At 39.5% G+C, this 144,179-nt stretch overlaps 1 non-coding gene across 1 annotated transcript; it reads right to left on the bottom strand.

Annotated features, from left to right (window-relative positions):
• Nucleotides 1–115,678: 115,678 nt before the first annotated feature.
• Nucleotides 115,679–115,781, bottom strand: LOC142452083 (U6 spliceosomal RNA). Its single transcript, XR_012785143.1, has one exon. It is a non-coding gene; the product is annotated as a U6 spliceosomal RNA (small nuclear RNA).
• Nucleotides 115,782–144,179: the final 28,398 nt, after the last annotated feature.

The following is a 144,179-nucleotide window of genomic DNA, read 5'->3' as shown; positions in this document are numbered from 1 at the left end:
AAATGTTAAATCAGAGTGCCTGCCAGTTTGTTGTTATACGTACAGAACAAGCTTGAATCTAATTTTCTTGTTTAATTAACTGGAGGCTACAGTTTCTCAGAGTTAAAGACTAATTTTTAGATTTGACTCCTGGAGAATGAAATAGTAAAGGAAGACCTGGGACATAACTTGATTAACTGGTAGAAAACCCTTCTCTCCTTATTTATTCTGTTTTTTAACATACTTTAGGCAACATATAACTATTGTTCTCTTTTCTGTCTTCCTTTTGTCTGAGGTTGGCATCCACCCTTTCCATTATGACCTGTTAGTAAATTGATTATTAGTATTATTACTTTTATAATTATTTAGTTATGTTTGGACTGGAAGAAAGTTAAACAAGAAAAATTTGAGCATACTCAGAATTTGGGTACAGCTTTAGGCTTTAAGGACAGAGGTAAGTCTGTTTCCTACAATACCATTTCTTTCTGTATATAGTTTTTCCAAAAAAAATTAATTTAATTTTTTGTCCAGGAAGAAGGATTAGTAGTATCTCACTCTATGATTAAACAAAGTCTTTTGTCCTCAAAAGGTACTTGAATTAAAACCCATTATCCATGAGTCGATTCTGACTCATACTGACTGTAAGACAGAGTCGAAAGTCCCATTTTCAAGGCTGCATTCTTGCAGACCATTTGTGATGTTTGTGCCTACGTAGTGGTTTTGAACCACTGAATTCTTGGTTAGCAACTGAACTCCTTAACCACTCTACTATCATGGGTCATTGGTACTTTCACTGGTGCACTAGAAGAAGAATATTTAGCTTCTCTACTACACATTTGAAATGACTACCCAATGGCAGAATTCACTGTGAATTTTCAGCTTGCTTAATGAATAATCTGGATAATTTAATAAAATAATTATGGGAACTATTGGCATGTTTACAATAGTTTTTTTAATTAACTCTGAAGTGATTATCTTTGTTAATGTGAAAGTGCCTAAAACTCCCTATATAAATGCATCATAGACTTCTGTGTGTATGTGTGTAGGTGGGACAAGGCCCAGTAGGAGAATCATTTAAACTAAAGCATATAAGCATAGACCAAAAGAACATAGGATGGGATTTCAAACAAAAACATTCTCTTATATGGTCCTAAAGTGAAAGTTTCTATTTGACTTTTAACTTTAGTATAAGTAATTTTCATAGTCTTATGTATGCATATCTATTTTCTTAATTTAAAAAATCAGTCACCATATGGGAGAAGTAGAAAACTCAGTCAATATTCCAAGTGTTCTACTCTATTTACAAGACCTGAAACAAAGTTAAAGAACATATGGCTAGTTTGGGACACAAAAACCTGTGTCACTTCTGGTATAAGGCAGACAAGAGCTGGTGTGCCTCCTCTTTTGCACCTCCTCTTGATATCTGTTTTGTGTGGTGTAACTCAAACAGAAGACCCCCAACCAGTACCCGACTTTTCCTGAGTACACATCCAACTCTAATATCCCAAGACACTGAAACAGCTAACATTAAGGATTATAAAGCAAAAAAAATAGGGATTCCATTTTACTACCTATGTCCAGAATAGTGTGCTGATTACACATTGTACTGCTAGCCATAAGGTCAGCAGTTCAAAACCATCGATCCCCCTTCAGGAGAAAGATGAGACTCTCTGCTGCCATGTAGATTTACAGCCTCAGAAACCCACAGGGGCAGTTCTACTCTGTCCCACAGGGTCACTATGAGTCGGCACCTACTTGATGGCAGTGGGTTTGGGTTTTTGGTATGTACAGAGAAGACGTTTTTCTAACACTTTTATTGACGTAATTTACATATCATACAGCTAAACATCTTGAAAAGTTACACAATCATCACGAAAATCAACTTTAGAACATGTTCTTGTCTCATTATTATTAGATCCTCATTTTCCTCAACCTCCCCTTCAATAACCCCAAGAGATTATCAATCCAGTTACTATCGCTATAGATTTACCTATCCCAGATTTCATTTAAACAAAAATATAAAAATAGCTATATGCTCACTCCTGAACATCAACAATTTCTTAGTAAGATTCTCTGTAGTCCTTGTACCTTCTTTTGATACTTCCTGCTTTGTTCTCTAAGAAGCTGTGGTAACAACATGGATTATGAGTTGAGCTGTTAACTGCAAGGTCAACAGTTGGAAACCACCATCCACTGTTCAGGACAAAAATGAGGCTTTCTGCTCTAGCCTCAGAAACCCACAGAGGCTGGTGCACTATGAGTCAGAACCAACTCATTAGACTAGAGGTGAGGCTACTGTTTACTATTTTGCACAGGTTTTTTTCAGTTGTCCTCAAGGTGGTCCCAACCCAGAGGAACCCTGTGCACAAGGCACAGCCTTGTGCCACCCTCACCATTGTCCCTATGCTTCAGCCCAGTGTTTGCAGCCACTGTGTCAATCCATCTCCTTGAGAGCCTTCCTCTTTTCCCACTACCCCCCACTACACACACATACACATAAACACACACACACACACACACACACACACTATCAAGCAGAATGTACTTCTCAAGGGACTGGCCTCCCTTGACAACATGTCCCAAATATGTAAGATGAAGCTTTCCATCCTTGCCTCTAAGGAGCATTCTAGCCATACTTCCTCCAAGAAAGATAGGTTTGTCCTTCTGAGAAAGCAAGGCCATCCATGGTACTTTCAATGTTCCTCTCAAGCACCACATTTCAAATGCATTGACACTTCTTTGGTCTTTAATCAGAAGCCCATATGAGGAAAGGGTAATGCTTGAAAACATTAATTAAAAATTAAAAGTCTCAAAGGAAGACGCCCATGAATGAGTAGATAGAAGTCTAGACAAGCAGCAATATCAGTTATCATTCTAGGTTCGTTTCAAACAAAAATTTAATATTGGAAAGAAAATGAAGCAAGCACAAGCCAGTGCATATGTAAAGTGTACATCTGCTTACATACTACCGGGGCATTTGTCGCAAATGGGTCAAAGGAAAATATGATTCTACAAATGTGCTTTACACAATTGATGGAGGTATGGATTGTGATAGAGTTGTATGAGCTCCTAATAAAATGATTTAAAAATATATACTCACACACACAAAAAAGCCATTTGAAGAAAAAAATAAAATAAAACAGAGCTAAACTATTTGCCCCCAAAAGAAAAATATGATTCTACTTCAACATTAATATGGAGCAATTAAAATAACAAAGGTTATGTTACCAATATTTTTGTAAGAAACAAATGATGCTGTTACAAAGGATCCTCTAGGCTAGGGAAATGTGATTTGGGGCTTATGAGGCCATGTGAGCTATACGCAGTCCTTGTTCTGTGTACTTCGCAACAACAGCAGCCAATTGTCTCAAATGTTGTGCCTCTAGATTCATAGAGAGGCAATTGGGGTGGATCTAATATCTAATTCCAATCCTTTCTCCACCCATCAAAGGCAGCCTCGACTTTATAATACATGGCATTTCCATAGACATAAAACTAGAATCTGCTAAAGCATAAAATCTTATGATGGAGTCCTTTCTTTGTAGACAATCCTAAGCAATCTCTGTTTCCCAAAACTTAGTAGTATTTGAGAGAAGGCCGGACAGGATAAAATATCAATTTAGAAAGGCACATCTCTACCTGTCTTAAGGAAACTCTGGTGTCCTTTCAAGTTTTTCCTGAATGCTTTGAGAAATTGTATCTGGATTTATTCTTATTTGAACACTTCTCACAGTGAATTGAAATGGTCACTTTTTAAAATGTCTCCTATTAGGTTGTAAGTTCTTGATGGAGCTGTATCCAATTTGATTTCCTTTTTACCATTTAAACTCTAAATTCAATTCTTAGAACAAGTAGGGTTATATCAGCTCTACTTCTAAAACTGATTTCTTTTCCAATTCCTTCTCAGCAATTCCATCAGCAAAATCCTACTCCACAGGAGCATCGTCTTTTGCTTAGATTCTTGCAGGAGCATCCCAAGTGGCCTCTGGTTCTATTCTTGTCCAGAAACCCTACAGAAAGAAGAGCGACATCGCTAAAGATAATATTCAAATCATTCTTAGATAGCTCTCAAAAACATCCAATGAGGATTTATTTATTCAAAAAATCTCCTTCCCTGCTGACTTTTTAAATCCCATTTATTTTTCATTTACTATATATCTTTTATGGAATATGGCTCATTCTTTTTTGTGAACACTCTGAATTTATTCCTAATACCTTTGTCCTTGGGCGATCTTCTGCTTGGAGCTTGGAGACTCTGTTTCCAATCTTTGCATGCCTCTTCCTTCTTCTCACTCCAGTCTCAATTCAAATGTCACTCTCTCCAGCAAGTTCTTGCCTGATTCCTTAATAATAAGATTGCCAACCCTGCTCCCATCATTCTTTTTATGTATTTCTCTGATTGTTTTGGGTGTTTTTAGTACAACATTTTGCTCTCAGAAATGATTGCATTGGGTAATGAGATTGTCTGTCTTGTCTCATTTGAATATATGCTTGATAAATAGGCTTTCATTCCCTATTTATAATTGTTTTCTTAGCACTTGGCCCACTATCTGAAGTCATGGTGATAAAGCGGGGTCTAGGGTTTACTGTTACCCACAAGGTAAGCAGTTCAGATGCACCAGCTGCTACATGGGACAATGCTGAGACTTTCTTACCCTGTGAAGACGTATTATTGTCAGGTGCTGGCAAGTCAGTGGCAACTCAAAAGAACCCATGTAACATAAATAGAAACACTTGCACAACCTCACAATCACTATGTTTAATTCCATTACCGCAGCCACTGTGTCAATCCATTTCCTCGGCAGTCTTTGTCTTTGGTGATAACGCCCTTCTCCAAGGACTGATAACATGTCCAATGTGCATGAGATGAATTTCACCATCCTCGTTTCTGAAGAGCATTCTAAAAATATGGAAGGAAAAAAATGAGCATCATTCCTATAGAGATTTGTTTTTTCTTCTGGAAGTCCATGAGACTTTTGATATTTTTCGCATGCATAATTCATATGCATCCACTCTGCATCATTCTCATAGTCGATGTCAACTTTCACATGCGTCAGACATGACTGACAATACCATGGAATGGATGAGGCACACCATATTCTTCCAAGTGCCATTTTTGCTCTGTAACATTTTACAGAGCTCTTGGGCGGTAGATTGGCTTTATGGAATGTCCTTTGATTTCTTGAATGCTGCTTCCATGAACACTAAGGATCCTAGAAAAATCAAATCCTTGACAACTTTAAACTTGTCTCCCATTATCATGATTTTATTTATTTGTCCAGTTGTGAGGATTGTAGATGTGTTTACATTGAATTGCAAACTATACGGAGTGCTGCAATCCTTGATGTTCGTCCGCAAGCGCTGCAAGTCCTCCTCGCTTTCAGCAGGCAAGGTTGGCTTATCCATAAGCCTAGGTTGTTAATAACTAAGCCTTTCTCCAAACCTGGTTCAGAGTTCTTCTTTGTATAGTCCAGCTATTCAAAACATTTTTTTCTCAGCATACATATGGAATAAGTATGTGCAAGGACATAACCATGAAACACACTTTTCCTAATTTTAAGCAATTTAGTGTCCCTTGTTCTCTGCACAACTGCCGCCTGTTCAAGGTGAAAGTTCTATAAGAGCACAAGGCAACGCTCCGGAACTTCCGTTCTCCTTGTTACCCATGACGTGCTATGATACACCAGTAGAAAACAGTAGTTCTACTTTGTTCTTCTGGGTCATTATGAATAGGAATCGATTTGATGGAAATGAGTTGTAATTTTTTTTACCACAACCGAATAATATACACATAATGATTATTTCTGATTGATTGTACACTGTTTTCTGATTAACTATTTTAACTCTAGACAATATAAAAATTTGCATGTTGCAGATACATAAAATATTTATTGATTGAATAATTTTGGAGAATTCATTTTCTTGTCAACCCTGGATAAAAAATGATAGCTAAAAATGAGTAAATGATCAAAATATGAGGTGACAATTCCTTTTGCTATAATCAGCATAATGATATATAGGAAATTTCCAGCGGTCACTTTTACTAGTTGTGTGACATTGGATGCACTTTTTATTTTCTAAGTCAGTTTTCTCAATTTTGAAATAGAGCTTACAATGTCAATTTCATAAATTGATTGTGGTATTAAATTAATTAACTTATTCAAACAATGTAGAATAATATCTACACATTATGTAGCAAATACTCAATAAATGTTAGCTATTGATTAGCATTTTGGCACATTAGCACTTCTAAAATCTTTCAGAGTTTAACCAGGAACTGAAGTAGCTGCCACCGTGAATAAATATTCATGCTATTCTGATTAGCTAACTAAATGGTGCATTTCATGAACTAATTTTTTTCATTCAGTGTATACTTACTATTAAATCCCAAGTATTATTTAACTTTGTCCCATATGACAGTTTGAAAATTTTAGCAGAGTTTCTTCAGTATTTTTTCGTTTGAAGAAATTGTAATTCTGAAGTCATATTTCAGCTAAATATAAAGCTCAATATAATACACTCAGAGTTATTTCTGTCTAAACTTGACAGACATACTCAGATAATGGCTCGCCGGAGTCTCTATGACCATTTGTCAGGGTACAGATGAGATTTATAAATAGATCTGGTAAAGTAGGTCCATTACCATCTGTAATGAATATGGTGACATGCATCCCCCAACTTCCATCAGTGCTTCCAGCAGTCAGTCCATTCTGTGAGTTGCTCTGTCTGAAGAGCTGTGTGTGACCTTTCCTAGGAGGGAGCGATTGGTCAATATGGCGATAGATGCGGTCTCTCAGTCACACTCAGCATAGCACAGAAAGGCCATACCACTTTAGATTTCTCTATAGGACTTGCTGAGATCTTCCTGGAGTCTGATTAAGATCAGCTTCCCTCTGACAGTACTATTTCATGCTCTGGTCCACATGTTTTAATCTGGATTGCTTCTTAACAGACCCCCTTTCCTTGTCTCAAAGCCTCCTACAAGTTAAACCAGCAGCAAACTAACCAAACAATCAACATAAATATTATTTAGATCATGTGAACTTTCAGAGATTAATTATTGGCTACACCGAGATGTGAAAGTTATATATATATGAATAAGGTGAGTTTGTTTGGTGGAGGAAGAACAAATGAGTGATGTGGGTGTATGAGGGGTGTCAATAGCTTAGTTATATGAAAATAAAACATTAATGTATGTCCTTTCATCAGTTGAGTTGATAATTATAATTGAAAAGTGGAACCTACAGGAAAAATATTGCTTGATATCTTGATAGACACATACAAAGTGGCAGTAGAAAGGAAGCAGAAAGCATTACATAACCCAGGCTAGTGTCACCTTAACATTTCTTTGGCATATTATCACTTATAAAGGTTTTTATATACTTAATTTTATTTGCACACGCTAACATGGAGTAAAGAGCAGGCATTATTATTGCCTTTTCAGAAATAATGAAACTGAACTTCCAAGGGTTTTTTTCTTCAAATTTCAATGAAAGAGTTAAGAATCCACACTGGTCTTCTAACCATGAATCAGCTGCATCTTCCACTACCCCACAATACCTAATACAATCAAACCTTCAGAAACAACATATAAAGGAAGTGAATGATTCAGGAACAATGAAAAGTTTTCTCTTGCATGACCTAGATACCTGTTAAATGATTCTGGATTAATTGTTAGTAGGTGTCGTGAAGGTAGTTTTGAACAGGAATTTTTTGATACACTACAAGGTTGCCTGGCATAACCTAAATGTCTACCTTGTCATTTGGTCAGTGCTTCTATTGAATCCAGGCACTAAATTTCACATGTACTTTCAGGTATTTGTGTCATGTGTTTTACATGCATAACATAGATTCATTCTAGAAATGCCTTGTAACTAGGTGCAAGTAATCACACTGTTGTAATAAGATTAAGGTTAAGCACTATGGAGAGCTGGCTTTCAAATCCTACCTCCTCCTACATTAGTGTGAACCAGGGCAACACTTGACATCTCTAAGCATCGTCCACTCCCCTGAGATGAGAAGGCTTGCATTACTATACCTGTGAGGCATTGGTGGCTCAGAGGTCAGAGTCTGGCCTTCCATTAGAAATGCCTGGTTTGATTCCCAGCCAATTTACCTCAAGTTCTGTGACCACCTGTCTCAGCCATGGCTATGCTATCGAAGGGGTTTCAGTGGAGTTTACAGACTAAAGCAGATTAGGCAATCTACTTCCCATACAGAAACCAATACAACCGCACGGATTATACCATGAGTACCATGCCATTGCCTTGTAATGTTCTCTCCAGGAGCTGGGGTCAAGTCAATGGCAGCAAACAATAATTCACGAGTCTGCCTGCTTCATGATGCTCTGTGAAGATTAGGAGAGGCAAAGCATGGAAAGAGTGCTTAGTGGGTAATGAACATGATAGTATGCATTTGCATCTATTTTTTTGAATGAAAGCATAAAGATACAGATCATAAACTTTGTTAGTGGCAGTATGTTTACAAGACCATCACAACTCCTTAGTTTATGGTCTCTTTTGAGACAATATTTACTGTGAAGCCGTTTTCCTGATAATGTTAAATGGAACATAATTGGGATACACTGGAGGTGGCCCCTGTAGCCACATTATAACTGGGATTCAGCTCAACAGGAAGTAGCAGATGGACCCTTCTGCTGTAAATTTCTCCTGTAACATAGCAGAATCCTTTATCCCCCAGGGCCTCTCTCTCCTAGGCTGCTCCAGGGCTCTGGTTGGCAGCCACTTTACCTAGTGATGTAACGAATAGATGCAGTCCAGGGACGTCTGGGAGGAGAGTGAAGGGTCCTTTGTGGATTGACAGATGGATTCAAGTTTAGAAAATGACAAATTCAATTTGTAAAGGATGGTTTGTTTAGAAAGTGTTTCATGTCCAATGCATTCCTTTCTAAGGGCCCTCACATTCAGAATAGAACTGTGGGGCTAAAATTATTTTTCAATCCTCCAGAACTCTGCTATTAAATTGAGTAATTAGCACATATTCTATTAACTAAAATGACCTGAGACCCTGAATCCGACATGCATGAAACGAAAAGATTTGTACTGCATGCTGAAACTATGCCCACTTCAATGTGGCATATTTGTCTAGATCACCTTCAAACAATTAGGTGGTGAGTGCGTGGCTAAATTCCCACACAGACTTCTCTGTTTAATTTCAAGGTTGAAGTGTCTTCCCATTACAAATGTGAGTAAATCCCTGGATTGCAAGGGGACAGAATGAGAATTAATGGCTCTTTCTGTTGTTTTGATTTCTGAAAATTTGATGGCTTTGTGTAATTTGAATAATTGAAAGCTTCTAGCATGCAGAAAAGGTTCAGCTACATTATTCATTTGCATGAACTGCTGATCAATTAAAGGGTCTCTTTAAATTTATATATATACATAATTATGTGCACACACATATATGCATATATATATGCTTTTAATTTTCATCATGAAGAAACTTAGACTACTTCTAGTTGTTTCTATTCTCTTTTACAAAGAATTTCAATAAATCCCTACCAATCTTCTCTTTCCTACCTCTTGTATATTGAATTAATCTGTATTTCTAAATCTTATCTATTCTTTATATATCTAGACCTAGCCTACTCTCATTAACCTTGTTCTTGTTCCACGAGTACTACTACTACCAACCTTGTTTGGAGTACAGTACCTTTAACAGTTATTCTAAAAATATCTTAAGTAAATAATACCATTTTTAGGAGGGGGTGGTTAATTCCATACTTGCTCATTTGCTGCCAATACTAGTAGAGCATACGAGGCATCCAAGATGAAATTTGGAAACATTTATTAAAATGAAAAAGTTGGCATTCTTCTTTTGCCTTGTTCTATAAGAACAATAAACAACAGTGAAATACTACATTTATTTTACAACTGGAGGTAGAGAAATTGGTTGACTTTAAAGATTAGAATAGCTTTCATTAGAAGGCAAAAGAAACATTTCATGTAAAAAGTGTGTGCTCTTTTGGGGAAATGTGAATAAAATTTTAAAAATAAATCACGTGTTCTTTACGGTAGAAGTAACTATTTTAAAAGGAGAAAGGGGAACTAGGTGTACTGGGAGAGTTGGCGTGAGTATTCCAGGGAGGGAAACGATCACACAAAATGACAAAGGGAGCAAATTAAGTTGTAAGTTGGTAGAGCTTGAATTGATGTAGTCATTCTAGACCCTAGAAAACCATTCTAACTCATGGTACACATTTTTACTATCCTTCAGGGGATCCCCACTACAATTAGAATACACTTCATACTCCCCCCGGTGCTCTATGAGAGCTTCTTTTTTTTAACATTTTATTAGGGGCTCATACAACTCATCACGATCCATACATATACATACATCAATTGTATAAAGCACATCTGTACATTCTTTGTCCTAATCATTTTCTTTTTTTTTTAATTACCAAGGGCACATGAGGGAGCGGGGAGCGGGAAGGGAGGGGGAAAAAAGAGGACCTGATGCAAAAGGCTTAAGTGGAGAGCAAATGCTTTGAGAATGATTGGGGCAGGGAATGTGCAGATGTGCTTTATACAATTGATGTATGTGTAGGTATGGATTGTGATAAGAGTTGTATGAGCCCCTGATAAAATGTAAAAAAGAAAAAAAAGAAAAGAGAGCTTCTTATTGCCTTCTTCCATAACCTTTTATCCAATTTAGCTCATTTTTGGACTTGCTTCCTGTACCTCAAATATTCCAAACTTAGGCACACTTCACAGTATATGTATTTCTCCTCTGTAGACTCTGCCACTAGCTCAGCAGTTCTCAACCTGTGGGTCGTGACTCTTTGGTGGTAGAACGGCCCTTTCACAGGGATCACCTAAGACCATCAAAAAGCACATATTTCTGATGGTCTGGGGACCCAAACACCGCTCCTTTTTCTGTCTCCAGGCAGGTCTGCCCGCATGCAGATAAGCCCACATAAGAGTGAAGACTGTTACCCAGGCTACACGATGCTTCAAGACATTTCATTTATTTGTAATTAGATATAAATATTTCACAATATATAACTACATATTGTTTTTGTGATTAATCACTATGCTTCAGTTGTGTTCAATTAGTAACAATGAATATACATCCTGCATATCAGATATTTTCATTGCGATTCATATTAGTAGCAAAATTATAGTTATGAAGTAGCAATGAAAATCATCTTACGGTTGGGAGCCACCACAACCTGAGGCACTGTATTAAAGGGTCATGGCATTAGGAAGGCTGAGAACCACTGCCCTAGATCCTCTCATTGTGGGCTCCTGTATATAATTCAAGATGGTCCTTCTCAAACAGATCTTGCCGATCCAACAGGCCTCTGTCCTCTCTTTAATACAAGAGGTCTTAAGAGTTAATTGAAAATATGTATTGTTAAAAACATGCATTGTTTCCATTTTTACATCGAAATAAACTCAAAATCACGTATTTAACATATCAAAGCAATATGTAGTTTTAGACAGAAGAAAGAATAAGTCACAAGTTTGAAAATGGCGACTATCAGAACAAATAAATTCTTTTAAAACTGAAACAAAAGCAATCCTCAAATCTATGTTGGCTTGGGTGAAAGAATGGTGAAAACATTGCTATTTTATGAAATGTTTATGGGGGTATGCCCCCAATAAAATCAGCATTTGACAAATGGATAATTAATTTAAAGAAATTATTAGACTAAGTGTTGATTACAGAATTCATTCTCTGAAATATAAACCCCCACCAAATTCAAAACAAAAAAAATTTTTAAGAAAAGATACAAAAATGTTGAATATTAATCCACAGCAGCAGATAATTCACATTAATTTTGGGGAAATTTAAACATTTTTTCCTAATTGAAGAAGAACAACTACTAGCAGCAAAAACAATAGCCAACACTGTATATATATCAATGGATTCAGTTTATACAACTCTAACTGAAAAATTAAAGGTGAGTAAGAAAAAAATTAATTAAAGATGTACCAAAATGTTTATGCTCAGATCAGCTGTTGGCTAGAGCAGAGCTTTCCATGGAGATACTAAATAGTGGATCAAAGTCCTGAAGCATTTCTTTGAAGAATTGTGATAGGAAATGAAACACGGCTTTACCAGTACAATCCTGAAAACAAATTCAATCAACGTAACCGCTACTGAGAAGAAATGATCCAATAATGCAAAATGAAAGTAGAGATAATGGCAATTGGTTTTTCTTTTTTTTTTTTTTGAATCTCAGTGCATTTCCCACCACTTGTGTGTCTGTCTGTCATAATGTGTTTGCTTGCATGTGGCTGTGATGCTGTCAGTTGGGCTACTGGCATTTCAAGTACAGCAGGGTCATCAAAAAGGAAACAGTTCCAAAGGAGCTTCCAGATAAAGAACAGACTTCAAAATCAAATAGGCTGTCCATGTCTGACTAATCAGTCATGGGAAGCCTTGTAAATAGCAGCACAATATTATCAGGTATTGAAAAATGCACAAAAAACAGAGAAAATGCCTTGCTGCTGGTACATGCAGTCAATTCAAAACTAGTGTAAAGCAGAATAAAATATTGCCCTGTCCTATGCCATCTTTATGATTGCGATATTTGAGCCTATTTTACACCACTGAGCCGTCCTGCTGTTTGCTGCACTCTGCTTCCCAAGCATGATGTCTCTTTCCGGAGACCGGCCTCTCCTGATAACATGTCCAAAATGGATATGATGAACGCTGGCTCTTCTCCCTTTGAAGGAGCATTTTGGCTGTACTTGTTTCAAACAAACATGTTTGTTCTTCTGGAAGACCATCATACTCCACTCTTCTTCACCAGCATCATAATTCAAATGCGTACCTTCGCCTAAAGTCTTATTTAACTGCCAGCTTCCACAAGCATAAGAGGCAGGCAAAAATATCATGGTTTGGGTCACACTTTATTCATCAAAGTGGCTTAGTTGCTTCTCAGCACTTCTTCAGTCTCAGCAAGCAAGGTTGTGTCATCTATATATTATAGATTCTTAATAAGCCTCCCTCTGATCAAAATGTTACATTCTTCTTAATATACTCCAGCTCTTGAATTATTCACCCAAAATGTACAGTCAATACTTCTAAGGAGAGGCTGCAACGCTGACAAGCATCTTTCCTGGCTTGCAAACACTCAGCACTCCCTTCTTCTGTTTGACTATCTGCCCCTGGAGACACGCATGGGTTCTGCAAAAGCACAACAAATGTTCTGGAATTCCCATTGTCCTCACCATTATTTATAGTGTGCTCCTATCCATAGAGTCTAAGACCTTTTCATAGTGGATAAAACACAATGGAAATATTGCCATAAGCTGATGGATCACTGGAAGCATTCATTTGCCTATCCCAAGAAATCTGCCCAGCTGAAGAGATCCACATTTGTATCAATTTCAAATAATTTGAAGAAAATGTGCAAATTACAGAACAATATCACATGAAAGCAAAATTTTGCTGAAGATCGTTCAACAATGGTTATGGCAGTAAGTTGATAGAGAATTGCAAAAGAGGCTGAATTCAAAAAAGGACATGGAACACGGTATTCTTTTTGATGTCCAATGGATCTTGGCTGAAAGCAGAAGATACCAGAAAGATGTCTCAAAAGACAAACAAACTCATTGCTATCACTATCAAATTAATTATAGGAAGACTTATTAACAACCTGTTATATAAAGATAACACAACTTTGCTTGCTGCAAGTGAGAACCCTTGACGCACTTGCTGATGAAGATCAAGGATTGCACCCTTCAGTGTGGACTCCACCTCAATGTAAGGACAATGTCAGTCGACACAACTGGACTGATGGGCAGCATCATGATATATGGAGAAAAGACTGAGCCTGTCAAGTACTTCACAGTACTTGGATCCACAATCAATACTCATGGAAGCAACAGTCAAGAGATGAAATGACGACTTTGATTGGGGGAATCCGCTCCACAATAGCTCTTTAAAGTGTTGAAAAGCAATAGGGTTACTTTTAAGACTAAAGGTTCCCTGACCCATTGCCTCAGACGTATGTGAAAGTGGGACACAGGGTAAAGAAGAACCAAGAAAAATCAATGCATTTGAATTACGGTGCTGATGAAGAATCTGGAAAATACCACAGACTGTGAAAAGAACAAGGAAATCCGGCTTGGATGAAGGGCAGCCAGAGGGCTCATTGGAAGCCAGGATGGTGAGACTTTGTCTCACACACCTGGGACATCTTCTCAGGAGTGAGCAGCCCTTGGAAAGGATATCGTGCTTCACCACTAGGGCTTGCAAGAAACAGCGGCAGCAACATAGGGCTCACATGTAGCCATAATTGTGAGGCACAGGACCGGGCAGCATTTCATTCTGTTGTACATGCAGTCACTAAGAGTTTTAACAGACTAGGTGATCCCTAACAAAAATCAAATTCTATCCATCCATTTTGGCTCACTAATGCCTAGGATATCAATCTCAGTGTGTTCCATGTTTTCGACCCCTCTACAGTGGTTTCATCCCACCACACGTCTTGACATCACCAAGGCAGGTACCACATCTTCACTCCTTCCAGCTGGCTTTACCTTTCTCACCAAATTAGCAGAATCACAAAGACAGAAGGATTATTTTTACTGGTGGGGGGGTATCCATTTCATGAGCTCCTTGGCCTCCAGCTGACTCTGGAGGCAACAACATAAGAACACTTTGAATGCAGGAACGCCTGTGTTTCCAAAGTCTGGACCAAACCCGGATAACCCGAGATAATTGTTCAGCTGCCCTGCACAGCTGCTCTGAAGAACCATGTGTGGATTATCAGTGGTGCACTGCTCAAAAAGCTCATAAGGTTAATATCTACTTTGGGGGGAAATCTAAGGGATGGCAAAAAGAACCATAATTAGAGGCTGGGGCGGGGGCGGGGGCAGGGGAGGGTCTCTTTTCTTTCCCCATGACATAATCTAAAACCACTTAGTGAATCCTTGGCAAATGATGGCTGAGCTGCTGAATTTGGAGTGGTTTCACACAGAACATAAAGAGGGGGAAGATAGCCTTCTCTTGGACCCCACCCCCTTTGTGGAGGCGCCTTCTCCTCCATCAAGTCTCCCAGAAGGGCTGAGAAAGCTCTTTCTATGCACACATACCATCCTGAGGGCTGCAGTTGCAAAACAGCCAGAGAAAACAACACCTTGCATACACTATGCCCGTTGTTTTGATTGAGATCTTGCTGTTTGAAATGCATTTATTTCTGAAGCTCGTAAATACTCCTCCACAGTATTCAAAAAAAAAAGAAAGAAAGAAAAGAAAAATAACAAATGCCTTGTAAATAAAGGCCCAGACATCTTACACTTAAATTACAGTCACATCATCCAGTCCTATCCGATCTTTCAATTATAGTCATTAATTGAGGATGTAACCCAGAAACAATTACATCCATGAAATTCTAATGAGTCTCCTGTAGTTAATATAAAAAGAAAACAATGGGAAATGTATGCTGATGCTGGAGTCTAATCCAATTCTGTCTACTTAAATAAAGAACAGCATTTTGTAATATGTAAATCTGATTCTTTTCCTCCACCACGTTTTCATTTCTGAGGAAGTGACAGACTCTCTGCATAGATTTGCTTATCTAACAAGTTTACCAAGCTGCCCTCTCTCAATTACGTCCAAAGCAGATCTGGAAAAATCACCAGGGGCATATATTTTGCTCAGGAACTGAGCATTTTGAGAGTCTTATATTTCCAAGTGAAAAATCCATCATTCTTTATCTACTAGCCTTAAGTGCTAACGTCAACATAATTAAATTATATTAATTGTGAGTTCTGAAGGAATATAGCAGAAACTTAATTGTAATTCTTTCCATATCTACTGAAATAGAGCAATAAGATAATGAAGAGAAAGGGGTGTGTATGAAATCTCAAATACTATTTTAAGCTCAAATAGTAAGCAAAGAAAAGCCCACAAATGTTAAATTATGTATGCAAGTAACAAAAGCCACCGATAACACCAGAGCTAGACCAGTACACCAATTGCAGATACGAAGCAAATTTCAGAAACCAACAGCAGATAATCGCTCTCAGAAAGTGAGAGTCCTGAGAGGAAATTAGGTACAACCACTGTGGGAGGGGGTATGTACTTCCTTAAAGAATGAAAAACAGAAATGGTGCATGATTTAGCAATCACTCAACATATATATTCATATACATGTATATATTAGATAGAACATGAATATGCACATCCATGATCATTGTAACATTACTCACAATAGCAAAATAAACGCCCATCAATGGAAGGATGAATTAAAACAAACAAAAGTACAATATATGCATCGTTGAATATGCTATGTTAAAAATAGTGATAGATCTGTTAAAGATTTCATAACATAACTGAATCTGAAAGATACTATGATGAATGAAATAAACCAATTATCCAGAGATAAGAGTATTTCATTAAACCACTATTATGAAAGACAAAGAAAGGTTTTCACACTAAAACCAGAATTTGTTGGCAGATACCCAGGGTGGGAGAATAAGTGAGGATAAATTACTAATGAGAAGGTATACACATATTAAAACCTAATTGAAGGGGAAGAGAATATACAATAAGAAGGTCAGTTAAAAATGGTAGAGGCAGGCAAAGACGCCGGGAGGCGTATATGAGTTAAAGGTCACAGGGGTAAGTATTGACTTATACACAATTATTCAATATTGGCAATACTACAGGTGCATAGATAGACATGAAGACATGATTGCTGGACAAGTGAAGGATCAAAACAAGGGGAACAATGAGACTGAAAAAGAAAAGGAGTGAGTCAGATTTAAAAGGGGGACAATGAGCATCCAGGTTACAACATTGTAAAGAATCACAGAATCTGAAATTCTAAAAGTAAGCGGATACATACTGCTTGCTGATGGCAACTCGGGTGTCAGCAGCTCCAGAGCAGACATCTGAGGGGCGACCATTGGTCACTCCATGTCTGGAGGAAACAGGAGAGAGGAAAATGGAAGATCCATGGAAACAATTAATCCAATGGATTAATAGCCCACACATCCACCAGTCTCAATGGCTCTGAGGCAAAGACATAATAAATAAGATGGTGGCCAGACTGCTACCGTCGACTACTCGGAAAAGGGCCCCACTAAGGAGGTTTATGTAGAGTGGGAGAAAAACTTAGAAAGTAACTCAAACGCATATGAAAATAGTCCAGGCTTACGGATTGGATAGACCCTGGCGGAACCTTTGAGCTTTTGGCCCTCATTCAGATTTATGCACCAGCCACTAACACTAGTGATGCAGAAACTGCATTCGACCAACATCTTCAGTCTGAAATTGACCAGACATGCAAACAAGCTGCATTGATAACTATTGGTAATTTGATGGCAGAAGTTGGAAACAGAGAGGAAGGAACAAAAGTTGGAAATATGATTTTAATGATAGAGACAAAGCTGTATAGATAGAATTTTGCAAGGCAGAAACTTGTTCATAGCAAATGCTTTGTTTCAACAAACAAAAAGGGACTATGCACAGAGTCACTGTGCCAAAAGGAAGTAGTAGACTTTCAACCATGCCAAGAGGCAGCATAGGAGGAAGAACAAATGGCACTGAAGGAAGGAATGCCAGCCGCACCGAAGGCATCTGGGAAACACGGCTCCAGGAATGGACAGAGCACCCAGTGAAAGGGTCCAACAAGCTGAGGAGGCACTGGTGCCACTCGCCTGTCCATGCCAGGACATTTGGAAGATAACTGGTTGGCCAACAGACTGGAAGAGATCTAAAATTGTGCCAATTACAAAGAACGGTGGCCCAGTGGAAGGTTAACCCCATAGAACAGCATCCTGGATGCTGCATGCAAGTCATCCCAGAAGGTTTTCAGTAGTACATAGACAAGGAGCTGCCAGAGGCTTAGGCCATTTTTGGAAGAGGACATGGAAGCAGGGATGTCATTACTGATGTCAAACAGATTCTTGGCTGAAAGCAAAGAATGCCAGCAGGATGTTTACGTGTGTTTTGTTGACTATGCCATTCTTCAACTGTGTGGATCATAACAAACTATGGACAACCGTGAGAAGAACAGGAATTCCAGAACATTTCGTGTTGCTCATATGGAACCTGTACATGGATCAAGAGGCAGTTGTGCAAACACAACGAGGTAATACTGCATGGTTTAAATATCGAGGAATGTGCACTTCAGGGTTGTGGCCTTTTGCCTTATGATCCAAGCTGGATTCTGACCAAAGGATCAGAGAAGCTGGATTATGTAAAGAAAAATTCTGTATCAGGAATGGAGGAATGTTCATTCAAATCCTGTGATATGCAGATGACACAAGCTTGCTTGCTCATAGTGAGGTCTCACAGCACTTGCTAATGAAGGTCAAGATTACAGTTCCTCTGTACACTTCTGCACCTCATATCAACTGTGCCAATAGGCATAACTCTCTCTCTATTGCCATCACCCAATCTGTCCTACAGCCCGTTAGCCTCTGCATTGCTTATCCCCTCCCACTCTGCTCTGCCTCATGTCCTTGGTTCTACGCCACCTCTATGCCACTTGCTGTTTGGGTTTGTTTGTTTTTTTTATCCCCAGCATCACAGCTTTTTTGTCCCTTTCTATCAAATAGACTCAGTACAGGAGTCTTAGGGTCCAAGTATGTACTACACGCCTCATTCTTCCTGAGAGTGAGAGCTCCCCTTTCACTTCTCAAATGGCTCATTTGAACTCAGTGGGATGGAAAAAACTTCCATCCCAATCTTCACACTGGCATTACATACACTCTGTTTGCATGCTCCCATCCAATTATGTGGTGGGAGTTTCAAACATATGGCTAAAAGGGTGGGTCATATAAGTAAATCCATGTTAAGACAGTAGCCTACATTAAATTATAAATAAACATTTATGAAGTAAATGGAAACAAAGGATACCATTTCTATAACTGAATACAATAACTTAAGGACCCAGGAAAAATACTACAGCCTCTGAAAATTCCAAAGCAGCCCTACATGGCAGACTAAAATTACCCATTGTCATAATTCTGGAAGAAGACTGCCATGCTCATCAGTACAAGCCAAAATCCAAGCCCATGGAAGTAAATTATGACTTACACTGACCCTCCATAGGATAGTGGAGTCACTACAGTTGATGGTATCCAGTTAAGTAATTCATGGGGGCACGTTCTCTCCCACTCACTAGGGACCTTCTCCCATAAAAGATAGTACAAAATATCCTGGAAACCAGTGAATATAATGGAATTATAGTGACATAAACAACAGCTGTTTTTACTGTGTTGTTAGGTGCAATTGAGTCAGTCCTGCTGCATAAGACCTTATTTACAATGAAACACTACCCAGGCTGACATGGGAAGAAGGATTAGGCTGGTCGCTTCTGCGGAATTAGTTACTATAAACCTTGTAAATAGCAGTAGATATAAACAGCTACATAAATTAAAATAATATCATTAAATTACAACACCATCTGCACAACCTGAATGTATTTGCATTTACATCTCTTCATGTAGTTAAGGTGAAAATTAAAGTGAAATGTGGCTAAAGCAAATACAAGAAATGATGAGGCAGAGAAGTTGAACAGAATTTGTAAAAGAAAGTTTGTGAAGACAAAATAGAGTGTTATAATGTGCAAAAGACCTGGAATTAAAAAAACAGAAAAGGAGAACATGCTTAGCCTATCTCAAGTTGACCGCGATGAAGGAAATATTCAAGCCTTGAGTTATAATATTAAATAAGTTAATGGGCAAAGTATTACCTGATGCCAGAAGCATCTAAAGAAGATGGGGGGGGGGGGGAGACACAGAGGCACTGGACCAAAAAGAATCTGAAAGTTCAATCATCGCAAGAGGCAGTATATGCTCAGGAGCCAACGTTATTGAAGGAAGACCTGCAAGCTGCAATGAAGGCATACGTGAAAAAAATACAGCTCTTCTATGAATTGAAGGGATAGCAATTGGAACGTGTCAACAAGTGGATGAAACAGTTGAAAACACTCACTCATAGATTCCAAGAAATCTGAAAGACAACTGCCCATCTACTGGAAAAAATCCATTTTTGTGCCCAATCCAAAGAAACGTGACCACATAGAATGTGGAAATTATCAAACAAAATCAATTAGTATCACATGCAAGTAAAATGTTACTGAAGTTCACGCAAAAGCAATTGCAGTAATACATGTGCAAGAGACATTGCCCGAATTTCAAGCCAGATTCAGAAGAAGACAGAGCTTGAGGGAAATCGTTGTCGATTTCAAATGGATCTTGGGGGAAAGCAAAAAAAAAAAAAAACCCGAAATACATTTACTTGTGTTTTATTGACTGTGTAATAGCATTCAACCACGTGGAATATATGAAACTGTGGTAGTTACATAATCTGTCAACATGCAAAGAGGTGGAGTCTAGCCTGTCAATCAGGTTGCAGCTTGATGACCTCATTTGGAAGTGCAAAGGAGATAAAATAGCTCACTGGAGGGCAGACATGCTCTGAGCTTCGACTCTCTCTCTGCTCTTTCCTCCTGCTGACAAGGCATGTGGATCTATACTGATGGCAGCCAGAGGAGCTGGAGTTGCCACATGGAGACCGACACCAGCATTGAGATACTTCCACCACCACTGGATCCACAAGACTTTGCACCCACTGACCTGTGATCTTTCTTCCTGCATTTGGTGTCATTGCACGTGTTGCATGAGTCTGAAGAGGAATTTACGGATAGGTATCATACATATGGACTAATATCAGACTTATGGACTAGATCTGAACAAGGATGTTTTCTTAGTATACAATTACTCTTTATATAAAGCTCCTTCATATACACATATGAGGGTCTATGAATTTGTTTTTTTCTGGTCAACACAGAAACTATAGATAACATTGAGAAGTATAGGAACTCCAGAACCCTTCTTTATGCACAAGTGGAACCTGTACATGGACCAAGAAGCAACAATTTGAACAGAACAAGGGAATACTACATGGTTTGAAATCAGGAAAGTTATGCTTCAGAACTGTATCATTTCATCATACTTATTCAATCTGTATACTACAGAAATACTCCAAGAAGCTGAACTATATGAAGAAAAATTTGGCATTAGAATTCGAGGAAGGCTTACTGTGATATGTAGATTAGACAAACTTGCTTGCTGAGTGTGGAAAGGATTTAGTGGACTTGGCAATGAACACCAAAGGCCACAGCTTTCAGGAAGGATTACAATTCAATATAAAAAATGCAAAATCCCTCACCACTGGGTCAATAAACAACATCTTGATAACCTGAGAAGAGACTAAAGTTGTTATCAACTCCCTTTTGTTTCAATCCATAATCAATGCATCTGGAAGTAGCAGTCATACACCCAAAAGTCATGCTGCATTGGGAGAATTTGCTGCACAAGACCTCTTTAACGTGTTGGAGGGCAAAAAAAAAAAATGTCACTTTGAGGGTGAAGATGTGCCTAGCACAAGCCCTGGTGTTTTCATTCGCCTCATACGCATGGGAAAATCGTACAGACAATGAAAAAGAAAACATAAGAATCAGTGTGTTTCAATTATGCCCCTGCCTGGCAAAGAATATCAAAAGGAGCCACCTGCCAGAAGAAGAAACACCTCTCTCTTGGAGGTCGGACAGTCAGAATATACCCAAGAAGGGAGGTTGGCGAAATTTCACTTCACAGATTTGGGACATGTTCTCCAGAAAACACTTTCCCTGTGCAAAGACATCATGCTTTAGTAAAAGTGTGCGTCCACAGAAGAGAGGGACGTTCCGAAGAAGACGACTGACGCAGTGGCTGCAACTGTGAGCTCCAATGTCAGGATGCCCAGTATGCCATCAGACTGTGCAGTGCTTCATTCGATGGTCCACTGGGGGCGCTATGAATTAGCAGTGATTTGGTACCAGCAACAATGTTGGAGTGAAAATTTGGCTAAAAAATAGAATTCAAAATAGAAATACTGGGTAATTACATAAAATTATGTTCATTTAATGCTGATTCCCCATTACAGGAGATACATTACTGGGTAATGAATTAGGTTTTCACAATCAGTAACAGTGCAAATAATATAGAAATTATAGGTAAATGCATAAGGAAATATATTCATAAATAAAACAATACCATAAAGTAAGCAGGAACAAATACATAAGCATTTCATCACTGAATGAATGTTTTGACTAAATTAGAACATTCCTTCCCTGGTCATCAAAGTTTTGAACTCATGAATCATTTCATTGAAATAAAAGTCTTTCACCAACTTACTTGCAATTGATGATATCACAAGACTGCAAATCCTGGAAGGTCCCATGCTAGAGTATTCATGTTTTTAATTTGCTCACATGAAGCTATAGGCACTCAGATGGTCAGAACTGAGTTTAGGCTTAGTGAATGAGTTGAGAGAGGTGCTACAGAATCCCATTCCGCTAGAACTGTTAAGACATCTAACACTGCTCAGTCTTTGGCTTCCCACATCAATCTGTGCTGCATTCAGGCTATCTCCTCAGCCTTGATGTTTCTATTAAAAGTTCACTCTCAGATGCGTTTCATAGAGAGCAGTCAGTTACGGAATGGACGGCTTTAACTCTTCTCCAGTGGCAGATTTGAGACTTCACTGGCACAGTTTCAAACATGGCTGCTTCCTCTTTGCTCGCTCGTGATCTGATCGGGAGTTCAGAATGCACTCAAGCACGGCCCTCATGCTTTCCTCTTGCAGAGAGTTCAGCATCATTTGGCTGCTCTCATTCCCTGCCACCCTCTTCTTGACCCCAGCTCTTCTCGCTCCTCTGATTCCATGTTCATTTGATTTTAAAAGTGCCTGTCCAATTGCATGCTCCTCGTGTAGGAAACCTCTTGCCCCTCTAGCTTTGTCACTGCCTTGTTGAAAGCTGAGCCCGTAGCCTACAGGTAAGACTGTCTGAGATTACCTTCCTGAATAGAGCGCAACAGAATCCAAATAGTCCAAAAAGTAAAATCATAGATAGTAGGCAAAAGGCTTATGCTACTCCTGCATCAAAAATGTTATGTGTATGAATCGTTCCTTCTGTGATGATCGCCACATGTGTACAAATTAGCTTGATAGAAAAAAAAAAACACATCGTCTTAAGTGTTCCAAAAAACGTCACCCAGTATGCATGGTCAGAAAAAGTGTGCTGACCACACAGCTAAGCAAATGTCCCCACTTCCAGGAAAGGTACCGGCCGCTCTTTCTTACACTGGCTTGCAAGACCTCTGTGAATCTCAGCCACAGGGACAGCATTATTGCAGCCTTGATTGTAACATATTATTATGTCCAATTCATCACTTTCGGGTCTTTAAAGAACATAATACTGTTTTCCCCTTTAAAAGGAAAAGTTCTAGAAAGACTTTTTCACGTCCAATTTCCTATTGTGGCTGTTTTTCAGATCTGATCGCTATGATCGTCTGGTTATTATGAGATATATCAGGTGAATTCATGCTGAATTTTTGGTACAAGATTAGAGACTGATGCTTTCATTTCACATGTGCCCTATCAGCACTAGATCATATTTTCAAAGTATCTCAACCGTCTTAGAAAAGGTCCATTTGTTCACTGAAGATGTGTCTTTCTTGTGGACACACAATGTCAGAAAGTACTTAACAAGAAGCAATACCACAACAGGCCATCTCTGTGAGAGAGAGCTGTCCACTGTATCGTCTCCATGTATATCAAAGCAACCATTGTCTCTGGGTTTTCAGAGAGCTCTTGCTCTTCAGAGAGCTCATGTTTATTGTAACCATGGTAGGCAGCCGTGTCTTACAGCCTCTGATTTCACAAAGGGGAGAGATAAGAATCACTATGGACATCAACATGCTAGGTAGAGACAGGGGGTTGACCTCCCATACCCTTGAAGACCTCCATAGAGGAGGTTCAAAAGGAAATTGAGCAAGCATTAAATACCTAGGAGGACCCCTTAACTGAGCATGCTCCAATTCAAGCCCCCAGCCAGGTGGGCAGTACACCTGGGCGACCCAAACTAGGCACATGTGGGCTTAATTCACCCAAGGGGACTATCAATACCTTCAACCATGCCTCCCCAGTCAGAGGTTTGAAATACCCTGGCGGAAGAAGGCCGTTCTCTTCTTACCCAGCGCCTGTGCCCGCTCATGCTGTGCTGCACGCTCTCGCTGTCTCTCTGGCCTCAGTTCCGCATGGGCAGTGCTAGAGCGCGGCTCCACGAGGTTGCTCATGTCCAGTTGTGAACATCTGCACAGATACCGCGCACGTTGGCACACGTCCCTGAAATTGTGTATTCTTTTGAGACTGTAAAACCTGAAACTTCTCCCATCCTTCCTAAAAACGCACTTGGATTACAAAATAGGCTTCAGCGTGAATGCTTTCTCGTGCAAAGCCAGTAACTGAGGTATTCCCACTGGAGAAACCCCACAAACCTGAGCCCGATTCCCAGGAAACTGAGGTTAGATGTACTTGCATCCTCCAAACATTCTACTTATACTGAGCCCACTGTCTCTCCCATGGCAATCTTTACATCTCTATTGGGCTCAATAATTTAGTACAGTAGTTTCAGAGAACCCACAGACAATACCAACAGTTATGGGGTTTATGTGGAAAGCAAATGGTTACAATTCAGGTCAGTCGGGGCAGTTTCCTCTCAGTCACCCACACAGGGACATCTCTCCCTGCGTGGTCTCAGCCACTGTGCTGCTCGGTAAGTCAAGGCTTGGTAAATTTTGCCCATGATGTGCCAAGGGCACCCTGTTTCTCCCTAAACCTCAGCCCCAAGACACTCAGCTCTAGCTCTGGAGAACAGCAAATCTAAGCCCCAGACAAACACTGAGGCTAGACTGTCAGTCAGCCCCTGCTCAGAGGCAGTCCACTTTCTCCCTCGGTGGCCAGGTAGCCCACCGTTGCATCTCAAGCTGAATGGTAGCTAGATTTGGGGACAAGTGGAGGTGGCTCCCCAATGCCTCAAAGGCCCCCAAAGAGGAGGTTGGAAAGAATTCAGGCAGCCATTGAACCCCTCTGGGAAAGATCCAAACTGGGCATGTGCAAACTTGCCCCCTCACACTTGGCCTCTTGGTCCCCAGAGGCTTCCCAGTTCCCCACACGTGGGTGTTCTCTTCCACGTAGTTTTTCATGCGCCGTTGTGAACTCCAGTGCAACTTCCGCGTGGGTTGTCCAGAAATACTCTGTACCCTGTTGAGACTGTAAAACCTGAAACTTCGACTTTCCTTCATAAAAGCTCACTTGGATTACCAAATGTGCTTCCGGAACATGAATTCTTTCAGCGTCGTGAAGCCAGAACTAAGGTTTATCCCGGAAACCTAACAAGGTCAGTGGCCTTCGCTGCTACCATTTGTGTGTCACTGCTTCCTGCTGTTTCTTGCCATCTTTGATGTGTTCCGTACTGGGTTCTTCTCTGCTCCTGCTTCTTCTCCTGATGGTAGTGAGACTCCTTTCCACTCCTGGGATGGCTCCTGGTAGTAGAATGGGAAAACTGACCAATGTGCGCATTAGGGTTCCATTTCCTTATTTAGAAGAACCCATCCCACAGGGATATCATGCCCCTTATTTACACTACAAGCAAGGTTTGCCCGTCCTCTGGATGGGCTACAAGTAAGTACCTCATGGTGCATAATCTTGCAAGTCATTTGATGGCAGTTACAGAGGTGATTGCGTGAAGGGCACCTTCTAGTGGTTCACAGCTATAGAGAGGGGAATAGAGTTAGCCTGCTGTTAGTCAAATACTAGAAATGCACCATGATTGGAATCTGATCGCTAAATAACAATAATGTAACAATCCCCACGCCCGTGCAATAAATTTCCCTTTGAACCCAATCACTGAGAGTCTTCTAATTCAGCAAGTTTGGGCAAACAGAGACTTCTGACATTTAGATAAGCAACACAGAACCTAAGATCTTGGTGGACTGACAGGTGGAAGGATTGCTCCGTGTTTCCTGTGAACCATGCATCCTTTGTCTCCCTGCTCGAAGACCCTTGATCATTGTAACACATTATTAACCATTACCTCCAACTTGCCACATAGTTTAGAGTGCGTAACTTGCCTGCTTTTCACTGAATCTTTGAAGGGCTTGTGCAGGTAGCCAACCCCACTATTTCCTTCTGGCAGGAACTTGCAGAAATAGACTTAGAAGGTTTGGAATCAGCCTGGTCTTTGTCTGTGACTCAGACAATGATGAGCATTCTGCATCTTCCCTACCAGCAGCAACAGCAGTGCAGCAGTGTTTGTTCAGGCTCAGTCTCCGTAACTTCTGAAACGCAGGCTCAAAATTGCACGTCGTATCTGGAGCACTACTGGCAAATGGTTGGCAGCAAAAACAGTGCAGATTCTTGCTGATGCAAGAGTTAGCCCTGGCGACCATAGAGTTTTCTTGGCATTTGACATCACCATGTAAAAGTGACACGTGTCTCCCTGTGCTTTTGCTTCTCGTCTTGCCACAGCACTGAAAGAGCCCTTGTGTGGGAAACAGAGCTGGAAAGAGATTATATACTGACCAACTTTCAACATTTATCTGTTAAGGAGTCTGGGAGGCCAAGACTCTGGTGGAGGAAACCTTCACATTCAAAAGTTGGAGATGTGCCCCACTCACATTCTCCTAAGGAAACGTCATTTCCCACAGTGTCTCCTCATCATAACGCCACATTTAAGGTGCTGTCTGCAAACACATGGTCACTCACTATACTCTTGGGGGTCGACTACTTGAAGGTTATCTGCCTGAAGGTAGCCCGCCATCTAAGGCCATCAGATCCTATTGTCTGTCCCATGATAAGTAAGGTCCACTCCCTTCTGATAAAGATAATAGATTGTTCACCTGGAGGAGAGCTCAAAGACATCTAAGGTCAAGCCAACTCAGAGATGATCAAGATTAGGCTGCCATCTTGATTCTATAAAGTCCACCCATCTGCTATATAGGTATGCTTCTAGGACAGCCTCTTCCTGTTGGGTGTGTGCTTCCTGTGGCCTGCATCCCCGAGATTATACAAACTTGTGAGATTACATTACATACTCTCTCTCTGCGTGGACCTGGCTCATGAAATCATGACTGAGAGTTGAGACCTTGCATGCTTTGTCTTGTCTGATGGCTCTTTAACTTACCCCTCAATTACACAACCGCCCCATAGGCCCATTCAGTTATGGGGAGGCTGGTCCCCCATGCCCTTTTTCTTACAGAAGCACTCCTCCTTTTGATGATTTCAACTTGATAAAAAGCCTGAAACTTCTAATTCTTGCATCTTTTGCTTTCCTTTGTTGGCATCCATTTGGATTGCTTGGTGATACACTCCATGTGACGTGATAGAAAGTCCCTGCATGATGTAAAAGAGATAGATTAGCAATATTCGGGGGAGGAAAGGAAAATTTTAAATATAAATCGATTGGATATGCTCATTTTAGCAAATGCAAATTTGAATGTTACTATTTTATAAACCATGATTCAGAAATCAATCCTGAGAATTTTGTTAGAGTTTTATATACATTTGAAAGACTTTTTAAATGAACAAAATATTTAATTTATATTTCTAAACATGATTTATATTTCTAAATGTGTATCAAGAAATCGCATTCCCCACTTCATGTGTAAAACTGTCAATTTCTCGATTTAGTTTTAAGAGTTATTTAATCAATAACTGTTACACATGTAAGTTTATTATCAATTTCAGTTATATGTTAGTTCGTGATATAATTTGAAATCATTTCAATGTTATATATTTTACTACTAATACGAATACTAACAACAAAATCTTTGTACACTGGATGGCATCTTTAGTGACAGCATTAGTAGTAAGTGGAAGCCTTTGAATTTTTTTATCCTTTCCCAACAATTATTTTTCATTTTCACAAATGTTACTGATGTAGGTGCACAAATATTATTTACCACAATATTGTACCTAAATCATCAAAAATGTTGACAAAAACAGTAGCAATAACAGTACTGGTAGCAACAAAAACAACTGCATGTTTATAGGCTGTGCCAACAAAGCAACTTGATTCCAAGCATCACCATGGTTGGTAATAATGACAGCTCTCACAGGTGCACATTTAAAGGTTCAAAAGGTAAATTAGCATAGACTGTTTGCCTTGTAGATATGCAAATTAAAGTGCAACACGATGTCATATCATACCTTTCAGTCTGACAAAAATTCGCCACATTTTCTGTGTGTGAAGTGGAAGACAAGTAATTTCACATTCTGAGGACGTGAGTGCAAAATGTTAAAATCCATATGGATGGATGATTATTGGTGTTATCTCTTCAAATAGAAATTGTCTTTAAGCAGAGAATTTATCTTATAAGTACACTTCCATGCATAGGGCAAGAGATTACAGGAGAGAGAGAGAGAGAGAGAGAGAGAGAGAGAGAGAGAGAGAGAGAGAGAGAGAGAGAGAGAGACTGGCTCACCAAATACAATGGGTGTGTTAGTCTGGGTAGACTAGAGAAACAAACTCATAAACACGCATGTGTATATAAGGGAGAGGTTTATATACAAGAGGAATTGAACATTGAGAAAACATCCCAGCCCAGTCCAGACCAAGTCCATAAGTTTGATATTAGCCCATAAGTCTGATACCAATCTATAAATTCCTCTTCAGACTCACGAAACATATGTAATGATGCCAAATACAGGAAGATCACAGGCCAGTGGGTGGAAAGTCTGAATGCAGTGTCATTGAAAACATCTCAGCACTGGCAGGAGGCTTTGCATGGTGTCTCCATCACCCGGGGCTGCATCAGAGTGGGTCCTTTTGCCTTGTCAGCTGCTATGTCTCTGAGGGTGTGAGCAGAGTCTCCCACCTCCAAGGAGGAAAATCCCAGATTTCCCAGAAATCTCAGGAGAAGGCCATGCTCGTGGCTATGATCCAATTGAAAGAGTAGACTCCACCCCTTCACTCATAATCCTCATAAATTGGCAATTGCATAACTACCACAATGGGAAAAGACTATTTGGATACCATACAGCCATAAAAGTGTATAAGAAGGCATGGAAATTCTACCAGGATAGATTTAGATAAAAAGATAAGATTCAGAACAGTAAATATTCCATATTGCCTTTTGTGTAAGACAACAAAATAGAAACAAATGAAAACAACTATCTCCAAGGAATATCAGAATTGAGTGTATGAGAAGAGAGGCACACATGATAATTCTTAGTGTATATCTTTTTAATATTATTTTGATTTTTGAACAATGGAATTTTTTTCTTGTTTTTATGTGCTGCTGAGTCAATTCCAACTCATGTAAACCCCACATACAACTGAACTAAACCCTGCCAGGTCCTGCAGTATCCTCAGGTCCTGCCCTGTTGGGATCCATTGTTGAAGCCCCTGTTTTACTATCCAACCCATTGAGAACCTTTCTCCTTTTCATGGACCCTCTCCTTAACCAACACTGTGTCCTCTGATGGATCCCTCCTGTTAACTACATCTTCAAGTACACCTTGCTCCCCTACAAAAGTGCCTGGGAAGCTTGTGTACAGGGAAACATAAAAATCAACAACAACAACAAAAATCTGATGTGTTGTATTACAGAATGGATCCTCTTTTTCTCTAACTTTTTATTTGTAGTTTAGGTGAATGTTTACAGAGCAGATTATCAGTTATACCTTCAACCAATGTTAGACAGGGTTCTCTAGAGAAACAAAACCAGAACTCTAATAATTATATATATATATATATATATATATATATATATATATACAGATAAGATATATATATAACATAAGAAACAAACAGTCAATTAAATTATAAAGCAGTACAAATGGCTCAGTGAACTCACTCCCATGAGACAGCTATGAGACACTGGCAGTCCTTCAAGTTTTGAGGGTCACTGTGGAGTCCTCTGTAGAGAAATTCAGGCTATCCGGCAACAGGCACCAAACAGCAAGGCAGGTCACCAACACTCAGCCAGATGACAAGGTCCAACAGTCCCTAGCCCAAGAGATGTAAATTCCAATGGAGTGGTGAAGCAGGTCTTGAAGGAACCTCAAATTACAGTGACACAGTCCATGGGTTAGATGTCCCACAGGTAGTGTAGTTTTCAAATTGAGGCACAGAACAAGCAAGGCAGCTGCACACTGGTCCAATCATCAAAGATCAAGAGACAAGAGACATGAGACTCACTGAGCCATTAATCTCCCCGCCCTTCAATTAATCCCACATGTGTTTATTTTCAATAAAACTTTCCTATGCTTTGCTTTATGCTGTGTCTCTTGATCAAATTAGCTCATGGGACACTGATGATTAGAATCAGCCTGGGACCCACTTGTCATAGTTTGAATCAAATTGATCTGATACCAGTTTATTTCAGCTTACTAAAGTCTAGAACACTCATACTTATGCATTCCTCTTATATTTTTATGACTTTCAATTTTCCTAGGTTCATACTTATACCATTCCACATTCAAATTATGAATGGATGTCTGCAACTGTTTCTTTTCATTTTGAACAATATCCCATCAACAAATGAAGGTCCTAAGGAAGTCACTACATCTAGATCAACTAGGTCGACTCGACTTTCGACAGCCAGCTCTTCTTGTACTTGGAACACTTGTCGATATCCCGAGGGGCTCATGTGTCAGCTCTGGGTCAAACGTGCTGTTTCTAGGTGCTACGTCTTAGTCTAGAAGCTCTAATGAAACCTGTCTTTGCTGGCCGATCGTGCTGGTATTTGATTTGCCAGTGGCCTAGCGTTCAGCATCACAACACAAAAGCCACTGATGTATGACAGACTGACCGATGAGTAGTGGTGTGATGTATTATCCATTAAACTACCATATTTATTATATCATTGCCATCGGATATTCAACATTAAGGTAGTGCTGTTTTCACTGGCACTCATTTAACTCATTCACAGTCACTCATTTCCCCCAAGTCCATGCTGACTCCCAGAGACCCCTGCTATGAGTTTCTAAGACTGTAACTGTTTAGCACAGTAGAAAGCCCAGTCTTCTCCTGCAATGCTGCTAATATTTGGGAGGGGGGGTTGTTTTTGTTTTTAATTTAGATCATTTTACTGGGGGCTCTTACAACTCTTGTTACAATCCATACATCAATTGTATCTGACATAGTCGTACATATATTGCCATCGTTCTTTTCTAGACATTTACTTTCCATTGAGCCCTTAGGATTAGCTCCGCTCTTTTCTTCCCCCAAACCCACCCTCATGACCCCTTGATAGACTATAGATTGTTATTATTTTCATATCTCACATTGACCACTGTCTCCCTTCTGCTCTGGTTTCTGTTGTTCTTCCCCCTGGATAGGGGTGTGTGGTTATGTGCTTTTCATTGTGATCAATTTGACCCCCCATCCCATCTCTCCCCCACTTCCCCCTACTCTTTTGGTATTGACATTCCCATTCCTGTTCTGGATTACATGTGTAGTGAGAGGAAGCACTAAGAGGTAGAAGAAGAGAGAAAGTGATGGCATGGCAGGAGGAGGGAAAGGAAACAGAGAAAGCTCTAGAGAGAAAAGATATAGATAGGGGTATTTCAGAGGTGTGTACTTATGTAAATACATCAACCCATAAAAATAGAGGTATTGGCCTATATAGATATATTTATAAGAGAATACATCACTCAGGCTACAGAAGGGCCTTGGGCCTCAGCTCATACCTTCCCTCAATACAAGAACAGTGTTCTAACAAATTGGCATTTGGTGATGCTTACTACCACCACCCCACCTCCACCATCACCCCCCCCCCCACACACACACACACAATTGCTGAAGACAAAAGGGATGCATAAGTAGATGTGGTGAAAACAGAGGATGGCGCCAGGCTGTTAAAAGATATAGCATCTGGGGTCTTAAAAGCTTGAAGGTAAATAAGCAGCCATCCAACAATGAAGCAACAAGCTCACATGGAAGAAGCACACCAGCTGATGCAATCACAAGGTGTCATCAGGACAAGGCAATGGGCATCAGACAATTCACAACAAACCAAAAAAATGTGTTGGTGAGAATGAGGGGGTTGAAGTGGAGACCCAAAGCCCATCTGTGGACAATGGGCCATCCCCCCACAGAGGGTTTACAGAGAGGGGATGGGTCAATCAAGGTGCAGTAGAGAACTAATAGTCATGCAATATACCTCTGATTCTTTGAGGCCTCATCACCCCCCACTTCCACACTTGTCTGTCAGATTGCCATGCTGTGCATTGCTTGTGCATTGCTGTGGGGCCAGTAGCCATGCCACTGGTATTTCAAATGGCAGCAAGGTCACTTCAAGTGAACAGGATTCAGTGGAGCTTCCAGACAAAGAACAGAAAATGAATAAGGTACCGGCCACTCACTTTGGGGGAAAGAAACTGCTGGAAACCTATGTCTAGCATTGAAGCACTGTGAAACACCATAAGGCTAAGCGGAGGAAGCAGATAATTGGCCGACATGCTGCCAGTGGATCGGGCCCCACGGAGCTGAAGATGCTTGAAAAGTGAATGAGAAGGAGCTGCTTCCTCAGAGTCGAGTTGACAGGAGGACCTGAAAGGAACGGGTAAAGAAGCTTGGGGTTGTAGTGACTTGCAGACCTTTGTTTGCTGATGGGGAACAATTCAAGGAGAGAAGAAACAGGTACAAATAGCTAATAATCAGAACTTTAAATCTGTAAAGTATACATGGCGGAAAATCGGAATTGGCCAAATGTGAAAAGGAATGCATACATATTCTTGGCATTAGTGAGTTGGCACTGGCTATTTCAAATCCAGGATGTACTCTGCCCGGAATGACACAACCCAGAGAAATGGCATTGCAACCACTGTCCAAAGGACATTACAAAATCACTCTTGAAGGCAGTGCTGTCTATGATAGGACTACATGTGCCTACCTTAAGAAAATCCAATCAATATAATTATTATTCAAATCTGTGTAGGAACCTCAAAACCTAGTGACGGAGAAATGGAAGAATGCTACCAAGGACTTCAATTGGAAATTGACCAAACACGCAATCAAGATGCATTGATAATTCTTGATGATTAAAATGCAAAAATTTGACACAAAGAGGAATGTAGACTCCTGATGATATAATCCAGGTGATAAAAGTGAAGATGAAGGTCTCAATAGAGTTTTACAAAGCCAATGGTTTATTCATAGAAAATATTAGTTTTATAGTTTGTTTTAAATCAGGCTAGATACCTTTGCAGCCTGGCATTTCTTTATTCGGGGTCTTTGAGCAATCAAGCACATGCACAGAGCAACTAAGGGACTTGAGCCTCCTGATGAACTTAACCATTTGTCTACCTTTGCTAATACAGTGTTCTCTACATTTATTAATACAGTGGCTAAGCCAACATTTTAGGATAAAATAATGATTACAAAAGAATAATGTATGTTCCAAGTACATAAGTTTAAAATAGTAAACAAGTCTAAAAGCTTAAGTAAAATTATTTTTTTAATCCTCCTATATCCTGTATAGATTTGACTTTGTACACTTGGTGGAATAGGTGCTTTCTAATTATCCCATGTCCTTCTTACCTTTGCATTTACATTTGACACAGTTGCGCAAAAGTATAGGGGGCAACGGCTTGATGGAGAAAGCCAGTGGCAATGAACTAAAATGTCAGGTATCTAAGATACATTCCCATTATAATTTGGGGCCTTCTGTTCACACTTAAGAGCTTTTCAGATGGAGGTTAACAAAAGGAAGATGACTTTTAACCTTGGAGTGCTCAAAGAAGTGTTAACAAACTTTTAACTTATTTTTGTCTCCAATTAAAATTATACTTTTAGAAACATGCAAATGTGTTTGTTGTTTTCAACATGAAATCCTCTCTTCCCTTCCTTATTTTAAAGCAACACAAACAAAAAATAGTGCAAAGAGGATAAAAGACTGCATTCAAGAATATTAGGATGCAATACAGACTATTATAACTTCAACTAGGAATATATTTCGAATGATCTTGGTTGCCTATAGGTTTTATTTACACTCTCCTCAGAAACTCTTTCACCATGTTCCCAATTCTCAAGTCATACTAAACGAATGATGGTGATTAATGTAAGAAATGCAATTCAAGGAAACATGCTCAAAAGGAGAATGTTAGCTATCTGATTTTGTAGAGGGAACTGTAAGTGTCAAAAGACAAAACTTTTCATTTAGATTCTTAAAGTAAGTCATTTAAATGATTGGAATGAACCTTTAGAAATATGCTTTTAAATGTGCTAATTGATGTATTGTGAGTTTATCTCTGATTTACTTTGCTCTCAAGTACTAGAAATCATCCACAACCTCAACCCAACCTCCCAATAAACTGGTATTAATACCAGAAAATAATCAGCACCCTGACCTCAGTCAAACTTGCCAACCACTTCTGGAGTGGCATTTGAATTGCTGTGCTCTCTACATATCAGCCCAGGAACACCGGACTGTCAGGTAGCCCGATAGCTAGCTGGCACCAGGCTAACCGACACTTTACTCTTTGTGCGTAAGTGTATGGAGCACTGTTCTACTGAATACAATTGGAAGTTGGAAGTTTTGTCTTCAAAGCCACCTTCAAGTCATCATCTCCTAGGGTCCTCCCCGTAGCACCAACGAGGTTAAATCTTACCTTTCCTAGGGGCCAGTTCTCAGGATCTTTGTTACTGTTTCCAGACTCTCGGTTGGTTCTTTTGGCTTGAGACAGATCATTTGAAGGCAATCTTGGCCTTTGGGCCAATCCTCAAGCTTGTGTAAGTTGGACTCTGTTATTTCCTATTGAGAACACGTGGCTGTTGTTTGTTACTGTCAAGGTGGCTCCTGTTCATAGCGGGCTTATGCATGTGGGTGACAGAATGGAACCTGTCTACTCCTGGCCGCAGCTTTGTGCCAATCCATTTCACCCAGGGTTTTCCACATCTTTTTTGATCCTCTGCTTCACTAAAAGTAATGTTTGCACTGGCCAGTTGTTAGAAGGTAATATGTTGGGATACTTAAAACACTGAGAACCTGGTAAGCCATTTATCATACTTGGAGACATTTTACAATTTGCAACTTTCCCACAGGTTTCACATGTTTTTGTTTTGGGTGTTTTTTTTTTCCAAAAGCAACACGCTAAATAACATTCTTGAGTCATATTATTTGTCTTTTTGAGACTGACAAGGCAAGGATTAATATTCACAGAGAAAGACACTAGATAGGAAAAGCAATATATCATTTTATTTGGGGGGTTAAAAAAATCAAACTGGAAGCAACAACAGGCTTCTCAGAAATCGCATTATTAAGCCCTGAGCACATCTATTTCAGAGTATTTTCACTCATGGAAAATAAGCTGCCTTTCCTTGGTAATCTCTGAGAATATGGACATTATAAATACAACAGAATGACACTGATGATTCCTACAAAAAGAAAAATAAACGAACCCATCAGCTAAATGAACGTGTGGGGGGCGCTCTGTAAGTAAACAGTTCACATAGAATTATGTGCAATTATAGCTCTGTTGGCAGTTTGGAACTCAGCTCAATGTTTATATTCTTGCAGAGGTCGCGGGTCGAGCAGGAATTGCATATGCCGTCCTACTATAGAATCACATTGAGGCAGCGTGGTTTCGAATATGGGCCCATGGCTTGGTGAAATGTGGAGCCAAACCATCTGTCTTATTTTTCTTGTGCTGCTAGAACAGAAATATCACAAGTGGGTGGCTTCGACAAACAAAAACTCATTTTCCCACAGTATAGGAGGTTAGAGGTCTGACTTCAGGGTGCCAGCTTTGGGGGAAAGGCTTTCTTTCTCCATCAGCTCTGGAGGAAGGTTCTCGGTCTTCTGAGCCTTGGAAACCTTCATGTGGTTTGGCAGCTCTCTTCCTCCGTAACTTTTTCTTTCCATAGCTTGCTTAATCTCTCCAATCTCCCCAAAGAGATGATTCACAATACACCCAATACTAATTCTTTCTCATTAATTTAACAGAAATAAGTCATTCCCAAATGGGATTGTAACCCTAGGCAGAGAGTTAGAATTTACAATACACCTTTTTAGGGGGACACAATTCAACCCATAACACCATCTGTCAGCAATCCTGCTGTTGAGAAGGTTTGGAAAGGGTTTGATTGGTTTTTGGCAAACTGCTATCTGTTGAAATACTGTCAGAGGCAAACCTGGGAGTTCTGACACATTCACAGGAGGCACAAGTGTCTCAGCACGTGGGCAGCCAGACAACTGGATGGCAGAGGGCTTTATTTAGCAATGGCACGGATTTCAGTGCAAGTCAATAAAGATAGAAAAGCCCTTCTGTGTTTGTATGTTAAAACGTATATGCTAGGTTCCACAATGCAGTACTTTCTGGCACAATGAAGAAAAGTAAAAAAATCATCGAGGCGAGGGGGAGCATCTGCTGAATCCATTAAGGGAACCTTTTGTACTGAAGGATAAACCAGAGCAAAGAGGGAGATACTGATTAAAAACAAGATTTCCTGAAATAGAGATGTTGGTTGTTGTTGCTGTTGTTGTTTTTAGGGGTCTTTAAGCTGGGTCCTCCTCATAGTGACGTTGCACAATTGACCCAAACACTGCCTAGGATTTCTTAATTGTCACATTTGTTTTGTGTGAGGCCCATTGTCGCAGCCACTGAGTTAATCCTGCTTGTCAAGGGTCTTCGTCTGTTTTGCTGCCCCCCTATTTTATCAAGGATGATGTCCTTGTCCTGGCATTGGTCTCTGCTGACAACTTGTCCAATGTATAGAAGAAGCCTGGTGGTTCTTGCCTCTAAGAAGCATTCTGGCTGTATACTTTTTCCATAGTAGATTTGTTGCTGGTGTGGACAGTCTGTGGTCCTTTCAATCTTCTTTGCCAGCACCATCATTCTTCTAATGCATCCATTCTTCTAACCAAGTCTTCCTTATTCAATGTCCAACTCTGCAGACATAGGCGGTGATTGAAGACACCATGGCTTGGTGCAGGGGAACCTTAGTCCTCAAAGTAACAACCTTGCTTAGCAACACTGCTGCAGCACATCTACCCCACGCAAGATGATGCCTCGGCTGCTGCTTCCATGAGCATTGAGACTGGATCCAAGCAAACAGAGAGATGGGTAATAACTATACATTTAAATGAAAGGGGTTTCATAAATATACGGCACTTTACACCTTAAGGTGCTAAGTTTGTCAGATGAAAGGCTTTAAAAAATAAAGTTGTGGTTGGGATGGAGGTAAAAGCAGGAATATAGGATTAAAGAGGCCATTTATTCAAAGGATTTGACAAAACTCTCAGGGGATATCTTTCACCCCAGGATCCAGAAAGTGACCAGGCCAAGCTGAGCCTGCACGGACACTCAACAACCACCTCAGGATCGAGTGGGTTCAGTTTTCAAATAAAGCTTGTTTTTTAAGCATCTAGAAGCTGAGGAAGTTTACCAGCTGCCGCAACCTTAGGAAGGAAGTCAAATAAATTCCTAAGTATATAGATTCCAAACCAAATTAATGGTTTATTTTCCTATGCTGATAATGACAGTCTAAATTAATGATGCTTACCACATTGTATCCATGAAGTGTCACTGTAAGCAATTTTTATTAAAACATTTGAGGAATATTTTTTATTGAAAAGATAAGGTATTAGAAACAAAAGCTGTACCACCTGGAAGTTTCTTCTGTTCATAATGGCTTTGTAAGAAATCATTTCATATTTTAAAAATATCTCTAATTAATGAGCAAGAATTACAAAATTCATTTTTGAAGCATTGTAAATAAATCTTTACCTTTCACTTTTCTTATCTGTAAAATGGAGATAGCAATATTGAGTTCAAAATACCCTAGTGAAGATGTCTTATGTGAAGTTAAATAGAAGGAACTAGGTATGCAAAGTCGTATCAAATTAAAACGTAATTGCAATTTTAAAGTAGCAGATATGATATATGCATATAAATTCATCTATAGATAATGATCACCCCTTAAATGAGGTATCTTACTTTCTGGAAATTTACAAGAAAGATAAACATTCATCAATCTGTATTGATTCAATGAACGCTGATTGGAGGAAGGAAGATGATTTAATTGACTTCAGGAATATGGACTGTGGTTTTTTCTCAGTTTATCATTTCTACTTATATATCTTTTAGATTATTATTAATACATTTTAGTAAATTGTGTGATAATTACTTGATAAAATTCAAGAAAATACTTTGTTTCTATTAAAAAGAACATAGATTATTCCTTCTTCATCTCTTAAGTGCATTTGATTGCTAAATTAGCAATAATCTAATGACAAAATTGCATGAGAAGAATGTCTCTTCATCATCAATCTTTCATAGATGCACGGGGGGAGGGGACAGTTTCTTTCAACATTAGTAGGTAGTGGTTCTGCATTGGGCTGTGATCCCAAAGACATGCCGTTTGAAGCCCCAGCTGCTGGTGGAAGACCAGCCTTTCTGCTCCTGCAGAGTTTCTACACTCTCGGAAACCCACGGGGGGGTCACTGTGCGGGGGCACCCACTCGGTGGCAGTCAGCTACGCCTTAGTGACACCATGTTTTATCAAGAAAGGGCAAGGAAAATGCACTATCATAGTGGGAACCAGATGTAACAAAGAAGAAACAAGGTCTTGGGGTCCCGTGTGATACACTTTCCTATGGTTCTATTCCTCATTGACGCTCCTCTCTCCTGAGCTCAATTCTGAAACGCCTTCTCAAATAGTGAATTGGAATATGCTAATAAATAAGAGCATGTCTTGTTTTACATTAGATTAAAACACACATGTTTACAAATAAATGCAATAATTTCAACAATGATTGTGGCACACTGCCAAACCAAACAAAAAATATCTTAAGATACATTTAGATTTTGCACCGCTTTCTCTTAGGTAAGTTGGGAAAAATCAAGAGTTGGCTGTAATTCTGTATATATTTGCATAGCTGACTCCTAAAGCTGTAACACCAGCAAGCCTCAGCAGGGAAGAGTAGTTAGGAAATGCAAACATCTTTGTATTCCCTTAAGTAGGTACTTAAGTAATGCCTTCTGTCTGATTCTAGTTTTAGGATGTGAAAAATGTCCTTCATTTCTACTGGTACATTTCAACTTTCCATGTTTCTTATTTCCTAAAATCAAAGTAGGCAATTTCTTTAAACAATAAACAACAACAAAAATCACCATACGAAAACATATGTCAATGCATAAAGCTACATAAATCATCTAAAATGTTATTAAAAGAAATGTTATCATAATTAATATTATGAGTCAAGTTTGTCTTCAGGAGTGGGCGTTCCTGATACAAATACAATTCTTACGTTCTCAATAGTACACTAATGGGGAAATCATAAACTGGGCAATTAGAAAATAAAAGGAAGCTTCATCAACATGATAGCTAGCATTCATGGAGCACTTTTGAGGCACCAGGCTATAAGCACTTTGACTTGTTTGCATTCACCCAGTCTTCACAATAATATGCAGGTGAAGTAGGCTGGAAGGCCAAGTCAGGGTAGCAGTTCTAGAGGAGGGTCTCTCCTTATATATTTCAGCTTCTAGTTGCTACTGGCAATCCTTGGTATTCCTTGTGTGTTATTCTGGGTAGACTAGAGAAACAAATTCATAGGTACTCATATTTGTTAAAGAAAGAGCTTTCTATAAAGAGTAATTGTACATTAAGAAAACATCACAGCCCAGTCCAGATCAAGGGTATAAGTCTGATGTTAGTCATTTGTCTGACCAATCTATAAAGTCCTCTTCAGGCTTATGAAACACGTGCAAGGACGCCAAATGCACAAAGATAACAGGCCAGTGGGTGGGAAGTCTTGTGGATCCAGTGGTGTTGTAAGCATCTAAATGCTGGCAGGAGACTCCACATTACCCTCCAGTTCAGGGCACTAGTGTAACTCCATGTGTCTTGTCAGCTTCAATGTCTCCCAGGGTGTAAGCCAGCATTTATCGCCTTAGCACTTCCAAACGAGGTCATAAAGCTGCCACCTGATTGACACCCCTTCACTCTTAATCCTGTCAAATTGACAACTACCACACCTTGGGTTTGTTTGTTTGTTTTTTTCACCTTCCATTCCTCTGGGTGTGTCTCTGTTTCTAGTCTTCCTTTAACATAACTCAGAAGTAATTGGATTCAACATCTACCCTACTCTGGCATGACCTCATTCATCTAAATAAGCAGCCCTATTTCCAAATAGAATCACATCTACAGGTGCAGGTGCCAGGGTTTCAATACATATCTGAAGGCCGTAACAAAGTCAATCCACAGCACCAATTAAGAGAGCAGAGGTCTCCACCAAGAGAAGAAACCAGTGGGTAGACATCAAAGCACAGCACTCATGATGGGGAGAGCAAGATTGGAACTGCTTTGCATATCATGGTATAACATTGTTGATTGTATGCTGATGCTAGTAGGAAATTATTGAAATTTCAAGCTATAGAAAAGATACTATCATAAATAAGTTTTAGAAAGATTCTATTTACAGCAGGAAAAACAAAATGGAGGAGCAGGCCATAAAAGGCAGCAAAGAAAAACATGTCTGATGCAAAAGACTAAAATCAAGAAAAGAGGATCGAAAGGGAGTTGGGAAGTAAGACTCAAAGTCATTTTGAGGGGAAAACGGGTACAATTGGCATATATGTCATCAATGTGCTTATATCACTTCTAAGGGAAAAGAAACTCATTCATCCAAAAATCAAAATGGAATATGTACTACATGCTTGTCATCTGCCAGAAAATTAGACTATGATAATGAGTAAAAGGGATATAAACAGAGAATTACAATGGATCCTAACTGCAATAATAGAAGACGATGCCAGAGCTCACGTGACAGGGAAGAGTCAAAGGGAACCACACCAAGGAGACGGTGTGGAGATTGGCTTGTAAGAGAGGACGAGGAGGAGGAGAACTCGACTGATAAAGGTGTACAAAGCAGAGAGGCAACGCTCAGAAAGGCAATGAGATGTGGAATCGGAGCTCACAAGTAGGAGCATGAAGTGTGCTGGAGAAGAAAGGAAGGGCGAGACTAAGCTGCAGCCAACAAAACAAAGCTGGTCGTTAGTGAAAGACCTTAATCAGAGATGTTACCATCAGCCAGTCCTGACAGAAGCATAAAGGACGGATTAATGGAGAAAGCTTGTGGGGAGGTATGCTAATATAACAATGTCTCACAAATATCATCGCTAAAACCACAGGAATGTATTGTTTTACAGTAACGGAAGCCAGAAGTTCGACATCGAGGTGTTGCGAGGTCCAAGGTGCCCTATGCATCCTGAAAAAGCATTCTCCCTCCCTGCTGCAGCTGCTATGGCTACAAGCAGTCACTGGCTGTGGCAGTATCACCCCCATCTCCACCTTAGCTTCACACGGTCTTCCTCTCTGTGTATCTTTGTGTGTCCTTTTTGGACTCTTAGAAGGACACTCTAATTAGACATAAGGTCCATACCTGGCCATTATTACCTCATCTCCATGCAGAACTTACTGATATTATAAAAACCCTAATTGCAAACGAGGTCACATTCTGAAATCCTGGGTAGAATTAAATATTCAACCCACTACAGAAGATATGTATAACACAGGCAGGAGTTATCGAGTGCCCGGACTAAATCAGGGTGAAGGAAAGAGGAAAAGGTCGGCGGAAGTTAGAGGAACAGCAAGCAGCAGTGACCTAGAGTAGGGGAAGAAGTGACATTGGGAGTTTGAGAAGAGCTCTGGGATGTCTGGTTGGCAAAACTAGACCGATTTGGGCTGCATAGGTTGTGGTAGGGACTATATTTGAGAAAGAATGTATTTGCGAGGTGAATTCTGGGGTACGGAGAATATGAGTTCAGTGTCACATAAAGTAAGGTGCTTTGAGTAAAGACATACCCAAGGGAGATAAAAAGATCTGGGAAATGACTTAGCTGGTGGGTGGAAATTGTCAGTAACTGAATGGATGAGCAGTAGGAAAAAAGTTTGGTTTGGGGAAGAAAGTAGGTTCTAGTTTTGGAAATCTCTAGCTTGTGGCATGTGCAGGGAAGAAGTACGAAGGAGGAAATATGCATTCAGTATTCTAGAGAGGAGTCCAACACCATTTAGCAGTTTATCAGCAAAAGTCATTCATCTTAATGTAGATTAAAAACATGCTGAACAGAATGGTGGGTGAATTGTGTCATCGAACTATGATACAGTTTCAATTAGGAAGCCACCACCACACACTGGCACCGAGTCCATTCCAACTCAGAAGGACCCTGTAGAGCACAGCAGAACTCCTTTGTAGGGTTTCCTATCCAGTAAATCTATGAGAGCAGAGAGTCTCATCTTTTGACTGTGGAGTAGCTGGTGGACGCGAACCGCTGCCCTGACAGTCCGCAGCCCAGCTCCTAACACACCGCATCATCAAGGGGCCAGAGGGAGGGTCAGGAGGATTAAACACTCCAACAATTGGGAAAATTTTACTGCATAAAATGCTAGAGATTATGGTTTAGAAAGTGGATCAAAAAATGGAGTTGGTGCCCATGCCACACTGAATTAAGGTGAAGAATAAGTAAAGAAGCATATCGTGTTGCTAACTGAAAAGCCAGGTTACTGAAGAGTTGGCATGACAACACTCTAAGCAAAACCTATGAAAATATTTGGGTAAAGAACAACAACAAAATAGTAAAAACAACATCAACTTAAAAATTACAAACTTTTAATAATTACACTTACTAGTGCCAGGTACATGCACTTATACGAGTTATTTTTTAATTTTAACAAAAATCCACGAGGAATTTATACATTATACAGTTTATGCTAGGAGAAACAAAAGCACATAGAGCTAAACATTTTGGTTAAGTTCACACAAACTAGTATGTCATGAAGGCAGGATTTAAACTAAAAGTCCGATTCATGGTCATTTTGGCAAATTAAGCATTGCCTCCTTTATCCGGCATTTTCTTCCAGGTGCTAGGATCTGGGGGTAGGGCTGCTGTAGGTTCTGACCCGCAGTACCCGGTACACCGTACAATGAAACGCTGCCCAGTCCTGTGCCCCCCTCACACTGGTTCCCGTGCACAAGTCCTTTGTTCGCGCTACTGTATCAATCCATCTGGTGGAGAGTAGTCCACTTCACCAAGCATGATTTCCTTCTCCAGGGACGTTGTTCTTCTGATATCATGTCTAAAGTATGTAAGATAAAGTCTTGTCGTCTTTGCCTATAAGGAGCACTCTGGCTGTGCTTCTAAGACAGATCCCTTTGTCCGTCTCACGGTCCATATCTCTTTGAATATTCTCCATCACCACGATTCCAATGCATCGATTCTTCTGAAGTCATCCTGATTCGGTGTCCAACATCCACATGCCTATGAGGATACCATGGCTTGGGTCCTGAAGATACACCGTAGTCCTCAAAGTAACAGCCCTGCTTTTCAATACTCAAGAGGTCTAGTGCAGCAGGTTTACCCAAGGCAATACATCTTTTTATCTCTTGAATACGGCTTCCATGTGCACAGATCGTGGATCCAAGTAAGACAAAAATCTTTGATAACTTTAACATGTCTTCATTGATCACGATGTTATCTATTGGACCAGTTGTGTGGATTTCCGGGCTCTTTATATAGAGTCGTAATCCATACTGAAGGATGCGGTTCTTGATCTTCATCAGCAAGGGCCTCAAGTTATCCTCAGTTTCAGCAAGTAAGATCGTGTCATCTGCATATGACAGGTTGTTAATAAGCCAGCTTCCAATCCTGAGGCCACATTCTTGTTCGGATAAGCCAGATTTTCTGATGGTTTGATAAGCAGATACATTGAATAAGTATGGTGAGAGAATAAGCCCTTGATCCACACCTTTCTTGATTTTAAACCACGCAGGACTCCCCTGTTCTGTTCAGAACACGGTCAAGATTACAGTCGCCCCCCCAAAAAAAAATCCCTATGGGAAAGTTCTAGTCTGTCACGTAGCTGTGAGTTAAAATCCACTAGAGAGCACCTAGCAGCAACCACAAATGACTACACTTGTTAAAAATGTATGGAGGGAAAGAATATATTACTTATTTGATAAGTGTATTACTCAGATTAAAAAGTTACTGATTTCATAAAACATTTTTTTCTGAAGGATAATTTATATAGAAGAGCACAGCCAGTAGAGAAAACAAAATCAAAGATAAACACAAGGAAAGATACATAAGGAGCGAGGTGAGGAAGAGGTGGGTGGTGAATCTCGAGCGGTGGCTGTCCAGGCAGAGCAGGACCTCCTGGGCTGCGCGGCAGATCTCAGAGGCAACCCCTGCCCATCTCCGGGGAGACGCAGTGCGAGAGAGGACGTTCAAGAAGTGGAGCAGAGTCCTGAAGAGTACTAAGATAGCATTCAAAGGACAGAATTGAGAAAAGCTAATCTGAGGTCGAAATTTGTTTTCATGGTGAGAAGGCAGAAACTGAGATGCACGTTGTACCTGATCGGCTTTTCAACATTTTAAATGTTTTTCTGCTTTTCCATATTTGAAACTCAGGATTGATGAGCCTATAGAGATGGCAAATAGAATGAGGAGAGTGCAGGGGTGTGTGTGTGTGTGTGTGTGTGTGTGTGTAAGGAAGAGGATGCTTTGAAAGGGACTGTGGTAGCAGTTGCACACTATTGCGACGTGATTGAAATGTGGAACGATGTAACTGCATTACCTTCCAATAAAATGCTTTTGGAAAAACTGAAACAATGAAACCACCAGCTGCTTCTATGAAATTTAGTCTTGGAAACCCTAAGAAAGCAAAGAAAGAAAGAAAGAAAAATTAAGAAAAGGCAGGCCTTTGCCTGTCTATATTTTTACCCCCAGTGAATTAAATAAATTATGACATCTGAAGAAAAGAATGGGGTTAATGTTTAGTTGTGGGTAAATGAGTGCTAAAATACGTAAATTCTTTAGGAATATATGGGAAATTCGGTGTTTGAAATGAATGCAAGTGTGGTTGATGAGAGAGGCTACATTCTTTACATAATAACAGTGACATTCTTTTTTTTAAGTTCCCTCATTAAACTGAGAGCACCTTCAACAATAGGAATTCTAGTGTTTTCTGTTAGTTTTGTTTTATTTTAGGTTCCCCCTCCCCCAACTCACTTCTATAGCTGAAAGCTTAAAGATTCATCTAGAATAAGGTAGGTGCTATTAATTTTATAGTCATTGGCTCAAGTAGGTTACTTGAGCAGTGATGACTGATTTCAATGGATGCTTTCCCCATGTGCTTAGTGGGACTTCCAAGTCAGAAATGCTCAGGTTGTGAAAAGGCCTATTAAAAAAACCCAAACGCACCACCATTGAGTCCATTCTGATTCATAGTGACTCTACAGTCCAGGGTGAAGCTGCCTTTGTGGGTTTCTGGGATGCTAACTCCTTATAGGAGTAGAAATGCTCTTCTTCCTGCCAAGGTTGGGCTGTTGGTTCCAAATTGCTGACCTTAACATTAGCAGCCCAATGTGTAGCCCACTCCACTATCAGTTCTGCTGAAAATGCTTAAGGACTCCAAGATATGAGTCTCTGTAATTCAAACAGTTCATAGGGAAAACGTTACAGAGTGTAGGACACCCAGAGGCACCTTACAAGTAAAGGCTGCCCTTCTAATTCCAAAAAACCACAGCCATTGATCACTCAATGAAGCACCCTTCTAATTTGAGACCGACAGCTGTTGTCATGAAACAGAATCCACAGGACAGTAACTGTTGATTTTTTGGTTTATTTTTCTCCCCAAATTACCAGGCATTATGCTTTTGGAAAGAGTAAACTGAAATATGTGTGCAGGTGAAGGTGCACCACTGTTGGAGCAGAACGCTGAGGTAGCATTTGTTGCTATTATGAAGATCAACTATGTCTGCTGGCCTAGTTAGAAGAAGCTAGCTGGCCTAATGGGATGTTCTGCTTCTGTCCGCTGTGTCACCCCATCCATTTCAAGAACACACACGAGCTTCAATCTATCTGATTCTATTTCCACTCGCAGGTCTGAAAATTGGATCGAGGACCAAATACCGTTGTAATAGTATTATTAAATAATTTAATTTAATAATTAACTAATGTATTTAATAATAATTTAATTATTAAATTATTTAATAGGACTATTTTATGTTAAAATAATTTTATGTTAAAATAAATTTTACATTGTAAAATAAAGTAATGAGAATATTTCTATTGTTTTTTCCCCACATAATATCTATTTTAACTGACTATGGAAATTCTGGTGTAGGGAAAATTGGATCATTCTAACAATTTTACTGTTCTTTTCTTTAACTAAGCAATAACCAAATCATTCTCGAGTGTTTGCAAGAGAAGATCTAAGGGTGTTTTAGAGAAGGTCTAAATTTACAAGAAGAAACCCCTTTACACCAGATTTGAAATTTACGCAAATTCTCAGTGTAGCCTGGTTCCTGTAGCTGTTTGTTTTTTTTAATGTTAAACCATGTACAACTCAGCTTTCTGGTCCATGGTACCCATAGATGATTGTTGGGAGTGGCTGTTGAGTCACCTCTGCACTGATAACAGCTTTGCGCATTAGTGAGTAAAATGATCCCTAGCCCTGTTCCGGCTTCGTGATGATTCGTATTTTTAATCCATTGTTGCAGCTGCTGTGGTCATTCCATCGTCCTGAGGGTTCCGCTCATTTTCTGTCAGTTGGTCATAAGGCTTATGTGTTGCTGGGGTGTTGGAAATGTTGCCACTGATGTTTAAGATATTGGCAGGGTCACCTCAGGTGGAAGGTTCCAGCAAAGTTTGCAGATGAAGAGAGACTAGGAATAAAAGTCTGGAGAGGTGCATCCAGATTGAGCTAATGGAAACCTATGGCGGCCCATGTGATCCAGACTCCATTCAATCCCCTCTGACTATTTCCAAGGGATGTGAATAGTCTTCTCCTCAGGCAGAGTACAATGGAACGTGGATTACTTTTTCTCCCTAATGCAACCCCACCTAACCCAGGGAGGGCCATCTCCCTCGGGGGCTTAGTTGGGTCTTTTCCTTGATGGAGATCACTGTACTGGAGGTGACAAAGCCCAGAGTCATGCCCTGACGGCCTCTGGATGCCCGAGGGCCAATACTGTAAGCGTCTCTGTCTAACATAATGTGCCTGCCCCAGTCATGGTTTAAAGTCCCTTCTAAAGTCCCATTTAAGGCTGAAAAGTCCCATTTAGTAAATGTCCTCTTTAACTACAAAATTAATGAAGAAAGAAAAATAAAATAAAGTCAGTGGGAGGGAAAAGCCAATGTTAACCTATCTAAATAGCATATATTGGAAAAGACATCCAATTCTAGGTGATGATGAAATGTTATTCATTTAAAAATCAAATAAGTAAAATAAGAGTTCATACCCTTTTAGTTACAAAACACTATAAAATGGTATGTTACATATATGTTTGTCATTATGCAAAATTTTAATATTATAAAGGTTGTAGCAGTTCAACAGTGTAACAACAAAACCCTGAAAACCTTACGGACCATAAAAGATGTAAGGTTCTCCTTTTATTCCATTTTACTTTTTTGAATTTGTGCTGGTCCTCCATTGTCAGCCATCAAGAAAGTGTTGGGAAAGACCTTCCTATTAAGCATGCTGCTTCAAGAGTTCATCACATCTCACCTGTGGAAATGCTGTCATTGGGTACCCATGAGGTCCCAGAGATATAGGAGCTTCTGGAGCATGCTCAATGTCTATATATCATTACATTTACATATACATAAACTCTGACCTCAAGAAACAACTCACTTTTAAATAATTCACAATTTCCCATAGGGGATGACATGTTTTCCATCACAATGTACAGAGACCTTGGCGACTGATTTATTATGCATCTTTGTTTTTCCTTTCGAGCAGCTGGGAGTAGGTGGGACTGAGGATATAGGGCTTAACTTTGGAAATGTACCCAATTCCCAAGTGTCACATTTGTTTCCTTGGTAGTCCGTATTTCTATGACCTGCCATCAGTGGTACAGTCAACCCTCCTACGTAACCAATGCTGGGAACATTTATTTTACCTCGCTCCTTAAATTATGAAAATGACAACCACATAAAGTGTTCTGTTCAAGTGCATCCGTGATTTACTTCGCCAGCATCCTGAACTAAGCAGGAGCTGAATGAGCTCTGCTGCTGAGTTACACACATCAAAATTTCATTAAGTTTCTGACCTTATGTCCCCCTTGGTTCATCGATTAGGGAAGTCAAGGGTGGACCACGTCATTCTCAAGAGGATTTTGCCAGGATGAAATCTGAGCAGTATGTTCAGAAGTTGGCTGGGGAGTTGTTTTATTTGTTGTTGGTTTTGGGTTGTTGTTTTTTCCTGTGCCCGAGTGTTCTTTTCCAATTTCATTAAATGATTATGAGTGCTACAGCTGTGCCAATCTTTTTCTAAGAAATGCACTTTTAAATGGCACTTTTTAAAGTGACTTCTGGAGTTACCATGGCAGCTTCATTATACTCACAGAAATGAACATTATCACAGCTACGCCGATCTATCTGAGGGTGTCAGGAAATGAGAATTCCACCTGAAGGGCATTCTCCGGCAGGGCTCATGGAACTTGTCAGATCAAGTGCTGAGACTTTGGGGGTTAACAATTTTTAATGAAAAGCTTTCTATCACCTACTGACTGCACACATTGCTGTTTTCTTAAATGTATTCTTGGTGATCCAAGGTCTTTGTTATCAATAGCTTATTGGACCCACAGCTACCCAAAGTGCTGATGTTGACGTTCTCATCTGTCAGCCCGCTGACTGACTGACAGGAATTTGGGGCAGGAGGATTATGTCTAACCCTTCAGGAGTGAGGGTTTTGCCCCTTACTTCCCAGGATGGAGACATTCGGATATATGTATATTCTTTTGGGTGCTTGACAGCTAGAAGTAGCAGATTTATACCGATATACAATGTAATTGATTCCCAGGCTTTTCTTGTAGAAGGCAGGCTTGGTACTGGTACTTTGTACTAGCTCCTCTGTAAATTTAACTATATCTACAAATTAATGCATAGGTAGCAAGAACTTTTTGTTTATTTGTTGTTATTGTTTGCTTGTTTTCTTCTAATCTCAGAAAAAGGTATTGTCATTATTCACATTTAGACAACGCAAATGGAGTTCCACTGTGTCTAAAGTGTGAAGCCTGTATGGTGCTCAGATGGCCTTTCCCCAAACTTCCTCACACCAAGTGCCCTAAGAATTCCCTGTGAAAAAGAAGCCCTGAACACTGGACTAAGGCTCAACATTCATCAAGACAGTCTAGGTATGCAGAGGAAAACCACCCCATAATGTTTTCAAGACTCTTACTTTTCAAGGCAGATCCTTTTGAAGGCCTGTCTACCAAGACCCCTCTGGGTGGATTCAAACCACCAACATTTGGCTAATAGTTGAACACTTTCTCATTTGTGTCATCCAGGGGCACAGGTTCTCTTTAACCTTTCCTGAATTTTGTCATCTCTAAAATAATATTTAAATTAAATTTTTAAAAGACTAAGTGAATGTAAATATGTGGAATGCAATATGGTCTCTAATTTATATCAAGATACATATTGTAGCCCATTAAAAGGGAGGATGGAAAAAGGTATGGGTAGCCAGGGGAACAGGGCACTAACCCACACAGGGGGAGGGTGTTGATTGTGTTTCCACAGGGAAAGAGAGACCAGACTTCAACCTGGAGGTCCAAGACAAGAACGCAACACACTGATATGAAGCAGGGAACTGATAGAGAGGCCTGAGGGGCTGACCCCATTACCAACTAAGTGGACAGCACCACCCTGCCCCCAAGAAGAATTCACTTCAGAGGACGGCACTGATGCTACAGCTCAAGAAGAGGGGAAGAAGACTGGTCTGGTCAGAACACACAGGAGCCAACAAGGAGGCATAGGAGGGAAAAAAAGAAAAGAGTGACGAACATCCTGGCTCACCAAGCTCTGAGGACAATGTTCCTGCTCAGAAAAGCAATGCACAGAGATGACCATATGGTCAACCTCACCATGGGACACAGTGTTCCTCATTGACCCATAGCACCATTGGGGAACAACACTAGAGACACACAGTGGGAATTGTGCCCTACATGAGCTCACCACGCCAAAGCCAGCCACTGGGGGCATGCAGTAGAGCAGCGGGGGAAGCAGAACAATGAAGTCCCCAGGGATAGAGGTGGTGCCAGGGCATGACACCCATCAGACTCAACTGGAAAGCACCTGTGAAGGAAAACAAACAGACCCCGAACTATTCATACGTTTATGTGTGTATGTGTGTTGTTGTTTTTGTAGCTATTGTTTTACTTTCTGTTGGTGCTTCGTGGTACTCAATCTTGTACATAGCATGTCTACCTGGAAAGGATAGGTGGAATAAACAATCCAGAAAAGAGAACAACGGGATGACAGTTCTGGGGGGACTTGCGGGAGGAGTGGCGGGGGAAAGGAAGAGGGTGTTAACGAGCCCAGGGACAAGGGAATAACAAGTGATCCAAAATCAGTCTCAAGGAGGGTGTGGGAGGCCTGGTAGGGCTGGATCAAGGGCAATATAGCCGAGAGGAATTCCTAAAACCCAAATGAAGGCATAACATGATAGTGGGACAAGAGGAAAGTACAAAGAAACAGAGGAAAGAACTAGGAGACAAAGGGTAGTCATTGAGATTTAAATATAGACATATAAAGATATAAATACATTTATATACAATGAGGGGGAATAGATCTATATACATATATTTATAGGTTTAGTATTGAGGAAACAGATGAATAGTGGGCCCCTGCTCAAGTACTCCCTCAACACAAGAACACTTTGTTCTAACCATTCAGCAGTCTGAGATGCTCACCTGCCTGTCATGATCGCTGAAGACAATGGGTGCACAGGCAAATGTCATGAAGAAAGCTGATGGTACCCAGCTATCAAGAGATATCGCACCTGAAGTCACTGAAGACAATGGGTGCACAAGCAAAGGTGGTGAAGAAAGCTGATAGTACCCAGTTGCCAAAATATATAGCACCAGTCTTAAAGACCTGAAGATAAACAAGCAGCCATCTAGCTGAGAGACAACAAAACCCACATGAAAGAAGCACACCTGTCCCAACTAGATCACTGAAGACAAAGTGGGTGCATAAGCAAAAGTTGCTAACAAAGCTGATGGTGCCCAGCTATCAAATGCTATAGAATTAGGGGTCTTAAAGGCTTGAAGACACTCAGGTGGCCATCTAGCTAAGACACAACAAAGCCCACAAGGAAGAAGCACACCAGCCTACCCCGACACAAACACTGAAGACAAAGCGGGTGCATAGGCAAGTGCAGTGAAGAAAACTGATGGCGCCCAGTTGTCAAAATATATAGAATCTGGGGTCCCAGGCTAGAAGATAAACAAGGGGTCATCTAACTGAAAAACAACAAAGCCCACATGGAAAATGCATATCAGCCTGTGAGATGACAAGGCATCAAAAGGATCAGGTATCAGGCATCAAAGACAAAAAAAATCATAGCATGGTGAATGAGGAGAAGTGCGGAGTGAGGACCCACGGCCCAACTGGGGGAAATTGGACATCCCCTAGCAGAAGGACTGTGGGGAGGTGACGAACCAGTCAGAGTGTAGTGTAGCAATAATGAAACATACAATTTTCATCTAGTTTTTGAATGCTTCCTTCCCCCCGCCCCCGCCCGCTATCATGATCCCAATTCTACCTTACATAACTGGCTGGACCAGGAAATGTACACTAGCATGGATAGGAACTGGAAATATGGGGAATCCAGGACAGATGAGCCCCTCAGGAACAGTGGTGAGAGTGGTGATATTGGGCAGGTGAAGGGAGGGTAAGGGAGAAAGAGGAAACAGATCACAAGGTCTACATGTAACCTCCTCCCTGGAGGATGGACAGCGGAGAACTGGGTGAGGAAAACGTTGGATGGTGAAAGAATGATAAAATAGTAATTATTTATAAATTATCAAGGGTTTGAGCAGAGGGGGAAGAGGGGAGGGAGGGAAAAAGGAGGACCTGATGCCAGGGGCTCAGGTGGAGAGTGGGCGTTTTGAGAATGATGATGGCAACATATGTACAAATGTGCTGGATACAAATGGTGTTTGTATGGATTGTAAAAAGAATTGTATGAGCCCCTAATAAATTTTTTTTTAAAAAAAGGAAATCAGTAAAAGGAGAGCAGAGACCCAAAGTCCATCTGTAGACAATTGGACATCCCCTTACAGAAGGGTCACAAGGAAAACACTAGCCGGTCAGGGCGCAGAATAGCACCATAGAAACATACAACTTTCCTTTAGTCCTGTAATGCTTCCTCCCCCAACTATCAAGATCCCAATTCTATCTTACAAATCCAGCTAGACCGGAGGATATACACGGGTACAGATAAGAGCTGGAAACACAGGGAATCTAGGACAGATAAACACCCCAGGACCAATAATAAGAGTAGCGATATCAGGAGGGGAAGGGGCAGGTGCGGGGAGAAAGGGAAAACAGATCAGAAGGATCTTCATATATCACCCTTCCTGGAGTACAGACAACAGAAAAGTCGGTGAAAAGAGATATTGGACTGTGTAAGACATGACAAAATAATGTTTTGTAAATTAACAAGGGTTCATGGCAGGGCAAGGGATGAGGAGCTGATACCAAGGGCTCAAGGAGAAAGAAAATGTTTTGAAAATGATGATGGCAACAAATGTACAAATGTGCTTGACACGATGGATGCATTTATGTATTGTGATAGGACCTGTATGAAGCCCCCATAAAATAATTTAATAATAATAAAAAAGAAGAAGTCAGTAAATGGAGATAATTCTGTCTGGAACTTGAAAGAGGTTATAGACACAAAGAGCTGTAAAGAGTTTTACTCTGAAAACTATTTTAGACTGGTAACATTTTATTTTTGTTTACATACTGAGCTCATTTGAAGTGGCCATTTATCTAGCTGTGTAACATATTTTTATGTTTATTTGTACTGTAACAAATGAACTAGTGAGAAATAGTGAAGTCCATTATATAAGTTAACTTTAATGAAATCAGAGACCAGAGTCTAAAACGCTAATGAGCACAAATTGTGGGCTTGGCTTAATGAAATGGTTTTAATTTTGGCCTCAGAATGAACCATGATTTGTTCCAGCATAGTGATTACAAATGAGGCTGAGATCTGAAAGTTCAGCAGTTTGAAACCGCCAGCCACTCTGTGGGAGAAAGACTAGACTTTCTACTCCTGAGGACAGGTACAGTGTGGTAAACTCATGGGATCCTATAGGGTTGCAATGAATTAGCACTGCTTTTTATTCCCAAAATGCCTCTTATCATCACAGATCTCTCCATTTCATTCTCTTATCTCTCAGGTGTGGATATCAATAATGGAAGGTATTATTCAAAGAAAAATAAAATGAAATACCATCTACATAATAAGCACATACTTAAAAATATTGTTATATGCGTATTAAATTTATAGATAGAATTAAATTTACAATTCTGAGGCACACTTTTGTGAATTAAGTTGCACCTGAAAAATGAAATGTGAGTTCACTTCCAGATGAATATGTGGGCTCCCAGAAAGAAGGACATATAAAATGATAGAGTGGGTTCTCCACTGTTGCGAAAGCTGTGACTCATCAACCATCAAGCTAGGCAAATGGCACTTCCTTTCCCTGTTCTTCCTTAAGTGCTGAAAAATGGTAAGCACATAGACTACCTTATCACCTCTGGCCTAAAGCATTGGATCCTCCTGTGCTTTCTCTCGCTGTCCCCATGACCTTCAAGTGTAACTTGCATGCTACTCTCTCAACTGACTACCCTCCTCAAATTTGTAGCTCACATCCATTCTCAACTTTGACAACTCCTACGCATCGTCCACCCTGGCCTTTGTCGCACCTACCACTTCCAATTCACTACCCAGTTTGCTGTTTGTAAATGTATTGCTTGTGTCTGTCCACCAGAATATAAGCCCCACACGTTGCCGTTATTTCCAGGTGCCGTCGAGTCGGTTCTGACCCACAGCAGCCTTAGGTACAGCAGCAGGAAACAATGTTGGGTCCTGTGTCATCTTTGCCACCATTCCTATGCCTGAGCCCATTGCAGGCATGGCCAATCCATGTTCTTGAGGGCCTTCCTCTACTCTCCTGTTCCTCCACTTGACCAAACTCAAGCTCTTTCTCCAGACACTGGTCTCTCCTGACAACATGTCCCAAGCATGTGATAAAATCTTAACTATTAACTGTCCTTGCCTCTAAGGAGCACTCTGGCCATATATCTTTGAAGACAAATCAGTTTGTTCATAGTACTTTCCATAATCTTTCTTCTCCAGCACCACAATTCAAATGCATTGATTCTTCTTTGGTCTCCTTTATTCAATGTCCAACTTTCACATGAGGCCATGGAAAATACCATGGCTTGGGTCAGGCACATGTACCTCAGTCCTCAAAGTGGCATTCTTGCTCTTCAAAACTCTAAAGAGGTCGTGTGCAGCAGTTTACCTAATGCAACTCATCTTTTGATCTCTTGACTGTCGATCCCTTGAGTATTGATTGCGGATCCAAAGCAAGACAAAGCCCTCAGCAACCTCAACCTTTTTTCTCCATTTATCATGATGTTACCAATTGATTCAATTTTAAGGATTTTGGTCTTCTTTTTATTGAGTTGTAATCCACACCAAAGATCTTTATCAGCAAGTGCCTCAAATCCTCCTTGCTTTCAGTAAACAAGGTGGTGTCATCTGCATATCACAGGTTGTTAATAAGCCTTCCACCAATTCATGTAGGTGTATGTTCTGTATTCATGAGTATATCCAATGTACCTACAAGAAGACCTGGCCCTAAGTAATATTTTTTGAATTCATGAATAAAGTGAGGAGCCAAGGCAACATAATGTTTAGTATTCTCTGCTGTTAACTGAAAGGTCAGAGGTTCAAACCCATGAGCTTTCCTGTGGGACAAAATGGATTTTCTTAGAAAATCCTATGGATCCAGTTCTACTCTGTCCTTTAGAATCACTATGAGTAGGAATCAACTCAACAGAAATGAGTTATGAAAAATGTCTTATTATTGTTTTTCAGGAGTCCCTGGGTGATGAATAGGCCCATGACAGCAAGCTGCTAACTGAAAGGTGGGAGATCCAAGTTTGCTTACAGATGACTAGGAAGAAAGACTTGGCAGTCTTCTTTCAAAATATCATTGAAACATGATAGTTCTCCTAGGACATCCAACTGGTCACCACACATCAGGATTAACTTGATGGCAACTGACTTTTGGTATTGTTTTGTAAAGAATCCATTTAGAGGGGATTAAATGTGTAGGTCTTATTAAATATTCATTTCAATTTTATTTTACCTAAAGTAAAGTGGACTGGTTTTGTCATTGTTTTGAACTCACTGATTCCCTACTCCCCAAGCTTCAACTACAATGTTTTATTTAGTTGAATCACACTCTTCATTTGATTATTCTGCAGCTGCATCTCGGCTTATAGGTCTTAAGATAGTTTTAAAGAACATGAGTGTGTATTTGACTTTCTATTTTCAATTCATTGTCTTCAAGAATATGCTTATCATCACTTGTACTGCCCAAAGAATTATGACATTGTGATATATTTTAAGGGATGAAATACTTTGTGTGCCCAGGTAACCACATTGGTGCCTTAGATCTATGGTTCTTAGTTTTTAGTGCTTATGTGAATTGCCCATAGAGCTTGTTCAAATGCAGCCCTGAATTGGTAGACAAAGGGAGGGGCTCTAGATTCTAGAGGGTTTGTAATCAGCTCCCAGCTGACGGTGACGAAAGAAAGGGGATGACATCTCAGCAGCAACAACATTGATTATTAGCTCATTATTATTATTGGAATGAATCCGTTTCCTCTTGAGTATAACTTCAATTCGATTTCTTAAAGGATAGTGCAGAGATAATGCATACAATTTTTGTTTAATAGCTTAAAACTAAAATCCACATTTTCACTCTATAATTGCTAATTATGAACCTCAAGTTTGCCCACACTAGCATTTACTATGAAATCAGAAATCTTTTTAGCCATGACAAGTATACACATCTTTTTTCTAATAAGGCTCAAATTTAGCACTGTAATGAAGCAGGAAATGGTAGCCTTGCTTTGAAAGAGCCCAAGAATTTTAACTGTGTGTAGGCTCTACACTATCCTTCCAATGCTGTGCTATGTAATGAGCCCCCTAAATGACTCCATTGTGCACAGATTTAAAAGTGAGTTCTCTGTAGTAGCCGGTGTTGTTCTTTCATAAGTAAGAGGAGGGAAGACCCCTCTCTTGTACAGCTGTACACATTAAGACTTTATTATCACTTAAATGAATTTTCCTCCTTTAAACAGAAGCATCTTTGCTCTGGAAGCTCGCGGAAACATACAACTCTAACTCATTTTCTAGTTCAGGCTTTGTTTTCCCTGAAAATGGGCAAGCATCTGTAAGAAAAATTAATTTAATGTGAGAATTGAAGAGTGGAGATACGTCTTATTTCACCATAGAGACGGATGCCATTGAGTCTACTTTGACTGATGGCCACCCCTGCGTGACAAAGTAAAACTGCTCCACAGCAACTTCAGTGGCTGAATTTTCAGAGTGGTTGCCAAGAGGCTTCTTAGGTGGATGTATGCTTCCAAACTTTCACTTTCACCTTTTCACATTTCCATAGACTAAAAGTCCAAATCAAGGTCTCAGTCCTGTTAATTCCTCTGTGGGGCTCCTATTTTCTGGTGTTGGGAAAGAATCCTGAAAGTACAATGGACTGCCAAAACAGCAAGCAGATATAGCTTGTAGTAAGTACTGCCAGAATGCTCCTTCGAGACAAGGGCAGCAAGACTTTATCGCACATACTGTAGACAGGATAAAACAGTCCACGGAGAAGGATGTGATGCTCGGGAGAGAGGAGGGGCTTCAAAGAGAGGAAGGCCTGGATGAGATGGACGGGCACAGTGGCTGCACAATGAGCTCAAACATAAGAACAGTGGTGAAAATAACACTGGATCTGGCAGAGGTTCCTTCTGTTGCATATCAGGTCACTACGAGTCAGAACGGACGTGATGGCACCTAACAACAACAAAAGTAAATAAAAACACCCTTGCTATTCATTTGCTACGTGTAGATGCTTCTGCCTTCATCATCTCATGGCACCTTCCTCTAGGTCGTTTCTGGCCTTCCATGAGGAGTCATTCAGGAGGGATGAGGTTTAGGACCCATCTTCCTCTAGTTTGATGTCATCAACAAAACAAAATCCCCGTTTCCTAATAGAGTCCTATTTACAAGTGCTGGGGTTAAGAGTTCAGCATAAGTTTTTGGAGGACATATTCAACCCATAATGATGTGTGTAATTATGAAAGTTTGCTTCAACTTAGATGGGCCATGACTCTCAGTGACTTGGTAGTTAACTCCTAGTAAAGCCCCATAACCTGACCTAATACAATGAGAAAGCAGTCAAACAGATGTCAACCTCCATAATGGGATAAGAATTAGGTGAAATGCCTCACGCGTAACAGCCCGCGTGCAATGACTTGCCTTGAGTATGTGGCTAGCTTCCTATCTATGAATAGATGCTGTGGGAGTTTGTTTTTTCCCTTTTGTTTGAGTTTTCAGTAGTAGCCTTCCATCTGGCCCACTGATCTTGGACTTAATTTCCTCATCACCTACAAGCCTTACCTTCTAACCTCGGATTCATCTTCCTCTTCAACCACCAGTCTGTTGTGTTCCTGCTGATCATTAGTCCCCACAGCTATGCACGTCAGGAGAACCCTCCAGCCTAACATCTGACCCATAAACTTGGAAATCTCCCATTTCTATGCAGATGAAAGCATTACTGGTTTTGCTTCTCTATTGATCAAAGTCTAAGACAAGGTGTAAATATGGAAGAAAGTGATTGATATTGGCAACCCAGATGAATCCCCGTTTCATATTTTGAACCTCAAATTATACAGCAGTAAATACTTGAACTCAATTGCTCTGTGGTGGGTTAGCATGAATTCAACAGTGGCTGGAAGATCACGTTCTGTATTTGTGCTGAATACGCATTCTTTGAACTCTAAGGGACTGTCTTCATTTGGAGGGCTTTTTTTTCCCCCATGCATAACTTTTGTACATGGGCTGACCAATTTCTTACTTAAAATAATCTGAGGCAATCTAATTGGAATCAAAGAGATTTCTTGTTTTCTCTTTTTAAATTTTTGGTAATATCATTTTGACTGTCTCTGCCAGGGATAGTTACAGAGGAAATAAGGGGGACTTTTAATGAAATTTTGATGTATAAAAGTACATAGATTCTTGCGGTCCTGTTGCACTTCAAGACTAACCATGCAGAATTAGACTTTGAAATTAAATCAGCCGAGCTTAAAGCATAGGTGAGACAAAACAAAGATGATTTCTCAAGTTTTCATGGTTTCTCATTCCAGAAAATATCTGTTTATTGAGAGAAAACCAGCAGAACATGCCAGTATAGCACCTAAACCATTTATAATTAAATCAGCTTCAGAACTCAGCACCTTCGCTTGCTCATATGACATAACTTCATATGAGAACAAACGGCTGCAAACATTTTTTCGTAATTAGAATGTGGGAGGACTTCGCCAGGATGCTCCTCCGAAGCAAGGATGTCGATACTGCACCTCAAGTACTTTGAACTTGTTCTCAGGAAACACCAGTAACTAAAGAACAGCACGCTTGGAAAAGTAAGAATTTCTCTAGAAAAGCAGAAGAGGGTCTCTATACCTTTGCCTATTGTCAATATTTCCTGTAAAAGGCACATGCAATACTTATTGTATTGTGATGAATCTACTTCACGTAACATGTTTCAGAGGTTCAGCATGTTTGGGGCTTCATTCTATCTATGAGCAAGTAATACTCTATAAATTATATGCTTCACTTTTTGTTTATCTAGTCATCTTTGGCAAGAATATGTATATATATATATATAATCAATACTCACCTATTGTGGTGATAGTGACGATGGTCAAATGATAGGAAAAAATCTACATTTCAAATTTTTCTTTGTCTATGTCATTTATAAGATTCTAATATAATTTAGGCGATAAGCACGGCTGTTAATCACGAAGCTGCTAACTGAAAGGTTGGTGGTTTAGCTCCATGCAGTGGTCCTGCAGGAAAGAGATCGGGTCATCTGGGTCATGGAGATGACAGCCCAGACACCCGATGGGACATGCGTCTCAGTGTGCCGGATCGACTAGACAGTGCTGTACAATAGTGCGTACTAGGCACAGGGATGGGTGCCAAGAAGAAGCAGGTAAAGCGTCTCTTACATTGAAGGAGCAGGGGGAATGCATCTCAATTTACAACAGTTGCTGCGCTCAAGTTGGTTTCGTCTCACAGTGACCCTATAGACAACAGAATAAAAAAAAGCGCCCCGTCCTGTGCCTTTCTCGCAATTGTTCTTGGGTTTGAAACCATCGATGCAGCCACAGGGTCGATTCATTTTTTTGAAAATCTTCCTCTTTTTCGGTTCCCCCTCTGCCAAGCACGATGTTCTTCTCTAGGTACTGGTCTCTCCTGACATCATGTCCAAAGAACATGAGTCGGAGTTTTGTCATCTTTTCCTCTCAGGAGCATTCTGGCTGGACTTGTGCCAAGATTGATTTGTTGGGTTTTTGGCAGGCGGCGGGACTTTCAATATTCTTCTCCAGCACCATGACTCAACTGCATCCATTACTCTTCTGTCTCCCTTATTCCAGGTCCAACTTTCACATGTATGTGCGGTAATTAGGAATGCCATGACTTGGGACAGGGACACCTTAGTCCTCAAAGTGATATCTTTGCTTTTCAACACTTTAAAGAGGTTTTATGCAGCAGATTTACCCAGTGCAATCCATCATTTGATCTCCTGACTGCTGCTTCCATGATCATTGATTATGGATCCAGGCAAACAAAATCCTTGCCAACTTTAAACTTTTCTCTGTTTATCATAATATTACCTATTTGTGACAATTCTAGGGTTTTTTTTGTATTGAGTTGCAATCCATACTGAACACTGTAATCTTGATCTTCATCAGAAGATCAAGGCCTCCACACTTTAGCAAACAAGACTGCGTCTTCCATATAACAAAGTTTATTAATAAACACTTCCTCCAATCCTGATGCCGCATTCTACTTCCTATAATCTAGCTTCTCTGATTATTTGCTTACAGATGGAATGAGCATGCTGAGAGGATACAACCTTGATGTACATCTTTCGTGATTCTAAATGATGCAGTATTTCATTGATCTGCTATTGCCTCTTGATCCATGTAAAGATTCTGCATGAGCACAATGAAGTATTCAGAAAATTTTCTCAAAGTTATGTATAGTTTACTATGATCCACATAGTTGAATACTTTGGCAAAATCTATGAAACACAAGGAACTCTCTTTCTGGTGTTCTCTGCCATCAGCCAAAATCCACCTGCCACCATCAATGACTTCACTTGACTGAAACTCTGGCAGCTCCCTGTCACTGTACTCCTGTGACAATTGTTGGATGATCTTCAGCAAAATCGTACTTGCATGTGATATTAATGATATTGTTATTTGATTTGAGGATTCTGTTGGGTCACAAAAAATTAATAGAACCAAATTTAGACTTTTCAGAAGAGAATGTCTTGGCATAGGAACTTGAAATTAGCGTCCAGACAAAGTCCCAAATATCTTTATAGTTGGGTCTGATCTCATTAATCAGGAATCATTGATTTTATTATTTATTCCTGTGTACATTAAAGTAGGGGGTTGTACTAATCACATTCAAAGACGCCACCCACTAGAGTATGCTGCTTCACAGACTGAACTGAGATGAAGATGTTTGGCCATGTCTTGGAGAGGATGATTTCCATGACCATAAAGGACAAGTGTGTCTAAACAAAATTCAGATACACTTTTCCAAAATCAACTGAGAAATTAAAGGGAAGCTTTACCAAAGAGTCAAAATCCTACTTAAATGGACCTTTTGCTTGGAATCACTGGGTGTTTTTTTTTATGAAACCTAAATTTATAATCCTTTTTTGATAAACATGTTAAACCCAATAACTGGATTGGGTCGCAAAGGTTAATGTGACAATAAATACAGGCATGCTTGTTTTATTGCTTTTTACTTTCTTGTGTTCACCAGATGTTGCATTTCTTACAAATTGAAGGTTTGTGCAATCCTGAATCAACAAAGTCTGTCTCTTTTGTTTGTTTGCTTTTCTTTCTATTTTTCCACCGGCATGGGCTCACTTCATGTCTCTGTGTCATATTTTGGTAGTTCTCGCAATATTTCACAATTGTGTTATGCTTCTATATGCTTAAAGACTAAATATAGTGTAAATGGAGCTTTTATATGCAATAGGAAACAAAAGCATTCCTGGATTTCTTTATTGCAATGCTAGCTTTATTGTGGGTGGTCTGGGACCAACCCCGCAAAATCTCTGAAGTTAGGCTATATTTAAAGGGGAGACTTTTGAATCAAGATGTGGGTATGAAACTTTGAAGCCATTAATTACTAAACACCCATATATTAAAAGAAAAGGATACAAAAGGAAATCTTATTCCCCTAGCCAGAACATTTAAACCCTGACACATGTTAGAGAGATGTTTTCGCCCATGTTATTCTCAGTATGATCATTATGAGCTTTCAACGCATGCACGCCTTTGTTCCATTACTGATCCAAGCAGAATGCACATTGAAGATCAATAAATAATTATCATATACAGAATTTATTTATACTATTCCAGTCACTTAGCTGTCTGTACTCTGTCAACTGCATTTGGGCAAAATGTAGCCCTGAATGAACATAATTATAAATAGCTTGTCATGACCCATAAAAGGCTTTATGAAATGGGAAAGCTCTCTTTTCACCATCCTGATGACAGCAAACGCTGGAATAATCTGGAAGGTAAATGACAAAAAAAATTATTCTTTTAGTTCAATGGTCTCCATTTCAGATCCACTGGATATTGATTTTTCTGTCAGGAAGATGCACAACTCTTGGAGCAGGCTGTCTGTATTCTTTCTTATTTATATATTTATTTACTCCTCCATTCATTTTGTGGTGGTGTAGCTGTGGCTGCCAAATAAAATAAGCTTCTGGAGTGGTGGAATATAGCCCAGGTTTTAAAATGTGCACCAAGAATAGAGGGCAAAAACATTCCTTGAGAATAAAATAATTGGTGAGAAGCTAGTTCCTATCTGGTGTTAACATTGCGTGGAGGTGGATGTTCACAACAGTGTTTAAAAAAAAACAACTGAGCATTTTAGAATTAGGTTGGGTGAGTCTGCAGTTCGTAAGACATTATTGGTATAGTCAAATGGGAATATACCAAGAAATCTATTCCATTTCATAAATCTCATTTGATTTCCTCCCCTTCCATCTTTTTTTCCCATGTTAGTGGAAAGGGGGAGGAGGTCACAACTCCAAATTCCTCTTGCTATTGTTGAGTTGTAGAGTTTTCCAGAACCATGGTGACCCTGGCACCACAGAACAATACACTGTCCAGTCATGCCCCCGCACCCTCATTGGTTGTGAATGGCAGCATTGGGATCCATCCGTTTCTCACTAGCTGATTTTTTGACAATAGATTGCCAGGCCTGGCTCCCCAGGCTGCCTCAAACAGGAAGCTCTGCTGAAACCTGCTCAGCATCCTAGCAATGTATTGATAGATGGATGCCAACTGCCCTGGAGGTTCATTGGCCAGATACCTAAGCCCAGTCTCCGTCTTCACAGTGAGAATCCCACCACTGAAACATCTCTGCTTTACAGAGGTACAGCAGTGGCAAGGTGGCCATGCATTTCAGACTGTCCAATCAGGGAGACTTGTGGGGTGCATGAACACAGTAGAGGCTCTGAGAAGTCCTGTGGGGATAATACCAGTTCCCTCTCCATTTGATTGGCTATTTTTTATATCGCTACTTCCTATCACAGAATACACATAAGGCATGCAAAATAATACCTAACCAAACCAATCCCATTGCCGTCTAGTTAAGTCTAATTCATAGTGACCCTGTAAACCAGTGTAGAACTGTCCCATCAGGTATCTCTGGCTGTCACCTGGATGAAAGCAGACTGTCGCACCTGGCTCCAGACTTATCTCGTGGTTAACGGCTGGTCTTTCAAGCATTGCACTGCCAACGGTCTTTGTGGAGCGAGTAAAGCCTCTCTATCTCTCTCCAACCTTAGCTTCTCCACTTTGCACAGGGCAGAGATGCACATCTCTCAATCCCCAGTTTTGCACGTGCTGCTATTTTTTCCTGGATGGTTTATCTCTTTGTTCCTTCACAGTTTCCCCAGCCTCCGCAGGCTAACCTTTCCCTACAGAGAAAGGTCACGACATAGCTGTTGCCATACCTGGGATGTTTCTTTAATGTACCAATTATATATACGGGAGCCTCATTTCTCCACTAACTCCAGCACGTGTGTCCTAGCAACCATCAGCTTTCATTACAGTTGGAAGTTTAATGGTCTTACTCCCCTGCTGGGAAGTTCCGTAGAGCTGTATATTGATGGTCCTAGTCACCCAAAAGGTTGTCAGCGCACAGTGAATACGATGGCTGTTGCTGGTTTTATTATTGTTTCCATTGGGTGTCATCATGCTAAGCTTCCCCTCCCCTCAGGGTGACCCCATGATACTGAATAAGTTGAACAGCTCACAGGGTTTCCTTGGCTGTCATGTTTTTAGACCAAGAGTCCTGAAGGTGCAGCGGGTAACCACTTGGCTACTAATGGAAAGGTTGGCAAGTAGAACCAACCAACGTCTCTGGGGGTAGGGGGTGGGGGCAGTAACATTGTGCTTTCATAAAGATTTTCAGTCTTGGCAAACCTTTGGGGGCATGTCTATGTCGTACTATAGGATCATTGTGAATCCGAATCAAGTCAAGAGCAACGGCTTTGGTTTAGGTCGTGTGTATGAAATCACAATGCCAGGTCGTTTTTCCACAGGGAGAAGCTGGGTGGATTCAAACTGTTAATCTTTCAGGTAGCTACCAAGTGCTTAACTGGAACCTTTACAGTAGTTACTAAGTAGACACTTATCAAATTTAAATGAATATATTAAGCCACAGATTTAGAGAAATGTGCTTTGACTTTAGGACTAGGAGAGACACAGGTTATGTTTCTAACCTCAGGTGAGTTACATTCTACATTGCCTTATTTTTCCTTTATAACTTAATTTTATAATTCATCTATGAATATTTTTGGGTCACACTCATATTCACTGCCTGAGCCTAAGGCTTTGAGACTTGGGAGTCCTGATGCCATTTCCTCCTTAGCACGACATCTTGCCATGGTCACCTCTCCCTAAGAATGCCACACGATGCTTGTTCCACATTTACATCTAAACAAATGTAACTGTGTCCGTGTATTCTACTCAAACTATGTCTATTGGAATGCTTCCAAGGGATTGGAATACTTTAAGCTGGTTACAGAACCTAACGCTGATTCTAATTCCCAAGGAAGCACTCTTGTGATATCTTAGGTGACTTTCTGAAGACATAAGGAAAGGTTAAATCTTTCTAGATCCATAATTTTCCTGCACAGAAAGCAGGACCCGTGAATCCACATGTAGTGTAATTAGAGTTGATTGATGTTTCCTAAGCATGCTAACGGCCCTGCCGTGAAGTGGGATCATGGCAGATGTCCTGACCAATCTTCACTCTTGGAATAGTTTGAACATTCTATCGCAGTGCTTACAAGTCTCTGGGCAATATTTCATCTGAGTCACCTCAATGATGAATGTGGTGGTTGATGTACTCAGTAAATAATTGAGAGCATTGGCTGATTGCGGTTCGTAGGTGCTATCGATAGAGCAAAGGTGGATTACCTCTCTTAGAAGTAAAGATAGAGATTTCATGAAAAGAGAAGAGTGATAGTTACAAGTGCAAACAAGATGGGCAAGAGAAGAGTTTACCTTTAGCAAACTGTTCTTAAACTGCAGTTATAAAACAGCGGTCGTCTTTTTGTGAGGAGCAAAATCGGTGCATGTGTTTGCACATCACAGACCCCTTTAGAGTTATTGCCTTCATGTTTTTCAGTATTTCTGTCCGCAAGTTAGCTTCTTCATAGTGAAAGACATTCCTGGAATTTCCTTTTAAGCTTGATAGATAGAAATGGATTTGTTGATGAACTCTCCGGAGTCCTAGTCCTAGAACAAGACATGAAAACCAAATTGACGTAAAAGAAAAGTCAACAAAGAATAACAAAAATAAACCCAGAATTTAGAACAATTATGTGGTATGGTTTAAGTAAAACACAATGTAAGCAGAAAAATAAAACACATTAAATTGTTCGGAGTGGCTATCTATAAATATTAAAATTCATTTCTTACGGTTTTTGTGACTTCAAAATTGCAAAAACTAACAAGGATTTATACTCTAAATTAAGTTTATTATGAAATTAAAATATGTGCTCTTTTAAATTTATAAAATATATATAATACATACTGTTCAATTAGCGTGGAATATTTTAGACTAATCATAGAGGGCTCTCTAGGATGTAGGGCATACCTCTGTCCTATCCCTGAGGTAAACATTGCTTTTATGCAAGAAGCACTAGAGAGTCTACAAATTTCCGCATAAATGTCCTTGAGAGCATGCTATAACTCCACACACGCCCCCCCCCCAACACACACCACCACCATCCCCCAGCCTCACACACAGCCTCTGTCTGGGACCTGTAATAAAGAACACTCCCTCCCTCAATTATCTTCTCTAGCATCTCCACGGCCTTCTCTTAAAATTACCTGCCTCATCTTTCGAACTACTCTTGTGGCTCATGTAGATACACTCAGGAGCACATAACTGTCACCCATAATAATAAGGCCCATTGCTGGCGGTGGTGGCATATGGGCACATATATGTTATAATCTGCCCCTATGAAACAGCCCGTTCATTTAGACTAAATAATAATAGAAAGTGATTTACCCAGTTTATTCCCAATATTCATATATTATTTATTATTGTAATTAGCTTGATGCATATCAGCAAAGTGGAGTTCCATTTTCATTTTCTATGCACTGCTTTTGGGGTTCCCTACCCCCGCCTTCCCTTTCAACTACCCATTAAGAAATTTCGCTGAAAAATAAGAGCAGCATTGAGTGAAACGTGGAATCTCTCTACTACTCTTCTGTACATCTAAAATGATCCCTAAAGTCATAAAAGTTTTTAAAAATAAGAGGGCAGGGAGAAGGAAAAGGAGAGGAGGATATAAGGATGGAAAGCACAGTGGAAAGTGGAGGGAAAGGAAGAGGCAGTGGGCTCCTCACTTATTAGCGGTATAGTCATTATGCCTGGCATTTGTGCATGTCTGATGGGCTACTACGGCAATCAGTTTTTAGTACTGAGATACAGTGTTAATTAGGGCTTATGCAACTCCAAGTCAATTAAATTTGGTTTATGAATGCATAATTCAATATTGTTATGTACACTTAAAAGGATTTTAAAATGCTATCTTCTGATGGGGCCTGAACTATTTCAAGGAAACACCCACTGTCGAGTGCGTGAGAAATGAATAATCATGGGATCCCTGAAACCCCGCAGTGGGGCAGACAAGACGGCTGCTATTATTGAGCCCTGCAAATTGAAAGTATGGATTCTATCATTACAGGGACAAAGACAGCACGGTAACAATTATGGAAACGCTCTAGCTTCCATCTTTGCTAGTGTTTTTTGTAGAGTATTTAAAGCCGAGAAAGGTTAAAATAGAGTGCTCAATTCCTGAATCTTGTTATTCACTTAGATGAATGCATTTTTCTACCAATTGTAGTCATAACAGAACTTGCAATCCCTGCAACATCATGATAAGAGAGCTCCAATTTTGGCAAGAAATGACATGATAATAAACGTCGTGCAGCCTCAGTGGGGGTGATATTGTTTAATATCAGTGGTGATTGAAACTTCCTTCTATACGACTGAAGCTTTGTTGGCCTCATCTGTTTATATTAATTTCTCCCTTTCAAAGGCCATTATCTGAAATTGCATGTTACATAACGTGGGCCGCCTTCCCTCCAGCCCATAGCACCACTTCTAAAGCAACTTGATGGTGCATATTGTGGAGGAAAAAAGAGAGAGAAAATATCCCTCTCCTAGGCTGGGCTTTCAAGACCACAATCTGGAGACCAAAGGAATGGATTAAATTTTGTACAGTTTTCCTTTGTCATGTGAATAAATCCTGGTGCACTATTTCTTTTAATATTTCTCACACAGCGCATACAAAAATGATCCAGGAAAGTGTGAGCACTGGTTTCGCAACCCCGTTCTTATTTTAATCGAGCCAAGGGCTTATAATTGGATTGGCTCTGAATGTTCCCTCTCTGAGAAAACAAAGCGGGATTAGAACGACAGCCCCTCACCCCCACCGCAGCCCCCTGCAAAAAACAGAATACATAAAGGTCAACATCATTTCGTATGGACAGGCTTAAGACAGACAATTTATGATTTTCATGTTGTTATGATACAAAAAAATTAAAGAGAAAATAAAATATCTCACTATAAATGCAAGGCCTGACAGCAATTGCACCTTCGCCTCTGCAAAGGGAAACTTACAGAGCACCCAGGTAGTTCACTCACACAGCAAGAGCAGGTTTTCAAATTCTCATTGCAGCTCCTTCTCAACTGTTGGAGTTTCTATGTTTTCCTTAAGAACCAGCTTTAAAGCAGGTGCTGTCCGTTTGGTTCCTATTTCTACTGGTTCCTATCTGAGTAGAACTGTATTCCATGCTGCTGTTGTTGTTGTTGTTGTTGCTGTGGGTGTTCCTGAGTCACTTGTGACCCATAACAACCTTATGCACAGCAGAAGGAAACATCTCGCATAATCCTGTGCCATCCTCCCCACTCCCCCTATGCCTGAGTCCATTCTTTCAGCCACAATGCAATCCAGCTCATTGATAACCTTCCTCTTTTGTACTGCCCTTCCAGTTTTCCAAGCACGATATCCTTCTCCAGGGACTAGTCTCTCCTGATAAGATGTAGAAAGTACATAAGATGAAATTTTTCTATCTTTGCCACTAAGGAGCACTCTGGTCGTACTTCTCCCAAGACAGGTGGACTTGCCCATTTACAATTCCATGGTACTTTCAATATTCATCTCCAGCATGACAATCCACATGTACAGAGTTTTCAAAAGTGGATTGCCAGGAATTTCTTTTGAGACACTTCTAGATAGACTCAAATTAGTAACTTTTTAGTTCACATTAACCATCTGCACAATCTAGGGACTCCTAACTTCCTCTGAGGTTAAAATGTAATCTACCCAATTTTCCATTTTTTAATTATATAAATGTTTTACTTTAGAAGTGTATTGTTTTAGGGTTGAGTTTTGTGTGGGTGTGTGTTGTTTTTTTTATTAAATCTTTCTTGTAAATTTGGTGGGGGTTAAATAGCACATTGACCTTTTAAAATAGCATATGCAACAATTTAAACAATTTACCAAACTTGCCAATGGCTTGCCCTCTCCCTGCAGCCCTGTTTTTGCTTTGTTTGGCTTCTCTGCCCATCTCCCTCTTGTAAGATACTATCTCCCCCTTCACCCAAGTTAATATCTCTATCCTTCCCTTCCCCTTTTCTCCTCTCAGTCTTTCAAACATCCGTGGTGTTTTTGATTTTGCTTTGAACAAAACACAGCAACAGAGACAACGAACACACCCATGCGAAGGAAAATAAGAGCATCTCTTCCTCTGAACTTGGTGATGTTTTGATCTCTCGTGTGCCTTTGAAGTCAGGCAGAGCTCTGGATACAAGGCGCAGTCCTCAGTATGGTGGTTGCATGCAAATTAAACTCATTTTGCTACAATTTAAAAGGACAAGCCTTTTTTCTATTTATTTTCACATCTATTTCATGTAGCTTTGTGGTCAATGATATATCATTTTCTAAGTAAAATTCATAAAATGCATTATATTGGAGTATGTGGAGATGAAGAGCTACATGCTTTAACACATCTAGAATCGAAAGCAGTCCATCTTTTATTAAGCGAGCTAAAGTGACGTGGCATATCCCATCTTTGTTTTACTTTGAAGACTTTATTTGCTAGCACATTTATTTTTAATCAGTTGCATGGAACACAGGATTGGTCATTAGAGTTAGTTGCCCTTGTCCTGACATGATAGCCCAGGCAATATGAGATAACTCCAATAGAATCAATAATGTTTACATTGGCTAATTTTTGAACGCAGATAGCCAGATCTTGCTTTCTAGTCTATCTTAATCTGGAAGCTCGTTGGAACTTGCTCATTGTCAGAGCATCAAGAATATATGTTTCCACTGACAGATGGGTGGCAACTGTAATTGCAGAGCATCGGTCAGGATATTGCACCGTGCCTGGGAGGCAAGAATACTACCATTGAATCACCAACACTTTCTAAATATGGGACTAAAGATTAGAAAGTCAAGGTTCTTATGTTCATATAATCAATGGTGAGGGTGCTATTTTGGCCGCATGGCACACGAGAGCAGCAGTGTCTTGGACTAGAGCTTTGTTACACGTACCTTTCTCAGCAACAACTCACCCAGGGATGACTAGGCTTCAGTTCTATCAAAAGTAAACAGAGAACTTCTGAGTATTTCTGAAAAGAGATTTACCTACTAGGAGATAGCTCCTCATATCTACTTTGCCCTTTTCAGCACTAATATGCTGGGGCACCTTGAAATCCTAAAGAGATACAGAATATATTATGTTGTATTATAATATATTATATTGTACCTCAACTAGAGTCATCCATTTTTTTCCTTCAGGGTGTTTTTTTTTAAGTACAAAAAAATCATGGGACTGAAGAGCCAACTAATAATAGTAAGTAATATTAGCTGATCAACAAACTCAAACGAGGTACTAAGCATTCTGCATACCATCTCCCTTTAGCTCTATCTTGAGTGTCTTATTGTTGGATGCCATTGAGTTAAGCTCTAGTTCCTGGAGTCTCCTCCATGCATAAGGGAAGGGGAACACTGCCTTGTCTTGTGCCACTCCCCACGGTGAGGTGTAGAATGGGCTGCTACCATCTTTTCATTGGCTGATATTTGGATGTACCTCACCAAGTCATTCATCCTAGCTCGTCTTATTCTGGAAGCTCTAATGAAGGTTGTTCAGCATCATAATAACATGTAATCCTCTCCGGCAGTGGTTCTCAACCTTCCAAATGCCGCAACCCTTTCATACAGGTCCTCATGTGGTGGCGACCTCCCAATCATAAAATTATTTTTGTTCTTACTTCATATCTGTAATTTTGCTACTCTTATGATTCTGGTGACCCCTGTGAAAGGGTCATTCGACCCCCCAAAGGGGTCACGACCCACAGGTTGAGAACCGCTGCTCTACTGCGTGATGGTGTCTGGACATTTGTTCATTGACTGGAAACACAATTCAGGTGTCCAGGATGAAGAGTTAAATTTCTACCATTGAACCATCAACGTGCCTTTATCTCACATATCTAGAAGACAAAATTATTATATCAATTAACAGAAAAGCAAGGCTCAAAGAGCATATGTGATTTATCCCAGTTAGCACCCTCCACTTGTGTATCAGTGCATCATACTGTGGTGGCGTGTGTGTGGCTGTGACACTGGAAGCTATGTTACCGGTATCTCAAAAGCTAGGAGCATCACTCAAAATGGGCAGGGCTCAGCAGAGCTTCCAGATTAAGAACAGACAATGAAGAAGGATGTGGCTCCCCACTTCCAAAGACGAAGCCCCTGAAAACTATATGCATAGCTTGGAAGCAATGTCAAATTCTGAAAGCCTAAACAAAGGAAACAGAACATTGTCTGAGATACTTCTGGAGGATAGGCCCTTCATGTCCAAGGACACTGTAAATGTGACTGAAAAGAAGCTGATTTCTTGGGGATTCGATCAAGCTGTTGTGAATCTGCTAAAGTCTGTGGGGGTGGAGTCTTCCAAAGCTTCCCTTGCTGATGAGCACCAACTCAAGGGGAAGAGAAACAGCTGCGAAAATCTTCTAAGGATTGGAACATCGAATGCATGAAGTATAAATTGAGGAAAATTGGAGGTGTTCAAAACTGAAATGGGAAGCATGACGATCAATATCCTAGGCATAAGTGAGCTGAAATGGACTGGTATTGGCCATTTTGAAAAAGAACGGCATCTGATTTACTATGCTGGGAACAGCACAATTGAGAGGAATGGAGTGGCATTCATTGTCAAAAAGGATCTTGCTAAATCCATCATGAAGTAAAAGTGTTATCTGTGATTGGATTATGTCTATCTGCTTTCAAAGGAAGTCGATCAATACAACTGTCATCAATATTATGCACCAACTAATGCTGAATGAAATGAAAAGCTAATGCTGAAGAAATTGAAGAATTCTACAAACAATTTCAGTCAGAAATTGATCAAACATTCAATCAAGATGCATTCATACTTATTGATGATTGGAACATAAAAGCTGGAAATAAAGAGGAAGTAATCATAGTTGGAAAAAGTATAATCTTGTTGGTAGAAATTAAACTGGAGATCACATGGTTGAATTTTTTTTTAAAAAACCTTGTTAACAGCAAAAAAACGTTTTTCAGTGACATAAAGGTGAATATACACATGGACTTCCCCAGACAGAATACAAATTAAAATAATTGACTAAATCAAGACAAGATGGAGAAATTCAGTATCTGCAGCTAAAACTAAACCAGAGAATACCTGTGGCACAGACCATCAATTGCGCATACGCAAGTTCAGGACAGAGCTGCAGAAAATGGAAACAAGACCACAAGAGTTAGAATAGAACCGTGAATGTATCCCACCTGAACGTGTCATGTGTCATTGGACACATCGAACACTAATGACAGAAGACCTGGTGCGCTGTGGGAGGTCATCAAGAACATCACTCACAAAGAAAGCAAAAGGTCATTTAAAAGATAGGAAAGAAAGAAAAGATCAAAATGGTTGTCAGAAGTGAATCTGAACCTTGCTTTTAATATTAGAGTAGGTATTGCAAATGGAAGAAAGAATGAAGCCAAGTAGCTGAATAGAAAATTTCAAAGAGCAGCTCAAGAAGCTAAAGTCAAATATCATAACAAAAAATGTGCAAGGACCTAGCATTAGAAAACCAAAAGGGAAGAATGTGCTTAGCATAACTGAAACTGAAAGAACTCAAGAAGAAATTTGAGGCTCAAGTTGCAATTTTGTAATATTGAATGGGCAAAATACTGAATGATGCAGGAAACATCCAGAGAAGGTAGAAAGGATACATAGAGTCACTGTACACAAAAGAACTAGTTGATATTCCACCATTTCAGAAGTAGCATATGAGCAAGAACCAATGATGCTGAAGGAAGAATTCCAAACTGCATTGAATGTACTAGTCATAAACAAAGCTCCAAGAAGTGAAGGAATAGCTATTGAAATGTTTCAGAAAGCTGAAGAAACACTAGTAATATTCACCGGTCTATGCCAAGACATTTGGAAGACAGCTATTTGGCCAATTGACTGGATGAGAGAAATTACTTGTGCCCATTCCAAAGAAAGGTGTCCCAACAGAATGCTCAAACTATAGAACAATATCATTGAATTCACACACGAGTAAAATTTTGCTTTGAATTATCCAACAATGGTACAGCAGTACATTGATGGGGAAATACTAGAATCTGAAGAAGACTTGAAAACAGGAACAGCATTGCTGTGTTAATCTGGGTAGACAAGAGAAACAAATTCATAAATACTTATATGTGTATAAGAAAGAGATTTATATAAGAGAGCAATTGAATATTGAGAAAACAGCCCAGCCCAAGCCAGATCAAGTCCATAGTCTGATAATAGCCCATATGTCTGACACAAATCTATAAATTCCTCTTCAGATTCATGAAACACTTGCAATGATGCTGAATGCAGGAAGATCACAGGCCAGTGGGTGGAAAGTCTTGTGGATCCAGTAGCGGTAGATGAATCTCAGCACTGGCAGGGTCTCCATATTGCTCCTTCAGCTCCAGGGCTCTGGGGTAGCTCCATGTGTCTTGCATGGAATTGAGCCTGTGCCCCCCCTCCAATGAGCTCTTTATCTCCTTAGTGCCTCCAAATGAGGTCATCAAGCTGTGACCTGACTGACATCCACTCTCCCCTAAGTCTCACATTGACAACAGATTATGTAACTACCATAACTGCTGATGTCAGATGGATCTAGGCTCAAAGCAGAGAATACCAGAAATATGTTTACTTGTGTTTCATTGTCTATGTCAAGGCATTCAACTGTGTGGACCATGGTAACCTTGAGAAGAATGGGAATTCCAGAATACTTTATTTGACCTTGTACATGGATCAGGAGGCAGTTGTGCAAACAGAACCAGGGAATACTGCATAGTTTAAAATCAGGAAAGGCTTGCGTCAGTGTTGTATCCTCTAACCATATTTGTTCAATCTGAGCAGATTATCAGAGAAGCTGGATTACACTAAGAAGAATGAGGCATCAGGAATGGAGGAAGGCTTACTAACAACCAGGGATATGCAGATGACACAGCCTTCCTTGCTGAACGTGAGGTGGAATTGAAGCACTTGCTGATCAAGAACAAAGATTGTAGGCTTCTGAATGGACTACAATTCAATGTAAGGAAGACCAAAATTCTCACATCAATAGGTAACGTCGTGATAAATGGAGAAAAAGTTGAAGTTGTCAAGGATTTTTTTTAATTGGACCCACATTCAATGTGCATGGAAGCAGCTGTCAAAAGATCAAAGGTGTATTGCATTAGGTAAATCATGCTGTAAGGCTGCTTTAGAGTATTGAAAAGCAAGGGCATTACTTTGATACCTAACGTGTGCCTGACCCAAGCCATGGTGTTCTCCATTGCATCATATTCATGTGAAAGTTGGACATAGAATAAAGAAGACCAAAGAAGTATTGATGCATCTGAACTGTGGTTCTGGAGAAGAATATTGACATTACCCTTGACTGATAAAAGTAGCCATTGATCTGTATTGGAATAAGTGAGGCCAGAGTACTCCTTGGAGGTAAGAATGGCATGTCCATCCTTTGGACATGTTGTCAGGAGAGACCAGTCCCTGGAGAAAGATATCATGGTTGGCAAAGTGGAGGGCAGCTAAAAAGAGGAAGGCCCTTGCCGAGAAGAATCGCCACAGTGGCTGCATCAATGGGCTGAAGCACAGGAAGAACTTTGAGGATAGTGCAGGGCTGGGCAGTGTTTCCATCTGGTGTGGATGTGGGGCACTACTAGCCAGAGTCCACTCGATGGCATCTAGATCTACAATTTAGGTTTATCTGCTAATTACATTGCCTTTCTACCCTACACTTCAGATAGGATGATTTTATTAACTGGAAGTGGAAATAATTGTCCAGTGTCTTTTAATCCTTTCACCCAGGTGACTATGGCTTGTATTATTAAAGGCTGTGTTGCTGAGATGCTGAGAGGACCTGCCTGAGAGCAGTTGCTGTCTATATCTCTTCTGAGGTCTGAGTCATTTTCACTTATTCCAGGCACCAACATATCCCTTTTGATTAAAAGAACAGAAAATATATGAACACATACCTGCACATACAGATAAAGGTGTAAGCATGGATGAAAAGTCACATGACCCCACTGCCATTGAGTGGATTCCAACTCGTCAGGATCCTACATTGGGTTTCCTAGATCTTTATGGGACTGTACAGATTTCGCCAAAGGTGGGTTTAACACACAAACCTTCCCTTACAGCAAAACTGCTTAGCCCACAGGGTCTCCACGGATCTTTATAAGCATTTATATATCTCACCCATCTGAACTAGAATATGGCAAATGGTTCATTTTGTCTTATTTTCTTCAAGTTTGCCAAGCAAACTGAATGTCTATGCACATCTCTCAACGTTACAGTCAAAGTCCTCGCTGTACTGTATTATCCTGCACTGTAATGTAGCACAGCTGTTTGGACACCCAGAAAAAGCCATCTTCGACAAATGCTGAGTCTATAATCCCTCAAAATGCTTTTCTTCATGTGCAGGCAGCCCGGGTTCTCTTAATATCAGGCTTATCTAAAAGCAAGACTAGAGCAAGCGGTGGGTATTCACGGTATAAATCATGAATGAAGCTTAATAGTTCTTAACCTTTAGAAATCACCATAATTTGTATTGCCTATCAAGACATGAATTAGCTCAGCAGAGTGGCAGGGTTCAAGATCAACATGCAGAAATCAGTCAAAGGTTTCTACACTCATAAAGAACTCTGGAAAGGAGACCAGGAAATTAATGTCATTTAAAATAGCCCCCCAAAGATAAAATGCTTAGGAATAAAGCTACCTGGAGAAGCAAATACCTATACAATGAAAAACCCAAAATGTATTACAAGAAATCAAAGGACTTACATTAGAGGGAAGAATATACCCCCAAATAATCTAACAAAATCAATAATATCACATGCAAATAGAATGTTACTGAAGATAAGTCAAAAACAGCTACAGAGGTGCATTGATAGGTAGCTGTTAGAAAATGTAAGCCAGATTCAAAAGAACAGACTGTTTGAGTTATCACTGCTGATGTCAGATGGATCTTGACTCAAAGCAGAGAATACCAGAAAGATATTCACATCCATTTTATTGAGTATGCAAAGCCATTCAACTGTGTGGATCATAACAAACTACAGATAACATTGCAAAAAATGGGAAAGCCACAGACCTTAAATTGTACTCACGCAGAACCACTGCATTGACCAAGAGGCAGTCTGTTCTAAACATGACGAGGGGATACTACCTGTGTGAGGAAGAAGAAAAGAAGGAAAGGTGTGCAACAGGGACATATTCTTTCACCAGAATTCATCAATCTGCCTCCTGAGTAAATACTCTGAGAAGAACGTGGGGTGAAGATGAGAGGAAAGCTCGTAAGCCCGAGGCACGCAGAGGACTCAGTGCTGCGTGCTGAACAAAAAGGGGATGGGATGCATGCACTGAGGAAATTTAAAGACCTTCAGTACACAACTCAATGTAAAGAAGGTAAAAATCCTCACACCTGGGCCAACATACAACACTGTGGTAGCAGAGAAAATATTGAGATTGTCAAGGATGTCATCTTACTTGGATCTACACTGAATGTTCATAGAAGCAGTTTCGAGAAGTCCAAGGACATGTTGTACTGGGTGAAGTGCACAGCGGCACTCTTCAAAGTATTGGAGCTGGTCAACAAAGAAGAAAGACTGAGTAAGCACTGATGCCCTTTGGTTCTGGGGAAGCACATGGAAAGTACCATGCACCATCAGAAGAATAGAACAAACAAATCCATCTGGAAATAAGTACAGCCAGAATGCTTCTTAGAAGTAAGGATGGCAAGACATTATTTCGCATACTTTTTGAAATACTATTAGGAGTGTCGAGATCCTGGAAAGGGGACACCACACTTGGTAAACCATAAACTAAACCCACTACCAGAATTAATTACAACTCATAGAGACCACACTTGTGTGTTTCAGAGACTAGCTTTTTTCAGGAATAGAAAACCAAACCAAACTCACTGCCACCAAGCCACTGCTGACTCATAGCAACCCCCTCTGGGTTTCTGAGACAAATTGTTTCTAGGAGTAGAAAGGCCTGTCTTTCTCCCATGGAACTGCTGGTGGTTTGAAACTGCTGTTAACTACTACACCACCAGGGCTCATTATGTGCTTGGTGGAGCAGAAAGTTAATTACAAAAAAATGTTTTTAACAGGAAGACTCTCGGCTATCAAAAGATATAGCATCGGGGTCTTAAAAGCTTGAAGGTAAACAAGCGGCCATCTAGCTCAGAAGCAACAAAGCCCACATGGAAGAAGTACACCAGCCTGTGCGATCACGAGGTGTCAAAGGGATCAGGTATAAGGCATCATCAGAACAAAAAATTTTACCATAGTGCATGAGGGGAGCAGTGCGGAGTGGAGACCCAAAGCCCATTTATAGGCCACTGGAGATCCCCTGGCAGAAGGGTGTCAGGGAGGAGGTGAGACACTCAGGGTGTGATGTAGCAACGATGAAAAATACAACTTTCCTCTAGTTCCTAAATGCTTCCCCTCCCCGACTCCACTACCATGATCCGAATTCTCCCTTGCAAGTCTGGCTAAACCAGAGGATGTACACTGGTACAGATAGGAACTGGAAACACATGAAATCCAGGGCAGATGATCCCTTCAGGACCCGTGGTGTGAGTGGTGATACTGGGAGCATAGAGGGAGAGTGGGTTGGAAAGGGGGAACCAATTACAAGGATCCACATGTGAGCTTCTCCCTGGGGAACAGACAACAGAAAAGTGGGTGAAAGGAGTCGTTGGACAGTGTAAGATATGACAAAATAATAATTTATAAATGATCAAGGGTTCATGAGGGAGGGGTGATTGGGGAAGGAGGGGAAAAAAATGAGGACCTGATGCCAGGGGCTTAAGTGGAGAGCAAATGTTTTGAGAATCATGAGGGCAATGAATGTACAAATGTGCTTTACACAATTGATGTATGTCTGGATTGTGATAAGAGTTGTATGAACCCCTAATAAAATGATTTAAAAAAAAGGCAGACTCAATGAAATGAATTGATACAGTTGATGTAACAATGAGCTTGGGCAGGGTAACAATTTTAAGTATATTACAGGTCTGGGCAGTGTGTCTGCTTTCCATAGAGTCTTTATGAGTCAGAGTTAACTCAACAGTATCTAACACCACCACCACCAACAACAACTCCAACAACATACGATTACCAATATATATCACTAGTCTTTAAATTCTACCAAAAATGTATAGCTTTCCAAAATCCAGAGTCAATTTCTAGAGCAGTTTTATTGTTGTTTTGTCTTGTTTTTGAGACACTAAGAGGCAAGGAGGAAAAAAGTAATATAATGTTTTTAAGGGATGCAAAACTCTTTTGCAAAGTTTTGCAAGATAATTCAAGTGTGTGTGTGTCTATGTGTGTGTTTGTGAATCATTTTTTGACATTTTATAAGGGTGGTCTCATACAATATTTTTCCTTATGAAAAATTGACTTAATTTACAATATGTTGCCCTTCAGCTTAATGGATATTATAAAGCAGGTCACAGATTCATCATTATCATTTAGTGCTGCGTAATAAGTAGTATTCCATTGTGTATATTATCACAGTTTGTTTATTATGCCATTGATGGACATTTGGGTTCTTTCCATATTTTGGTTTTTGTGAGTAGTTCTATCAGGTACATAAATATGTATGTGCGTATTCATCCCACAGCTGGTACTTCTCTAGGATATACACTCAGTAGAGAGATTGTTGGATCATAAGGTATTACCATTCCAAACTTTTAAGGATAATTTTCCACAGTGGTTATACTATTTTACAGTACCACTATGTGTATGAGGGATCCAGTCTCTCCACAGCCTCATAAGCATTTATTTTCTCTTGTGATTTATAACTTTGCTATTAATGCTGGAATGGGATGATATGTCATTGTGCTGACAGTGAGAATTTCAAGGTCACCATGAATGTCTCCATTGGTGAATTTTTTATGTCCTCCACCTATTTTTAAATTGGAGTTCATGGGTTTGTTTTTCTATTTTTTAGTTACTAAGATTTTGGAAATTTTTTAGAATTAGTGTCTTTTCTGATATGTCATTGCCTAAATTAACTCTCAGTTCTTTTTACTCTTTTGGTGAAATATTTTGATAGTCATAAGTATCAAAAATTTAGGAGGCTCCAGTCATCAATTTTGTCTTTTACTGTTTTCTTTTTTTAAATTAAGTTTTATAGAGAATTTATGACATGTATAAGTGCCCTCATCCTTGATCTTTGAAGTTCTAGGTTTCATATTTAACTCTTTGCTACATCTTGAATTTATTTTATTATACAGTGTGATATATTGATCCTATTTCATTATGCAAATGTATATACAGTTATGTTGGCACTATTCATTAAAGAAAATATTTTTACCCCACTTAGAGTCTTGGTCTCTTGTCAAAGATCAGCTGTCAGTAGGTAGATGAATTTACTTCTGGGGTCTCAATTCTCCTCCATTGGCCTATACCTCTGCTGTTGTACCAGTATTAGGATGCTTTCACTGTTTTTGATATTTAATGGGTTTCAGATCTGCAGGTTGAGGCCAGATACTTAGGTTTTTAATTTGTGCTCTCTCCTTTCCATATAAATTGGATGATTTTTCTCATCTCTTTAAAGAATGATGATGGCATCTTGACCAGAGTTGTGTTATATCTGTAGAACACTTTAGGCAGTATGATAGTTAAGGTTTTGTGTCAACGTGGTTGGGATAGGATTCTCAGTATTTTAGTAGGTAAGACCTAGTAAATATCAATGATGAGATCTCCTCAAAGGTGTGGCATGCTTCCCAAATAAGCAGATGTTGTGGAAAACAAGCTTGTTTGCTTTTTAATAGATCTACACCATGAATCTGGGTTGCTGACTTCCAATCTTATGGATGTGAGTCAAAAGCATGCTACATTGGCTACCAATACTACAAGTCATAAGCAACCTACCATCTGACCTAGTCACCATGGCTTCGTTTGCCTCTGCAATTACAAGATTTTCATCTTCCCACTGATTTGGGCCGTATCAGTCTCTGCAGCCAGATAGTCAAGAACATCTGACCCAAGGACCAAAAACGTGCTCACATAAACTGTGAGTCATTTTATTGATGAAAACATTTCTTGACATAAGAAATCAAATGAGGTACTTTATTGAGAAAATCTGCTGCCCAAGAATTTTTTAAGTGTTGAAGAATAAGGATGTTACCCGAAAGACTAAGGTGCACCTAACGTAAGCCTTGGAATTGTCGATTGCTTCGCGTGCATGAGAAAGTTGGACATTGAATAAGGAAGACAACAGAATCATCAATGCATTTGAATAATAGGGCTGTCAAGGAATAGTGACACAATCATTGCCTGTGAGAACAAACAAATCTGTCTTCAAAGAAGTACAGACAAAATGCTCCGTAGAAGCAAGATGATGAGACTTTGGCTTATGTACTGTGGACACATTATCAGGAGAGACCTGTGCTTGGGAGAGGACATTGATGCTCGGTGAATGAGAAGGGGAGCAAAAAGAGAATGACCTTCAACAAAGTTAACTGACATAGTGCATCCCCAGTGAGCCCCAGCATAACAATTGTGAGGAGGGGCCAGTAATGGGCAGTGTGGTACATTGGGTAGCTAATAGCAAGTACTGCAGAAGCTTATATAAGCTTCACTGATTTTGTTTCTCTGAAGAATCCAAACAAACACAGGTACTATTGATAATTTCGTGAAGACCAGAAATGGTGAGGAAAAGTGAATAGAAATTTCAAAAGATAGGCTGGGAAGACAAAGTAAATGGTTATAATGAAATATATAAAAACCTGGAGTAAGAAAAATCAGGTGAGAACCATATCTCCAAGGGAAGAAAGAAAAAGATAAACTCAATCCTTGAGGTACAATGTTAAACGGGTCTGAGGGAGCAGCTACAGAACACGGGCGGAACATATTTCTTTCATTTGCTTTAGCTACTCTACTTTGAAGAGCAAATTTCAGAGTTTCATCTGACATCTTTTCCTTGTCTTTTTATACACTTTTGCTTTTTTCATGTATTATACTATTGATATTATCCCACAAATCATCTGGCCTTTGGACATTAGTTTTCATTTCATCAAATCTATTTTTGAGATGGTCTCTAAATTTTGGAGAGATATACTCAGGTCTTATTTTGGCTTTCATGGACTAGTTTTAATTTTTGTCAGCTTCAAGTTGAACTTGCATATGAGAAGATTTGGATATTGGTCTTGTTCTAGCTGATGATATTGAGTTTCTCTATCATCTCTTCCCACAGATATGAGATTCCTATATATTCCATCTGTAAAGATCCTTGTGTATAGTTTCTTTTCTTTTTTTTAAGTACTTGGAATGAAGGAGCTGCTCTTGCACAATTCTATCATAGAAACTCCAGCTTTATTTTTGTCACCCAAAGTCACATTTATCAGCTAATGCTCCCTCTCTGCTTTCAGCTTCAACATTTCAACCACTAGTACTTAACAACGTAGTTCGATTGTATGTTTCATCAATTTCAGGCTGAAGGAATTTGGTAGAATTTTTCCATTTCTTCATCACTGACTTCAGGGATATGTGTATATTCAATTAATAGTTATATTAACGGGACTTCTTGTAGATAAATGAGTACTATCCTATCACGGGCAGGATTTGGCTTCAAGATATATTGTTGATGATGAAGTCAACACTATTCTTCTTAGATTTCTCATTACTGGCATATGATTGTCTGATTCAAAGTGGCCAATACCAATCCACTTCATCAAACTAAGGCCTAAGATATTTTTATTGATTATGCAGAGACATTTGACTATGTGGATCATGACAAAATATGGATAGCCATGAGAAGAATGGGAATTTCAGGATAGTTCATTGTTCTCATTTAAATCCTGTGCATGTTTCAAGAGGCAGTGGTGTGAACAGAACATGAGACTATCACAGGGTTTAAAGTCAAGAAAGGTGGGCATCAGGGTTGTATCCTTTCACCATAAGTATTCATTCTGTATGTGAGAAAATAGTCAGAGAAGCCGGGTTATATGAGAAGAAGTTGGCTTCAGGATTGGAGGAAGGCTTGTTAACCACCCATAGTATGGCACCACCTTGCTTGGTGAAAGCAAGGAAGCCTGGAAGCACTTTGGATTAACATCCAGGATTGCAGTTTTATAACTCAATGTAAGGAAAATGAAATCTATACAACTGGATCAATAGGTAAAATCATGATAAATGTAGATAATTATTGAGGTTGTCAAGGATTTTGTTTTGCTTGGATCTACAATCATGGAAACAGCAGTCAAGAGATCAAAGGACAAATTGCATTACCGTATATACTCGAATATAAGGTTACCTGAGTATAAGTCTAGGTACCTAATTATTACCTGGGAAACCAGAAAAAACTGATTGACTCGAGTATAAGCCTAGGGTGGAAAATGCAGAAGCTATTGGTGAGTTTCAATAATCAAAACAAATGAAAATAAAATTACTAAAAATTAAGACATCAGTGGGGTAACGTATTTAAATATTTATTTTAAATAAAAGCATAAATAAAAGGACAACAAGTCATTCAACATTAGTAAATCAGCACAAGTGGAAAATAGGTTCAACCAAAACAATAAGGTATCAACAATGATACCTTAAGAGTACTATTCGTGAGCTCAATCAGCAACCAAACTAAAATGGAAAGAGTTAAAATCCTTCAAAACTGGTTTCCTCATCATCATCCATATCCCAATGCAGAGCTTCAGCTGGTGTGATGTCATCATAGACGCTGTCCTCACTGAGATCGCCATCATCACTGCTGCCATTTTCATACAAAGCACAGTCTTCACTGCCATCCATAGCGTTGCTAATGCTACGTTTCTGGAAGGCATGTTGCACCATTTCTTCTGGAATGTCTTCCATGCATCTCAAACCCACTTTGCTGTTAACTCTATGTCAGGCTTCATGAGATTTCCTCCTTTTGTCAGGCTTGACCAGATGACATCCATTCATACCACTGACCCATGTATAAGCCGAACCTCAGTTTTTCAACACAAAACTAGGCGCTTATACACGAGTATATATGGTAGTTGAATTTGCTGCACAAGATCACTTTAAAGTACTAAAAAGCAAGGATGGTTCTTGAGGTTCTCCTGACCCAGGCCATGGGATTTTCAATTGCCTCATAAATGTGTGAAAAATTGACCTTGTATAAGGAAGACCAAAGTAGAATTTATGCTTTTGAATTGTGGTGCTGCATAAGAGTACTGAAAAGAACATGGATTTCTAAATGGACCAGGCAATCTGTCTTGGACAAGTGCGGTCAGTGTGCTCCATAGAGGTAAGGATGGTCAGACTTCATCTTATCTAATTTGGGCATGTTGTCAGGAGAGATCATGTTTGGTAAATTAGATGCACACTGAAAAAAGGAAGGGCCTCAAGGAGATGAACTGACACCATGCCTACAACAATGGACTGAAGCATGAGAACAATTTTGAGGATGATACAGGACCAAAGTTTCCTTGTGGTGTGCATAAGGTCACCAAGGATTGAAACTGACTCTATGGTACCTAACAACAATGAAGGTCAGATTTAATCTCACTCTATTTGTTATCAGATGATTCCTTCCAAAATGGGATTATAGCCATAGTCTTACGTAATCAAGAATTTTAGTATGTCACTTAAGATATTAAGACAGGAAGGGTCATATTTATTAACTGTAACTCACATGTCATGAAAGTCAACTCTACTTTGAGGGGATACCTCTCCTCCAATCTGAGTGCCTTCCACCGTGAAGGTCTCAGCTTGCTGCGCTGATCAGGCAAGGTTCCTCTGACTTTCACTGGGTATTTAGTGCCCCTTCCTTTTCTCTAGTCAGCTTTCATTCTGGAATCTCTGCTTGAAACCTATTCAATATGGGTGATCCTATTGATATTTCAAGTCCTGGTGGTATAATTTCTAGCATTATAGCAACATGCAATCCATCACTGCATATAAAACTGACAGACGAGTGGGACAAACAATAAACACATTCTATTGTTGCTGGGTGATATCAAGTCAAATATAACTCATAGTGATCCTATGTGAGTAGAACTATACACTAGAGTAATCTAGATTATAATATTTTAATATAAATACTTTTATTGGGAGCTCTTATAGCTCATAAGAATCCATACATCGATTGTATCAAGCACATCTGTACATATGTTGCCATCATAATGTTCAAAACATTCTTTCTACTAGAGCTCTTGGAATCAGCTCCTCTTTTTCCCTCCTGCCCCCCTAGCACCCTCGTGACCCGCTGATAAATGATAAATTATTACTTTCATATCTTACACTGACCTCTGTCTGTCTGCCTTCCTCGTGGTTTCTGTTGTTTGCCTCTGGGGTTGGGGCTGAGGACAGGAGGTGGGGGTGAAGTTGTGATTAGTTCCCCCTTCCTCCCCCTTCTTCCTCCACCTTCCCCCTACACTCATGGTATCACTACTCCCATTACAATTCCTGAGGGGCTTATTCGTTCTGGATTCCATGTGTCGAGAGCTCTTATCTGTACCAGTATACATGCTCTGGTCCAGCCAGATTTGTAGGGTAGAACTGGGGTCACGATACTGGGGGGAATGAAGCATTAAAGAACTAGAGGGATGTTGTGTTTTTTTGGTGCTATACTGCACCTTTGCTGACTCATCACTTCCTTGTGATCTTTCTGTGAGGGGATCTGCCATTGTCTACAGATGGGCATTAGGTCTCAATTCCAACCCTCCACAGACACATTGATATGGTTGTTTGTTTTGGATCTGCTGGTGCCTGATACCTGATTCCGTGGACACCTCATGATCACACATGTTGGTGTGTTTCTTCCATATGGGCTTTGCTGCTTCCCTGCTAGATGGCTGCTTGTTTAGCTTCAACTAGGCTGTAGTCTTTGTGGGAGCTGATTGTAATATATTTTTCCCTTGCAGAGACACCAGTAGGTTCATACTGCCATCCTTCCAGTGAGCAACTGAACCCTTTACTGTTGCTTCACCAATATTCCAAAACAAAATAAATAATATTACTAAGCAAAAAGCTGTATCATGAGCTACACTGTTATTATTTGAAATTGTGATTTGGTTTCCTCTTATAATTAGTAAAGATGATTGTTATCAATTGGGGCAATATTGGACAATAGGGGAACTTGGAAATATGAAGATCATTGGTTTTATTAGAGATGAGTATGAAAAGCATTAAATTTGTGGGGACTATAAATGCTAATTATATTGCAAATGCACAGAATTGTCCCATTTCTTTGAAAATGTTTCCATAGCAAGTAAGATGTGTAGACCTCAAATGGCATACATCATTTCCTACTCTGTGAATATTGCTTTAATACAATTACTTGTCTTTTATTTCTTAGATTTATTAAAGTGAGAAGGTTATATTGACTTTGATAACACATTTTTGTATTTTAGCTAGTACTTTCATTTCAGAAAAAATATATATGATAAAATATTTCTCAGGAAAGTGACTTATCTCTTTTATTTAAGAACTAAAGGGAAAAACATAAAGAAGGCATTACAATTTAGACTGAATTGTCGACTAAAAACAACTAAATTATTAAATGCCCAAAGCAGTGAATGGATGCAAAATTTCCAGTGCCATGTTTTAGTGCCCATGTTTATTTTAATAGCTCAATATCCTCAGCATCCCGAGTGAATCAGGAAAATGAATGTTGATTTCAGGGATATCTTTAATTCTTTCCAAGAGCACCATTTAGAACTGTTTGGGAAAGAGTGGTTATTAACATGTGTTTATGTCAGGTTTGGGTTGTATGTTCGGCTGGTGGAGGTTTGATGTCTTCCCTAGCCTAGAGATTTACCCCAGCACTTCCAAATGGAGCCCCAGAAGTTAAAGCAAGAAAATTAGTCCAGGAATTCTTGTTTTAACAGCTCTAACTCCAACGTATTTACATTCTTTTATAGTTTAGCCCATCTGGACTATGTGACTGAAGTCTTGCCCAAAAAGATGTGACCTTTGAATATGCTTAAAACACTCAGTAGGCCAGTTGGAACAAATCCTTATGGGCATCAAAGAACTTCTTCTTTAGAGAATGATCAAGAGGAAGGCACATGTAAACCATCCCTGATGAAATGTGTCTGTGTTCTTCACAATTTGATCACCTGCATAATAATAAAGCATAAAATTTGCTCTGTTCTGAATACTCTTATTTATTAAACAAACACTGACATCAAGCCGTCCAAAGCAGATTTATCTTCAAAGAACATATTCGTTTTTTTTTAATTACTGGTAAATACTTTTATTGGGGGCTCTTACATCTGATCACAATCCATAAATTTATCCATTGTGTCAAGCACATTTGTACATATGTTGCCATCATCATTTTGAAAGCATTTTCTTTCTACTTGAGCCGTTGATATCAGCTCCTCATTTCCCACCTCCCATCACCCATCCACCCTCCTTCATGAACCCTTGATAAGTTATAGATTATTATTTTCATATCCTATATCATTCTCTGTTGCTCTTCACCCACTTTTCTATTGTTCATCCCCCTGGGAGGAGGTTATATGTCGATCCTTGTGATCAATTGCCCCCTTTCTCCCCGCTACCTTCCCCTTATCCTCCTGGTATCTCTACTCTCATTGTAGGCCCTGAGGAGTTTATCTATCCTGGATTGCCTGTGTTGTGGGCTCTTATCTGCAGCAGTGTGCATGTTATGGTCTAATCTGAGTTGTAAGATAGAATTGAGGTCACAATAGTGGGGGGAAGGCAGCATTAAAGAACTAGAGGAAAGCTGTGTGTTTCATTGGTGCTATTCTGCACCCTGACTGGCTCATCTCTTCCTTTTGACCCATTTGTGAGGGAATGTCCAATTGTCTACAGATGGGCTTTGGGTCTCCACTCACATACACTCCCCCCTGCCCCATGTTCACATTAGGTATGATTTTGTTCTGGGTCTTAGATGCCTGATACCTGATCCTATCAACACCTCATGAACACATAGGCTGGTGTACTTCTTTCATGTGGGCTTTGTTGCCTCTCAGCTAGATGGCCTCTTGTTTATCTTTAAGCCTTTAAAACCCCAGACACTATATATTTTGATAGCCAGACACCATCAGCTTTCTTCACCACATATGATTATGCACCCATTTGGCCTTCAGTGATCATGTCAGGAAGGTGAGCATCACAGAATGCCGGATTATTAGAACAAAATGTTCCTGTGTTGAGGGAGTATTTGAGTGGAGGCCCAATGCCCATCTGCAATTTTAATTCTTAACATAGAGATATAAGTACATAGATCTATTCCCCTCTTGTTATATATGAATATACTTACATATGTGCATGCCTATATTTAGACCTCTATAAATGTCCTTTGACTCCTGGTTCTTTCCTCTATTTCCTTTTACTTTCCTCTTGTCCCATCTTCATGTTCGGCCTTCATTCGGGTTTAGTAATTCCTCCCTGTTACATTGCCCTTGATTGAGCCCCACTAGACTACCTACACCCTTCTCTGCATTGATTTTAATCCACTTGTTCCCTTGTCCCTGGGTTGGTTCCCCCCACGCTTCCTTTGTCCCACCTCCCTTTCTCCCGCATCCCCCGGGACCATTGGTCCCCAAAGAACATACTCTTTATAAGCTATTTTTCCGTGGAAACCAAAGAATCATTAACTCAGAAAAGCATTATCTCTAGAGATCTCAGTAATTAAATACCTATATTAAACAGAGTAACAAACATTTTAAAAATAGTAGATTAATGTTAATTTTTCTACCACAAAGAAAGGGTCTATGATAAGAAAAAGTCAAATGTTACTTGAACACATTGGAGAAATAGTGGATATATCTCCAAACTACAAATACAAATTAAAACTCAGCCTGGAAGTATGAGTGAGACTAAAGCACAAATAATTTTCCATATGTGTCTATTTCTTCTGGAAAGCTCAGGCTAGTTGTTAGATGCTCTCAAGTGTGTTCCAACTCATATAAACCATGTGCAACACACAAAACATGGTCTAACCTTACCCCACTCAGGGTCACTGCCATGTTCGAGTAAATGCATTGTTTGGACCACTGTCTCAAATAATCTAGTTGAGGATCTTTCTCTTTATCAACTGACCCTCTACTTTACCAAGTAGACTGTCCTTCTGCAGGGATTCCTCTCTCTTGTATTACAGTAATGTACATAATACAGCAGAGTATTCTGACTGGATTTCTTTCCATTCAATTTGTTCATTGTTTTCTGGCTATCCTGAGTATATTCAATATTCTTTGTTAACACCATAATTTAAATGCATGAATTCTTATTGTCCTTATTTATTATCCTGCTTTCCCATGCATATGTAACAACTGAAAATACCATGGCTTGGGTCATATACATTAGCCTTCAATATGACATTTTGCTTTTAATACTTTAAAAAGGTCAATATTAGATCAGGTTGTCTAGAGAACACTACAGAAACATCCAGTGACACTCACATATGTATAGAAAAAGTTTTATATCAAGAAGAAATCTTTTTAAATCATTTTATTGGGGCTCATACAATTCTTATCACAATCCATACATATATCAATTGTGTAAAGCACACTTATGCATTTGCTGCCCTTGTCATTCTCAAAACACTCGCTTTCTTTCCGCTTGGGCTCCTGGAATCAGCTACTCATTTTTCTATTTTTTCCCATCACTCCCCACTCCATGAACCCTGGATAATTTATAGATTATTATTTTATCATATCTTACACTGCCCAACGTCTCCCCTCACCTACTTTTCTGTTGTCCATCCCCAGGGAGGAGGTTATATATTGATCCTTGTAATCGGTTCCCCCTTTCTTCCCCACCTTCCCTCCACCCTCCCAGTATCACGATTCTCACCACTGATCCTGAAGGGTTCATCCGTCCTGGATTCCCTGTGCTTCCAGTTCCTATCTGCACCAGTGTATATCCTCTGGTCTAGCCAGATTTGTAAGGTAAAATTGGGATCATGATAGTTGGGGGAGAGAAAGCATTTAAGAAGTAGAGGATAGTTGTGTGTTTCATCATCAATGCTACACTGCACCCTGAGTGACTCATCTGCTCCCCACTACCCCTCTGCAGGGGATGTCCAGTTGTCTACAGATGGATATTGGGTCCCCATCCCACATTCTCCCTCATTCATGATGATATGATTTTTCGTTCTTTGGTGCTTGATACCTGGTCCCTTTGACCACTCGTGATCACACATGCTGGTGTGCTTCTTCCATGTGGGTTTTCTGGGCTAGACGGCTGCTTATTTACCTTCAAGCCTTTAAGACCCCAGACTTAAATTAAGAAGGAATTCCAGCCCAGTCCAACTCAAATTCATAAATCCAACACTAATCCTTAAGTTGCTCTTCAGAGTCATGTAGAAAAGTGACTCAGGAAGCAGGATTACTACTTATTGGTGGGTGCAAATCACATGGATGTAAGGTTGGTGGGAACATTGTAGACCACCTACAGATGGAGTCAGATGGTCTGCATGGGACCACCCTTGAGGCAGAGTCCCAGAACAAAGGAAGGCAATGGGACAGAAAAAGAGGGTAGGTGGGAGAGAGAGAAGAGAGAGGTTCCCATATCTTCCCACTTACCAGAAGACCACACCATCAAGGAGACAACAGCAGGCTCAGACCTGACTCACAGGTTGGATTCCACCTGTAAACTTTCATACATCTTCAAGTTGACATAAAATCATCTAATTGCCACAAAGTCTTTTACAATAAATTTGCTCAACATAATCCATAATTGGACATCCATGAACATTGCTTATGGTGCTAACTAAAATTAAGTCCTTACCAACTTCAATCTCTAACTCATTTATCATGCTGTTGCTTATGGGTCCAGTTATGAGAATTTTTGTTTATTTTGGGGTGTAATACATATTGAAATGCTACATAGTCTTTGATCTTCATAAGTAAGTACTTCAAGTCCTGTTCTCTTTCAGCAAGTAATATTTTGTCATATGCTTATAACAGGTAGTCAATGAGCCTTCCTCCACTCCCAATACCACACTCTTCTTCTTTTATACAACTTCAACATAGAGTTTCCATTATTTTAAACCATGCGATTTCCCCTTGTTCTCTTCAAATGACTATCTCTTGGTCTATATACATATTCTACAAGAGTAAAATTAAGTGTCTGGAATTCCATATCTCACAATGTTATCCTAAACTTATGATCCACATAATCTGGCAGCTAAACAACTTTCTGGTTATCTCCACGTTCAGTCCAAACCCATGTGCAGCAACAGCAGTTACTTCCCATCCTCTCGTGAACCCGGCGGCATTTCCGGAAGTTCTCTGTTGATGTACTGAGACAACTTTTTTTGAATTAGCTTCACTTGTGTATGATATCAATGGTAGTATCTGATAATTTCTGCAATCTGCTAGATCACTTCTCTTTGGAATGGGCCCAAATATGGATCTCTTTCAGTCAGGCAGTCAGGTGGTTAGCTTTCATATTTCTTGAAATCGATGATTGAGCTCCTCCTGGGCCACATCAATTTATTGAAACATTTCAAGTGTTAATCCACTCACACTTGTATACATAAGCCATCAAGTAAACAAACAAACACACAGGAAATTTAATGTAAGGAGTACTTTTTATAAGTACCAGGTGCTCTTACTCAGAGTTTACTCAGGAACGTTATCAAAAGCCCCCCAGATTTGGTTTTTGTTTTGCTTCACATACATTCCGAAGTCAGGTGTGGCTGCCAAATTTGTTCTCACCTATGTGTTCTCCAGTTCACATTCCCTAAATGGCTTTAACGGCTTTGATAGTCTCAGTCACAAAGAGCAATAAAACCTATTAGTCCAAAGGCCACATCCCTGCTTCCCACACACCAAATACCCAGCTAAGGAGTCATTTCCAACTTCTACCATCCCTATATAGAGTCTCTTAGGCTGTGGATCTTTACCAGGGAAGATAGTGCCCTCTTTCTCCCAAGAAATGACAGGTAAGTTTGAACCACTGAACTTTGGCTATCAGCTAAATGCTTACCCATCCATGTCACATGTTCTCAGTTAAAGGTTTTCAATTTGCCAGTTTGGATAAAGTAACTCACTTCCAACTCACTAGTGTTGAGTCAATTCTGACCCATAGCAATGCCACAGGACAGAAAAGAACTGCCCAATATGATATTCAATGCTCCACGTCTGTATGGAAGAAGACTAACACCTCTTTCTCAGAGCGGCTGGTTTTTTGATAAACAGATGAGTGCTTTAACCACTGCACAAGTGTCTAGGATTCCTCAGCAAACCGTTTTTAAGTTTGTCTTATGGTTTAGCAAGTTTTCAAGGGTTTTTCATGTTCTTTATTCACATATTTACCAGTTTCAATACAATAAAATGACCTTGTGTGTATGATGCTGGGTACCTTCCGGTCACATCTAACTTATAGCAACTTCATGTACAAAAGAACAAAACACCGTTTATCCAGCACCACCCACCCCTACAGTCCTGGCTTTGTTTGAGCCTATTCTTGCAGCCACTATGTGATTGTATTAGTCTGGGTAAACTAGGGAAGCAAATCCATAGCAACTCATATGTACATAAGAGAGAATTTAATGTAAAGGGTAATTGTACATTCATAAAGCATCCCAACCCAGTCTAGTCCAAGCCCATAAGTCTGACATTAGCCCATATGTCCAACACCAATCTACAAAGTCCTCCTCCATCTCACAAAACACATGCAGTGATAACGACTTCAGGAGGAAATCCGAGTCAGTGAGTGTGTAAGCATCTCAGCGTTGGCACAGGTCTCCACATGGCTGCTCCAGCACCCAAAGCTGCATTGGGGTAGGTCCATGGGGCTTCTCCTTGGGAATGTCTTGCAGGAAGTGAGCCTTGCAAGCTGAAGCAGGGAACTGGCTAAGGCAGTTGCACACTGGTGCGACCATCAGAGAACAAGAGACAAGAGAACTAGAAGGGTGAGGCTCACCAAGTCATTTATCTCTCTGCTCTTCAATTAACCCCATGTGTGTATAGTCCAGGTTGGCACAATTAACCTTAACTAGCACAGTGATTTATCTCATTGAGGATCTCTGCCTTTTTACTGAGCATCTACTTTAACAAGTCTGCTCTCCTTCTCCAGGGAAATGGATTCCTTCTGGTGGCATGAACAAAGTGAGACCAAGGGTCGCCATCCTCACATTCTGGGTGTACTTCTCCCAAGACAGAATTGTTTCCTTTTCTGGCAGCCCATTGGTTCCCCATACTCTTAGCCATCACCATACTTCAAAGGCAAGAGTTCTTATTCATTGTCCAGCTTCCACATGCATATAAAGCCATTGAAAACGCCGTAGCTCAAGTCGGGCACACCTTAACCCTCAGTGTGATTGTGATCCTTACACAATTTCATATCCAATGGGTAAATAAGAATGAAAGGGGTGGAGTCTAGCCTGTCAATCAGGTCATTGCCTTATTGATCTCTCCTTGTGGGTGAAGCCTTCTCATGAGGATTCTGGAAACTTCTGTCTCTCTTGATTCTTCCATCAGAAGAGACAGGCCACACACACTCTCTCTGATTCACATTCACATTAACAAGCCACATGGATCCTCACTGATGACTGCCAGAGCCCTGGAGATGCTTCCACCACCACTGGATTCAAAAGACTTTCCACCTACAGCCTGTGATCTTCCTGTATTAGTATCATTGCATGTGTTGTGTGAGTCTGAAGAGGAATTCATGGGCTAATATCAAACTTATGGACTTGATCTTGACTGGGCTGGGATGTTTTACTGATGCATAATTACTTCTTTGATAGAAAGCTCTCTCCTACACATTCGGGAGTATTTCTGAATTTGTTTCTCTAATCAATCTGGACTAACACAGTGACATTTTGCTTTGTAACATCTTAGAGGTTTTTTTTTAATTTCTTTTCCTTTTTATAAGATTTTCCTCAATATGATAGACCATTTCTATATCAGCTGCTGTTTCCATGGGTGTTGATTGTGTATACAGATAAAATGAAACCCGGGACAATGTCAATCTCTTCTTCATTCATCATGTTTTTGCTTACTGGTCCAGTTGAAAGGGTTTTTACCGCTGGGGTTTATATTAAGTTGTAATGCATCCTGAAGACTCTATTGTTTGATCTTCATCAGCAAGTGTTTCAGTTATTGCTCACTCTTAGAAAGCAAAGTTATATCATCTGCATATTTCAGGCTGTTAATGAAACTTCTGATCCTAATGCCACATTCTTCTTCATGTAGTTCAACTTTTAGGATTAGGTGCTCAGCATACACATGGAATAAATTTGAAACTGCATAATTCACAACTTTGCACACATTTTAAGATATTAAATCATTCACCATCTCCTTTTTATGTTCAAATGCCTGTGTCCTGTCTATTTACAGGTAACACAGGTAACATATAAGCGCAGTGAAGTGTTCTGTAATTTCCATTCTGCACAATGTTTCCATAGTTTGTAATGCTTTACACAATTAAATACATTTATATAGTCAATCAAACATTAGCAAACATATTTCTGGTATTCTTCACTTTTAGCCAAAAACATCTGTTATCAACAATGGTATCCCTTGTCCCACAATTTCTTCAACAATTTCTATTTTTGTGTGAGGTAAATAGTATAATTCCACAGTTTCTGCATTCTGGCGGGCAGTCTTTCTTTAGAATGGGTACATACATGTCAGTGTGCCAGGTCTAAGTGAGCGAGTGCTCCAATGTTACATTGTTACAGTGCTGAAACATCTCTATTGCTATTTTCTGTTTGGGGGGCCCTGGGCTTGAGGGGGATTGTTTTTTGGCCAAAACCTTCAATGAGACTGGCAGTTTCTTCAACTCTATTAGTTCTTGGTCCTATCCAATTTCTTGAAATGGTTGAAAATTCTTTTTTTTCTACAATGTCTCTGTGTATTACTACCATCTTATTTTGATCATTTCTGCATTGTTCAATATATTTCTCTCAGAATCCTCAATATTGCCTCTTTAGGTGTAAATTTTTTCTTCAGTTCCTCAAGTTTGAAAAATGTCAAGAATGTACTTCCTTGTAAGTTTCCTAACTCCAGGACTGTGCGCATTTCAATATATACTTTGCCTTCTTGAACCACTTTTTAAAAGTTTACTTCAAAATAAGCTCTTTTCTCCTGCCCTACTACCATGCTTCGTCGCCACCTGGGCTAGAGTATACCTCTTCTCTAAGCAACCTTACCCTTGATCATTTCCCACCAGGCCTGCCACTCTCCCCTCTCTACCATTTGGGGTCCCATGTTTTTCCCTTGTCCCTGGGTTTGTTAACACCACTTCCTTACCCCCACTACCCCCCCACCCCAAGTCCCCCCGGAACTGTCGGTCCCGTTGTTTTTCCTCCAGATAGTTCATCCAGCCTGTCCTATTCAGACAGACCTGTGGAGACACTAACATGCACGAAAACAAGACAGAGGAAAACAAAGCAACAGTATACAGCCAGGCAACAAAACAACAAAAACAAACCACTGACAAAGAACAGAACAAAACAGGGCAGGAGGAAAGTCAAGGGAGATGGAGGAAAGAGCTAGGAGTCAAAGGGCATTCATGGAGGTCTAGACAAAGTCATGTACATGCAAATATATATAGGAGGATGGGGAAATAGATCTATGTGTCTATATTTATAGGTCAAGTATTAAGGTGGCGGAAGGACCTTGGGCCTCTACTCAAACACTCCCTCAATGCATGAATACCTTCTTTTATTAAATTGGAACTCTATGATGCTCACTCTCCCGACACAATGGCTGGAACCAAAGTGGGTGAACAAGTAAATGTGGTGAAGAAAGCTGATGGTGCCCGGCTATCAAAAGAGATAGTGACTGGGGTCTTAAAGGCTTGAAGATAAATAAGCGGCCATCTAGCTCAGAAGCAACAAAGTCCACATGGAAGAACACACAAGCCTGTGTGATCGAGTGGTCCCGAAGGGATCAGTTACCAGACATCAAAGAACAAAAAATCATATCATTGACTGCACACCTCCATGATAGGATCGCTGAAGACAAATGGGTGCATAAGCAAATGTGGTGAAGAAAGCTGATGGTGCCCGGCTATCAAAAGAGATAGTGTCTGGGGTCTTAAAGGCTTGAAGGTGAACAAGCGGCCATCTAGCTCAGAAGCAAAAAAGCCCACATGGAAGAAGCACACCGGCCAGTGCGATCACGAGGTGCCAAGGGACCAGGTAGAAGGCATCATGCAAAAAAAAGATATGTGTGTGTATGTATGTGTATATGTATATATGTATGTGTATATATGTATATATATACCATATTAAATGAAGGGGGAAGTGCAGAGTGGAGACCCAAGGCCCAAGTGTCGGCCAATGGAGATCCCCTCATAGAGGGGTTTAGGAGAGGAGACAGGTCAGTCAGGGTGCGATGTAGTACCGATGAAGAACACAGCTTTCCCCCAGATCCTGGATGCTTCCTCCCCCCAACTACCATGATCTGAATTCTACCTTGCAGGGCTGGATAGGAAAGAGGCTGTACACTGGTGCATATGGGAGCTGGAGGTTCAGGGAATCCAGGGTGGATGATACCTTCAGGACCAAGGGTATGAGGGACGATGCTGGGAGAGTGGAGGGTGAGTGGGTTGGAAATGGGGAACTGATTACAAGGATCCACATGTGACCTCTTCCCTGGGAGAGGGACAGCAGAGAAGGGGGGAAGGGAGACTCCGGATAGGGAAAGATATGACAAAATAACGATGTATAAATTACCAAGGGCACATGAGGGAGGGGGGAAAGGGGAGGGAGGGAAAAAAAAAGAGGACCTGATGCAAGGGGCTTAAGTGGAGAGCAAAAGCCTTGAGAATGATTGGGGCAGGGAATGTATGGATGTACTTTATACAATTGATGTATGTATATGTATGGATGGTGATAAGAGTTGTATGAGTCCCTAATAAAATGTAAAAAAAGAAAAGAGGAGAAAAAAATGATTAGGGCAAAGACTGTACAGATGTGCTTTATACAATTGATGTATGTATATGTATGAACTGTGATAAGAATTGTATGAGCCCCAATAAATTGTTTTAAAAAAAAAAGCTCTTTTACTGCCTCATGTCTTTTGTTGACCTGTAGGAAGGTGGGAAATGATGATGGAGGTGAATGAATCCTAAGACAGAATGTCAGCAGGTCAGATGATGGGAATCACTGGAGACTTCCAGCAGAGGCAGACACCATGGAACCAGAAAGACAATTAGCCAGATGCAGAACCACAAGCAGTAAGAAGAAAGCAAGCTTTCCACAGCATCTATTTAAATGAGAAATGGGTCACACTCCCAAGAAATCTCCTTTCAATTGCACAGGGTTGTAACCTGAATGAGGGAGTTGCACCCCACCCTAATCTCCTCAGGCCTCACAGCCCAGCCCATCATGGAGTCCATTGTATTATTATCAGTAACATCATGGGCAATTACTAGGTTGTAACTATAAAATTACTGAGAATTCTGGCCCTGAGAAATTGAAACAAAACTCAACAATCATAAATATCAAGAGCAAATTATAAGCATCATCCTAAATAAGAGAATTCAAGAGTGACGTTGGGAAGAAGAAATATAAGAACAAGCGAATTAGATAAACAACAGTTAGTCCATTTCATATAGCACGTATGCCTTGAACAGGATGCTCTTACAATGAATTGTCTACATGAACTTCAGTTAGATATAGCTCAATTGCCTAGCGACCCTGTAAGGCAAGGTAGAACTGCCCCTGTGGGTTTCTGAGACTATAACTCTTTATGAAATTAGAAAGCCTTGTCTTTCTCCCATTGAGTGGCTGGTAGTTTTGAACTATTGACCTTGTGGTTAGCAGCCGAATGTGTAACCACTGTGCTGTAAGGGCCCTAATGGCAGTGAGTTTGGGTGAGTTGTATAACTCCCAACCAAACTCACAAACCTTGAGATGATTATAACTCAGAGTTACCCTACAGGACCAGAGAAGAACTACCCCTGTGTGTTTCTGAGGCTGTGTATTGTTATGGAAATACAAAGTCTCATCTTTCTCTGGAGGAGCTTCTGGTGATTTCTCTGGAGGAGCTTCTGGTGACCTTATGGTTAGCAGCCCAAGAATTACAGCACCAGGGTTTCTGAAATTAACAGTAGCTCATCACATAGAGATAAGAATCTTGAGAAGCAGAGAGTTTAAATTAATAGTAACAAAACACTTTGGGTAGAGATGGGGAGAATAGTGACATACCAAGCAGTATATAAGCAATGTTACAAAGATGTTCATGTGGAAATTGTGAATAAATATATGATTGGTTATGTAGACTGCAACCAAATAAGGGAAATGTTTCTTTAAATGAAGATGATCCCAAATGTTTGTCACAAATTGTACTGGTATCAGAGCAGCCGTCTATTATGAGAAATAATATGTCTGTTTATGTCAAGTTGGATGAAAAACACAAGGTCAAATGTAGCTGTATGAATACAGTGTGGGGTAGAGTTTTGAGGAACCAAGTAATTAGAATTCTAGGGAATCAACCATACACAACCTACTCAAATAGTTACATTCGGTTATATGAATCGTGCACTAGGGGACCCTACACATCAGTCAGACTAGATTTGTATGTATTTTTAATTATATATGACAAACACTGAACTTCTCTTAAAAGTGATTAAAAAAATATTGGAGATAGATCAAGTTGATGGTTGTAGAACAGTAAAGTAAATAATATCACTAAAAACTAATGTAACTTAAGGAAAGGGTGTATTTTATAAAATTCACATATAGTTATTATATGAGTTAAAGAGGTGCTAATTATCATTTTTAATAGGTAGAATGCAAATAGAATTAAAGGCTACAACAGAAGCTTAATTACCTTAATATCTGGTCACTATTGACCATTACATATTTTTATTTTGTTTTGGCAAAACATATTGCATTTAAAAATTTTTTTGCTTCAATTATGCTTCAAAATTCAGTGGCATCAATCACAATTCACCAAACTGTGCAAATATCACTACTGTCCATTTGTATATATATATATACACACACACACACACACACACCATGACCAAAAAACCAGTCTCATCTTTCTCTTCACCCTGTTAGAAGCATATTTATTGTAAAGAATAGACATAGTATCATGTGTTGGGTAGGAAATTAAGCATTTCATCTGGGATCATACTGTATATATATAATCAATAGAGAAAGCCAAGTTATCCACCTAATTGTATTCACCAGCTCTTATTAGCTCATTATTTTGAAAAAAAATGGATTCTCAAACCACAATTTGATTCACAACATCTAAAATTCTACTGTAAAATATTCTTATCTTAGAATTTTATTCAAAATTTTAAAGAAGTTTATCTGTATTCTGTGTGTGTGTGTGTGTGTGTGTGTGTGTGTTCTTGGGGTAAATTAGATATTCTGTGAGCTTTTAGAATTTGCTTGATTTTTCTTAAAATATGAGATTGGCCTGGTAGGGAAAGAGAAATCACAAGAGAACAAGCTCTAGCAATTGGGCCTGAAATGTTTCAGAGAGCAGGCAGAAGGTACTGTCATTACCATGCCTTAACAGCACGATGCTTATCACCCCTATTGTGGAATGCCCAATAACAAACCATTGGTTTATTTTTTAATTTGAAAGCCAAACTCCAAGAGAAAGAAAACTCTTTCTGTGTTGCCAGTAATGCTGGGCTTGGGGATGCACATATTCACATGGGAGGCACGCAGCAGGTGTGAGAACATGGGGCTATTGCTGCTGGCTGTTGATTACTCTCTGTGCAATTTCAAAAGCTTTCTATTCCCACAGCTTTATGTAATATATCAACAGTAATGGATTCATAATCATTATCTAGCCTACTGGAGGTCTGGCCACTGTGACAGATGTCTTCTCAATTTTGTGTTGCAGGCTCTGGGTTTACCCTCCTCCCTCAGGAAAGTATCTTACATAGAAATCCAGGATTTGTGCATCTGATATAATGTTTACATCCAGCGGTGACATTGGTCATCAATCTCTAAATTCAAATGAATAGTTAATTGAGCAGAATGAACCAAACACACCAGCACCAACTCATCATTCTTTACTGACAATAGGATTTATAGAAAAGATCGCTAGATGATGCTAAATATATGTGTAAACGCTAAAGTATAGTTTTATTCTTTATGTTTGCAATTGTTCCTTTTGGGGCCCTACATTTAGAGGCATTACTTTGTCTTAGATTCTCTATATCACATGATGGAAACTGAGGAAGAGTAATCCTCAAACTTCTCCACAGCTCCAAAAGGAACCCTGAGACAGTAAGCGTTGTGTGAACCACCTGAGCACTACGGCTAAATTGACACATTCCTCACTGATTCATTGCAATGATATTTTTATTACTTGTGTAATAGACTTCCGGTTATTCATATATAAGAGAAGAAATCTCTCCTCTGTTTATTATTTAGTTTCTTAACAACTACTTGAAGTTTACATACACAAAAGGGCCTGAAGAAGCTCATAAAAAAATTCCATTATCATTTTATTCTATTTTCCATGAACTTTTTGCAGCTTACATTTATATAACCTGTTAGTTAGTTTTGCAGAAAGACCTGAAAATGACTGTATTACTTTCACCTCTGTGATTTCTTTAGCTTTTAGACAGATGTTGCTGGTGTTGTTTGGAAGTATTTATCATCTGACAGGCTGCATTTGATTTCTGCTTCTGTTTGCAAGGAGTCCTAGTAGCATGGTGGGTACACATTGGGCTGCTAACCATAAGGTCAGCAATTCAAAACCACCAGCCACTCCAAGGGAGAGAGGCGGGGCTTTCCACTCCTATAAAGAGTTCCAGGGCACCGAGCAGTTGTACCCTGACCTCCAGGTTTGCTACAAGTATTGACTCGAGGGCAGTGAGCTCAGTTTGGGTTTTCTATTTTCAGTTTCATTGTTTTTTTGTTTTTTTTTTAAATATTGTCTTAATGGCTATCTTTTTAAATAGTGGTGAGCATATCAAAGACAAGTGCACATAACTCTGAGCTTCATATACAAGGGAGATCCATTAAAAGCAGTCCTATGGGGGGGGAAAGACTCTTTTTTGTTGGTGGGTGTTTGGGTTTTTTTTTGTTGTGTGTTTTTTTGGTCTTTTTGACCTATTATCAGAAAATCCAGCAAGTTCTGGCTAAGAGCTTTCAAAAAAGAAACCTGTCTCTCTCCGTTGAGTTTGAAGAGCTTCTTTGCAGCACTTATATTTCGTCTCCATTTGCATGTTTTCTCATTGCTCTGACAGGAAGTGGGAGGTGAGCTGGGAAGCACTGCGAACAATATATGCTCAGTGTGGGTGAGCCTAAGATTTTCATAAGCCTTTCCATTTTCTAGCATCTGAGATCAATTTCCTATAATGGCATTGAATAAAAACCTGTTAATGCATCATGTGGCAGCTCTAAGCCTGCCGAGTATACCACACCCATCCTCCATTGAGTTTCATATGTCCTTTTGCTCCATTAGGGAAGTGTATTTAGTCATATTACAACTAACTCGTGACTCTTAGAAATATGCCAAAGCGGATTGACTTTCTCTATGCATTAAAGAAGGTCGTGGGTCTCCTGGGAAAGCAAGGGGGGCATCACTGCATTAGAAGACCAGAGACAACTTCAAGACAAAAAGGACACCAGAAAATGCCCCTATCAGCAGATCAGAAAGATCCAGTCCATGTCACATTGGACATTGTACTGGAGTAGTAAGCATTAAAAATTAGTAGCCACCACACCTGAATAATACACAAAATATTTGGAAAAGTCTAACTTGATTTATTTATATGCTGGTGCTTCAAAATGTATGTGAGAAAATGAATTGAGAAGATAATAAAATTTTCCCTCAAACATTTCAAAGATGCCCCCCACCCCCATCCACCTTGTATTAGGGCCAAGTTTAACTCCATTGTCCCTGGTGTGGGTGGCAGGATGCTGCCATTTGTCATCTGAAAGAATACTCCAACAGTGAAACTGTACAAATACTGTACCATAGGCAAAAAACTCCATCACTAAAAAACGTTGTTGAAGCCTGGTCCTTGATGGTGGATCACAAAGAGATAAAACCCAAACATCAAGTAAGTGAGAGTCTAGAGAGAGGGACCCCTCTAATCAGAACGTTGGTTGATTTCCCTCCAGTTTTGAGATCATTGGAAAGAAGTTGGAGGATGCTGCAATAAATGGACAAATGCAGTAAAATTTTTGTGAATAAAAATGGAAAGGAGAGAAATGGCTCCGGCTTTTATGTCCCCTGCTTCACTGAAACTCTTAACAAAGCAATGAGGATTACCTCTGTGACAGTGGGCTCTCAAAGGTGCCAAGGAAGATGTTGGATTCTACCGCATTGGTGCATTAACATCTAATCATTATGCCTCTAATGACTGAAAGGCTGATCAAATCCTGTCTATAATTGAAAGAAAACATCTAGTTCAACGTGACCACACAGGTCATCTCTTAGGAGAAAAGAGCCAATCTTGAAAATATTCCCAAACTGATGGTTTTATCGCTCTCTTTTTTCTTCTGTCCATCTAGTTGTGGCGGGGCATTGGTTAAATCATCAGCTGAGCGACAAAAGGTTGATGGTTCAAATCCAACAGTGGATCCATTCAAGGAAGGACCTGGTACCCTGCTCCTATGACAAGTTGAGCCTGGCAAACGCTGTGAGACAGTTAGTTCTACGTCATCAGAGAGGGTTTCTGGGCACCTCCCCAAGGCCCACACGCCATTCCTCGTACTCAGAGTTCCATTCTGAAAGAAACATGCTGGGTCCCACCATTCCTCCTAAAAGGCTAGATACAAAACAACCAATTGTCCCGTTGCTCTTGCTGGTTGTTACTCACAGCAAAATTCTAAAGTTTGCTTACGCTAAAAGGAATCTCTCGTGCAAGAGCGAGAATGCAAAGCAGCCAAGACAAGAGAGAATCATGTCTGACGATGATTTTATTAGAGTTAATAGAATGTCTCTAGGAATCCAAGATTCAAAGATTATTTTTTACCTATGCAAAAAAAATGCAGCCTTGTTTCCACTAAAGCCAGGGCCTTCTGCTTCCTTAGACAGCAGCTAACCCAGAAATAAATTAGTAAAGGAGGCATCAGTGGTCCAGTCAATTTTAAGGAAACTTGTGAATGACCCAGGGTCTGAACTATAAAAGATGAGTGATAAAGAGAAATAATGTGTGGGGGGGGGGGGGAAGGCCACAATTTTTTTAAAAGTCATGTGAAAATGTAAAGTAAAATCCAGTGCCTGACTAGAACAGCTTCATTCAAAAGTTCAGGGAATGCATTTTGCTGTATTTAGATTTTAAGGTAACTTCTATGTTAACACAGGATTTGATTATACTATTTGGTGTGATTCTTTTTTCCTAAATTGCTTTCAATGATTAAAAAGTAAACTAGAAATAAAGCCTTTAAAAATTTTAGATTAAGTGATTTAGTGCAATGTCACACCCGTCTAATCTCATACATAGCCTCTAAAGTCTTTTTGATCTCTACTATTCAAGATGGTAGGAGTCTAGGAGATGCTAAATGTGCGACCCAAATCTGCCATGACCAAGTTGATTTCAGGTTGCCATTGTGATCAAGCTTGTGGACTAGATGGATACGCACCTCATCGAGTGGTTGATAATTTATCTGCTTGTCTTTTGTTGTTTAATCCATCAATGGGAGCAACAGCTTAACATAATCACTAGCTTCAGATAGGTAATTCCATTCACTATCAGTTTTTAATTTTATTTCCTCATTCCTTTATTTATGCAGTAAAATACTGGTTAATCTGCAGGGATCAGGCAAGCCCAGGGTTGTCAGTATTAATTTCACACTACTGTATCTTCATGTTTGGTTTTATAGAATAATGAAAGAAAATCATTATAAAGTTGAAATTAAGCTGGAGCTATAATTTTTGGTTTTAGATTCATGGCAATCTTTCTTTTTTCACATAACCAAGCTCTACCTTGTCTGGTAAGATAGTCTCATGCACTTTTTTGTCAATGCATCTTTTATGTTTCAGGCTACAATATCCTCAACAACAACAACCAAAAAATGTAAGAGTAAATGTTTTACATCCCACTCGGGTGAGTGGTAACTCTGGTTTTAAAAACTTGTGAGCAGCCATCTACGATACACTTCAGATCTCTTCCTATTCAGAGGAAAAAGAGTGAGGAAAATCCAAAAATCAATGGATCACACAAACCTCAGTCTCTGCAAGCCCCAACCCAGAAAATTATGGTGCCCACTTTACACGACTACCTGATCATAAGGATTATAAGTAAATAATCATACAGGTCTTAGATAGATTGGGTAGAAAAATGTAGAACAGAATTCAAAATCATAAAAGTAAGCAGAGTTTATGGTCAGAGAGAGTGATATCCCCAAGACTGTCACCTTTATTCCCCCTTCAGATTTGGAACTGAACTCACCCACCTATCACCACCCCTGAACTTTGTTAGAAAAATCAACCATTTTTAAGAGCAAAAGGGTGGCATTTATTGAGGGACACCTTTCAGAGGGAGGGGAACAAAGGAGGGTTGGGAACAGGAAACACAGAGAGGGAGTGGAATATGTGACAGTACAGGGAGAGGCTGCAATCATGAATGGAAACAAAGTGTGTATGAATCGTTGAATATAAAATAGTGATCTGCTCTGAAAATCTTTACCTAATTCATGTTTTGAAGATTTCAGCATACATATGAAGTGGGGTTTTTGGTTGGTTGGTTGGTTGGTTATTGCTTTGTTGTTTTGTAAAGAAGGTCAAGTTTGCTAAACATGGCTCTCAAAACCAATGTCCCTTGAGAAGCAATATTAAAATCAAATGGGAGCTTGTTAAAATGCAAATGTTACCAAGTCATAAATCTAGGAGAGTTGCCCAGTAATTTTGTTATAACAAGCCTTCAAAATCATGTTCATGTGTCATTCACTGAATCTATTTTAACCTGCCCAGCCACCTGTGGAATGACATCATTTGCCCTACTTTGTAAGTGAAATAATGGGGAATCAGAAAAGTTCAGAAACTTTTTCAAATTCACACCAGCAAACTGGAGAGTCAATATTAAATTTGAAATTTCATGGTATTCTTTCTACAACATTAGTGGATTTCAAGACTTTTTCAAAGATTTCCTATAGCTGTTCAATGTGTAAATGAGATAATGTAAAGTAGGGTGCAAGTATAAAGCCTCATTTTACTTAACCCTATACCTCAACCCCCACATAGCACACCCACCCACACACACTGTCACCTACTCACGAAGTATACACTCTAATAGCTGGTGGCATATTCTTCAGACAGTAACATGCAGGCTCCTATTTAGATTAGGTTCAGACTGGGAAAGGTCGTCCAGGTCATGCTTAAGTAACTAAGTCTTACGGAATCATGGGTTTTCTCTAGTAGTTGATAATAAAAAGTTCCAATATTTGCACTTGAACATATGCAGAGCTTTTGGATTGTTTGTAAAAGGGAAATTGAGTCTCAAAGATTGTTAATTCCTCCATGCCTTTCTCTTGTTGCTTCACTACTATCGATTCACCATCATACTCCTCCCTCATGCAAGTAAAAGGCTTATTGAAATTATTTGAGTGACCATATCATTTATCATTTTAAGTTTTCATTCACTTTTGAGAGTGAAGGACAGCAGGATTGATAATAATTACACTGGGCCAGCTGCTAAACCCAGAGCCGTCCTGAGAAAGGAAGGTAAACAGTGAACCTTTCCTCTGACGTAAAGTTTGCTTGGCTAAATTGCATTAATCATGACATTTCCTAGTTCAAATCAATTCTCATTCTTTAACACATTACATTTAAGTTCCTCATCCTTATAATTGAAGACATTCCATCATCAAGTTACAAATTCCTTATTAAAAACTGTTATTTCAATGCTTTGCGCCAACTAAAACAGGCAGCATACATACTGTATATACTCGTGTATAAGCCGAGTTTTTCAGCACAAAAAATGTGCTGAAAAACTGGGGTTCAGCTTATACATGAGTCAATGGTACCCCAGTGAGGTGTAAAATCTCGCCCCCACCCCCACCCCTGCAGATAATGGGATGAGCGCCCGTAATCTCGTGGGTGATTGCCGTTTCTCTGCTGTTCATTCAAAGCCCTGCTGACACTGCAGGGCTTGAATGTTTGTTTACTCCCATCTAAACAATCAGAGCCATCCTATGACGTGTATCTTTGAATAAACCTTTTAAAGACCGTGTGCGAAGGATGTGGCATGAATGGATGTCATCTGGTCAAGCCCAACTAACAAAAGGAGGAAATCTCATGAAGCCTGACATAGAGTTAATAGCAAAGTGGGTTCGAGATGCATGGGAAGACATTCCAGAAGACATGGTGCGACGTGCCTTCCAGAAGGTAGTATTAGTAATGCTATGGATGGCCGTGAAGACTGCACTTTGTATGAAAATGACAGCAGTGATGGTGATGACGGTGATCTCAGTGAGGACAGCATCTATGATGACCTCACACCAGCTGAAGCTCTGCATTGGGATATGGATGATGATGAGGAATCCAGTTTTGAAGGATTTTAACGCTTTCCATTTTAGTTTGGCTGCTGATTAAACTCAGGGAATAGTACTCTTAAGGTATCATTGTTGATACCTTATTGTCTTTGTTGAACCTATTTTCCACTTACTGTGCTGGTTTACTAATGTTAAATGACTTGTCCTTTTATTTATGTTTTTATTTAAAATAAATATTTAAATACACTACCCCACTGATGTCTCAATTTTTTAGTAATTTTATTTTCATTTGTTTTGATTATTAAAATTCACCAATAGCTTCTGCATTTTCCACCCTAGGCTTATACTTGAGTCAATCAATTTTTTTGGTTTCCCAGGTAATAATTAGGTACCTCGGCTTATACTCGGGTTGGCTCATATTTGAGTATATATGGTAATTTTCAGAGTCGAGTACAAAAAGAAAATGCAGGGCCTCTTCTTTAAAAAATTATTAAGCCCTTAAGGCAGCAACAACAGAAAACTAAATCTAGTTTGGGGTGTTTCTCATTGTGGAGCCTAATGGAACTACACTGCCATTCCCATCCTCATGGAACCTTACCCCACCTGTAATCAAACTAGACCATCAACTGGCCCCTTATGTGCCTGATACTCTCCAACATTTGTTCAAGCTTACCTGGAATGACTCTTCCCAAATTTTTGTCATGTGAAATATAACTTGTGCTTTAAGATCCAACTCAGATCCACCGAGTTAAGCTTAAAAATGTAAAAGGGGCATAGGGAAAAAAAAGCTATTCTATACATACATTCCTGGGGTGAGGTCCAGGTAGTATGGAAAAAGTCAGGCCAAATCAAGGGATACATATGGTAGCCAACTAAAAAGGGGGGTGAGGGGAAAGACATGAGTAGTGAGAGAATAGGGCACAAATCCACCCAAAGGGAGGGTGTTGTTTATATCTCCACAGGGAAAGAGGGACCAGACTTCAACCCGGTGTGCCAAGATGTCAATGCAACATACCAGCATGAAGCAGGGAATTAACAGAGAGGTCTGAGGAGCTCACTCCAGTCCCAACCACATGGACAGCCTCCCTTCCACCCAAAAGAATTTACTTCAGAGGACAGCACTGAAGTTACAGCTCAGGGAGAGGGACACATCTGATCAGAGCACAAGGGGGAGGGAGACAGACTGGAACACATCCTGGCCCACTAAGAACCAAGGACAATATTCTTGCTCAGAGAAGCCAATGCACAGAGAGGATCATAGGGCCAGCCCCACCACAAGGTATGACATCCCACACTGACCGATTGCACTATAGGGGACAACACTGGAGATACAGAGCATGAATTGTGCCTGATCTGACCCACCACAACGAGGCAAAAGACTAAGGGAATTCAACAGAACAGCAAGGGGAGCAGACCAATGAAGCCCTCAGGGAGTACCAAAAATTGACTGTGCGGCCAGGTTGTAGCACCCCATCAGACTCCACGGGAAAACACGCCTAAAGTCAACAAACAGAACTTGAACTATTTATAGGCTTTTCTTTTGTTGTTGTTGTTTTGTTGCTTTGTTTTATTCTGTCTTGTTTTTGTGCTTATTATAGTCTCTGCAGGTCTATATAGATAAGGTAGGTGGGATAAACAATCTGGAGGAGAAAACAATGGGCTGACAGTTCCAGGAGGACATGGGAGAGGGGCTGATGGGGAAACGCTAGTGGGTGTTAACAGGGACAAGGGAACAATAAGTGATCTAAAATCGATGGTAAGGAGGGTATACGAGACTTGGTAGAGTGTGATAAAGAGCAATGTAACCAAGAAGAATTACTGAAACTCAAATGAAGGCTGAGCATGATAGTGGGACAAGAGGAAAATAAAAGGAACTAGAGGAAAGAGCTAGGAGGCAAAGGGCATTTATAGAGGTCTAAATATAGGCATGCACATATGTAAATGGATTTATATATGATGATGAGGAAATAGAATTATGTACACATATTTATAGGTTTAGTATTAAGGTAACAGATGGACATTGGGCCTCTACTCAAGAATTCCGCAATGCAAGAGCACTTTGTTCTATTAAACTGGCGTTCCATGATGCTCACCTTCCTGACATGATCGCTGAAGACAACATGGGTGCATAAGCAAATGTGATGAAGAAAGGTGGGTGCCTGGCTATCAAACGATATAGATAGCATCTGGGGTCCTAAAGGAGATAAAGTTATTTCCCCCCAGTCCCACTGCTGGTGACAAAATGAGAATTTCAAACAAGTTTGCCTTTGTCCTGTGCCATTCAACTTGCAACAATGCTTTCATAAAGGTGGCTCATTAAGTGATAGGTAGTGACCAACTGTCAATCAAGCATGTAATTTATGAAAAGACCACAAGAAACCGTTACAGTCAATGATGGAGCATTTCCAAAAGGGTTTTCATCAGTAGGGTCTCCCCCAGAAGACCCAGGCATGGAGACAAGCGATCTTCAGGATATCATCAGACGACAGAGAAGATCTAGTGACTTGGCAGGGATTCCAGAAATGCCCGCACAGTCTTTATTTCCCTTATTTTCTGAATATAATTGGGTAAATTAGAACTTTACATTGACCTCAATAATGCCATGTCGCTTCTAAGTGCTGGTTGATGAAAAATTGAATAGATGGAAGCAGAGAACTCCCATATTTCATGATAAACTCTGTGGGGACATATTTCTGCTAAGAATTCCTTGTGGAAATAACCGGAAAAGATCCCATCAGGGTCCAGAGAGCCCTGCTTCCACTGGGGCCGCCCACACAGTAAGGCGATTTTGCTGTCTGCGTTATTGTCTTAAAAAGAAGTTCCACATGCTGATTACAACACATCCTTCGTTGTTGTGACCGTCTTAGCCTTCAGCATCTTCCCTTTGGAGTAGACGCACCATTCAGATCTGCTTAATGGTTGTGTAAACCTGAGGATTAGCCTCAGTCTCAACACACTAGCATTCTTATTTTATTAGTGAGAAATAGCTCATGCTTCAGAGATACACATAGACAAAATCATTCTCCGAGTTGTGAGATCACTCATGGTAATTCCCCAGATGGAAATGAAGGTCTAGATTCTCCGAAAGCGTGGGCACTTGATCACAAGTATCACAGGAAGAGTTATCCAAACGTTCATTAGAAACCTCAATCTCTGAAGCCAAGAGGTCCTTGTGAGTGAAACTATGTCCTTGGGGCTAATGGGGTTATAACTCATACTTCAATGACTCATCATCGCTTTCTTCTCAGGTCCAAGGTTATCATGATGCTTATCATTTCAATTTTTGAAAAGTTCACAGCAGAACAATCAGTGAGAAACTATTTCCCTTCTAGTTCTGACAGCAAACCAGTCTTTAAAATTCACCTCCAATGTCAAATTCCTCTGATATTTGTCTTAATTGCCAGTAAAAAGGATGCAAAATGTCATAGGGGAAAAAATGTCATGGATTTTGAATCTGGGTCAAATATTTGGGCTCTCTGTTCCAATTGCTGGTGACCGTAGGCATATGACTTAACTGTTCTGTCAATAACATCTGTCCAAGCAAATGTGTTTGTGACTATGTTTGGCAATTAGTATAGTCTCCCTTTGCCTTTCTGAACTCCAACCAAAGCCAGCGCCCTTTTGAGAGTACATCTCACAGATTGCTTCTTACCAGGGTGGTGAGTATGCCTGTCATGCCATCTATGGTGCAAACTAATTTTCAGGGTGGGTAGATGCGCTTCCCCTTAGAACCAGATGTCTTCCACCACAGAGCTAGTCCATGTGCATTCACTGAAAGGAACTGACTCACATGAATTTGTATTAAAGTAACACAGTTAACATCAAATGATAAAACTAATAATCTGTTGTAGGTTTTGGTGACTTCTAAATGTCCTTGTAGTGGCAATTTCTTAAAAGCCCTTGCAGGGATGGAATTGTCTTCACTGACTTGCTATTGCAGATGCTTCTGTAAATGGGATGGTTTTTCTCCTTCCTCCTCAGAATGCTTGTGGTTATTGTTTAGAAGTACACTGATGTCTGTGTGTTACGCCAATTCCCGGACACTGTTGGTTTGATTGATTATTTTTAGGGTTATTCATCTGAAGTCTTCAGGGTTTTCTATGATTATATAATTTATGAATATATAACATTTTATATTCTCTTCCAAGTTTGATGCATTATATTTCTTTATCTTGCTTTATTGTTCTGGCTAGAAATTGTAGTACAATGTTCTCTTGCCGTGGTGAATACAGGCACCCATGTCTTCTTTGTGACCTATGCGGGGGAAATTTCAGGTGTTCCTTAAATGATGTTACCTGTCAATTTTTCATACATGTCCTTGATCATGTTGAGGCCTGTCACTTCCATTTCCAGTTGTCTGAATGTTTTTATCATGAATAAGAGTGGGAGTTTGCAAAGGTTTTTATTTAGTGGTTTTTTTCGTTCTACTGATGTGGTGTAACACATTGAATGATATTCTTGTGTTGAACCACCTATTTTTCCTTGATGCGTCCTACATGGTGAATACTTTCTAATATGCTGCCGGATTTGGTTTCCTGATATTTGTTCAGGACTTTTGCATTTATATTTCTAAGGAATGTCGGTTCCAAGTATTCTTTCATTGTGACGTCTCTTTCTGTATCAGATGAATTCTGGCTTCATAGGATGACTTTTTCCCTGGTGATGGAGTGGTGGTGATGTGTTAGATTGTGACCCGCATGGTCAGCAGTTGGAAACAACCAACTTTCTCCTGGACGTTCTACTCCCATAAACAGTTACAGTCTCAGAAACCCGCAGGGGGTCGCTATGAGTGAGCACCGACTCGATGGTAGTGAGCTTTATTTTCTTCTTTTAATTTCCTTCTATTCTTGGAAGAGTTCAAGAAGGATTTATTCATATTTGTCTCTAAATGTATGATAGAATTTATCAACAAAGGCCTCTGTGTCTAGATATTTCACTGAGGCTGATTTTTTATTACTGATTTGTTTTTTATTTATTATAGGAGTATTTAGAACTTTTTTCTATTCCTTTAGTTAATTGAATACTTTTTCCATCCACTCACTTTGAATCTATTTGGGTCTTTTAGTTGAATGTGATTATTTTGTAGATAGCATATATTTGAACCCTTTCTTTTTACTTTTTCTTTATCTAGTTTTCTTTATCTAGTTTTTCTTTATCTGTCATTGATGGGAGAGTTTAATTTGTTTGTATCTATAATGATAAATGATAAGAAAAGGCTTACTTCTTCCATATTTCTATTGCTTTCTGGATTTCTTAAGGTTTACTTTTTGATTCTTCTTTTCCTTTATTGTTATCTTCTGCGTGTTTACTTTTTATAGTATACTGTAAAATTTACCATATGAATTACAAGTAATATCCTAAATTTATAGTAATTTAGCTTGGTCAACTTGACATCTATATTGATGCTGCCTTAGTTTCTATAAAACCAAAACACCAAACCCAGTACTACTGAGTTGAATTCAACTCACAGTGATCCTGTGAAGTATAGTAACTGTTCCTTAGAATTTTTGACACTGTAAGTCTTTAGAGGCCAGAAAGCATTGCATTTCTCCTGTGAGGCATCTAGCGGATTTGAATGACTTACTTTTAGTCATCAGCTCAATGTGTGTGTAACACTGATTTATAATTGCATGTGTCATTTAAATCACATGTATAAAAATGTTAAAAGAGGTCACAAACCAACAATGAATAACATTGGCATTTATATTCATGTAAGTACTTAGATATGGACCTATACTAGTGTTACTTTTGTGTGCTTCCATGGCTTTGAATTACTATCTACTCTTCTGTCATTTCTACCTGAAGAACTGCCTTCAGCGTTTCTTGTGAGGCAAAACCTACTAGCAACAAACTTAATTAGGTTTTATATTTCAAGAAATGTCTCAATTTAGCTCTTATTTCTGAAGAATATTTATTGCTGGATTCAGAATTATTGTTTGACAATGTTTTGTTTGGTTTTCCCCCCGGTTTTGTTTTTCCATTTAGCACTTAATTCTATCATCTCATTTCTTTGTGAGTTGTTTTCTGATGATAAATCTGCTGTAACTCTTATTGGGGATTCCTTCTGTCTGATAAGTTACTTCTGTTGCTAGCTTCATGATTATCTGTCTTTTGACAATTTTATTATAATGTGCTAATCTTTTTTAGAGATGATTGGGCTTCCTAAATGGGTACATTTTTCTCTTTTATCTGATTTTGGTAAATTTGGGCATCATTTCTTCAAATATCCCCTTCCCTTTCCCTGACTCCTCTCTTGCTAGGATTCTCATTATGCATATGTTGATATGCTCGGCAGGGTTTGCTGAAGCACCCACTGCGCTAGGCTGGTTTGTCTAGCCTGGAGAAACAAAATCAGTGAGACTCACATATGTTGAAAGAAGAACTGTGTATCAAGAAGAAATATCAGGAAGGCATCCTGGTCCAGTCCACCTTAAGTCCATAATTCTAACACAAGCCAGGGCCCTCTTCAGACTCACATAGCTACAAGCTTGATGACGCAGAAAGGTGAAGGGGGATTCCGGAAGCTCACAGGCTGCTGGGCGCAGATCCAAAGTCACTGGAGACCTGACAGTGCCTACAGCTCTCCAGTTTCGGTAGCTCAAATGGGGCCACCACCCCCACCTCAGGCCCACAGACTCCTGGCAAGCAGGGAGACAAAGGGTCAGGGGGCAAGAGGAAGTTCCCAATTTCTCCCTTATGAAAAATTACACCCCTTGGGAGGCATCATCAAGTCGAGATCTGCTTCACAGGCTGGATTCCAGCCCGCACACTTCCACACAGATGTAAGTCAATGCAAAATCAAACCACCCCAGTCCTGTTGTTAAGTTTTCCTCGGTTAAGTTTTCTTCATTCTGTTAAGATTTACCAACACCCATTGTTTTTAGCTACTATCCACATGTGGAGTAGAAAATGATGCCCTATTTTTATATTTACTGATTCTTCCTTCTGCTTGTTCCAATCTGCCACGGAAATTTTCAAATTAGTTTATCATTTTTGTTATTGTGCTTTTCAGCTCAACATTTATTTTTATTTGGTTTTATGGTTTCTATCACTCATTGATTGTGTCTATTTATTTGTGCAATGATATTGTTTCCTTTAGCTCTTTGTTCATAATTTCCTTGAACTCTTTGAGCTGATTTAAGGCATTTTTTTAGTCTTTGTCTAAGCCTGTTTCTGCAGGGAAAATTACTGTTAATTTCTTTTGTAAATGGGCCATACTTTGCTGTTTCTTTGCATGCTTTATAACTTTTTGTTAAAAACGGTGCTGCTTAAGTAGCTCAGTGTGGTAACTCTAGAAATGAAATTCTCCTCCCTCCTCAGAGTTTATCTTGATTGCTTGCTGTAAGTGGCAGCTGTTTGCTTAGTGACTTTTCTGAATTGTATTTGTAATATTTTTTCTGTTCCTTTAGCTTTTTTTGCAGTTTATGTTTTATCAGATTTATTTGAATGCCTGGAGAGAGAGGGAGAGAGAGGGAGAGGGAGAGAGAGAGAGAACACCGAGGAGAGGAAAACAACAGCAATTAAATGAAAATAAATCTCAATCTTTTCAAATTGACTGTGTGGGTCTTCTTTCTGTATTCGGGTCCTTTACAGCACTGCATTAGCTTTCATTTCGTTTTCAATTAGCCTGGGGAAGACATCAGAGGTGAAAGCTTATAGTCTTTTCAGGTGGTTTATGATCATGCGTCCTGTCCTGGGCATGTGCATGGCTTTGCAGTATATACTGGCTCCTTTGAGTGTCTTAATTTCTTAAAGAAATGCCTTTGTGCTCACATAATCTTGGGCATACTCCACCATAATATTTGACCTTAGATGGCTGTATTTCTTTGTTCTCTTTACTATGCTTTGAAGTTTGGGAAATGCCCACCTTCCTTCTGCTCTGAGTTCTTCATATTGTCCCAGTAGTATAGAAAACAACAAAAAATAAGGCCTTTCCAGCTCCCAGCGGAATCGAGGAGTAGGAGCTAACTCTGACAGGGAGGACTGATAGCTTCCAGAAAGCCATCCTACTTGGGAGAGGCTTCGGCAAGGAGGAATGAAAATCACTAATTTTTCCATTTATTTTCAAATGATCCACCTTTTGCTTAGGCACTGTTGACTATGTTTGACTATTTTTCAGATTTCTGACAAAAATGGTTTTGAGAATTTTTGCTTGAGCTTGTTTTTTTTAATGTTTCTCTAGAAGGATGAGTACTTGGAACTGCCTAACCTGTATGAAGTTGTCATAGAGTGGAACTAATTTGTGGCATCTCAATGTGTGTCAGATTAGAACTGAGCCACATAGGGTTTTCAGTGGCTGATTTTTTTGGAAGGAGATCACCAGGCTTTTTCCCTAGGTGGCTCTGGAGTAAAGATCTACACCTAGAGTGAAGAAAGGAAGGAAGGAAGGAAGGAAGGAAGGAAGGAAGGAAGGAAGGAAGGAAGAGCAAATGTTTTGAGAATGATGAGGGCAATGGATGTACAGATGTGCTTTACACAATCAATGTATGCATGGATTGTGATAAGAGTTGTATGAGCCCCTAATAAAAGGATTAAAAAGAAACAGAAAGAGATTTAAAGGAAAAGAAAGAAAGAAGTGCCTGCCCTTTTGTTATCAGCTGAATGTGTTCATCATTTGCACCGCCCAGCTGCTTATGCTACCCTCTGCTAAGGCTGTATTTATGTAATTTATAGCGTTATTAAAAAGCTAAATGATGTGCTAACCCTAGACTCGTTATCTTAGACCATGTAATGATTACTACTAGTTTGTACACATAATGCTTAAATAACCAGGTTGCAGATGTTGAGAAATGTGTATGTGTAAGCAATGATCATTTTATCTAGGGTCTTCCTAACACAGCTGGTCTTTCACTCTCTTTCTATGTTTCAGATAGTTACTTCATGAAACATTTATTTGGCCAAGCTCACATCATTTTCAGAGTGAGCCACTTTCCTCGAATCTGGCATCTACCAGTTATAAACATCTTGGCATAGGCTACATGCCTTGTTTTTCCCTTCTTTCTGGTCTCATCTCTTCAACTCCTCCCAACTCGAATACCTGGACTAAGATGTTGTCCTTGTCAGGTGCCACCAAGTCAGCCCTGACTCACAGTGACCCTGTGCCCCACAGAACAAAACACCACCTTGCCTGAGCCAGCCCCATAGTAGTTCCTAGGCTGGACCCCATGGTTGCGGCCACTGTGTCGGTCCATCTCATTAAGAATCTTCCTCTTTTTTCCTGCCCCTCTATTTTACCAAACATGGCGTCCTTTTCCAGGGACTGGTCTCTCCTGAGAACATGTCCAAAGTAAGCAAGACTTCATCTCACTGTCTTTGCTTGCTGTATTTCTTCCAAGATAGATTTATGTCTAGACTCTGTGAATGATTCTTAAGTGATTATATATTATATATATCCATATATATGAGTATGAATATGTGTGGATATATGACTTTAAAAATAATATGGGAGGATTTCCATGTCACAGAATTCTAAAATCAGGAAGATTCTAAAGGGACAGTAAGTTCATTTATTATGACTTCTTATATTATAAACTAGGAAACACAGGCCCAAATTGATCCAAAGAATTGACTCATCAAAAACTCAAGCCATGATCTGGCATCTGTAGCAAGCTACATTTAACCAATACCCCCGCCCTCACTGCAGTCCAGGGCACAGATAATATAACAGCTTCAAATGGACCTCAGAATAATTTTGTCTCTGGGGAAAGACACACATTAGCACACATTCTACTTAACTTTCTCAAAATGTTCTTTTCTCTCCTCTCCTGTTAAAAGTACACACATGCCTTGTACATACAGCCAAACCAAGTCTCTCTGACCACCAGGGGGCCAGCCACCAGATAAGAGCCAACTGGGGAACCAGACACTCTCCGTGTTTTGTTACAAGAATAACTGGGCATCACTGGAATGTAAAAAAGACAGCCTTTCAAACTGGAATCTTTGTTTAAGTGACTATAGCTAAGCTACTTAAACCAATTCCGCCGGTTAAATAGAGGGTATTCCAAGAACTGTGTTTTTAATGGCTGTGCTACAGTCTGAAATAGGACAGTGTGTCGTTTGGATATTGTGTGCATGTACTATTAGACCCCACGGGAGCGTGTTTGGGGTAGATCTTGTCACCACTGCTGTGTCTGTCGCTGACGCTTCTGGTAGAGGTTGTAGGAATGGGCAGCGACTTGGCTGAAAGGTGGCACCAGGAGTGGAGCAAGAAGATGCAAGCACAGAGGGAGCAAAATGTGCCCAACTTAGCCTCTGTGCCACCCACCTGAGCAGCGAGCAGCAAGAGCAGTTCGGGTCCCACCCACCTGCCAAACACCGCCCCCCAATGCACCCACACCCACACACAAAGCCCACCACAGCTGTCTGCTTCACTAGCCTGTATCCACAGTTGCAAGAATCTAGCATGGAGGTCTTTAAAACCATTAGGGAGAGCTTTTATTCAAAAGGAAAGACGCTTTCCCTTTAAAGCAAGTCAAACAAAAAAACTAGGGGACAACAAGTACATATAACTGGTTGGATGTTGCCCAAGTGGACAGATCATACCCGCATATTCATCTACTAAAAAAGTATCTTAAAATCATTTTTATTCAACAGTCACTGGGCATTTTAAGACTTAAGGAATTATTAATTTTGATTATAATAATTATATTTTAGATAGTTCTTTAGTCTCTTATCTTTTAGAACTATTTTTCAACTATTATGATAAAAATGAGATGATCTCTATTATTTGCTTCAAACTATTTTAAGACACAAGAGGAAGTAGATAGAGATAGCTATGAATGGAGTATGATCATGTGTATCATACAATGACCCAGCCAACATAAAATTATTTATATATCATTTTTGTATATTTCTTTATTTAAGACAGAATAATAAAAATCTTAAGATGAACCTCAAATATAAATAATAGGTATATTTTAAGGACATGATTACTAGAACTTGTTTCCTAATATCTTTCAGGGTTTTTTGTTTTTTTCTTTCTGTTTCACATAGCAAAATTTCCTGAAAAACCCAGTCAGAAAAAGTATAAACATAATGTATTTGAAACTACAATGTAAGTATTTCATAACATTAGACAGTATAGATGAGAATATATGTGTATATGTTATCAAATGACATCAAGTAGAAGCCCTGATGAAATGTAAGGAATTGTGAATGGATAAAGTACTTTGCATGTCAACTAAAGCAGGTTCTGTCTCTAAATACATATATATAATATATAATAATATATATAATATAATATCTATATATACACACACACATATATATATATATATGCTGCTTCACAAATCTGCCTGTCATCCTTTGCGCAGGGGCCATGCTAATCTCCATGTAGATACAATATGAGTATATGTGCAGTTGGAGAGCGCATGCCTTTGTCTCTTTATGGTGCCTCTATACCATAAGAACTTTGTGCCCGTGGCTGTCCAATCAGCTCCAGTTTATGCTGCTCCCCTGGATAACAGAACTGATTGTTTGCCAGCCCTTTGCCATCTTGATGACCATTGGTAGGTTGGTGCCTCATGTTGGGGGCTACAGTGTCAATCTACATAATTGAGGGTTTCCTGGAGCCGTGGTTCTGAACCAAAGAAAATACTGCCTACTCCCCAGCTGAGTGTCACAAGTTGAAAGAAGGTTGTCACGAAATCTAGTGGGTAGAAACCAGGGGTGTTGCTGAGCATCCTGTAACACATAGGGAAGACAGCTACAAGAGTAAATTTTTGACCTAAAATGTTAACAGAATTAAACTTGCAAAACTCTCTCTTACAATCATGCTGCTTCAGAGCCGAAGGAGCCTTAGGTATGTGCATAGCACCTTCATGCTTGAACTTTGGAGACTTTGAAATTAGACTATTTGTCTCCCTCAAGTGTCACAGCAAATAATGATAGTGATTCTTTAGAAATCAGGTCACTTTTCCCCTGAAAATTGTTATTTTATGGTCTCTAGAGGCCTCAACAACTCCTATGAAAAAGACTCAACTCAAAGTTACCAATGTGATTAAGTTTAGCCTATCCATTGCATGAGGTAAGTGCTCAGTAAATTAATTGAATCTCATAACTCACTGCAATAAGAAACTTGACTATTTTCTCCCCTCCAAAACTTGGCTCCAATTTTATTGTCCCCATTAAACCTGTGGAAGACAACTTTGTTGAGAAAATGAGTTATGTGTGCCCATGATCATCTTTAAACATGAGAAGTTAGAAGCCAGTTTTTAGCAGTTTTAAATGGAGCTACCCAAGAATTACTCAGAAAATACAAAATTATTCAGTGAAGTCAAACTGGCAAGTCTTACCTATTTACCTTAGAGAAATGTGAATATTTCTAAACTTCAGTTTAAAATATCATCACAATGTAATTTGTGACTAATATCACTGTCTTGGTATTATATTCAGGATCTAATGCATTTATGAACTTTGGATATGTTCAAAATATGTTGTCCAAACATATAAAATCAACCTCAAAGGACGCCGAGTGAATCACAGATCTGAGAACAGTAAAAATGGCAGCCAACATCACAAATATAGAGATGACCAAATATTATATGTTCCCTTATAAAATGACACAAAACAAAAACTCCTGTGGCCCTTAAATCTAATGGAGTCTCTGTCTAACTAACCAATTTATAGGTAATATGAAATCCAGACCAGGGGAAACTTGTGAGTCTAATGACATCATCAAATAATTTACAAAGAGCTTTTAAAGAGGAAGAAGGAGGAGGAATATTTAAATAAAAAGGACTTGAAATACATATTAATACAAACTAGGTGAAACCATCATCAGGTTTCACAATAGCTTGTTGGATGATAAAACTGGACAAATGCAACAAAATGTTGCGCATACGGGATATCAGTTTCTTTAGAAAAGGAGAAGAGTATTTTGTTGACACAGAGCCTTGTGATGACCAATATTTTGTTTCTTAATCTGGATGCTAGATATATTTGTAATAATTAATTAAGCGCTACATTTGTTTCCCACAACTTACTATATCTACTTTGTGTTATAATAAATATTTATCTCACAAAAGTAAACTACTATAACATTTATACACGATAATCTCACATACAAAATTAAGAAAAGGATGTAAAAGGGGCATATGCTGTGTCCATGGTGTCACAGAATAAGCGTCACCCACCCAGGTGACATCACACTAAGTGCATTTCAGTAGAATGTTCTTAAACCATACTTTTGATACGCAACTGTTGCCTTATATTTGCGGTCTCTTGTCACTTTAACTGGCACAAACTGAGGGCAAAAAAACCAGACTTTCTGATATAAAAGGTTGGTGTTCCCATAATTGTAGCATTTAATCACGGTTTCTAGGACAGTTTACTACAATTGAAAATGCATATCTCCAATCCATCATCTATAATGATAAGTACTGCATGTTTAGCAAAATTACATTAGCATTTCATTAAATATACACAGTAAAGTGGGTGACATTTCAAAGGCCCTAATGACTTGTCATTTGCTGAACTCGGTTAGGTCATTTGCAGCCAAGCCTCAATTACCCATGGGTACATTATCCACAGGAGACAGTGCATTAAAATTCACCTCAACAGTCTGACTTTTTGACTACGGGACGTGAGTTCAGAGGAACTTTTATAAAGTAATTTAGAGAGTAATTAGCGACTAATTTCACAATGAGAAAATATGACTCATAGGGGCCCATCATCTGATGAATAATCAAAACAGTACTAGAGTCCAGATTTGTTGAGGATCAGGGCCAGCTCTTTCCAGCAGCATATCTTGAATAGTACACATGCTTTCTCCTTCTTTAGACTCTTCAGGGTTTAACCAACTTTAGTGATGTTTATATGTTACTTGTAATCCAAAAATGCTACCGCCTACTCTTGGCAGGGAAAAAGGGTTTAAAAAAAAGATGTGGTTTGGTGGAAAAACTACACGTTGTCCATACACACCCTTCCCCGTTATCTGATTTTAGTTGTACATGAGTTATTTTTTAACTGCTAAGTCATATATCACTGTTGATATTGTTGGCTGATGTTGAGTCAAATCTGACTCATAAGCACGCAATGAGTGCAGACTGGAACTGCTTCAAACGCCAACTGCTATGCCCACCTCTCCAGAAACCTCTGGGTGGTTTTGAACTGGTGATAGTTCAGTGCTTAAGAGTTTATGATATCGAAGGACTCCAGATAGCTTGTATCCAATGCACAAAAAGAAAAAAAATCAGTCTATTTCCCATGTAAACATTACTTGTTGGCCATTAAGTTGACATTACTCCTCCACTGTGGAAGAAGCCAATGGTATCCATTTTTAGCACCAATATCCTGCCTCATAAATGCGCCTGATGTTTTGATCCCCATTTGAACCAGTTATAATATTTGCTTGAATCCCTCCTGAACTAATTAATGGAAGAAAATCTTTAATATGTCATTGTGTACATCATTATAAAGGTCACATGGTTTTACCTTTTTAAAATTAATTTTGGCATCTTACTAATACTACTATTATTATGACTATTGTCACCAAAGGAGCCCTCGTGGTATAGTGGTGTTAGTACAGGTGGTTAGACATCGGACTGCAATCAGCAGTTCAAAACTACCACGTGCTCTGCAGAAGAAAGATGAGGCTTTTTACTCCCATAAAGAATTACAGTTTACATTAATCCACAAAAATCGAGGTATTGGCCTATGTACATATATTTATACAGCAATACACTGTTGTAGTGGATGGACTTTGGGCCTTTGCTCATACCCTCCCTCAATAAAAGAACATTTTGTTCTAGCAAATCGACATTCCTCACCCTCCCGACATAATCGCTGAAGACAAAAATGGATTCATAAGCAAATATGGTGAAGAAGGCAGATGGTGCTCGACTATTAAAAGGGGTGTTAGAGGCTTGAAGTTAAACAAGCAGCCATTCAGCAGAGAAGCAACAAGTTCACATGGAAGAAGCACACCTGTGGTGAGATCATAAAGAGTCATCAGGACCAGTAATAGGCATCAGAAGACACGTAACAAACAAAAACATATTGTTGACAATGGTTGGGATGGGGGCGTGGAGCAGAGACCCAAAGCCCATCTGTAGACAGTGGAACAATCCCCCACAGAGGGGCCACATAAAAGGGATGAGGCAACCAGGGTGCAGAAAAGCATCGATGAGACACATAATATTCCTCTGGTTCCTGAGCCTTTTCCATCCTCCACTATCATGACCCCAGAAAAGAAATCAGGGATCACAACACAGAGAATCAAAGAACAGGGGTGGGAATAGCAATACCAAAAGGGTAGTGATAAGGGGGTGGGGGAAGGAAGGGAGAAAGGGGGAACCAATCGCAACAATCGACACATAACCATACACTCCTCTCCAAGGGGAAGAACAACAGAAATCATGAGGAAGGGAGACAGCGGTCGGTGCAAGATATGAAAATAATAATTTATAATCTACCAAGAGGGTATGAGGGTTTGGGGGAGGGGAAGAAATGATACCAAGGACTCAATAGAAAGAAAATGTCTAGAAATTAATGAAGGCAATATATGCACAAACTTGCCTGATACAATCAATGTATGGATTGTAAGAAGAGTTGTAAGTGTCCCCAATAAAATTAGCTTTTAATTTTTAAAAAAAGAAGAATTACAGTTTCAAAATGTGGTGAAGAAAGCGGATGGTGACCAGCTGTGTTAGTCCAGGTAGACTAGAGAAACACATCCATAGAAACTCCTATGTGTACAAGAGAAAGTTTTATATAAAGGGTAATTGTATATTAAGAAAGCATTCCAACCCAATCCAGTCCAACCCATAGTCTGATATTAGTCCACATGTCCAATACCAATCTATAAAGTCCTCTTCAGACTCACGAAATACATGCAATGATGACAAACACAGGATAACAGGCCAGTGGGTAGAAAGTCTTTGGATAGAGTGAGTGACATTTTAAGAATTTCAGCGCTAGCAGGGGTCTCCAGGGCACAGGGCATGGGGTCTATCAGCGTAGTGCCGTGTGTCTTGTCCTTAGGGATGTCTTGCAGGAAGTGAGAAGAGAGAGAGAGTGTCTGTCTCCCACCTCCAAGAAGGACATCCAGGAATTCCCAGAATTCTCAGGAGAAAGCCAAGCCCACCCAGAGACCTCATTGACTAAGATCCGATCGACAGAGTAGACGCCACCCCTTCACTCTTAATCCTCTCAAGTCCTAAATTGACACCAGATTATGTAACTACCACACCAGCTATTAAAAGATATAGCGTTTGAAGTCTTAAAAGCTTGAAGCCAAACAAGCAGCCATCCAGCAGGGAAGCAGTGCCCACATGAAGGAAGCACACCCGCCTGGGCGAGCATGAGGTGTCGACGGGAACAGACATCAGAAGTTCCAAAATAAACAACCTCATGGAGAGGGGTCAAGGTGGAGACCCAGAGTCCAGCCATGGATAATTGGACGTTCCACACAGAGGTGCTGCATGGAGGAGGAAATGCATCCAGGGGGCAGTTTAGCACTGAAGAACATACAACACCCCTCTAGTTCTTTAATCTTCTTCCCTTAACTATTAGGATCTCAGTTCTACCTTGAAAATCCTGCTAGATCCATGTACCTATAGTGGCACAGATGAACACGTTCAATACATGGAATTCAGGAAAGAAAACCCACCTCAGAATCAGTTATGGGAGTAACAATTCCAGGAGAGTAGGGGAAGGTAAGGGGGGAGAAGGGGGAGAAAGGGAAATGGATAGTAATGATGGCAGAATAACCCCTTTTGAGGGGACGAATACCAGAATAGTAGGCAAAGGGATACAACAGGAAGTGTAAGATATGTATAAATAATAATAACAATACATAATATATTGAGAATTTGTGGGGTAGCAAGATGGGGAAGGAGAGAAAAAAGGAGAAGCTGATTTCAAAAGGCTCAAGAAGGAAAGATAATGTTTAGAAATTGTTGATGCCAACAATTGTACATGTCCACTTGATGTGATATGTGTTTGGATGTATATATTACATTATATGTAAAAGCCTCCAAGAAAATGATTTATCATTAAAAGAAAAATAATACTGTTTCAGAAATCCACAAGAACAGTCCTACTGGGGTTGTTATGATTTAGAATCAAACTCAATGGCAATGAAGGTTGTTTTGGTTTTTTTTTGTTGGCTTTTAAGTTATACTAATATTCTTGCATTAAGAATTAAGTTTTGTGCTTTCAGTTTATCATATTCTGAAAGGGGGGCTGATAGTTTACCTTTACCAATTCATTTAGTTGTTATAAAATCCCTACAAGATTGATAAATCCTATTATTAAATCTCTTATATTAGTGAAGAACCTAGATATTCATCTGCTGTATGTCGGGTTCCCTGTTAGTCTTGTGACTATCTGTCTTGATTGGTGTGTTGATTGACTGATTTTCTCTTTTGGTGTTTATCTATACAAGATAGACAGACTAGGCAATTTTATGGAGACAGTGACTGATCTGGTGGTTCCTAGGGAGCCATGGGAAGGGAGTGGGGAGCCAAAATGATGGATGCAGGGGAACAGTAACTGTTCTAAAATTGAAGACAAGAAGGGGGTAGTTTTTCTGTCGAACTTAATCAATTGAATTGTATTTGAGAGGTGAACAATGGATAATATAATAGTGGGGTAGGAGGAAAGCAAAATATATATGTATATTGTCTGTTTATGTATGTATATACACACAAATGCAACAAGGAAGCAGATAGACTTGGGGCCACCACTCAAGTACTTAATGCAAGAACACTTTGCTCTATTAAACTGGCATTCCATGATGCTCACCTTCCTGACACAATGGCTGAAGACAAAAATGGGTGCATAGCAAATGTGGTGAAGAAAGCTCATGGTGCCTGTCTATTAAAAGACGCAGCTTCTGGGTCTTAAAGGTTTGTAGTTAAACAAGCAGCCATCTAGTAGGGAAGCCACAAAGCCCACGTGGAAGAAGCACACCAGCCTGTGTGATCATGAGGTGTCAGTGGGAAAAGGTATCAGAGGTTCAAAACCAAGCCAGAAAATCAATGTGAAGGAGTGTGAATACAATGGAGACCCCAAACCTACCTGTAAGATATTGGACAGTCCCTCTCAGAAGGGTCACACAGAAGGGATGATAGATCAGTGAGGTATAGCACTGATGAACCACATAACTTTCTTCTAGTTTGTCCATTTTATTTGATGGTTCCTTTATCATTCAACATTTTGCCTAACGAATTCTTCAATGTTGCTACTTGGGACATTTTTGTCCAGTGTTTCCAGGTTTGTACGTGCTGATCCTGCTCTTCCTTTCTGACTTCCTAAGTCCAAGTCTTCTCACATGCTATTGTCACATGGACCCGATGTACAACAGAAGGAAATATCATCCTGTCCTGAGCGCTCCTCACAGTTTTTGAGCTCACTGATGGTGCTGTGTCAATCCATCGCAGCAAGGGGCTTCCTCTTTTTCATACCAAGCATGGTGTCCTTCTTCAGAAATTGCTCTTTCCTGACAACATGTTCAAAGTATGTGAGATGAGGGCTCTCTAACCTTTCCTCTAAGGAGCATCTGTCTGTATTTTTTCAAAGACAGATTTGTTGATTCTTTTGGAAGCCCATGGCACTTCCAATATTCTTTTCCAGCACTACAATTCAAACACGTTAATTCTTCTTCAGTTTTCCTATTGTGTGTCCAACTTTCACATGCATATGAGGTGACTGAAAATATCATGGCTTGGGTCAAGTGCACCTTAATCTTCAAAGTAACACATTTTCTTTTCAAAACTTTCACAAAGTCTTGTGCAGCAGATTTACCCAAAGCAATGCTTTGTTTGATCTCTTGACTGCTGCTTCAATGACTATTGATTGTGGATTCAAGCAAGACAAAACCCTTGACAACTTCAAGGAAGAAGTTGGTAGAAGTCCTCAATGTCTTCAAATTTGTCATCACCATCTTTAAGAGTGACCCCGTCACTGCGCATAGGGTTAAGCAGTGGGCTGCTAGCCACGTGATCAGCAGTTTGAATCCACTGCTTGCTCAATTGAAGAAAGACGTGGCTTTCTACTCCTGCAGAGAATGACAGACTCAGAAACCCACAGGGGCAATTCTACTCTCTCCTATAGAGTCACCATGAATCAGAATCTACTCAATCGCAGTGAGCTAATTTGAGTTGATTTTTAGTGGTTAGTGCACAAATTTGAATAATAGTTTATTAATTAGACTTCCTTGTAATTGGATTTCCATTGTCCTATCACAAACCACATTATACTTTGAGATAGATCTTGAAATGTCTTTTTGATGATGAACAGGATGCCATTCCTGTTGGATTTGCCCTAACTGGCATAGTATAGCATATGGCTGCCACATTCAAAATGCCCAATGCCAATCCCATTCAGCATTCTATTGCATTTTGACAACTTCCAATTTTCCTATATTTCGTCTTTGTACATTGAATGTAATAATAATAATATATATGACATCCTTATCCTTATTATTTATCCTTATGAATCTTTATGTGGTAACTGATTGAAAGTCCTTTTTATTTTTGCCTTTTGTGTTTGCAGTTCTGAATCTTATCATCTCTCTATATACTCTTAAGTTCTCTGGCATTATTTTATATTGTTCTTTTTGTACTATGCACATTCCACCTTATTTATTAGCAGTGTCAATTTTCTTTATTTCTTTACCTACAAAACCATGAGTTTATGTATCCTGAAGTCACCTGCTGAATAATCAAAGCTACAAGTTCAGGGAAACTCTTACATGTCCAATGATGGAAACATTTTTTATTGAGAATTAGGACATCTAAAGTGATAGACCTAAGCGCGAAGTGATAGAAACTACCAATCCACCAAGAGGTGGCCAGTATGAAGCTGATGTAAGGGGCTAATACTACTTCAGCCTCCTCATTACCAGGCTACTATGTTCTAGATATTGGGTGACCATATGTGAGCCAGAGGTTCAATGTGCATTGTATGCACTTCAAGGTTTGTCCTTGAAACAGTTTTCTATACCTGTAATCTCAACCTCATAGTCTATTATTCACCAAGTATGTTGAATTTTGCCACCTAGACATTTTTGCAGACTTGACCCAATGCCTCTGCCTTTTTTTTTGCTTGCTTGCCTTCATCATCTCTTAAGGACCCTCATGGTGCTGTCAAATAACCGTTCGACTGCTAACTCCAACAATGGCAGTTCCACTCACGGGCTCCCACTCTGAGAGAAAGATGAGGCTATCATCTCCCTGCATGATTAACAGCCTCAGAAATCTTACAGAGGGCCACGGGGAGTCAGAATCAAGTTGATGGCAGTGGGTTGGGTTAGCTTGGTATCATCCTGATTAGGATTTTGAAATTATTTATCTTAACTGGTCATTTGGCTTCTTGTCCCTCACCTTGTCTCAACAATGCCGATACACACGATCTTTCTAGGATGGACATTTATGCTAGTCCTTTTCTTAATTCAAGACCTCTGATGGCTCAACTTCCTATAGAAGAAACTTGAGACTCCTATTCTTGCACATTGTGCTGAACATTTCATCATCCAGGCCTCCTTTTCACTTTTGTCTCATTCTCCCATTATTTCCTAACACATAGCCCTTGTTCTTGAAAGTGCTAGCTTCATTTTAAAAACCAACAAAAACAACTTGAGATAGTGAACATTCATACCAATTGAAGTGGGTCTCCTGACCCATTTCTAGGCCTGAATCCAAACCAGCTTTCAATCCCTCCTGACTTACTTTTAATTTCATTACTAATTTTCCTTGTCGCAACTTCAGCTGGTTCTTCAAACTTGTCCATTGGCACTGCTTCATGCTTACTTTGGATGTTCTCGTTTACTGTATTTCTGACCACACTGTCTCCAACTACCCTGATCCAGACTAAGATCACTAGGTCACAACAGCAGTCATGACTGGATGTCCAAAACCGTTCTCTTGCCAACGTGCTCTTGTCTGCCAAGAATGATCTGGACACTGTGTACAACCAAATGAGTCATGTTCTTTTATGCTATGGATGCTTCGCACTTGTCATTTCCTCTGTAGATGTGGCCTTCACTGCATTGTGCCTACAGGATTAATTTTCAATCATTTATATATTACTTTTAATTCACTAATTTATTACTTTTCTCAAATGCCTCTCTTAGTCATAATAAACATATGCAGACAACCCTATATTATTAGATATAGAGCAGTGGCACACTATTTGCTGCATTAATTATAATAACATATGACTTACTCACTCATTGCCCTGGAGCCCAGTTGACCCTATACGCAGGGTAGAGTTGACCCTGTGGCTTTCCAAGGCTATAAATCTCTGCCAGAGTAGAACATTGCATGGTTCTGCGAATGAGTGGCTGGTGGGTTCGAAACACTGATCTTGAGATTGCAGCCCAATGTGACACGCACTGTGTCACTTAACACATTTACTAAATGTCATGAATGTCGGTCTTTATGTTAGTCACAGGATTAACATAAATATGTATGTAAATATGTATAAGTCGGTCAACCCGCAAATTCTGGGCTTCTCAAGGATAGACATCTGCTTTATTCTCCTTAAAAGTTGAACATATAACCCAGTACAAAGATTATATGATTGGTGCTCAACAGATGTTACTGAATGGAATTCAATTGAATTGTTAGGGATCTACTCTGTTTGCCACCTCGCTTCTACTTAGTTAAAAAGCAGTCATTCTTTTTTTTATCATGTCCCTCAATACATTCAAATCTCCAACTTAATTCTTGCCTGAGGGTCATTCTTCTAAACAACTGGCTTCAGTCTTGCATAACAATTAAATTTACCCTGATTTTAGCTTTTGATCTCAACAAGAGTAGCTTCCCGGGCATAACAGAACTTTCAAACTTGTTATTCCAGTAGGGATCGGGGAAAGCAGGCAAATGCCCCATCATGTTTGGCACACGGAATGTTTGCTGTTCTTTCTTATGTGTGCCAGAGCCTCTATTTAACTGAGTCAAGGATTAAAGTATTGAGCAAGCAAAGAATTGCTCAACTCTCTGGAGAGGTGGGTCACATAGAGTATTTGACAGGTAACCCCTTCAACTGATTAAAATCTATATGTATTGTGAAGTTTCTGTATGACTTATTCTCATATTCTTGGCTACTCACCAAGTTTGAAAGGGTTTAGAAGTCTGCCCTTGGGAACCTGAGTCTTCCTCACTTCCACACATTGAAGACTGAAACAAATGAAGTTTCCACCCTCTCATCTGGCTACTCGGGTTATACAATCCCCCAAAGAGGCCTAATAAACAGACAAGACTCCACTTGAGTTTCAAACCTGTTTGTAATCTAAAGCCAAGAAGTTTATGGGATCACAGACCAAGCTTGTGCATGTTAGATCTGTAAGGAAAAATCAAAGAATCATAACTTAGGAGTAGGAATAGATCAAGGTGGCATTATTAAGTATAAACGAACGCAACCTGTTTTGTTTTTGCAAGACAAGAAGGAGGTCAGAAAGCTATAGGCGTGTTCAGAAAGTGAGCAGCGCCGCCGTGGACTGATAAACAGCCTTTGAAAAGTCAAAATCTAAATCAAGGTGGAAAGCAAGTTCTTAACAGGTAAATAAAGCCACTCAGGAAGATGAATCACAAAAGCTGCCTCATTGCTAATGGGAGTCCAGACGCCAGTCGGATAAAGTGTCACTGCAGTACAAAGATGATCCACAAGCTCTGCCCTTGTAGTTCCAAAATAGAGCACTAACTCGAACAAAACTACAATGCCTTCTGATAATGATATCTTTTAAATTTAGAATTTTTAGTAGGGCCCTAAAAGAAACAAAAACAAAAAGTTCTATTATATTTTTGTTGATACAGGTACTAGAATAACATGTACAAAGTTATTCATACAATGAACCATGAGTGTATCTGTGGAGTGGCACAGCATAAAGCCAAACCCTAGTATGTGCATGCTGTACACATTCATGTTTCTGCACACAGAGAGTGAGAACTCACATATTCTCCTGATGCCCACGTAGTTCCATTCTAAGTTTTGATTGCTTGGGACTTCCCTGTCAATCAGCTATGAATAGTAGTCAAAGATTCTGATTTGTATTTATGAAGGACACAACTACCTATAGAAGTTCAGTTCTAAGTTTAAAGTTTACAAGTTTAAATTTTCTAAATCAGGTTAACCTAAATCACATAAAATGTATGGTAGGCCGCAGTTCTATATCATTTCATTCAGGAAACCAGGGATTCTGCTTGCTTAATATCAGTAATCATTATAATGTCACTTTTACACTGAATGCAATAACTTTGTTACACTGAAAGGAAAGAATATATATGGAAAAGGAATTTGGGTGGGGCTATGAAGTTATAAAAAAATACTTCACCATGAAATGGCATCAACCTAACAGTATCACAGAGCAAAAGTCAACCTCTAACAACATTTGATCCATGCATTGTTATAAGGAAATGTCATCTCTCAGAGAAAATACTACCTTTCCTCTCAGAACAAAATTTCAATAAAATCTGGATTTAGAAGAATCAGAAGCATCACTAAGTGTCATGGATTCTACAATGGCTCATGAGTATTTATTTATCAGTGAAGGCAGAATGCTAATCTTCCTAACACAAACATAGGCTCTAATTTCTGCTTTCCTATACAGTAAGTTCAAACAGTCAGATACATTGGGCTTTCATTTTTTTTCCGATGGAAAAATAATAGATAGCGACAACAACTGAGTTTCTTTGATTCCCTTGTCTTTTATTCTCTTGCGTGGTATTTAAATGGACCTCAAATATTCAGATTTGAAATAATCCACAAGTCAACACTGGTACCTGTTCCTTTGTTGTCATTAGTATTTCATTCATTCATTCATTCATTTAAATAATCAACAAGAATTACAGTGGTCAACTCACAGTGGCCATTCTACCCTGCCCTTTAGGGTCACTATGAGTCAGCACTAACTCAATGGTAGTGAGTTTGGCTTCTGGTACGAATCCAACACCCAGGACAAGAATTAGAACACTGACAATAGCTTACATGTACCTATGTACTCCTCATTCTGTCCTTCTGTCTAATTCTCTACCCTAAGATATCCCTCATCCTGCTCTTTGGATTTATTATTCCCTTGCTTCCAGATTATAACTTTTTTATATATAACATGCTTAAGAATTATTTTTATATGTAGTAGACAGACTTTTTTAAAAGCCTGTCATATGAAACTTCTAATATTTTCTCATCACTAATAATTCACCCATGTTATATAGAGTGAGTCACTTTTAGTTATTTTTCCTATTATAGAAAATCATAAGAGTAATTGTTTTATCCTCTATATTTTTATTTGAGTTTTACACATAGTTTTCATTCTTTCCTTTTAGATAATTTGAAGAATGTTCCAAAATGCTTTCTTTAACATATCTCCAGGTATGTATAAATATATGTGCCCCTGGAGTTTTTATGAGGGCAGGAATGCTCAGAATTAGACTTCATGAATGTTCACTGATACAAGAACCTATTTCTCGAAGTTGTGCTACTTTATTTTCCTGCCGTCATTGTATATATATGACCTTATTATTGATCCACTCCTTCCAGCAATTAGCATGATCAAACATTTAATTGTTTCAGTTAAATGGATATAAAATAGTTTTATCATATTCATGATTTACAGTAAGTTGGTTACTCACTCAATTATCTCTTTATATGTTTGCTGTCTACTGGACTTCTGATCTATTATAACACACTTGTACTAAGTGTGTGAGTTCTAAGTAACTGATTCTGGGTAGGAAAGTGTTACTAGCCAAAAACCACTCTAATTTAGTAGCTAAATTAGGAACCCTTCTTTCTGCCCATACCTGTATCACCTAATAACCTCAGAAAACCTCAAGTAAAAGTTAACAAAGCTACTACCTTGGACACTCACAGGGCAGTTCTCCCCTGCCCTCCAGGGTTGCTCTGAGTCGACAGGGATGTGTTCTAAATGGTAGGGAGGCTTCATGGACATTTGAAAGTGAGTTGCAACTTTTGGAGATTTAGCTTCATGTAACAGCAGGACTCTCCATATAGGGCTGGATTATGTGAGATTTGTGATCTGCCCTTTGAGTTGATGTAGACTTTTTTTAATGTGTAAATACTTGTATTCTTCTCTAATATATACACATAAACATTAAAGATCACTTAAATATCAGAATTCCTCTCTTTTGTTGCATAGGAATTTATTTGGTTCCTGAATTTATATGGGAATTCAAGTAGGCTAAAACTATGAATACCTACATTGTGACGCGCAGGGATCCTACACAACAAGGCCAAATTGATCCATGGGATTTCTGAGACTACAAATGTTTATAGGAGCGGGAAAGTTCATCTTTCTCCCATGGAGAAACTGGTGGATTTGAACTGCCAACTTTGCAGTTAGCAGCGCAATGCTTACCATAACTGATTGTGGCACTAGGGCCACACTTTACTGTTCCAGCCATATTTACTAGCAACAGGATACATCTATATCCTCAAAAAAATGAACTATCAATGATTGATCTTCCTGTCCAAAATAGTTTGAATGGCCTGATGTGTACTTTTTTCACCCCTTTAGGCATTCAAATACCAACAAATTATCTTATCTTAGCTAGGCATCAGAAAAGGAGAGCAGGAAATCCAGAGAATATAAAAACTAGCACCGCACACCCATGAGTTAACTTGTTTCCAGTCCAAATTACAGAGGTCTTAATTTGCTTGAGGCCCACAGTACCTCTTCGCGTAAAATGATGGTCGATGTATATCGTTTGGTGATCTGACCCCACTTTGGGAAAATGTAGAAATTATGTAGCCAAAACTCAATTACTAGTCTTTCCAAATACAAAGCCCATTCTTTTAAGAATTAAAACCTGCTCTTATTTTTGGCAAATTGATTTGCATGGGGATTCATCTTAAATGTATTTTGTTCTGAAATAATCAGCACAGGATTGTTGAGTTGCCTTTCAGAGGGGAAAGAAATAAGCATTTCAGTTGCAATTCCATACAGATAGATGTACATTCAGTCACATTTGAAGTAAACTAATCCTTGGATCTCTTACATCTTTCATTTTATGATTTTTGTCATGGACAAAAACAACAATTGAGACACATTGCTCTATAGTATTTAATTGAATAGCCTATTTCTCCATTTTAATCAGTCAATTAAGATTTTTCTGATTATTTCTCATAAGTGTGTGAACATGAAACAGGTGAACATTAATCCTTTTGAAAATTGAATGATTTATGCAAGCTGGTTATAGCATATGTTTTCATTTGAAACATCCATTGATCATATTCAGCTCATTTTAGGGTGCCTTTTATGTTTACAAGGAGCCCTGGTGGTGCGGGTTATGCTTCACAGGGCTCCCAGTTTGAAACCACCAACTGGTCCTCTGGAGCAAGAAGGGGCTTTCCACTGCCGTCCCGAGTTACTATCTTGGTACCTCACAAGGGTAGTTGTGCCATGTCCTATCGGGTCGCTAGTAGTTGACATCAACTTGATGGCAGTGAATGTTGTCAGGAGGAGACTTTATTATTTGCAAAGAATATCCACAATGGCACCTGAGCAGTCGCTGATTGACACGGGAAAGGAGAGAGACGAACTGTAACCTAAGTAATAATCATATTCACAAATGGAGCTTTGGCACTGGAGCACAAGCTTGCGATCATTCTTCAAACCACTTGTAGTAAAATCACACATAACGACTTAAACAACAAGCGTGGCAGGCGGTCGATGGGGCAGTACTCAGTGAATTCTGGCTTGAAGGAAGGGACTAGATCCTCTGATATATCCACTCTGCTGGAGCTAAGACAGTGCTGTGACAGATTGCAGCCAACAAACAAAAAACTATTGGCTATCTACCGGGTGCTCACCACTTTGAAAGAAGAAAAATATAAAGTTAAGCCAAACATGTTGCTATTATGGTTCTAGTTCACACATGCCCAGGTTTATTGAAAATAAAACTTTAAAGAATGTGCCTATGTAATTAATGGGTGGCTGCAGATAATTTCTCTGCATTCGTGAGTAAAGGCCAGGAAAATTGCACTCAAGATTTTTTTTTTCACCTTGCAACCATGCACCTTCCTCTTTTCCGGTGTTGGAAAACTTAATGCAAGAACCCAAAGACCCTCAGACTCTGTTTGTTCCCCAAACTCAGTGATCATTGGACATGATTAGAGGACCGCAGGGACACCAAAACTGTCACTTAGGACATGGTGTAAATTAAAGGGCACAGAATTCTTTAGGAAAAGGTTTTAGAGAGAGAAACACCACCTTCAGACACGTACAGACATAGATGGAGCATACATTCATTTAAAATATCTCCCTATGCTGATCTTTTTATGTTTAATAAAGGTTTATATGGTCCTATAGAAGTAATTATTTACTGACTCTCAAAAATTACAAGGTGCTTCAAAAAGTACATTGACAAATAGAATTAAAATACAATGGAATTTCCCCAAAAACCTTTTTAAAACACCCTCATCCATCTTGACTCAAAGGGCTTACAATTTGTATGGAAAAGCAAGACTTGCATATCTAATTAATAGCTTTCTTTTTTGTGATTTTCCCTTTGCTTTTATTCCCTTAATCATTCAACAGACATATAGTTACCATATACTCCTGCAAGAAATATAAGAATCCCAATTAAAGATGTGAATTTGAATGAAATCATTTCATTTTCCTTAAAATAATCTACACTCTGCATAAAAAGGGCAAATATGTGTATAAAAGGAACTATACTCTGACATACAAAGTTACAGTGGCAGTGGGAGGAGCGTTCACAGCCAATAAAAGTTAATAGTAACCTTTCCTTACTGAGAGCCGTTATATCTCAGGTGTGAGTCTAAGCACTCTACTCATTAATCCTCACAACCACCCTAGATAATAGGCTTCCCAATTATTCATGCTCACTTCACACATATAAAATGAAAATCAAGCAAATGGTGCAAAACTTATCTAAGATTTCCCAGCCTGTAGGTCACAAAGTTGAGTTTAAATGCTCGTATATAGATGCCCCCAAAACCAAACCCACTGCCATCATGTTGATTCAGACTCATAGGCAGGGGAGAAGTATTGCTATGTGTTTTGAGACTGCACCTCTTTACAGGTAGAGAAAGCTTCATATTTCTTCCGTATAGCATGTGGGTTATGGTTTCAAACTCCTGACCTTGTGGTTAGCATCCCAATGTGTAACCTACTATGCTATTCAGGCTCCTGTATGTATGTTGTTGTTGTTTTTGCTGTTGTTTGGTGTTATCAAGTTGGTTCTGACCCATAGCCACCTTATACACAACAGAAGGAAACTGTCTGGGCCTGTGTCATCCTCACAGTTATTCCTGTGATTGACCCCTTATTGTACCTATGGTGTCAATCCATCTCATTGAGGGCCTTCCTCTCCTTTGCTGCCCCTCTGCCAAACATGATGTCCTTTGAGATAGAGAGATGATAGATAGATAGATAGATAGATAGATAGATAGATAGATAGATAGATAGATAGATAGATAGAAATAGATAGATAATTGATAGATAGATATAGAGATGATAGATGGATGATAGCTAGCTAGATGATAGATGGATAGATAGATAAATTGATAGAGGATAAATAGATAGAAAGCTAGATAGATGGACAGATAGAGTCAACAGTTAAAGCTTCTAGAACCAGCAAGGAAAGGACTGTATCAGTGGATATTTTGTCAATGACTCTCCTGAGTAAAACTCAAGAAAATGAAAAACAACATGTTGTTATCCAGTTAATGCTGACTCATGACTTCTTTATGGGTTTCCAAGACTATGGCCACTAACAGGAGTTGAAAGTCAAGCCTTTCTCCCATGGAGCTGCTGGTGGTTTTGAACTGCCAACCATGTGGAAGACAACCCAATATGAAACCACTATACCACCAGGGTTCCTTGATCCTGAGTATGAAAGTTATATGACCTCTTTTCAGTGTACCCACAACACACTGGGCATACTCCTTTTTTATATCATCATTTTATTGGGGAATCTTACAACTCGCATAACATTCCATATATCTATCAAGCATATTTGCATATATGTGGGTGTACCTTATTTTGAGAACTTATTCCAAGATATTATAATTATTTCCCCAAGGCTTGGCACAGTAGCTGGCATACCATTGGTGTGCAATACAAGCTTAGGAGGAAATACAATAAGGGTGATTGATGTAAAATGTTATTTGCAGATCACAACTATAGTTACTTGATGAACTTTTAACGAAAGCTTGCTAGAGCAGATAGCACTAAGCTTTCATTGGGTAAGATGAGTGATACTTTTAAGATGCTTAGATCAGTGCCAGGCCTCTCAGTAACTGTTTATGATCATCATTAGTTCGATTTACTGACATCAAACATTTATTAACACTTAAATTATGATTGTTATTTATTATTATAGATGAAGGTACAGAGATATGTTAAGCAGAGATGAGAGATCATGGCATACCTTCTATTTGTATCCATACCTGTGTGTTGAGAAGCCTAAACTCTCTTAAATTTTAGATTTACATACTTCATTTTTTTTAATGGCTCCTTCCTCGGAAGGGCAGCGTACTGGCCACAGCTGGGAAGAGAAGAGAAACTAAGGCCCTTAACAAAATACAGAAAATGCAAAAGTTCAAGTTTAACCTCCTGGGGAACTTCTAAATTTGGGAGATAATAGAAAGGGGAAAATGATAAAGGAGAAGGAGAAGACAGTGAGAACACTCAATAAGAGTGCAATATTACAGATGACAAAATGAAGAAAGAGATGTGAAGACAGAATGGGGACATTCATGCAACCAGACTCCTTCCTCGGAAGCTCATTGTAGGATGAAATATTATGGCGTCTACTTTGAAGCAACCCAACTATAAGTGTGAAATTTTCAGAAAGCCTTTGCAGCTCACAAGTGTGTAATAATAAAGCCTCTTTTAGCCCAACCTCTCCTAAACCTGGGACATTTAACCACTTTTGGTTCTTTGGGGATTATTTAAAATACAGTTATCATCAGCACCAGCCTCCCTGGTGTAGTGATTTAAATTTCACCAACAGAACTGACAACTGGTGAGGGCATTGCTGCTTCTATGGCAGAGCTGTGTCATCTGCCGGGTACTGCCATTCACAGGCTTTCTCAGATGATGCGATTCACCAACAGCTCATATGTGAATTTCACAGCAAACCCTTCGATTGGTAGCCTCAGTGGAGTCAAAATTTGCAGGTATAGGTATTATGATTTTTTAATGATAGGATACTGCTGTAAAGCACTGAGATGAGAAGAACAATATCTCATATAAATGCCCATAATGCATGTCTTAGTTATGTAGTGCTGCTATAACAGAAATATTACAAATGAATGACTTTAACACATTTATTTCCCAGCACTAGGGGAAGGCTTTCTCTATCTGTAGACTCTAGAGGAAAATCCTAGTTCTCCAAATGCTGCTTATGGTTCCTTGGAAATATCTATGTGTCTTGGCCTCTAATTTACCCCATCCCTCCTCTGGTCACTCAGTTAATCCCTTTGATATCTCACAAGATTGATCCTGAACCAACCCTGGTTCATTAGCAGAGCAAAGACAAATCCTTCCCAAATGGGATGATAACCCCACTCTTAGATGTTGGACTATACCAAACAAATTTCAGGGCAAGGAAGTGGGGATTTGGAGTGGGGTCACCGCACACACAATATAATCCATAACAGCATGCAATTAGAATGCTTGATGCTGAGACCTTCAAGCTTTACTGGAAATCATGTAAATAGAAATATTTCAGATTTCTGTAGTCTAACTTCAGCTGTTGCCAAGCTACATTTATTCCTTGTGTTTACCATTGCTTTTCTGCCACACTTTCTTCAGAGGGCAGCTTAATTTCACTCTGCCCCAAACTCAGACTTGATACTTCTTCCTTCACCCTTACTTGAACCTTAATTCTACTTGTTCAAGAAGGTTCAGTCATAAAACAACCTCCTCCGCCATCTCTATCTCATGACATGTGGAGAACGTTTCCATCTATCTGCGTCCTTTCAGCATCCCTTTCTTTCTTAGTGCTCGAGGATTTCCAGTTTCATTTAAAGCTCTCTTTTTCCATAATATCTCTTTCGGATACCTATTTCATCAGCTTCTTCTCTCTGCCCTTCCTTTGCTTCTAGACCTCCCCCTGCTCCTCTTTTCCCTCTCTCCCCTACTGGTCTTCTCGTCCTCACCCCTCTTTTTCTTTCTCTCCCCTTTCATTTTCCTCCTTTCCATTCCCTTGACTATTTTCCTAAATTTTATATACACATTTACTTATTTCAAATCTTGAATAAAGAAACATCTCTTTGAGATCTTGTATTCCCTCTACCTTTATTTTCTTATTGCCAGGCTTCTGGAAAACTTTCCATTACTTACTTTCTCTAATCTCTAATAAGCAATTGACTCTACAGACTGCTGTCATCTGGCTTCTATTCCCTGGACTTTGCTGAAACTGTTCTTGTAAAGGTCACCAAGGGCTTCTGCTTTTTCAAATACAATGGGGAATTTGAAGTGCTTATTTTAAATGACTTTTGCAATGACTTTTGAATTCTTTCTCCACATTCTGAAACATGCTGTCCTCTCTGACTCCCTCAAACATTAGATCTCTTCATGCTTTGTAATTTCATAGATGTCGGTCCCTCTTGGTGTTCATTTGACTTGATTCTATTCTCCTGTTTCCTTTGACTGGCACCCTTGTTCTGAGCCACATAAAGCAGACTTGCTCATTCCATTAGAAGTGGCTTTCATTAGAAGTTGCCACTGTGGACATTGCTCCTCCATCAGGACTACCAGGCTGTAAAATCTTGCATTGAGAAAAGGCACCAAAACAAAAGAAGGCTGTTGACATCTCACTTAGATGGCTACTTGTCTAGAGGTGAGCCTTTAAGACCCCAGCCACTATTTTATCTGATAAAGGGTGCCATCTAAATGCTTCACCATATTTTTCTATGGCACCGTATCTTCTATATTCCCTTCCTGAGGGCAATTATTGAGCGGGGGCATGATACAAGAATTAATTATTCTTAAATTGGAGCCGGGGTTTAGTCCAAGCTCAAAATTCATTCCTGGATCTGGTTTTTGCTTATTTGCTAGTTTAATTTGCTGTAACTTGCGAGTTAACTCCACCTGGAAGAAGTACACCATCATCAGTAACTGAAGGACTGGAATCCATATAACTTGAAGTCTAAGGAGGGATCAGTATCAGAACCTACAGTGTGAGAGGCATGTGTGCAGAAGGCGATGGATGGCAGTGGGAGCCCCAGAGTCATTTTTGGAACTACCTAGGAAAAGATCCTCCAGAGAATTCCTCCTGTCTAAAATTGAAGGATGGAAGGAGAGGGGTCACTAAGCAGAGTACTTAGGAGAGAGGCGTATCGAAGATCAAAGGCATACATTTGAACTTAACAGTTAAAATTTTGTCATTAGATCGCCACTGTGATGTGGGCTCTACCCAATCTGGTTTCCAAAATTTTCTCTTTTTTTGGTTATTATTGTTTTGTTTGGTTTTTGCTTGTTCATATTAGAGTGTATCTCAGAGGTTTTATGCCAATGGAGGTCACCCTCTTGAAGCTATGTTACATGCTTTTCCATTTTGGGGTATATGAAACCCCAGATTGATGAACTTATAGAGGCAGACAGAAAGCAGAATAGGGGATTCAGGGGGAGGGGGATACAGCGGGGTGGTGGGTAAAAGGGAGGCAATGTCAAGGAGTCCATGTAGAAATATGTTTGTGCTGGCAATTGTGCAATTCTACTTGACAAGATTGAAATATGGAATGATATGATAAATGTATTAAATCCTAACCCAAAAAAAGAAAAAGAAAAAAACAAAGGAAATCCAGTCAAAATATAGAAACTCTCTTAGAAATTGTCTATGTTTTAAAATTATGATTATGAAAGCAAACATATGAGTAATGTGAAGGACTATTAGCTTTATTGTCCATTCAAAGTCAGCAGTGGCAAATGAATTAGAAAGTATGCTGCATTGGGGGGAACTTGCAGCAAACCATTCATATGGATTGATATATGAAGCCCAACGTAAGTGGCTGAAGGAGGTGAAGATGCACATGCATATTCAAAAGGTTCGACTTAAAGTTGCTGGAGTAAAGCCTTGCATTTGAACATAAGAGATTCCTTTGTGACAGGTTTGGACAATGCAGCATATCATTTGATTTCCCAACTGTTGCTTCCAGGGTTATTCATTGTGAATCAAAATCCAGTGAAATTATTGACAACTTCAAACTTTCTTCTGTTTATTATTATATTGCTTATAGATCCAGTTGTAAGGATTATGTTTTCTTTATGTTGGGATGCACTACATATTGAAGGCTGTAGAGTTGTCTTAAAACCAAATATAAGGTTTAAAAACCTATATATCTTTAAAGGGCAAGACAACATCATCTTTCTCCTGAGGAGCTGCTGCTAGGATTAAACTGCCGACTGTGTGGTTATAAGTCCAACACTTACTTACCGGGGCTCCTTAAAAACAAATATACCTAATTAAAGTGTATAGATTACTCCAACAAAAAACAGAACAATATACTTTTTTCTCCAACATACATGTAAAATTCTTCAGGATGGATGGTAAGGTAGAACATAAAAACAAATTTTAGGAAATATAATAGAATTTAAAACATGCAAAGTATATTCTATGACCAAAGTGGAATTATATAATAAATGGTCTTAGTTTTTCAGTGCTGCTGCAAGCTTCATTATTTTGATTCTTCCCTTATTGGTAGCCTTGGGAATTCCCTGGCTTCTTGAAATTTCTTGGCTTGTAGACAGTTCACATGTGGTATTTGTGTTTCCCTGTGTTTGTTTGTATCTGTCTATATCCCACAGTTTACATTACCCAGAGGTATGCTGGCTTCATTTTCACTCTACCCTGTTGTGACTTTGTGAACATAAGACACAAAATAATCCTTATTTAGTCCACATTCCCACATACAAAAGTCAAGAATGTAATATATATGAGGGAATTTGAAAAAGTTTACGCAAAATTCCAATTATTTATCATTCCATTTCCCAAAAACTTTTTGAAATTTACCTTAAAGAGGGAAATTTGGAAAATGGAGTAAGGCATAAAAATGTAAAATCACACTCTGAAATAATCAATAGGTCAAGGAATACCTCAAAAAGGAAATAGATAATTCTTTGAGAGGAGTTAAATTGAAAATAAAACATACCAAAACTAAGCGATGCAGCTCAAGCAATACTTTGAAATAAGTGTATACCTTTAAATAAATGAGAAAGATTTAAAATAACTCAGTCTTCCACCTTAAGAAACTAGAAAAAGGAGAGAAAACTACTCGTATTGAGCAGAATAATTTTTTAAAAGTAGTAATGAAATGAAAGTAAATAAAATATAGAAAACTGACAGAAACAAAAGCCAGTTTTCTGAAAGATGAACAAAATTGACTTATTTTGGGCTATATAGTAGTCCAAAAATAAAATTAAGATGATAATCTTGCTTCCTGTCACACTTATGCCGCTAGCACTTCTACTTCCTATTGCATGAATACCCTTAATGTGTTCCCCTCCTGTGTGTGCATGCCTCTAATGCACCCCTTTTTGTTTTGTGTGTACTTAGGGTGCTTCCATGCCTCAGATTCTATAAACGTGTGAGAGAGTAAAATACTCCTCATTCTAATTCTGATCTCCATTAGAAGAGCATGCAAATAGTTATTTTCAAGATAGTTATAATAGAGAAGAATAAAGATGGCATCCAAGTAAAATCATTCACCCAGTGTTCCTGTTGTTAAAGCAGAAAATTAAGAAGTAAGGAGTGCAACATTGGGAGACTGGATGTGAAAAATAGATTCAGTGTACTAGGGCCTGGTTCAGAATTCCACGTGTGATTTTTTTTTTCCCTTTGAGTGATGCAAGAACTCACTGAAAAGCTCTAGGTTCACCATGTCTTCATACAAGTTCCACTAATCCCTCACCAGATCCAGGAGAAGGTATCTGCCACCCCTTCCCACGTCCAAGATCCAAAACTCACATTGTACAGTAATTTCCCAAGGCTGCTGTCTAAAGATGGCTATAATTCCACGTTCTTAGAGAGCCTCTGAGAACTAGCCACAAAAGTAGCCACAAAACATCCCCACTCTTCTATCCATTCTGCTCCTGCATTCTTGGGCTTTGCATCCTCCCTCCTCAGACAGGAAATGAGTGACTACATCCAATCTACCTTTTTCCACATCTCCCCTTCTCTGCGCCTGTCAGCATGGGTAACCATAGGTAATTAGTCACTGATTTGCAGCAATTGAAGAGCCCTTGGTATCTTTACGCATGACATGGTTGTGCAGGAGAGAGCTGGGAGTGACAAAGAAGTGTAGCCAGAGGAGAATTCAGTCCAGGAAGCCCCAAACCCATTCAGATAGGCTGGTCCCACTTCCCTGGGGGACAGTGTAGCACAGCCCAGATATCAGAGAATCCCACAAGCACATTAAAAAAAGAAGAAAAAAATTTGTAAATGCCTTGAAGTTCCAGGCTATGTTCCTTTGTGTAACTTTGAATGTAAGCCTCCAGAAACCTGGTCCTAGACGATTAGCATAATATTAACATAAGAAGACATGCATAACTCTAATTCCCAGAACACAGCCTAGGATTTTAACATAAATCAGGAAAAGCCAGGGACTGAAAGCCATAGCCCAAGCCAAAAACTGGCTCTACCAGTTTAGAGCTCCATAGAGTCTTTAGTAGATTGCAAATTATGGCCAAACAATCTAGACTAGGCCTGTTCCCCTGCTGAAGACCTACCCCAACACAGCCCAGTAGCATACCTACAGTCAGTGGTCTCAGCACACTGTCTGCAGCCCCCTACCAACTCCAGCCACTGAGTCACTTCAGCTCCTCACCAACACAGCAGCCTGACCCACCACCATAGTAGGCCACAGGCAGTCCCTGAAACCAATCTTACCAGGCACACGGAGAAAGAGCACAGGGCTGTTAGTCTTGTGGAACATGGCCCAGTGCTTCTAAATCAACGTGAAGATAGAAATATACCACAACACCCTCAACAAGAAAACATAAAAACAAAACAATGGAAGTAGTGCTAAATCTAAAAAGGCTCATAGAAGAAACAGACATTGTTCTGCAACAAAAAAGAAATATTCAGAATTATGCTTGGAATAATGCAGGATATAAGGGAAGCAACACAGAACAAGACACAATGATAGATGGGATGAAGGCCATGCACCAAGGGGAAATACAAGAATTAATGGATGAGGGAATGAAGCAAAACACAAGCTTTCAGACCTCTCCAACAGACTAGATATGTTGAAGAATCGTACCAACACTCTAGGACAATCAGGCAGACTTCAACAAATACGAAAGACGATCAAACAAGATAACCAGTGAGGCGGAAGAAAATCTGGAAACCATGACAGATGCTATGAATAGGAACAATATTCGAATAATTGTTATTCCAGAACAAGAAAGAATGAAGAAGTCAACAGCTAAATTACCGAGTGAATTGCTGAAAGAAAACTTCTCCACTTTAATAAGTGAGAATCAGACATTCATACAAGAAGCAGAGAGAACACCAATTAGACTAAGCCCCAGGAAGAACTCAATAAGGCACACAATTGTTAAATTATACACTTCCAGGAAAAAGAGAAAATTTTAAGAGCAGCAAGAGAAAAAAGGGTGGTCACATATTATGGTGCTCAGGTAAGAATATGCTCTGACCTATCAGCAGATAGCATAAAGACAATGAGAAAGTAGAGTAATATCTTCCAAAAGTTGAAAGAAAAAAACACCAATCTGAGAATCCTCTACCATGCCTAACTCTCTTTTAAGGAAGATGGTGAAATAAGAATCTTCATGGAACAGGGAAAACTCAAAGGATATGCCACAAGATACCCAACCTGGTGGAAAATCTTGCTAACTGTGGTCAGAAGACCAACATCCACTAAGCCCAAGCAGAAGACTGACACATAGCTCAATTCCATCCAGAAGTCAACACAACAACAACAAAAATCACCAATGTAACATTGTCTCAGAAGGAAGGTAAGAACGAAGTATCTCACATAAACACAGCACACTGATATGAAGGGAGATGGGAAAACACCCAACACAAAAGGTACATGCTGACAGCAATGACTCCACAGATGGTTGCAATAATTCTGAATGTCAATGGCCTGAACTCTCACATTAAAAGACATAGGTTATCAGACTGGCTTAGAAAACATAACCTATCACTCTGTTGCCTGCAAGAGACACATCTTAAGTTCGCAGATAAATATAGAGTAAGAATAAAAGGCAGGCAGAAAATATACCAGGCAAATGGCAACTTAAAAAAACCAAAGGTAGCAATCCTAATCTCTGACAAAATTGACTTCATGGTGCAAACCATAATAAGAGACAAGGATGGACACTATATAATAGTCAGAATATCAATAGATGAGAAACTAGTAAGTCTAATAGGAACATATGCCCCTAACGAGAGATCCACAAAACTCATCAAACTATTCAAAAGATGAAAGAAGAAAGCACAAATTCAATAGTCACAGTAGGTGACTTAAATACATGACTATCAGAGAAAAATAGATCATTGCGGGAAAAAAATCTCATCAAGGAAGCTACAGAGCTAAACTCTACAATTAGGCAGCTGGACCGGATAGACATATCTAGAGCTCTCAATCAAAATGTAGGAAAAAATCACATTCTTTTCAAGTGCAGTGACTCATTTTCAAAAATAGACCACATGATAAGAAAAGTCAAGCCTGAGTAAATTCAACCTCATAGAGATCACTCTGAAGTCCCTGTCAGAATACCGCACCATAAAACAGGAGATCAATAAGAGGACTACCCGAAAAACAAGGGCAAACAACTGGAGGAGGATAAATAATGATCTTCTGTGACACAAATGGACACTGGCCCTGATTAAAAAGGAAATCAGGAAGTTTCTAGAAACTAATGAGAATGAGAGTACAATGTACCAAAACTTATGAGATACAGCAAAAACAGTTATCAGAAGTTTGATAGTGATTAATGCATATGTAAAAAAGGAAGAGAGCTTTTGACTTATATGCTATCACAAAACCTTCAGCAACTAGAACAGAGTCAACAGAATAACCTTTCTGTGGTGGTTACACAATCTGGTGTCAACTTGGGACTTGAGAGTGTTGACAGTGAAGGGGTGGAGTCTAGTCTGTGGATCAGATCATAGCCAATGAGGTCTCTGTGTGGGCCTGGCCTTCTGAGAATTCTGGGAACTCTGATATTTTCCCGCTTGGAGGCCGGAAATAGACGCACGCACACACACACTCTCTCTCTCTCTCCCTGTGCATTCCCTTGTAGACTCTCTACTGACAAGACTCACTCCCTGAGGGATGATCTACTGACAAGACACATGGCACTCTTCCCTGGGAGCTGGAGAAGTCACCTGGACCTACGCTGATGCAACCAGACCTCAAAAGCTGGAGAAGCTACATAGAAATACCTGCCAACACTGAGATGATTACAATGCCATTAAATCCACAAAACTTCCAACCCACTGGACTGTGATCCTCCTGCATTCAGCACCATTCCATGTATTTCGTGAGTCTAAAGGGGATTTTATAGATTACTATCAGATATATCATGGACTTGATCAGGACTGGGATGGGGCAATTTCTCAAGATTAAATTTCTCTTGTGTATAAACCTCCTTCTTATTCACATATGAGTCTCCATGATTTTGTTTCTCTATTCCAGGGGTCCTCACACTTTTTAAACAGGTGACAGTTTCCTGTCCCTCAGAATGTTGGAGGGCCACGCTACAGTTAAAAAAAAAAATTATGAACAAATTCCTATACACACGGCACATACTTTATTTTGAAGCAAAAAAAAAAAAGGTGCTAAAACACCCGGTGGGCCAGATAAATGTCCTCGGCGGGTCACATGTGGCTTTCAGGCTGTAGTTTGAGGACTCCTGCTCTAGTCTACCCAGACTAACACATCCGCTGATATCCAAAGAAAAATAAATAATAAAAATGAAGATACAGTTAAACAAGTGGGAAGACCAGGGAACAATACACAAGAACAATATAGGGGGGGAAAAGGCTGGTTCTTTGAGAGGATCAACAGAATTGATGGACTGCTGGCAAAGCTAATCAAGAAAAGGCAAACATCAATAGCCAGGATCAGGGATAAAACTAAGGAAATCACAACAGATCCCAGTGAAGTTATCATACATACTTGTGTATACACCAAGTGTTTCAGTATATTTTTAATGCAGTTTTCGTGACAAAATTAGGTGCCTCAACTGATATTTGGTTCACCTTATATTTGATTATATATGGTAAAAGGATAATCACAAAGTACTATGAAAGTCTGGATTCTAATAGATTCAACAATGTGGAAGACATGGAAAAATACCTGGAAATACAATCTCTCCCTAGATTATCCCAGATAGAGGACAAGACCCTCAACAAACACATAGCAAAAGAAAAAATAGGTATGTTTATCAAGAAACTACCAATGAACAAAGCTCCTGGACCAGACAGCTTCACAGAATTCTACCAACCATGCAGGCAAGAGCTGATACTGGTCCGCCACAAATTATTCCAGAGCGTAGAAAAATATGGCAAACTCCCAAAATCATTCTATGAAGCCAGTATAACTTTGATACCCAAACAGAGCAAGGATTCCACAGGAATAGAGAACTACAGTGCGAGATCTCTAGTGAACACTGAGTTGAAAATCCTTAACAAACTACTGACCAATAGGATACAAAATTATATCAAAAAGATCATTCATCATGATCAGCTGAGATTCATTCTAGGGATGTAAGAATGATTTAAAATCTGAAAGTCTATCAATATTATTTGCCACATTGATAAGAAAAGGGTAAGAATCATATGATAACATCAACAGACATG

This window comes from Tenrec ecaudatus, chromosome 6 (genome assembly GCF_050624435.1).
Source record: "Tenrec ecaudatus isolate mTenEca1 chromosome 6, mTenEca1.hap1, whole genome shotgun sequence".
Taxonomy (NCBI): Eukaryota; Metazoa; Chordata; class Mammalia; order Afrosoricida; family Tenrecidae; genus Tenrec; species Tenrec ecaudatus.
Note: the sequence above shows the minus strand (reverse complement) of the source record. Positions and strands in the feature narration are given on the sequence as shown.